Below are 144,179 nucleotides of genomic sequence, written 5' to 3'. Positions count from 1 at the left end.
GAGTTAGAAACAGGGTAAGATAATGGGTAATTGGAGCGGAAGGGATACAGACTAGATACAACAGGACTAGATACAAAAACTCAAAAATAGACAGCACAATAATACCTAATTGTAAAGTAATCATGTTAAAACACTGAATGAAGCTGCATCTGAGCTATAGGGTTTTTTATTGTTGTTTTTTACTATCATTACTACTTTTATTTCTTTTCTCTATATTAACATTTTATATCTTTTTCTGTTGTGTTGCTAGTTCCTCTAAACCGATGCAAATGTACTAAGAAACGATGATCATGCATCTATGTGATGATGTTAAGAATTACTGAGTGCATATGTAGAACGGTATGATTTCTAAATGTTGTGTTAATTTCTTTTTTTTATTTTTATTTTTCTTTTTTTTCTTTTTTTCTTTCTTTCCGTTAATAAAAAAATAAAAATAAATGAAAAAATAAAAATTACCATGCAGCCTACATAAGGAGAAAAGATAAAATTCCCCAGTAAGACCTTTGGATCCAGAACCACAGAGCCTGTATTCTAAGTCCTGTCCACTGGCTTTGTCTGTTTCAGGAAGCAGTGAACTTGGCAGAGGGAGGGGGGGTGGGGAGAGGGGCTGTGTGGCAGAGGCTTTGCTTCCCCTCCTTTCCCTTGCCCTGATCCCCTATCCCTGGGACCACTGGTTAAAAAAGAAGGATGAAAGGATTAAAATAAAAAGAGGAGGGGGCAGTGAACTGTAGTAGCAAAAACTGTAGCCTCTTGGCCAGACTGCCTGGTTTCAAAGAATTGTTTGGGTGCTTCACCATCATGTGACAGTTGCTTTACTATTTCTTCCAGGACTCTTTAGTGCCTACTTTGTGCCATATCAGAAATCAGACATACGAGGGTGAATAAAGCAGACAAGGAACCTGCCCTTGTGGGGCTTGCAGTTTGCAATAATTATAATTTTTGGTAATTGTGTGCAGGAAATAAGTTGCTGAAATAGATAATTAAGAGGTGGATGAGAAGGAGGTTACATTTGTTAAGGGGATTGCATTAGTAGAGACAGGAAATATCTTTATAGAAAAGATGACTTAAAGCTTCCCTCTTTAAAATTAACCTCTTTTTGTTCCCTTTCACCTTTAACAACATATCACGATTTTTCCTGGCTAGTTGCATGACAATAATTAAATAAAGCAGAACTTAATGCTAGTCTGTTTGGTTAAAAAGATATTTTGTCAAATTTTTACACAATATTTGAAAAACTGTATTTTAAATTAATTCAAGTAAATATCATTGACTTCTTCCTTCTAACTTCAGGATTCCAACATAAAATGTATCAATTGTGAACTATATGCAATTAAACATATCAAATGTGGATGTCCACATTATCAGCATTGATACTGTATTTCTTAGATGATGAGAACATTTTGGAGATAAATAGGATATTTATTGTTAAAGTTCATAACCTTTTGAAAAAAATGTGCAGTTGTAATGAAGAAATATGATTTACTGAAAGATAGTTTTTTACAAACCTTTAATAAATTTATGATGTTCAGTGTGGTTTATTTTTGCTGTTTCATTTTAGGCAACTTAATATCACCTAAGGGACTAAGACAAAAGAGAATGAGAATACCTGAAGTCACTAATATAATACTCAGTTCTCACTGTCTGTCCATATTTTTAATCCCACCAATAATAAACTCTCCATGTGATTATTTCTTCCCCTATATTTATATTACAATAAAAGAATACCCAGATCTATGCTTTCTGTAAAAAAAAAAAAAAGAAATCACACAATATCTTGAGGAAGAAAAAAAAGTGGTCATTAATTAATAAAGCCAGCGTTCAACATAGCTCTGCAAAAAAAAAACAAAACCCTTTGCAAATCTCTGATTTTATACAAGTCTTCAGATACATTAATATGAACATGAGTTATGAAAGCAAAAAAAATAAAGGAAGTGGCACAGGACCCGGAGAAGAGGACAGGGAAATGTAAGGATTAAAAACTGAGCCCTGAATGACCATAAAAGCTGACATTTATTGAAAATTTTTTGTGCTAGCACTAGGCTTTAAATGCATAATTTCTAATTATGTATTAAAAATTCCTAAATCACTGCATGATGGGTGTTATTCAATTATGCAACTCAAGCAAACGGTGTTCAATGAAACTGAGTAACTGCCTTGAGTTTCCTCAGCCACTGGGACAGATGTCTCTCAAGTGTTAAGGGAAGGCCTTTCTGTTGAGCAGAGAAGAAGGAAGTTGCCCAGACAGGAAGAAAATGATCTGGAAAGCATTTGACAGCAAAGCCTCATGAACGATGTACCAGCATACTGAGAGAAGTTTCAGATAAACTCACTCAGGGACTTGCATTACTGTGGGGGAGTCATGGAAAAGGGAAACGTTGGGAAGGTGTAGCTTGTGTTTTAAAAAGAAGGATATATTAAATTCTGTAAAGTATAAGCAGATGTGATTATATAGATTCTGGGCAAGGTTCTAGAACCAGATATTTAAATGTTTTGTGCTCATAAAATGAAATATTTCATCACTTGGGACATTAATGGGTTGACTTAGTATATAGCCACATGACTAATCTAATTTTCTTTTTTTTCTTATGTGGGTTTTAGCAAGGCATTTCTCAAGGTTTTCCACATAGTCCAGTGGATAGGAAATGTCGGTGATGCAGAGAGAAGTTTATCAAGGCATTCTTTCATGGCATTTTAATCAATGATGTGAATAAAGTTATTGAATGCATTTTACAAAATTTACAAAGATCAGAAAATGGTCAAGTATTAGAACCTAAAAGAATTTCACTGTAACACACAATCAGCCTGTAGGATGAACTTGAAATGATAAATATAAATCTTGCATTTAGTTGGTAAAGGGGATGAAAGAAAGTGGTAATGTGATTAAACAACAGTCCCTGAAATGTGAAGAGGCATGGTATCTGAATATTAAGTAGTAAGTTCAATATTAATCAGCAATGTATTGGTACAATGTACTAATCATTCTCATTGCTAGCCTTCATTCATAGACTAGTAGTTGCCTAATTTAATGTTAAGTTCCTTGACGTGTTGGTTAAGCAGTGGAATTTCAGAATATAGATTTGAGTTTAAAATAAGCAAAACTTTTCTTATTACAGAGGTATCCAAAGATGAAAGAAACTGTTTCTGGAAGTTATGTTTTCTCAGTTATGGCACTATTTAAAAATACAAGATCATGAAAATATATCCAAATAAATGATCCAAGCATAGCAGGGAAAATAAATCCATAAACTTTCATGCACATTAGAAAGAACCACTCATGCACAAATACACACAGAAGCAGACACAATACTCCTTTATTCATAAATACTTCAAGAACATTTTTTTGTTCAGCCACAGGACAATTGTCAAAATAAGGAAATTCACATTGATACAATGCTGGCAGCATAATGAAAAAAGTCAAATAATACCTCAGTAGTATTATGAAAATAATTTTGAGCTTGTGAACGAACCCCTTGAAAAGTCTTAGGGACTATATTCTATGGATTTTTAAAATGGAATTTATCCCATAGGGTATAGCTAGAAAATGGTAAGTAAACAAAACGGGAAAGTAAGCCAGAAAATATATTTTGTAAATGAGGGAAATCAAAGAGTATTCTGTATCTTAAATAAATGTCTACCAGCATGCTGGCAAATTCTGTATCTTTGCTGTCAGAAGCCTTTGGCAAGTGCTCAACATTCTGAAAAAAAGCACATACTCCTGAACTTAAATGGACTTACGCGATACGATTATACAATGAACAGTTTATGTGCTTTTATAGTAAACATACATGCACACAACCACACATATTTTAATTCAAATTAATGGTCAACATTTTTAGGAATAAAAACATCTTCATTTGTTAAAGTTGTACATCAAGCCAACTGTTTTCCTTTGTCTAATTTATGTTTAGAGATGTTAGACATTTTTAAAAAAAGTCTTTAATATCTTGAAATTAAACCTAGCATAAAAAAAGGCAACATAGAAGAGTAGTCAGAGGAAGAATTACATACATTTTATTAGTTATATGACCTTGGACCAATTAGTTAATGTAGCCAATGTTTTTTTTCATTTTTAAAGTGGAGATTATAAGAAATAGAGACATAAGGAAAACATGTCACTCAGTGCTTTACATATAAAAAATATTCAGGGAATGTTAATATTACTAATATGATTGCAGCTGGAAGAATCTTACCCACAACTAAAATTCCTGACCTTTTAATTATGTGAATATTTCGCACAGTAATTGCAGTTCACTGCTTTTAAGTGGTTTTGATATAATTCAAATAATTTGGTGTTGGACTAAAGGGGACAAATTAAATCAAGACCAGGAAATACTTGAAAATAAGCTCCAAGTTATAACAATAGCACTAATGACCCACAATGAAATAATTCACAACCCATGCCATCAATGTCAAGAACTTGTGCCCAATGAAAGAAACAGAAAATGCAGTCAGAGCTCAGAGAAATCTCAACCTTGATGCCACTGATGCAGTGTCTAGAAAGAAAATGCTCCAAAATCTAGGAAATCACCAACAAGGTGATTTAGAAAGGAGATTTAAAAAAGGCAAATGAAGCCAGAGAGAACCCAAGGAAATCGAATCAGTAGTTGTGGTGATTTGAAGCTGTACGGACCTCAGAAGAACATGTTCTTAAAGCTGATCCATTCCTGTGGGTGTGGACCCATCGTAAGTAGGACCTCTCTGTGAGGCTACTTCAGTTAAGGAGTGACGCACCTCATTCAGAATGCCATAATCCTCTTACTGGAGTCCTTTATACAGGATGGATGCACATCGAGAGAAAGAGAAAGCCCTGAAGGAAGAAGCTGAAATCATTGAAACCCGAAAGAGAACAAAGAGACCGCAGACATTGCTATGTGCGTTGCTCTGTGACAGAGCAGTCCAGAACTTCTGGCAACCAGTCTTGTAAGAAAGCATTGTTCTTGATGATGTCTTAATTTGGACATTTTCACAGCCTCAAAACTGTAAGCTTGTAAGCAAATAAATTCAAATTGTTAAAGCCAATGCATTTTACGGTATCTCCTTTTAACATCCTAGAAAACCAAAACAATGATAGAAATCCATATCTACCACCAGGGGATTGCACAAGTCAAGAAATAAAAAATAAGCCTAAATGTTATCATTCCAAATGACATTCTAATGAATTTGTAAGAGGATGGCAAGATTTGAAGCTAGAGTACACTGCCTTATAGAAATCGAGCACACCCATATAGAACAGAAGTGAATTGTGATAAATAGTATTTAACAGGGCTCGAGTCTTCCAAAGAAATGGGACATAAAACCCCAGCAGATACTTCTCCTTTCTCAAGACCCTCACTGTAGAAAAGTAGATAAAACACAATACCTACTTCACAAACTACAGCTTGGATGTGAAGAAAAAAAAGCATATTTCATATACATCATGAAGGTGGAGTGTCTAATAAATCAGGACAACCAGAAATTCTGGACAAGGCTGCCTATAAGCAGTAAGAAAAACAATAGCAGGTAAATTCTAAAAAAAAAGAAAGAAAGAAAGAAAGAAAGAAAAGAAAGAATGGGGGCAGTGAATGCAAAAGGAGATGAAGGATCTGCAAAGAAGTATATGTCCCAAGGAAAAACAATTATTCTCAATTAATTCCAATATGAAATTACTTACTATAAAAATTGGTTGCATGGAAAGAAAGACAGACCAAAGAAGAAAAGACAAAAAAATAGAATTTGATTAATTGGAGGATTATAGTGTTAAGGCACTATAATAAAAATCCATTAAAAAACAATTAACAGATTTATAATATCAAGAATCCAAGAAGATATCATTGAAAACAAAATAAATGATAGAGATGGCAACGTTAAGATAATGCTAGTGCATACACAGGAAGAAAGGCAAAGGGATGAAAGCAAAGTGATGGGAGATAATCAATATGGAAGACAGAGCAGACACCACAGAAGGTGTCCAAGCTGTCTCTGAAGTAGAAAGAACAGCAACTTAATCAGAAAAGTGTTCAAAGATGTAAAAGAAGAATATTTTCCTGAAGCACACAAAAACTATATCTGCAGACTGAAAAAGCATACTTAGTTTGAAGGAGTTGGGAGTTGTAGAAATGCTTAAGTTATTGAACTTTGAAACAAAAGAATACTCTGTGTGTGTGTGTGTGTGTGTGTGTGTGTGTGTGTTCTAGGCAATTAGGCTATATTGAAGTGTCAGATGTCAAAGAGAGAGAAAGAATTCTGAAAGCAGCAAGAGAAAAGCAACCCATCACATATAAAGAAAGCCGGAAAAAAAATATGTGCAGATTTCTCAGCTGAAACCATAGTGGCAAGAAGGAAATGGTGTGATATTTTTCAGATTCTGAAAGAGAAAAACTGCCAACTAAGAATTCTATACGCAGCAAAACTGTCCTTCAAAAATGAGGGAGAGTTTAAAATATTTCCAGACAATCAGACACTGAGTTTGTGAACAAGAGGCATGCTCCACAAGAAATACTAAAGGGAACACCACAGGCTGATAGGAAAGACAGGAAAGAAGTTTGGAGAAGAGTGTAAAAATGAGGGCTATCAGGAAAGTAATGCAGAGTAAAGTCATGAAGCATGCAACAATGTGGATGAATCTTGAGGACATAATGTTGAATGATATTAGCCAGAAATAAAAGGACAAATACTATATAGTCTCACTAATATGAACTAACATTAATGAGTGAACTTTGAGACATTAAGTTGAGAACACAGGTTTTCAGGTGATAGAAAGAGGGTAGAGATCAGGCATTTGATGCTGAAGGAGTACAGAATGTTCAACAAGATTGAGTGTGTAGATCTAGAAATGGATAGCACAATATTGTAAGTACACTGAAAAAAGGCAAGGAGCATGTACGACACCAGAAGGAAAAATAGAAAATAAAGACTGGGACTGTGTAAGTTAGTGAAACCTACAGTGGACTATGATGGTGATTAAACATACAATTTTAAGAAGACATTTACAGGAGGGAGAATAAATAAATGTCAACAATTCAAGGTGTTGAAAATGTGATGGAAAACATCATCAATAGAAGCAAGAGTCTACATTTAACAGCAACATTGTAATATGCTTCCTGTAAATGTGACAAAGGCAATATACCAAAGCTAAATGTCAATTAAAGGGAGATATAAGGGAGGGGTATGGGATTCTTGGTGTTGGTGTTGATGTTGCGCCTTCTTATTTTATTTTTTTTATTCTTCACTTTTCTTTCTCTACCTCTTGTCCTTTCTCTGCAGAAGAAATGGAAATGTCCTCATATAGATTGTGGTGGTGATGGCATAACTAAGTGGTTATACCAGGGACCATTGTTTGCCTACTTAGAATGGATTATATGATGTGTGAATAAAACTGTTTAAAACATAAACAGAAAAATACAGGTGCTGGAGGAAATGTGGAGAGAAGGACGTACTGTTCTCAGTTCACTGTTGGTAGGGAAATACAATGGTGCAGCCCGTCTGAGTCTAAACGCAGCCTGTAAGATCCTAGAACCCCATCATTAGGCATGTACTTGGAAGAACTGAAAGCAGGAACATAAATGGGCGTTTGCACATGGGTATTTATGGCAGCAGTATTTACAATTTTCAATGGATGGAGGTGGCATATTTGCAATGGGTGAAGGCAACTGATGAACAGAAGGGCAGAATGTAGTCTAAACATAGAATGGGATATTGAGTGGCTGCAAGAAGGAAGTTGTGAGGCATGCAACTAGGTTAATGGAACTTGAGGACAGTATGTTCATTAAATAAGCCAGAAACAAAAAAACAAGCATTATAAGGCTTCACTTATTTGAACTAACTATAATATGCAAACTCTGAGAATTGAATTTGAGAACATACGTTATCAGAAGAAGGCTTATGTTAAAGGTTCCTAGATTGTAAGTTCTTAACAGCAGTCATATCTGTTCTTGAACTGTAACTGTTGCTTCTAGATTCTGAGATGCTGAGTTCTTTGTGTAAACCCTGGTCAGTCCCTGGAACTGTGGGTATCTCTGTGACACCTGAGACTCAGAGCTAGAGTTCTGAAGCTCTGAAAGTCAGCATTGCTCCTTATGGCAACTGCTGAAAAAGAGAAAAGACTTCAATTAGAGTTATGGATGAAGCAGATCTGGTTAGGACTAAGGCAAATTAGACTAAAGGGTAAAAGATGATATTAACTGTGTTTGAGAACTTCAACTTTTGTGTGAGACCAAAGGAAGAGATGTTTATTTGGTGGAAAATTCATATTTTCTGTAGCACACTATCTCATTTAAACTTGTATGGACAGTTTATTTAAACACCATAAATACATGGAACCTTGAATAGGGAGTAAGAGCTTATTGGTTTTTACAGGTTAGTATGATGCCCAGATACATCGCAGAGTAATTTGGGCAGGGAATAAAAACATATTAGCACAGCATATTTAAGGGACTTAGGAAAAATGTAGAAATATTAAACTTCTCCACCTGGGGATTTTCATATTCTCGCAAGCACTGGGGATGAACAATTTGATAGGCCAAGCACTGGATCATGTGGTTTAACCTTATGGAACGTATTCCTGCAAAAGAGAAGCTAAGTCTACTCATAATTATGCCTAAGAGTCACCCCCAGATAACCTCTTTTGTTGCTCAGATGTGACCTCTCTCTAGAAGCCAACTCAGCAGGTGAACACATTGCCCTCCCCGCCTCCATGCGACATAACTCCTGGGATATGGATCTTTCTAGAAACTTGTGATGACTCCCGGGTTTGAGTCTGGGCCCTGCATCATGGGATTGAGAAAGCCTTGTTGACCAAAAGAAGAGAAAGGAAACAAAATAAACTTTCAGTGGCTAAACGAGTTCAAATAAAGTTCAGAGGTCATTCTGTAGGTTATTCTTAGGCATTATGTAGAGATATCCTTTGCAGTTTTTAGTAGATTTGAATCACTAGAAGAAAATGCCTGAAACTGTTGAACTATTCTAGTAGCCTTGATTCTTGAAGACAATGGTATAATTATACAGCTTTTACAGTGTGCCCATGTGATTGTGAAAACCTTATGATGACACTCCCTTTACCAGTGTATGGACAGATGAGTAAGAAATAAGGAGAAAAATAAGTAAATAATAGGGGGACAAGAGGAATGGGATGTTTTGAGAGTTCTTTTACACTTTTATTTTTATTTTTATCCTTATATGTATTTTTTGGAGTAAGGAAAATGTTCTAAAATTGTGATGATGCACAACTGTGCATGATGATATGTTATCATATGATATTGTGAACCACTGATTGTGCACTTTAGATGATTATATGGCATGCGAATACATCTCAATAAAGCTGCATTAAAAACATGGATCTGTCTACAGAGATTTGCAGAATTTCCTGTACCAGAAGGTAAAGGAAAACACTTATAAACTACAAAGGGGAGAAATGTGCAATCATAATAGCCATACCAAATAAATTATTCTTCATGTACAAATGCAAGAGGCAGATATTTTAAAGCAAGTAAAAACTCAGTGCTCTTTTTATGTGAGCCATTCTTGAAAAAAGAGAAGTCTTTAAATGAAATGTAGCCAGTGAAGCCATAGCAAAATAACTGATAGCAATCAACAGAGTATTCTAACTAGAGTTAATACTGAATGACTTTGAAAGTTTTGGTGATAGGAGACAGTATAAGTGTCATAAACATTGAACTAGTACATGTGATATATCTGGAAAAAATGGAGAGTTGGGATGATAAGAGAAGTAGCATAAAAGTACTAATTTCCACATTTTTAATCGCAGAGGCTCAATTAACTGCCTCTTTAAAATTAAACCATGGCATTATCTTATTGTCAATTAAATTTATTCCTATAATATTAATGGAATCTTTTGGGATTAAAGTATGTCATCATAAAACATTTATCTGAAGTTCAATAATTACATGAGATTCAACTCAGTTCCTTTTCTATATGCAAAATTGCATTAAAATTAAATTTAAAACAATCTTGTTTTTAAATTTCAGCCATAACATAATTTGGTTTATACCTAATTATATTGGTAACTTTGTATTTCTCTTTCCACCTATGTGTCTAGGTATAATTATGTATAGAGGGATGTCTTCAATTATGTTCAGCTAAATGTTTATGTATTTCAAAGATTGGATTTCAGGGAGATTTTTCTTCCTTCTTTTAAGATTTTGATTTTTTTTACTTTTTTTAAATGTGCATATACAATTTTTTATAAAAATAATGGAAGTTTCTTAAATTTATTAACAAAAATAAAGAAAATGATTGTCTATTATGGCTGGGAAATAAATTACCCTCCAACATAGTGGTTACAAAAAAAGAACATTGTGCTCATGAATTCTGTAGGTCATGAATCTAGACAGGATACAGAGGAAATGGCTTGATGTTGCTTCACCAGATCTGGATCCTTGACTGGGAGCTTCAAAGGATAGAGGCTATAACTGTCTGGAGTTTTGTTTATTCATGTGTTTGGAGGTTGATGCTAGGATATGTCTGAGGGCCTCAGTTATCCTCTATGTAAGGCTCTCCTTGTGGATTCCCACATGGGCTAGTTCGTGATTCCTCCTGGCGTGGTGGCTAGGTTAGAGGATGGCCAGCTTGATGGGCCAATGACCTGTGCAGTTACATGGTGACCTGTGATTACAAGGCCTCACTCTTCTGTCAATACTCTACTTTCATCATCTTGAAATGTTTAATACTTTTTCAATAAGGGCTCCACATTTTCACTGTTCACTGTGCCCTACAAATTATGGAGCCAATCCTGATTCTGAGGGTGAGTGTCTCAGAAAAAGCCAGGTGGAAGCCATGTAAACCCATTATGACCAGATCTTGGCTGTGGTGCTGCATCGCTGTGGAAGGTTGAATTATGTACCCCAGCAAAGGCAAATTCTTATTCTTTACTCTTATTCCTATAGGTGTGAATTCATGTAAATAGGGCCTTCTGAAGATGTTATTTTTAGTTAAGATATGACCAGCTAAAACAGGGTGGGGCTTAATCCATAGTACTGGAGGCCTTTGAAATTCCAGAGAAGTAATGAGAACCAGAAGTCAGAGAAAGTCACAGGGAGGAGCCCAAGGCTGGCAGTCAGCAGAAACTGGAAGAGCAGACACAACAGAGAGAGGGAGGTGCAAGTGCAAGCCAAGGAAGGATTGCAGCAAGCCGGAGCCAGAATACCATAGAATTTTGGAGAAAGCAGAATCGTGCCAGTGCTTTGATTTTAGAGTTCTAGCCTTACAGACCATGAGCCAATAAATTGCTCTTGTCAAGGCAGTACATTGTACACATTTGTCATAGCAGCCAGATACCTTAAATCAATCATCATCTATTCACTGAGGCAGTTGCAAAACCTCCCCAACTTTAAGGAGAGGAGAAATATACTAGTTCTTTGAGAAGGGGATATCACTATAGCCACTTTTGGCAAAATTGATCTGCCACAAATGAAACAATTATTCAAGTAATTAACATATGGACATTACCTTAGTAGGAACTTTCTTTACAAATCAAAATGATGTCGAGAAAAATGTACACATATGCCTCAGAAATAGTTAAGAGAATAAGCTTTGGAGTCAAACTCCCTGGATTTGAATGCCAACATTGCCACATTCTTTTAACTTTTGTCATGGTATTTAAGCTCTCAATGTCTAAGTTTCCTCATCTGTAGAATGAGAATAATTCCAGAAATTACCTGTGGGATTATTCACTTAATGATTAAATAAGTTAGTACATGTCAAATTATTAGTGACCAGTATTTTATTATTTTGTTAGATTAACGAAATTCTTAGAGAGGGAATATTGATGAAAATGACAGGTATTTCTTCTTCCTACTTTAATAGCCTAAATGTCCACTTTAGATACATAATTGATTATTGCATTAAAATTAAGCTAATAGGGTGTATTAGGGTTCTCTGGGGGAAACAAAACCACAGAAGACATCTTTAAATGGTATGAGATTTTATAAAAGTGTCTCTAGAAACTGTGGGGATTCACGAGCCCAAATTCCGTAGGGCAGGCAGCAAGCTGGCATTCCTATCAAAGTCTTCAATGAATTCCCCAGGAGAGGCTGGCTGACTCAAGTAGAAATGAAAATTCTCTCTTCTGAGTGCTGAAGTTGTCATGTCTCCCTTAAAAGCCTTCAACTGCTTGGATTAAAGGTCCCTTATTGGGGAAGACACTCCCCTTAGTTGATCATCGATATAATCAGCTATAGATGCAATCAACTTACTGGTGATTAAAGTCCAGGAAATGTCCTTGCAATAACAATTAGGCCAGTGCTTTCCTGACTAGACAACCAGGCACCATCACCCGGTGAAGCTAACACATGAAACTGATCATTACATAGGGACAGTCATTTCATCAATATCATTTTAGAGTAAATGCATCACATTGCTCAGAAGCAATTTGATCCAAAATTTTCTTACAAATCATTGAAGAACATTATGAAATTTGTTATTGAGATCCTTTTTTCTATAAACTTAGATAATTACATTAGGTTATTAATGTACTACATTGGAAAACTATGTATCTCATTTCAGTAAGGATGTATTCTTTTGGTTACCATTTTTAATCAACAAGGGTAAATTCCTTGAAGGCAAAATTCAATGCATGTATCTTATCCACACAAGTTCCTTGCATAGATTAAAAACGCAAGTCTCTGCAGAGTAGTATTTAACCGAAAGTCCCCAGATAAACAACTCTAGTCTTTACTGGTTTCTCTGCTTTAATTCAAATTGAAATAATTAAATATGTTCTATCCGCAATATTACAAACATTGCATGCATACAACAAAATGCTGCCTCATTCACTAATGCTTTCTTGCATGTGTCTTCTCCTCAATTAGATCAAAAGTCTTTACCATCAGAAACCTTGCTGTGCCACCTCTCCTGGTATCACCTTGTCATCACATGCAATATCTTTTCATTGCCATTACACTATTTTCACCAGACTTGTACAATGTTCTAACATTTCTTTCACTATTTTATTGTTAACCAAACTTACTTTCTGAAAATTTCAAAATGTGGAAACAGGCTAACTCACCAGTCAAGTTCAGAGGTCAAGAAAATTATTATGGTGATAATATCCTCAATTCCTTTTCTGAATGTCAAGCTCAAAACAGGGAGGAGTAGAAGAAGGTAGGGTTCACGTTCCTAGGACAGTAATGGAAATCTCATTTCCACTCAGGTAGGGACATAGCAACCAGATGCTGGGGGGCCCCAAAGTGAGGCCTTAACAGCATTTTGACTATTATGGTACAGACAGCTATCACACATGTGAGGGCTTGGTATAGAGTAGCCCCCAAATGTCTGCACGCTGCAGCTGTGCAGTCTACAACAAGAGCACTGAGATCATGGGAATGGCTCATTTCCATAATAAACGGAATCATTATTCACAAGACATCTCTTGGTACACTTGGTCTAATCGTACAAATATCAACATCCAACTGATTATTATCTCAAATTATGCTTCCAAAAGATCTCAAAAACTCAATTGAACAGTCAGAACTCAAATGTCCTCCTAAAATACAAAGTATCCAGCTGAGGTTTTATCCCATTAACCGTTTAGCTTTTTTTATATAGGACTTTTTAAAAGAGATACGAGTATTTCAATTGCAGAAATTTGTTCTGCTCGTCTAAAGTAAAAATTAAAGCAATTTACATAATGAAAAATTCTTCTTTGATTTGAAAAAGCTTTTAAAGTTTGATCCTGCAGTGTTCTGAGGACACCTGAAACATTAAAGTATTGGACAATAGTGGCTATTGCGGTCATTACATTTTACTCATGTTTTATCTGGCTGCTATAAATCTCTTGAGATATATTTGTCAAATACTGTTTTTATTGCTAAATCCATGATTGCAATTGGGGCATAAAAAAGCTGGCATAATTTGACAAGTATTTGTCATTTTATTATTTGTTGGAAGAATCGTATTTCCTTAACTTACCTTATTTTAAAAATTAACATTAACTTGTCTTTTACCTATGTGCTTACAGTCTACTATTATAACATTTTATAACCAGTCTGTGTTTACCACCTTGCACCAATTTGGGCAAAGGAAAATCCTCCAAACTCAGTGTAAACAGAAAAATATATAACTATATAAAATCAGAGTCTCTGAGTGTATGAGCAAGAAATAATTGTTTTATAGCAAACAAAAATAAGTGACAATTAATTAGTAACAATATTAGAAAAACCTCTATTTACAAATGAGGAAAAGTTATCCTTGTGATAAGAACATAAAAAGGTGCAAGAGGGGCAGAGGGTAGAAGAGGATGGAAAAACGGAAAAAGAAAGGGCTTACTGTAACTACTTCTACCTTTCCTTTGACCACTGTTGATCTTATTCTTCTTTCTCAGCTGTCTGATAAAAAGAAGGCCCTCATTTCAGACAGTGGAATGTGAGGGACAATAATCCACTAGGATGGACTGAGTCCCGTCTCCCAACCACCTAGAAAATTATACCTCTTCGGCTATGAGGACTCAAGTGTGAATGTCTCAAATTAGGTAATGTTATATATTAGGAAATCAGAGTTTTGACTTGTAGAGAAGAAACAAAAGTTTTAGAAGAAATTTTGGAAGGTAAGAAAATATAAGGGTAGGGCATTCTGTATAGGATGCCAAGGTGTGCTCTGGACAGCTACAAAACCGCAAAGTAAATGTTCCTGAAGGTCTGGGGGATAAACAGATATAGAATATATAGGTGACTGTGTAACAACTATTTTGGCTAGAAGCCACCTGCTTTGGAACACTGTGTACTTTAGAAATACTACCATAGGTTTTTCTTTCTTTTGTGGAACATACATATGTTCTTAATTCTGAAATGCCTCTAGTACACAGCATATAAAAGTGACCTAGGCCAGACTATGGTGGGTCAGATGGATTACAAAGTTATGAGGTTACCTTAGAATTTTTCTTAGTGCCACCAAAAAGCTGTGGGAAAGATTATGAGAAAAGAATCAATATGATTTGAAGCAGCTCCCCAGTTCCCTCCTACTTCCTCACCAATAGTTATACAAAATCAAGTAGTCAAGGCAGCCTATATGGAAGACAGAATCTGCTAGATTCTATCTGCTAGATTCAGCCTATGTGGTAGATAGACGCTTAGGAGCCCAGAATCAAGGGCTTGCATTGTAGTCTCTCTCTGTTTTTTCTCCAATCCTGTAATCTCAATTCTTCTAATTCCTTACCAGCCACTGTTAGTCACCTATAAATCAGTCTAATTAAATTTAAGCAAATTGAACAAATAAGTGTATTGCTCAAAATTTGTCTGGTGTAAAGATTTCCTTTCTTACTGACCTCCTAGAGAAATTTAAATGCTACAGACTTTGTTCCTTTTTGATGGCATCATATCATGCCAAATTACCTAGTTACCAGGTGCATATTTTTCTTGGTCACTTGGCCACAGGAACTCTTCATGCATCTATAGATAAGAGTGGAGAAAGACATGGCAGCAAAACAGGGGCATATGCCCTGGGAAGAGAGCTACCTGCTCCCACAGTTTATTTGTGTGGTCAGGACCTGACTGAGCTCCATGTTATTCTGTAGCTGGAGAGCTCCTATGCACATACAAACACATGCTTGGCAGATCAGCTGCACACAGTTCATGATGAAAAGCTAAGTTCTCATGGTCATGTGGGATCCCACAGTCAGACAATCAGTCCTTATAAGGGCCCAATTTAAAAAGAGAAATCAATTTTTATGGAAAAGGGTATGCTTTATTTCAAAATTATAGTAGTGTTTATGATAATTTCATATTCTATATAGCACACTGATGGTATTTGTCCAATATTTTAATTTCCTCTTTATTACTTTTTGCCTATAATAGTTGGAAAGTTGCACAATCTATTTCAGCTATTTTTATGGTTTCTCTTCCATTTTTTAATATGTGTTTCTGACACCATATAAAAATTGCTCTCTATTGCTCTACCTCTCAAATATATAAGGTACTTAAAAGTTTGCACATAACAAAAACTTCCTTCTGCCTTGTAGGATAACATCATAAAATATTTATCTTCAACTTGTTTCATTAACCTCAAACTTAGTCATTTTTAAATGAAATTATTCAGAAGAAACTTGCTTACATTTGCACACATATTTATCAACTTCTTTGCTTATCAATTCATTTTTGCTTCCAACTCTTGCCATCTCATTTAATTTGCTACTTATATTTCTTATTAATGTAGTTTTATCACCAAGCATTTATGACTGATAAACATTCTGTTTCGTTTATCTGGAGATATATTAAACTTCCCCTTTCTCTAAAAACTTTGGAGGTATTATTCCATCTTCTTCTGGCTGTTATTTTTGGAAATGAGAAGTAAGCCATCAGCCTAATTATTGCTATCTTGTAGATATTGTTGTTTTCTCTTCTATTGCTTTCATTATGTTACTATTGTTTTTTATCTTCTGTAGTTTCTCTATGCAATGCTTAAGTTTGCGTTATGGAACTTGTGCCCTTTATGAGGACCTTCATGATTCCAGAATCTGACCTTTCATGCCACTCATAAAATTCTGGAAAATTCTCAGCTCTTATTGCATTTTTAAGTAACGCTTCTTTCCATCCCATCTTTTCTCCCCATGTGATGTCCCATTACTAATTTATGCATTCAATCAACATACAGTTATTGAATGTCTAAGTGTTAAGTGTTCTTCTGAGCACTGGGGATACAGCAGTGTCATATGGAGAGTACTTTCTAGATGTAGACTGACAGAGCCAAAATAAATATCATATATTTTATGTAGAAATGCTAAGGAGAAAACCAAAGCAGAGATCGGGAATGATGAGCTCTGGAGGGCTGTAATTTTTAAAGATGATATGGGAAGGACTCACAGAAAAGTTGATATTTGAGTAAAGATAATAAAAAAGGAGGTGAGGAAGATCTGTGGGAATAATGATCCATGCAGAGAAAAAAAAACCCGTGAAAATATTGTGAGGCAAGAGTATTCCTGGAATTTTAGAGGAGGCCAGTGTGACTGTAGTTGGGTGAACAAAAGAAGAGTGGAAAATTATGAGTTAAGTGAGTTAATAGGGAACAGATTATTTATGATCTTATCATGACTTGACAAATTTTTCCTTCTCTCTGGGTGAGTTTGGAAGCCATTAGAGACTGCTGAGAAATGGTGAGACTTCATCTGACTTACATTTAAATAGGATCATGCAGGCTTCCATATTCAGAATAGACTGAAGAGAAGCAAGGACTGGGGCAGGAAATCAAGTTAAGAAGCTATTTCAGTAACCTACGAGAATGAAAATGGTAGCTTGGGTCAGGTGGTGATATGGAGTAATCTGTTTCAGATACTTGAACCAACAGGGTTTTCTGATAAGTTGGATGTGGTTTTCAAGAGAAAGAGAAATAGTGGCTTCAAGTAAAACTGGACGAAACTAAGATAGGAAGACTGTGAAAGGACTGGAGGATTGAGAAATCTTGTCAGTTTGGGATCATATTGATTTTGGATACCACTCTGGAAATTGTATAATGATATACACATGATATAAGTTGGGAATTATCAGTGCAGAGATGACATTTAAGCTATAGGACTGACTAGATCACTAAGTAAGTACATAATCCAGAGAAGGGAGAAGTTCTCACTGGGTCCAGTGTTTAAAGGTCAGAGAGGTGAGAAAGAACAAGCAAAAGAGACTGAAGAGACTAGTGCAGAAACTAGAAATCCAGCAATATGTGTGTGTGTGTGTGTGTGTGTGTATGTGTATGTGTGTGTAAGGGCAAAGAGGAGCCAGTGATGAGGGATGTATTTGGGGCATTTTAATCCCATCCACCATATCTCATAATTTCTCTTTCATGTTGACAATGTAGTTATTACTCTATGCTGAATTTTGGATTATGCAGGAGCAATACAGCAAAGTGACTGATGACACAGAACACAGAGCTATTCTGTTCATCCTTAGCAAATCCCAGCCACCCAAAACATACTGAAAAACATATGAATAATAACAGTAAAAATAACAAGCAACAATTAAAAATAATATTGCAAGTACTTAAAAGGCATTAACTTATGGGCTTAGTAAGCACTGAGTATGTATTAGCTATTACCTAGCTTACTGGTCACTAATTCTCTATTCAAATGTTTCTAATCACTTGTTTTATTTGTGGATCAAAATTTTACTTTAATTGCAATTTCTCATTTATGAAACTTTTATTTAGTTATTTGACAAGTTTTCTTATTTTTTCTTTTTGGGTCTTGGTCTTTCTTGTAGTTTCAATTTTATATTATGTTCATATTCATTTTTAGCATACTATTTCTATAATATCTTCTGGATCGCTTCATTACCTATCACTCCGAGGTTCTATTCATCCTGGTTGACTCTTTCATATGGAAAATATTTTTCTTTTGAGTGTTTTGTGACTTTGGATGGTGATCTTGCCTTCACAGGGTTTTTATGGGAATCCTGTGAGACCGGAGAGATTTTGCACTTGTTCTTCCTGGTACCCCATGCCTATCATTTACTTCTGGATCCCCATCTATTTCAGCTTCTTAGCATAAGGTTTCCAGGGCCATTTGATTAATCTAAACTGAAACACATACCAGTAGACTGTGATTCCATTGATTTAAATTCTCAACATGTTTTTCCCACTCAGGATCCAGGGAGAGCTACTGTTTTCTTCATCATCCTCAGGCACAATTAGGCACAAATTTCTTGTGCACTTTCTTCATGTGGAAAACCCAATGCTAAATCCTTGCTTGGGTTACAAAGAGCAATAACCAAGACCTCAGAGCAGCCGCAGTGCTGGCTCGTTTTCTTAAAACCCACTTTTAAGTTCTATTTTTGTCTATCTTGCTTGGGGATGTCATTTTATTCCTTGAGAGAACACGTCTCAAATTTTATACCATATTTCTAGCAGGCTCAGTATATGTTTGGGGAAGTTTGTCAGAACTTGGAATCACATTAACTCTTTCACCATATTATCCAAATCAGAAGCCCTCTGCCTAAAGTTTCAGAGTCTGGAATTCCATGTCAACATTAAATAAAAAGAGTGGCCACAGCACTCCACTGAGGGCCTGCGTCATTACATGTTACACAAATCCACATAATTAAAGATCAACTTATGTACTATGTACTTTTAGTGAAAGGACTATAAGATAATGAATATCACATCCTATCATGTCATATGTTTCACATGTGTGTATTTTTGTCACACCCACTTTCAGTGTTTGGCTCAGAATCTATGCATATCATCTGATAAGGCAGAGGAAACTAACTTAAAATTATTGATAAAAATGTAAAAACAAATTTATCATTCAAAATTTGATAAATGACAAGAATCAGGGCTTGTGTGCATGAGCAGGGGGTTATATTTATAATTTATGCAACTATTGACTAAGTTAATTTCCCATTCAATTTTTTGTTTTCACTGTGCTGTGTAATTAACACATTTCTTTTTGCTTCAAAGATGAAATGATTAAGTGCTTTGATTTCCTGGTAATATGGTAATTGGTTGTAGTTGCAGCTAGCACCACTTCTGTATTTATCCATTACTTTTTCAAACAATTTTTAAAGCTGAATGGATGACTTGCTCCTTCGTATTACTTTTCAATACTGTCAGAGACATTTCTTTAATGAAGAGAAAATTATTTCAGTAAAATTTTCATCTGTGTTGCGTTTCAGATACACTTAACTTTCATGAATAATTATTTAACTACTAGTTTCAAAGCTTTTCAGCTCAACAATCATTCTGCTTTCCTCATCATTGCTGCTATATACTGCACCAGTGTGACCAACATTTTTTGCTTCATGATGATGCATCTTCTTAAAAATTCTGGTTTTATGTTTTTTCTTTCAGAGAAGCAATACCCATTGCTGCCATAAATTCCAATCCAATAAAGCAGTCATTCACAGGCTGAAGCAGGACTTCAATCAGGTTGTAAATGTCACATGCCATAGCATCTGAGGTCAGGCATTCTGGGGACACTGAAATTACAGTTATGCATCACTTTAAACAACTTATATCAAAGTCAGCAATTTGTAAAGTGAGGCTTTCTCTCTTTTTTTATAAAGTCAAAAATTTGAATGAAGAATTGAAACTTAAATTTGGTAATGAAAAACAGCAAAATTAATTTCTACTATGCTATTTTGGAGAAGTAAAGATATCAAAATCTATGGAATGCACTTATTGAGTCTAACGCTATTAGTTTTAGGAGTCCAAAAGCATAAGCCTGATGTTTTGTGGGCTACCCACGGCAATTACAAAGGCTTTGCTAGGTAAGCCTCACGGGGAAAAGCTGTCTTTCCCAGACAGAACAGCCAGGGACTACCAGTTTTCTGGATGAAGTTGCAGTTCTGGACTCAGGCTTCACCTGTAGGGATTAAGGCCGTGGTATTAAGCATATCTGCGTTCCTTCTCTGGAGCCTGTTTGGAGACCTCTTTATCAGGAGGCTTAGGCTGGAGCACTTTTCAGGTCTTTCTGCCAAGACCTCCTCAGTGAGGGGTTTTAATTAAGACAATCTTCTCCACTCTGACTCAGCACTTTTCCACTCCTAACCTTCCCCCTTTTCCTCGTGCCAGATTCCCCCCACCCCCAGGGTCCATAGAAGGGCAGGAACTCTTGTTTGGGACTCATCATCAGGGAGACAATTCCTATCTGCCCGCATTGCATGTCCACTGACTGCTGATGCTGTTCAGTGGGGAAGGACGGAGTACTGACAGCTGGCACCTCCATTTCCCTCTTGTTTATGCTCTGCCAGTAAATGAGTAAAGTTGTTCTACCTGACCACCTTGACACTTGGCAGTTTGACATGGTTCATAACTCCTTACTTCTTATTTGGTAGTTTTCCTCTAGCAACATCTTTTATACAACTGAAGTTGATCAAGTGGCAGTCAAAAATATTGTATATTGGGAATTTTCTAATAGAAACAAAACTCTGTTACTTCCAAGAATAGAAATGAAAATACTGATTATGTACATCCATATTTATAGAGAAAGCAAAGCAGATTGACAAATGTCAGAAAATGACAGCACGTAAGATGACAAATTATGAAATCCATCTTCATGGATGTCTCATTGATGTCGCTAATGCAGTATTTCCTATGTTCAAAATGGTGGGTTATTTTATTTTGAAATATGTGGTTTTATATAGTAACAATGCAGTGCCCACGCCATAACAATTAATGTAATGTAAATGTTGAATTTTCCTTCCTGACACTTCAGGCATCAAATTAATCTCTCATGAGTAAGAAGTTGTTATTATTCAAGCTACATTACTAAAGAGACCAATATTACGTGTAGGAAAACAAAGTTTCATTCTCTAACAGATGCCTAATTAGAGAGCGGAGCACTTGAAAACAAGTGAGGCATAGAAATGGATTATATAGCATTTATATGTGGAGCACATTATTTATCAATAAGGACATTAAATACCGCTTGAAAGAGAAACTTACCAGAGCTTAGTTGAACTTTGAGCTATTAATTTTTCTTCTTCTTTTTTCAATAATTTAAATGATAGGACATATCAACTTTGTTATTATAGCTTCTGTTAAGTTAAACAATTGTTGATTTCTCCCAGTAATTAACTCAATGACCATAAAACTTGGTTCTTGTAAAGCTTATTTTCAGAAACACATCATAAATATTGAGAAATCTAATAAAGAATCAGTGAAATGCTGATGAAATGAAAGTTTTCAGGCACTGCTAAAATTCACAGTAGAGCTGAACTTGGAATTTAGCATTGGTAGAAATGAAATGTTCTGTGGAAAACAGCTGCTTTCTATAATGCATTTGATTGCAGTATTATTTTCAATTTTTTTCAAGAAAAAAAGTGTTAGTTCCTTCAGTCTTTTACCATATATATAGTACCAATTACTCAGTCATAACTATTTTATAGCTTTGTGAGGTCAGGATTAAATAATAAGTGTGGGACTGTTATGTCATTCCTGGAATGGTAGGTAATGTTTAAGCTGACTTTAGCAGGACATTGGAGATTCCTCATATTTACAGTGGAAATATGGCATAAAGAAACTCTTTTATAGTCTTAGGGATAGTCACTACTACGAATACATAATTTTTTCCATTTTCATAACTGGGTAAACTAAAAATGCATGCATGCATGCATACATACATACATACATATGCTGACTTTTGGAGAACACAAGTTACTTTACTTCTAATCCATATTCCACAAACTTGTCTTCTATTGATCCTTCATTGCCCCTCATTTGACCCCTCCTTTCTTGGGTCTTTCCCCATTCCATCTTTCTGATGTAGACTAACCCGAGGTTAGTTTTTTTTTTATGTGTGTAAGTCAATGTGTGTTTTCACACACACAAAAAAAGTTCTTCTTTAAATGCCTATAGGGTCAGAGGATTAAGAAAAAGCACATTTTACTGTTCATAATAGTATGTCCAAGTCTCGGTAATCAGTTCAAAATAAAGTATTTGTATGGCATCTCAATTCAAGGAAACCATTTGAACCATCGGTCTTATCTGTATCAAATTAGTGTCTAGAGCATATAACTAAATACTAATACTCTATACTTGGAGCACAGTTTAAAACGTCCTTCACAATATTATTGTTATGAAAGTTATTAACAGTTTAAACTTATGACCCTCTCCCCATACCCATTCTCCTATCTGTGGGAAGCACCAGCCCAACTTGTTGAAGCTGGCCTGGTCTGCTCTTTACTCTTTTTCCTATTCTAGCACTTTAGAGCAGGAGGGTTGGCTAACTGGGCTGGTTGTGTCCCATTCCACAATGACATAGTAAACTAAGATTGAGATAGTATAGGTAGAGTACCTATATCAGCTTAACTGCCCATTGATTGACAGCTGTTGGTTGTCACTGTCTTTAGCTTATACTATCAGACCATTGACTCTCAATGTAGCAGTTACGAAATGCTAGCTCTGTCTTGAAGGGTTCCTGTGACTCCTTTGAAGGACATGAGTGTTCTAGTTCTGAGTCAACCACTTGATTTTGATTTGGTGGATCTGTCCCTCCCTAAAGCTGTAGATGGTTGTGTGATCGCACTTGTCTGAGGCTCTTTTTAGAACTGAGACACATATGCAACTTAGTCCTCAGGGGTCAGGCATTGATGCAAATTCAGCAACACCCTAAAGTTCTCACCCAATGTTGTATTTCATAAGTGTAATTCTTTAAAAATACTCTAAATTGATGAAATCCATGGACTTCTGTGACTTTGCTTAGGTCATTAAAATATGACCATGTGGTGTTAAAGGAAAAGGCATAAATTCTAGCTGGGGCTTCAGTGAGTCACCTACTTTTCCAGGCACGCTTAACAGGTACTATAAAGTATTTAAAGGAATACTTTAAAGTTAAAAGAAGTTAAACTTTAACTTCTTAAAGTTAAAAGTTAAAAGAATTCTATCACTTAAAAAAAAGTGTGTATGAGGGTGGTGTGACGTGGCTCTGTGGCAGAATTCTCACCTGCCATGCCAGAGACCGGGGTTCAATTCCTGGAGCCTGCCCATGCCAAAAAAAAAAGAAAAACAGGTGTGGATGTGAGTGTGGGTGTGTTTGTGTTTGTAGAAAAAAGAGGGAGACCTAGAATGAGGGAGTCAGCAAATAGACAAAGAGAAAAAGACAATAAAGATAACAGTATTTCACTATAGATTTTCCAGTTAGCTTGAGAATCGGTGTTAGGGGAACTAAGTAAGGCCTATTACAAAGTCAAGCGATAGTGGAGTTCTCACTGAATTACAATGTAAATGGAAGATGTGGCATGCCAATTTCTGAGATGCTGCTAAATGCTTCAAAAGAAATTGAAGTGGGAAGAACTATATTTCTAAATGGATAAATTTCTTTTTTAATATATGTAAAGTAAGAAATGAAAGAACTCTTATCATGACACTTAATAGTCTTTCTTAGTGTAAGACCTTGTGGAGAAGTGAATTAAATATTTTAACTTTGGATCCAAGTAAAATGCACTCATGATTTTTACATAAATGGAACTTACTTTGCATAAAAAGTGACAATATTTTCCTATCCATTTTCATATTCTGTCCTGCTCCTAGGAAAAAAAAACAACAAAATTATGAACTTTTTGGGCTTTTATATGAAACTTAATTTTATTTAAAAGTTTATTCTTATACAGATATTTCTTTATCAGTTTTACTTTATCAACCACTGTCTACAGGTATTTTACTGTGGACACTGAAGATAGGGCTCAATTCCAAGATCCCTTGCCTTTCCTTACCTTCCCCATTCTCCCAATACAGTTATTACATTATTTCTAATCTTCTCTTGAAGCCCTTTGAGTAAATTTACTGGTACATATAAGTAATGTACTCATACATGTATTTCTGGTTCCACTGATTATGCAATATATCTATTACACCTTTCTTGCTTGGAATACAGAATTCTGGTTTTATCCTGCTTAAATACTATGTGCCTCATCTGGAAAATTGGCCAGTATTAGTAGTGACCTCACAGGGCTGACTTGAAAATAAAATGAGTTAATGCATATATGACGCTTAAAATAGTATCTGCTGCAGGGATACCCAATAAGAGTTGCTCTTGATGTTGTTGTCATTACTATTATTCAGGCAGCGGTTTGCTTAAAGAATCTGAGCACTTTCTTTAGCCTCATTATCCAGATTCGTAGGCCAGACATAGTTGTGAAGGTCTTTTTTGTCAATAGTGAGTTTAGGAGTGGACACATAGAGCTAGTGGCTCACTGAGATGTTACAGGAAGTCTACTGGAGGTAGAGGGTGGGGCGGCATCTGGCAAAAAGAGAGTACACAGATTTTATTAGTATTTGTGCTGCTCGCTCTTCCGTACTTGCAGTCTGCTTTGGAAGACCATACGTGAGAATGATGCTTAGATCCATAGCGAACCTTGTGTGAGAAATCAAGAACATACTAAAGATGGCAGAGAAGAAAAGCAGAACCTGATTCTTGATAAAGCAAATGAGCTCCAGAGAGCTCTGGGAAAGCCTAATTCCAGACATGTAAAAGAAAAAAATAACGTGCCTAATTGTTTATTTCACTTTTATTTGGTTAGTCTTTTACTTCAGGTTGAAAATATTCTTAACATATATTAATATTTGGTGCCCTAAGTCACTTCTGCTCTCCTTGCCTTCTACTTTCCAACATTATTTATTTGTTTTTTGTTTGTACGTTCTCAAGGCAGAATAACAAGGAGGATTATTTTTAAAAAATTAAAGTAAATTAAAACGAATTTGTGTGATATAGTGAAGAAATATTTAGATGGTAAAGTATAACCTCAAAGGCATTTAAAAATAGACAGGATTGTACAAGTGAAAATATGAAATGAAAAAAATCACAAAACTAAAGAAAGTTAAATTAACTAATAAATAGAGGAAATCGAAATTATGAAATGGAAGGCAAAGAAAAATACCCTTAAATCATAAAGTAATCAAAATCTAAAGCTCATCCATACTTTAAAAAAGTAAAGTCGTAGCCAACCAGAATTTGAGCAGTAATAAATTAGAACAAAAGCCTAATAAAGAAAGAAAGAACCAAGTAACAAACAGTGAATTTAAAGCAATGTTACATAGCAATAAAATGGAGATTTAAATCAACTTAAGGAGAAAAATCATGGACCATTTCATGCTTATAAATTTGATAACTTAGATGAAGTAGATGATTGTTTAGAAAAGATAACAAAAAGACCTCAGGAAGAAATTGATAATCAGCATAAACCTATAACCGTAGAAGAAACTGAATCAGTGGTGAAAAATGTTACCATAAATGACACAAAGCAAAGAAAGGTTAGCAACACAAAAAAAATGTTTTCAGGACAAAAACTAAAAACAGACTATGAAAAATTCTGATGAAAGGTGATTTCCAGAGAGATTGGAGGGTATCCAAAATTAGCCAGAGATTTAAAAATTGTAAAGCAAATAAAGAAAGGGAAAAAACAATAGGGCTATAAGCCAGGGAAAGAAACAGGGAAGAATTCATATTACATTTGGGTCAGCAGTTAAAGAGCATTTACAATTGTCTCATAATGCAGAAACCTTGCACAGGGGTAAGATATTTGCTACACATATAAATGAATATTGGTTTCTAAATAAAGGACTCTGCAAATTAAATTGAAACCACAATCAAATAGATAATTTGGCAAATCATATGAAGAGGAAGAAAATTTAAATGTGTTTACAAAAAATGGACAATCTTACCAGTAATTAGAAGGAACACTTCTTCATAGAGTTCTTTCCTTGAAAGGCAGGTCGCAATCCCCGTGGACGCCGCCGTTATCTGTTAATAGGCAATTCTCTAGAGACTAAGTAACTTTGCTCCGTTTTACCCTCCAGTTGGTTGACTTCACAGTTAGACCCAACATCTACACTAAGCCTTAAATCTTATCTGTGTAATTCATCTCTTCAGTTCACTATATTATTTAGTCTCTTTGATTCATATTACTCAGCTTCATTCTCATTAGGTCTAGCTTTGCTAGCCAATTTCCTTTATAGAATTGATTTCCTACTCCCCAGTGATCAGAACTAGTTCTGACATAAGCTTGTTTTCTCTCCACCCATAGAATATTATCCTTCAGTCTTGCATTTTCAACCTCAATATAAATGTTACCATTAGTGAGCATAATGTTTTCAAGTTTCATACATGATGTAGCATGTATCTGTATTAGTACTTCATTCATTTTTTTGTTGTTGTTGTTTGGCATGGACAGGCTCCAGGAAATGAACCCAGTTACCAGCATGGCAGGCAAGAATTCAGCCACTGAGCCACCATTGCACTGCCCAGTACTTCATTCATTTTTATAGTTGAATGGTACTCCATTATATGGATACACCACAGCTTAAATGTTTATCTGGTGATGGACAGTTTAGTTATTTCCACATTCTTGCTATTGTGAATAACGCTCTATGAACATTTGTGCACAAGATTTCATTTGAACACTTCTTTTCAGTTCTTTTGAGAATATACTCAGGGTGAAAATGTTGGGTCATATAATTCTTTGTTTAACTTATTGAGGAGGAGCCATTAAACTGTTTTCCATTGGCTAAACCATTTTACATTCCTACCAGCAATGTCTCTACATCATTGCTAACACTTATTTTATATTGCGCTTTTTAAATTATAGTCATACTAATGGGTATGAAGTGGCATCTCATTGTGGTTTTGATGAGTATTTTCCTAATGTCTAATTATGTTGAGTATCTGTTCCTCTACTTGTGGGCCATATGAATATTTATTTGGAAAAATCCTCGTTTAAGTCATCTGCCCATTTTTAAATGGTTGTCTGTCTTTTTGTTGCTACATCATAAGGATTCTTTGTATACACTCTGGATACTAGATCTTGATTAGATATATGATTTGGAAATAATTTCTCCCATAGGTTGCATTCTTATTTGACTCATTGATCCAGCTGGATACATTTGAGAACGAGCAACCCTTTAATATGTATTAAATAACATGTAAACAATTATGTTCTATAACTACACATTTGTATCTGCTGATATGAGACTATATAATTCAGTGCATGCGAAGAAAACAATAATGTTGTAAAATATAGCAAGTGGGAGCTTTTATTAACCTGCTATCTTATATAAAGACAGGAACTTTTTTTAACAGTGTCACTTTCCTTATAAATCTCCTATTTTTCTAACCAGGAAAATATAGGAGAGATACAGCTAAAAATATACTTCAAGATTACTTTCCCAAAAAATGTAGGAAGACATACTCCTATATTCCAACAATTAGTTATAAATTAGATCTTACTTTCTAATTTCAAAAAAAATCTTGACTCTCATTGTTAGGGAGCACTAGACTAATGATTATAAAACTGAGACAGATGGCTCTTCATTGCTCTCTGCAAAAGACACTGTCTTGGATATAAAGTCACAGCAGATGCTTCAGGAGATTTTTTTTATTAGATATAAAGCAGGGGGGATGTTCAGAAAATGCTCATTATCTTCTTAAAGCAGAATAGAGCCATACTGAACATTCATGAATCAACTATTATAGAGTATATAGTTTAGAAAAGGTGCACTTTTAAAAATGTGTAATCATTTTCACTGCCTTACCTATTAAATTAAAATATTCCATAAACTTTAAGGTTAAATAACACCAAAAAAGCCTCATTGGCTTTCATTTTGGATTTCTTGGGAACCTAATGATTCATACGCTCTGTTGTGATGTCCGTGGGCCACAGCATTTGAAGTTGTGTTGTTAAGGTAATATAAGTTGGGCAGAAATTATAGATAAAACTACCTAAAACTAAAGATTATATTTTAGCTCCCAAACTTGTCCTGTCTCATAACTAAAGTTGAATGCTGAGTGGATTTCTTTAGGCTTGTGTAACATCTGCTGGATGCTGAATTTTTCCTTACTGAGATTTGAAAAATGAGGCATTTAATTGCAAGTTGGGAAACATCTATTTGCCAGTATGTAGTATGATAATTCCACTTATTTGGACAACTGAACATCTGGGCTAAACTCATGCACATTGCCCAATGACCAGACTAAGGCTAAAGAAAGGAGCCAGTTTCATTTCTAAATAATAAGCTGTGAAATTTACCACATATTCACATATCAGTTCATTAATAAAAATTTTAATGCTAATAATCAAGCTTTAAATATAGTCTTTTCTAACAAGTAAGAGCCCTTAGAACGTATTTCCAAAATTGTCACATATTACAGTTCTTTTTGACAAAGAGAGTTGATTTCAGTTTCTAATACCTCTCTTTGTTTTGATAACATGTTCTGTGTTTTAGATTTTTTAAATCTTCTGGATATAACAATCTTCTAATAACATATTGCTCATAATGTGGGTCCTAAGTCCTATGTCAGTCAGAATCATCTGATATCTTAAGAACCTCTATGTATCCTGAGTGATTGTCAAAGACACAATAAAGTTTGACAATTATTGCTTTAGCATTCATTGTTATTCAGCAGTCAAGATGTAGGGGTGATGATCAGGCTTAATTTTCTCCAGTCATTTTTATATTTAAAGGGTGTAATTTTCGGTAGCTTTATAAATTCCAATTATTCATAGATTCTTTTCACATCTGAAGTGCCTCACTTCCACATTACAGGGATAACAGTTCAAGAGATGTGAGATTTTCAAGAGATGTGAGCTTCTTTATATCCAGTAAGATTTTTAACTTGTTCAAAATCAGCCAGGCATAGAAAGCTCATTAATAAAGATTGCAGGAAAGATGAGCTAAAGAAATGGCTTTCTGAGAGAGAGGGGGGAAAAAAGAAAACCTGCCACTATGCATTTTCTAGAAATTACAGAAAATGAAGTTTAGATACCTCTGATTTCTTATGAAGTTTGGGATTTCAGGGCTTTCAATTTGGCTAGGATTCAAATCAATGCACAATATTGACAGGGTTAATATACAAACTGCATCATCATAGGTTTTTGGACTACACTGGTTAATCTTGAAAAACTATATAAGAAATAACAAATGAAGCTTGACATTAATCCCAGAATGGTTACAATGGATAAAATCATTGCCCTGCATACATTGGAGCCCCACCGGTAATTAGAAGAGCTCATTAAGTATGTATAAAAAACCTCTTCACACATTACAGTAAACTCTTTATACCTGTATATGTCAGGTATTTTGAAATAATCCCTGCACTAAAAGTATCAACCATCATCTTCTGAAATTATCCCCTTCAGCAGTAAAGCTTCTGCACTTTGATATTCTTTTCTCCCAGTTTCTCGGGGGAGATAAATGCATCTGAAAATGTAGCATTGGTTACTACATCAACGAAATTCATACTTAAAGTATTAATCTTATCTGAATTGATAAGCACCATCAAGCATTTTAGGAAAGTTATTCTTGCACAAAATATGACATTTGATTGGAGAAATTCTAATTGCAAGAAGGAAGATAGCTAGACTACAGAATAGTAATCTCCAAATTTAGACATCAAAAACACGAACCCAAAAAACTACGGGAAAATATAAGCCTGCTATGGTTGCCCTTATGGATCAAGGAGATGTTTACACTTTATAATCTAAAGATTCATTGAAATCAGAATTCACAAGGATTTAAATTCACTTGTAATGACTGTAACATATGACTCAACTTATAGCAATTGAATCTCAGAATAGGAGAGTAGCAGTGTAGCAGTCTAGTACTAATTCCAATATTTTAGTGGCTTTAATGATAGATAATTTGCAAATATAATTGCATCTCCACATAGGCAGATATACGAATACATACTTCCATTATATACCATTATTTGGAACCAGTGAGCCGGGTTCAAGACATGGCTCTGACTTACTATGACTGTGTGACTTGGGTAAAATTACCTGATTTTCTGAGCTTCTATTTCAGTTAAATAGAGATAATGACAGTACCATAAGTCTATGATTTTTATGCAGAATACATCAATTCATATATGTAAAATGCTTCTGATAATAATAAGTTCTTAATACCTGTTGGTTGTTATTTTCATTATCACTTTGTTGAAGTTCTTTGCCTGAAACATCCCCTGACCTAATATGCTAAGAGTCTGGTAAACCAGATGGCTGAATGACAGTTGGACTTTCTGATCATCGATCTGTTCTCTGAGGGATATGATTAACAACAAAGTAATCAGAAAAGAAACTAGAATGATTACTTTATCAGCTGAAGGCTTTGAAGGGAGGGTCCCCAAATTAGTTACCCTTGTATCCCTAATACTAAGCAAAGTACTTGATAACTAGCCTCTTCTGCCTAAATGTTGCTAAATGGCCATCATGCCATGGGCATTCATGCAATGGAAAGCATACCCTGAGTGATACAGGAGGAAAGGGCTTGTAGTATTATTCTCAGAAACTCTGAAGCCAAGTGCAAAAAGTGGCAATCCAGAAAACGGAGTCAAGTCCAACAGAGAGAGAGTGAAAAGCCAAGGTGACCACAGGGGCAGGGTCACTGCGGCTGAGGGCAGTGAAGAGTTGTTTCTCTTATAAAGTGTCCTCGCGGTCCTGTGATGGGAAGCAAGTGAGTTGCTATAGAATTGGTAGCTAAGCATCTGGATCATGTCAATCTGGAAACAGTCTTGTCAGCAAATAGGATTTGGATAGGAAGGAAATTAGGGTAATGGCCAAAACTCCACTTTGTGGAAGGTAGATATATCCATTCGAGATTTCTTAGACCTAAAAGGAAAGTGACAAAGCAGTTTTGAGTTCCCAAAGTTGATTTCTGGTTTGAATCCTCTTGTTTTGTGACTAATGTTGTTCTCTTGGTTTCGCACCTTGTAAACAGTGTGGCTGTTTTAGGTGAATGAGTCTTGAGTTTTCTGAGAGAAGAAAATTTAGTAATTTTTGGTATTTGGCACACCCTGGACACTAAGGAGAGTTAATTCCCCAGTAGACAATTTAGTTTAGTCATACAAAAAACCCTATGAGTTAATTTTCTTGCCTCTTGAAATGTTTTTTATATTATTAACATTACTTCATTGTTTAACAAATGAAGAAATGCAGGATTGCATAATTTGCCCAACATAGTCTCTAATAATTAAGATTCAGCATAAATATTTTTGAGTGAGCAAATGAATGAATGAGCACTAAAACGGATGGTTTCTTCTTTCATGTGGTTTAGCTCTATAGGAAGCCATCACATGTAACTTTAATAAAGTGTCTTCTCTTTTGGGTTTTCATTTTTGGCCTGATCTGATTGGGCTGGATTAAATTAGATTTAGTGCCTTTTTCGCTTATATTCTCTAAAATTTTGCTAATTTATAAGAAATAACGGGTCCGATGCAAGAGAAAGACATTTTTGATTCTTTGGAAAGAGACCTATAGTGCACATAGGCAATTGGGATTTAAGGATATGAAATTAAGACAGTAAGTAATTTAAGTTAGAATATGTTGAATAGAAACCGTTTGTTAAGAAAGATGTGATACGTTCAAAACAAAGTGTGTAAATCTACATTTCACAGTAAACAAAGCAGTAACTTTGTCAGAGTTGCACTAAGATTGCTTAAACAGTCACTAAACAATGAGAGCTATTTTTAACTATCGCATAGCACAAATTAACTCTTGGATAGTCTTCCTGGAAGAAGAAGGAGATATACTGACAGGTGCAGAGTGCAAGCAAGACAAAAGAGAGAGAGAGAGAGAGAGAGAGAAACTGAGACAGAGGGAGAGAATGAGAGAGAGAGAGAAATAAGAAGCTTGATAGATAGATAAAAATTTTGAGCAAATACTAAGTGCCAGACATTGGTTCAAGCAATTTACATATCCCATTCACTCTTTGGAACCCCATATGAGGTACAGAATATTCCATTTTTATAGATGAAAACCAGTTAATGAGGTGCCCATGTAGTGAGAGGTAGAGTTGACATTCAAACCCAGGCAGTCTGATTCCAGAGCTCACTATATTTATTATCTGCTACCTCATTAAATGAGGTAAAAATGAAGAAACCCCCGTATGATAAAGAGAAAGTTAAACAGAAGTGGAGCAGACGGCTAATGGTCGGAAACGAGATGTAGGAAGTGGAATGGGGAATGGGCTTTGAGAAGGCACCGGGGAACAGAATTAAGATGAAGTTGGCACTTAACAAAGTTGTTTTGCTGTAGTTATGCCCAATCAGAGAAGGGAAAGGATAAGTAATAGGTATGACACAAATAAGCTGCATCTGTTGTCAATTTCTCAAATCCATTTATCTGTCTTTCCCTCTAAAAACTTTACTACTATAAAATCATACCCATTTATGGTGAAAAATTCAAATAAACCAACAGAATTATGTTTCAGGTGAACATGTCCAGATCTGCCAATCCCAGATCTCAGAGGAAGCCATTTTTAAAATGTGTATTCTTTGTTGTTTTGTTTTGTTTTGTTTTGGCCTATTTGGAGGAATTCAAAAGACGTCATTCAGTTCTATACTCTGTTTACTCTATATCTTTGATAATTTTCCTATCAGTGCAAATTTCCTTTTCCACGGTATGCATGGCTCATAGTTTATTTAGAGATCACCCTATTAATCTACATTTTGTTGTCTTTAACAACACTTAACATAATATATATTGTAGGGCATTGTTGTTCTAAGTACTGTCCAAAGATGTCTACTTTTGGCTCCTGAACACCCTGCTGGAATAGGTACTCTGATTAACCCTATATATAGATAAAGGAATAGAGACACAGAGAGGTTGAGTAATTCACCTGTGGTCACACAACTGTAAAAGGGCAGAACTGGAATTCAATCCTAGGTTTTATTTACTACAAGGTCATGTATTTTGGATTAGTTTTCTTGATCAACTTTTTTGAAAGGTGATTTTGCCCAATTTACATTCATTACAAATATTTTGGGCTTCTTTTCTATCTAAATTATGTTCATTTTTCACTTTTCCCTTTTGCTAAGTGGTTTTGTTCTGTTTTAACTGTTTCTCCTTCAAATATTTTACTGTGTATCATATAGCTTTTCTGTATATAAACTTCTACTATTTAGTTTATGCCTTTGGAAAGAATGTAATTCCCTCCTGCTATGAAAGTGGAGGACATAAAGAGTATTATAGCCTCCTACCTTTCTGCCCTTTATTTCCCAAGATTTTTCTCACACTACTAAAGGTTAGATCACTGTCATTACTAAGTCCACAGCCCCAAAGCTGTTAGGGAATTCTATACTTAGAATTTATTTCTCTATATAGAATCAATTCCTTTCAAGCACTGCTTCTCCATTCCTGATTTATTTATGATGAGTCATCTCTTAGTTGTTTGGATATCTTGATCATGTAATTTTTTTATATCAAGAAAAATTTATAGATGGCTCCTTAAGTGCATATATATTAGGAGAGACTTTCTGTTATACAGAAATTATTATACAAACTTTAGGATATATTTCTGCCCTGCCATATTTGTGCTGTATATTGCTTAACTGTCAGATGTCAATGAATTTGCTAAAGAGAGTCATGAGGGGAATCGGTCCATGCTCCCCTTATATGTAACTTGATTTTTCTGTCTGAAAACCACTGAAGTTTTTTGACGCTGCAAGTTTCATGCATATGCATCAGTGTTCATCATTTTACATATGCTTTTCATGAAAATATTTTGACTTTTTGGTCTAGAGATTCAAGCTTTCTGTTATTTAATATATATATCTTTTGTAATTTTTAATTATAAAAATATAATTATTTATATAAGTAAAAAAATCTTACATTTATTCTGTTCTTCCAGAAATTTAATCACATTCATTGATATCTTTTGTTTTCCATCTCTATCATCTCATGAAACACATTCACTAATATGTTTTTAACTATTTTGCTTGCATATTCCTCTCATGTTTATCTTTATTGCTGTCTCTATTTTCAGAAATATATATTTTATCTCCTTCTGGTTCAATGATCATTTTGATCTCTAGTAGTTTTAATGTTTTTCTTTCTATTTTTTTCTGTGCTTTGCTACTTCATGTTTTATCTGCTAATGCTGCATTTTATCACTACTTTATTTTCTTTGTCTTCTCTTAAAGTTTCTTTTGAAATTATGAAAATGTTGCTTTAGCTTATTTAAGAATATGGAGAAATACTTGTGCGTGTGTGTGTGTGTGTGTGTGTGTGTATTTCCCCCTCTTTATTAGGAGGATGCTTTTTAATGCGTAATATTCATATGCATTTTTATTCTGTATTCATCACTACCACCACCTTTTTCTATAACATGAGTGTATCTGCTTGGTGTTGAATTTTTTTTTTTTGGCTGCTTATTCAGCTTTAAATGAAGTAACTCTATCTGGTGCAACTGTTTGCTCAGCAGTGATTAAGGCAAGTAGATGGGTATTGATCTGAGATCACATCAACTTCAGCAACAAAATGCTGAGGAACAAGCTTTTCACATTTCCCTTTAGAACGTGTAGTCACCCAGGCAGGGGATGTTGGTTCTCAGTGAAGCTTGTAGTTCTAGGATATTTTGTTTTGTGGTTGGTGTTTATTTCTGCTTAGTCAGTTCAGTCCCCAGCTTTAGAATTGGATGCCATCCATATTGTGTCTTCCCTCCGAATTCACAACCAAGATGCTTTCCCTGGGTGAGAAATAGAAACTGAAGAAAACAGAGACGGCCCATCAACACTGCCCTTCCTTCACCCTACTGCTTTTCTGCACAGCAGAAGGTGGAGTTTGAAAACAGGCCATCATTTACTATTACTTTTCTTTCTTTCTCACTTTGAACATTAAATATGTCTTCTCTAAATTTCATTCTGAAAATAAATGTACCTTCTTTGATTCTGTATATAAGTCACCGTTTGATCTTTCCATGAAACCAGCAGTGAATTTCTTGCTCTGCATTTATACTTTCTCATGATGTATCAACTGGCTATGGGGCACAGGTTTCTGTCACTCTCAACTGCAGTGATTTTAAACATAGTAGCTAAAAATGCAGTTGTAATTCAACTGCTATAAGGCAAACATATCAAAATCTTCAAAATAGAATTCCAAGAATTTTTAAGGTAAGAAAAAAGATCATTTTTGGACTTGAGAGCTATAATCACACACTTTTACAAGCTACTCTAAAACCAAATCAACCAACAACTATTTACTATTCTATAAGTCTTTCATAGGAAATGGAGAACATGTTAAAATCAAAATATACATAAGTTTGTAAATATCATTTTCCCAAATGATGCTAAGTTTACTTCAGCCCTTCTTGAAAGATTTTCTTGCATTCTTTGAAAGAGGGAAAAGGTGCAAAAATATCCCCTCAGTATCTGGTTCCCATTAATCAATGTTTAATTTTTCAGCTTTGCTGACATAGTGTTTTGCTTCTTTGGCATATGGGTCATTTATTTTGATTCTTATACAGGCACATCTGTCTTTCAATTAAAAACCCTCTAATAAATCTTTAAAATCTGATTGTGCTCTCATTCAATGTATGATGATAACTGATTTTTCCCTAATGTAAGAAATTCTTTAATAGCAATATAAAACTTTGAAATTGACCTTAATGTATCAGTTTTCATGATGGATTAGTGGTGTACCCCAGTATGGACCTGTTCTGGGTCTTAGTCTGCACTCAGATGGCTGTGGACCCATTGTAAATAAGGCTTCTTTAAGGTGTTACTTCAGTTAAGGTGTAGTCCAACCTAATCATATAAGGCCTTAATCTACATTACTGAGTCATTTGTTAACAGATGAAACTCAGGCAGAGAGACAGAGGAAGCCACAGGGAGTGGCCAAAAGCTGAATGTCCACAGAGACCAGAAGAGAAAGGAGATTGGGCCACCATGTGCATTGTCATGTAACGGAAAAGCCAAGGACCAAGCCGGCCCTAGCGTGCTGTAGTCTTCAAGGAGAACACGTTCCCTTGATGATTCCTTGACTCTCAACTTCTCCTAGCTTCAGAACCTTTAGCCAATAAATTCCTATTGTTTATACCAACTGTTGCATTTGCTTTAGCAGCTAGAAAACTAAAATGATTTCTTATTGCCTTCAATTGTCTCCAATTTTCATATGGATGAATTACTTAAAATTCTGGAAACAAATGTTTTAATGTCAAAAACAAGTATCTGTTTGCATCCTATGATTATCTTCCCTGTCTTAAGAATGGTTGGAAAAAACAAAGATGTTGAATTAGTGGATGTTTTAATATACAGTGAAAATGGTGTTTAGAAACTGCTGAAAGCAAGGAGCAAAAAGGTAGCGATCTTATCTGAAGATGATGCTTAGGCACTCACTGGATGTAACGCTCACTGGGTAGAGTTCATAGTTCTCTATGGTGCAATCCCTGGAACTGAGCCCTACTGTTCTCAGGCAATCCGTTGACTCTAGGGGATTGGAAACACCCACCCCCTACTCCCCTACACCACCAAGTTATTCTCCTGCCATGTCTTCTAGCGCAAGACTCTGAGCATCTCTCTGCCTCTCTCTCACATTTAATATCCATGTACCGGGTTTTGACCAGCGAAATGTGAGCCAAAGTGCTTATGTCCCTTGTAAGTCTGAGTAACGGTCGGGCAAAACAAACCGATAGTAATAAAAGTCACACCAGGGGCTACCTCTGATGGCAGTTGGGTATAGGTATTGAGCATAAAGAGACACAAGGCAACCATCTGGGGAGAAAGTAAAATTTCTCTATCTTGAATGAGGTGGTAATTATGCAGGTGGACATATCTGTAAATATTTGACATGCTGTATACATGGGTCTTATGTATTTTAATAAAGTATACCCCAATGTTTGAAAAAGAGGGACTAAGAAAGGGTAGTATCACTATTCTGCTACAGTTGAGTTTCTGAAATATTATTCATCAATAAAATTTGAAACAGTTGTGTACTGGGTGAATGGAACGAGGCCAAGTCATGGAGTGAGATTCCATAACGTGGGAAACCAGAAATCACCCCTAGACCATCATAATGTGGTAAGAGCATTAGCGAGACACTCCCAAGTCTAGCTTTCCATCGTTCATTTATCAATCCTCTGAAATCTCCACAGTTTTTCTTAATTCCTCTTGCCATCCTAAATTAAAAAAAAAAAAAAACATCTGGGAAGGCAGGCAACAAACAGCAACAGCTGTGGTTATTGGCACAGGAGAAAGAAGGAAAGCATAGAGATGGCAGCATGTAGCAGAATAAAAGCATAAAACTGGGCCAAGTAGCAGCAGCACAGTCAAGGATGGCAGAGGACTGAGTACCAGGAGTGCGTCCAGCAGCATTTTCCTTTTCCAAGTCTAGTAAGAAAATTTCAGCACAAAGAATTCTTTGTAAAATCATGAATATGCAACTACTGATTCAAATGTTTTCAGCAGTATCACAGAACAATGATATATTCTAACCCTGATTTTTTTTATTAACATCTTCCAGGTTACTAAGTATTTAGAGTTTGCTAAGTAAATGTGGGATAAGAGGAAATACTTTATTCACCTGGTCATTTATTTGACGCATCTTTACATTATCACCAATTCCAGGTTGCCTTGGTAAATAAGCTCTGAACCTTGCCTTTAAATGCTTGCCAAGGACATGTGGAACTGGTGACAAAACCTAAGACCATCCATTTGGGGGATTTAGAATGAGATACTGCATAAAGCCCAAAGAAAGATGGTAGAATAAATCAAAACACATTAATATTATGAAAAGTATACATTAAAATTCGAAGGCAAGAAACACATGGTTTTCAACTTGCATTAAAAAATGAAACTACAAAAAACCTTAGCTATATGCACTTTAAGTACCATATTTATAGATTTAAATCAGGACAAAGGAAGGATGGAAGTAAGGTAATCGATACAACAGGCAAATTATATCCACAAGAAAGTCAGTATTGCTTCATGAGTTTAAAGACTTTAAAGGTAAACAACAATATTACAAATAAATGGAATCATATATTGATAAGTTATTTGATTTGCCAGTAAGAATAACTAATTCTAATATTCTATGCACAAAGTAATATAGTCTTCATAAAAAAGAACAACAGTTAAAATTACAGGAAAAAATTCACAAGTTCATTAGAACAATGGTATTTTAACAAACCTCTCTTGGATAGATCCATCAGCTAAAGTTAGAAAGTATGTAGAAAAATTAAAGAACAAAGTAAACAATCATGACATGATAGAGACTATATTCTCAAACAATTGTGTTTAAGCACACATAAAATATTTATGAAACTTTCTATATATTTCTATAAATTTAAAATGATTGTTTTGACAAAAAATTATGGTCAAAATCAAATAAAAAATTTTAAAAAGATACCTAGACTTCCCACATAGCTGGAAATTTAAGGATGTACATGTAATTAAATCTGGATCAAAGAGGAATCATACTGCAAATCAACAAATTTTAGAAAGGAATAATAAATGCTTACAGGTTTCAATTTATGAGATATTTTGAGAGAAAAATTAACTTTAAATTAAAAAGCATGCTTTAAATGCTTATTAAAAAGACATTCAGACAAAATGTATGAAGACTGACAGTAATGAGGTAATGCACTAACATAAGAAGGAAGAAAGAGATAATCAGAATATATCAAAAGAATGTGAAAAAGGAATTAATAGAAAAGCAAAAATCCGTGATAAAGTACCCAAAAATACAAAAACAAAATTAATAAAGAAATAGAAATGTATTTGTACAAAAAGGCTAATCAAATTTAAAATCTGACAAAAGTGTTCTGAAAAGTACCAAGACACAAACAAAAGTAAGAGAAAATGCAATTATGAGAATGCAGAATTTGAAACGCAATGAGAAATGGACAACTTTCTAAAAAAATTGATTGCATCAAAATAGGTTGAAGATGATATTGACAATTTGAACAGTCCAATAGCCATTAAAAAAATTGAACTAAGCATTTTCTCCCACCTGTTTCCATAGACTTAAATGATGTTATTTGTCAGGATTGCCAAGTAATGCAAAGGCAATGAATTGCATCTTTATAACAACTCAGAGGAGAGAAAATAATCTCCAATTGATTTCATGAAGCTCTAAAATCTTGTTACCAGTACCATGTAAGGACATATGCAAGTGAAAAAAATCCTAATTATCAGGAAGGTGACTCCTTCCATATATAAAATATATCATGAGCAAATTTGGTATAACATTAGAAATCAATCCAACAATTAATGAATTAATTGAGAAAATGAGAGTAGATCATTGCAAAGAAACTCCTGAAGGAGTAAAACAAGGTAGAAAATGTGCCTCCCATGGCTCCTGTCTGAGTTTGCCTGAGCTTCTGTCACAAACCCCACAAAATGATTTTGGCTTAAACAACAGGAATGTATAGGCTCACAATTTTGAGGCTAGAAATCAAGGTATCAAGAAAATGATACTTTCTCCCCAGTCTGTAATATTCTCGTGCTGGCTGCCAGCCGTCCATGGCACTATGTGCCTTATCTCAGCCTCCTGCCACATGGCAGTCTTCTCTTTTTTGGCTTCTGTGATTTCTGGGTTTTCTCTTTATAAGGCCTCCAATAATCCAGATTAAGACCCACTCTGCTTCAGTAGGCCATATGTTAACTAAAATTAGTGTCTTCAAAAGGCCCTGTCTATAAATGGGTTCATACTCACAAGAATGGATTAAGATTAAGAACATGTTTTTTCTGGGTTCGTAACTCAATCTGCTATAGCTAAGGTGCCATTATATTAATTATGCTTAATTTAATATATATACAAGTTAAACCATCATGATATTACCATGGAGGAAGACAAAGAGAGAGGCCAGTAAAAAGATTCATGTATACATGGAAACTTGATCTATTATCTCATTAATGGCATTACAACAAGTAATTAACCATATTGAAAAATGAAACTGAATAACTTACTTCACACCAGACAAAAAAATCAGCCTTAGGTAGACTATCAATCTGATATTGGGGGAAGAAATTTTAATTATATATTTGACATAAAAATTATATATATATGCATATTTATGATGTAAAATATATCAACTTAAAATGTGATTTACAAGTTCTAGTATACTAAAAATTACTATGTTCATTAGAAACAAACCGAGCTTGGTAATACATTTGCACAAAATAAAACTGAAAATGATTATTGTGCACAAAATATAATTCTATAAAACCTTTGGATTAATAAGAAAGGGAGAGTACCCTACCAAAAAATGGGAAAAGATAGATAATTCAGAGAAGAGAAAACACAAATGAACAACACATAAAAAGTACTTTGATCATTCAAAGAAATGCAAATTAAAACCATAATGAGATAATATTTTATAGTCTACCAGCTAGACAAGATTTAAAAACTACATGAGATGAAGCAGTGGTAAAAATGCAGAGCAACTGGAATCTTAAATAAAGCTAGCAACGGGTCAATTGGTGCAACTACGAGGAAATCAGTTTGGCATTTCATTTCTGTAGTGTAAGTGAAGATAAACATAGCTTACAACCAGGAATTCGACTTGTAGACATACACCCTAGAGCTATGTGTAGTAATATACTTAGCAAGGAATAAGACAGAACACAAAAACTATAAACAAGCAAATTTGTGTCAAAAATGTAATAAAGTAAATTATTATAGTGTTAATATAAGATGATACTTTTCAAAAAAGAAAAATTAAATATAGATATAAGCACAAGCATGATTAAAATTGAGAAACAAAATTGAGTGAAAAAGCAAATCCTAAAACAATACATATATCGTGCTTTGATTTGCAAAATAATTACAAATAAACAAAGCAATGTTTTATTTAAGGATAAATGCATATGTATTCAAACTATAAAAGAAAGAGAGCAAATAAAATATCTGCTTTTATTTTAAAATAAAATATAGGGAATTTTGATATTTTATTTTATTTTATATTGGCAAATATAATAGGCAAATATCATAGGGAATTTCAATGATATTGAAATTCATTGGCAAATATCATAGGGAATTTCAAATGAACTAATGATCTGCTTTTCTATTTCTTATACTGAAGTTAACAGTTATATAGGGTGAGTTGGTGTTTGTACTCTCTATAGCTTACCACAGGCTATTAATATTATTTTGCGTACACTTAATATTTAATAAAGCTATTGAAAAACTTATAACCATTCATGCATTGCTTTTGGTTAAAAATTTTTGTATGATTCAACTGCGGGATAGCATAGTTAGTTGCACAGGTGCTAGAAAGATTCTGTATCATGGCTCTACCACTTACTAGCTCTTTGACCTCAGGCAACTTCTATAGCGTCTCTCTGTCTCAGTTTCCCCATCTGTAAAATAAGAACTTAGAACAGTATTGAGAGTACAGTAAGTATTCAATGAATGTTAGCTCTTCTTGCATAGAGTAATAAAATATCCTTTTAAAACTATTAAACAAAGGCTATTTTCATTAGTTTTGAGAAAAATATTTGCTAGCGCACCCTTGAAATGTACAATTCATAATAATTTATTTTTAATATGCTGACAATAAAGTAGCAATTAAGTAAAATTATCTGTGATGTGAAGAATTTCTGATAAAATTAAATTAAGAGCTATAAAACTACAGCATTTAAATTCAATTATCGCAAAAAGTTGCAAGTAGGTTCCCATCTGAGGATGGGACACAGAAAGCATTATGTTTTTGAATCTTGCCAGGAGATTCCAAGATGCAGCCAATGTTGAGAGAGGAAATTCCAATCTCTTTCCCCTGAAACACCCCATGCCCACGAATGAATCTAAGTTTACTGGACCCTGGTACGAAGCCTTTGTTTCATGTATACTAGTACAAGCATATGTACAAACTGCTGGGGAATCAATGGTTTAAGCTGAGGTTAAATTCCTCTGTGTAAAGTCACATAACTGAGGAAGGCAGTAATCCAAAAGAATCAGTGTATTGCCCTCACTTACCCACAGAACACTGCATGATCACCTCAGATTCATGGATCTATTTACAATTTACATAGATTTTTGAAAAGCACTATTCGCTCGATGTCTATGAGAAGAAAATGAACTTTTATTCCATTTTATAAATGAGCAAATCCACAAAAACTGTCAAATTAAAAAGAAAAGGAATTCATGTGGAAAAATATCTAAGTCACGTGTTATTTTCCTTATTAATGTGGTGTCATTGTTAGACTCTAAGTTTCTAATTGGATTATACAATATCAATTGAAAGTTTCTGGTACCAACTAGAGATATATACATTATTAGATTTCTGCATTTAAAGACAGGTACATTTCTTATACCTAAATTATAACAAGTTGCTACAATTTTCTTTTGAGACATTCACGCTTTTATTTTGCAACACTTTCAAAAAGGTTATTACTTTTAGCATATATATATATAAAGTTTGAGGCACGTTTTTCTATTTAGTTCAGTTTTTCCAAATCAAAACTGTTTTCTCAAGACTAATTCTTTATACAAACACTTAAACTTAGATCAAATAATTATGCTTAACATTCACTTTTAAGGTTCTTTTTTCCCTTTCTATGATCTATAACTTAATCTTTGTCTTCAAATCTACATATGTTAACCAGAAGCAAACATCATTGTCAATGATAATTTGTGAAACATTCATGCCAATACACTGGCAAAACTATTCATGTAGGGGTTTCTGAGCAGAATTATTACTAAAGAGACTTTTCTTCTTATAAGGAAAGTAATAAGAAACACAGTTTAAAAACAGATCTTAACTAACTATATTGGGAATAATAATAATAATAATAACAGGAAAGATGAATTAGGAAAGTACACAGATCTCAAGGGTTGGCCCTAAATATAATAGATTGAATTTTCTATTTATTCAAAGGCACATGGGTCCAAATTATGTATAAACTCTCCTTAGATTATAAAGAATATTTCAGTTTCCTAGGCTGCTCAAACAAATACCATGAAATTGGTCAAGTTAAACAAGAGAAATTTATTTGCCCACTTTTGAGGCTGGAAACAGTCCAAATCATGATGTCATCAAGGCAATGCTTTCTTCGTGAAGACAGCGGTGTTCTGAGGCTGACTGCTGGAGATACTTGATCCTTAGCTCATCACATGGCAAGAAAAATGGTGGCTCTCCTGGTCTCTCCCTTCTCTTCAGTTCCATTGGTGTTTAGATTCTTGCCCCTGTGTCATTTTCTCTTTCGGTCTTACTTTTATTCTGCTTATAAAGGACTTCGGTAATAGGAACTTTACTGAAGTAACTTCATCTGAAGGTCTTGCTTATAATGAGTTCACCTACAGGAATGGATTAGGTTTAAGAACATATTTTTTTTCTGGAGTAATAAAGTTTCAAACCACTGCAAAGAGGAATATTAAAATATTGGATGAATTATTTTAGATCTGAGCCAGAACACAAGGCTAGATTGGGTCAATTATAGGAGATAATTAGCAGAATTGGTTTGAAATGAACCAGCAAACAACCATAGCAACCAAAGCAGACATATACAAGACCAAAGAAACAGTTAATGATAGTGCCTAGTTGCTGCTAGTGTGCACCCAGGTTCCCTTTACCAGGCAGATATCCCCACATCCAGCTGCAGAGAGTGTTTGCTAGCTCATGGCTGCTTCCTTCTCCAAAGAATTAAGCCAATAGGATCTACCTTGGTAAATCACCCTTCAAACTTCTCCTTGCCTGCAATATCTAACACGGGGAGTTGTTCAGGGTACATTCCCATTGAAGCTAGTTATACCTAAAAACACAACTTATATCTCCCTTGTATTCTCTTTGATTTCATTCAATGCATGTACCTTACTGGCCTGGTTTCCACCTTGGGACCACAAAAAAAGGCCATACTAATTTGAACCCTCATTTCCCAAAACCAATGCCTTGAACCTTCCCCGCCCTTTCCCTCTAGCCACAGATTGGAGGGAAAAAAAACAGGCAAACAGCATTACTGCCCACCCCTGTGTGAATATCACTCATTACCTTCTACCAACTTTGAAAATCATCACTACACTTTGTCTCCACCCTACCCCCATCCCCTGCTACCATCTACAATTGCCCAACCATTCTACAGGACTGGAGATTTTAAAATGAAGGTAAATCCTTGGCATTTTTCCAGCACCCACCATTCCTTAGATGAGGCATTATGTTCCTGATTTGTAAAATCCCATAGCAGTAGTAGGAGAATGAAAAATAACTGGTATTTGTTCTGAACCCATGTCTACCTGACATACTGATGACTGATTTGGGGTTCCTTCTCTTTTTGTTTGTTTAGACCTATTAGTATCCCCTAAAATTTTGGTAGGAAGAGTGTCTAATGATGTTGATTTGGATTGTGCTTGCTCCTTCAGAATTCTATTCCATTTCTCAACCATCCCTGCTTCCTGCAAACAGTGTGGTGGATGGAAAGTCAAGCTCACATCCTGAGAGCAGCTTCTGTCTGTCCATTATGGGCAGTGAAGTGTCATTTTGATAAGTGAAAGTTAAAGCATGTTCTTTTACTAGAATTTTACTTTTCCTTTACTCAAATGTTTTGATCAGAGAGAGCTTATATGGTTGCTGCATCTGTAGAGGCTCTGAGGTACACCAATTTTGAACTGAAAAGGTGTCCACCACTGTAGAGGATACCCATTAAAGTGTCTGTCACTCAAAGGGCAATTACAACCCATCTGCTAGTCTGCCCTATTCATGTCCTATCTGGGATGTGGCCATAATGCCACTCTTCCCCCACAAGGAAGTTGCTTTGATATCTACCTTAGTCTTTGGGGCTCCTAAGCACTCGCCCAGCCTCATTGTGAAAACTGAGACAGTATACTCTAAATCTTCCCTTGTGAAAGGAAATTGGAGGGTAGCTAAGCTCTATTATTTGAATAGAGTTGGGGGGGGCACATGTAGAGACATTATTTTATACCATTCCACTAGTGCCTGAGCAACCTGGTCTTTCTTACTGTCAGTAAAATGGACGTTTAATTCATGATACACTGCTTATTCTGAATTCAGATACATTTGGGTTATTAATGAAGAGTTTGTACTTATCAAAACCTCTGCAACTTTTGAATACAGACACTCACCTTTTGATGTGGATTTGACAGAAGCAAATGGAGGGCTTTCATTCTCCCCCCAACAAAGGCTGGGCTCCAACTCTGAGCATGTAAACTGCCTATCTCTCAGTTGTTTGATATGTTCAACTTTATGATATAATCTATCTTATTATTTACCTAAATTTCTGGGCAGTGGTTGTCCCAGAATATTTGTCCTGCATATCTGACACACAGTATTAATTTTTTAGTACAGGAGCTTATGTTCTCAAGTGATTTTTATATCACGCCCATCTAAGACTGAGTTATTGGCCCTTCCTCCTCACTGCATATATGGGCATTCTCAAAATCAGGGTTCTCTAGGGAAACAGAACAGGAAGGAGGTATCTGTGAATATTATGAGCTTTTTCTTAAAATTGTTTCATGCAGTGTGGGGATGCACAAGTCCAAATTTTATGCATAGTTCTGCAAACCAGGAATGCCAATGAAGGTGGAGGAATTCTCCAGGAGAAACTGACTGGCTGAAGTAGAGACAGAAATTCTCTCATCTGACTGCTGAAATCATCATTTCTCCTTTTAAGGCCTTCAACTGATTGGATGAGATGTCTATCATTGTTGAAAACACTCTCCTCAAATGATCATAGATGAAATTGTCTATAGAGGCAATCAATTACTAATTATTTAAATCCACAAAATATCTTCACACTAACAATCAGGCCAGTGCTGGCTTAACAAAACAACAGTGCTGGACACCATCACCTGGCCAAGTTGACACATGAACCTAACCATCACATTCCAACCCTTGTCAACTTGGCACCCATACACATCACCTTAATCTCTAAATAAAAAACAATTAACAATCTTATTCTTTGCAATCACAAAGGCCAAGGTAAAACACTACATGAAACTGAAACCCAAGATTAGCAAATGAAAATAATGGGAATCCAGTTAAACTTGAATTACATAAACAAATGACTAATTTTTTTTAGTATAAGTATGTCCAAATATTACAAAGGATATATATATACTAAAAATTATTCATGGTTTGTCTGAAATTCAAATTTAACTGGGAGTTCTGTATTTTATCTGGAAACTCTTTCCAGAGATATAAGTTAAAGAATAATGATTCTGACGAGGAGCTACCCCTCTACCATAAGCACCCATCACAGACAACTGACTGTAGAGGATTCAGTGGCTTTCCCAGGAAGGCCAACTCAGCCTCCCAGGAACCCAGGCATAATCCTGAGGCTATCACAAACTTTGGCAAGGGTTTGCATTTGCTGTATGCCACTAGGCCAATATGTTAATGTCCCACTTGGCTTTATTTCCAAAATCCAACATATTTCCACTGTAAAACCTCTTCTTTTACTATTCATAATACTCAAGAGAGGAACTGAAGCACATAATCCTACACCATTAACCTTTCTCTAAATACTTTTGCAAAGAACTGCTGTTGAGGTACTTCCCATTGGAGTTGCATCAGGCCCCTTTCCCTAGCTGTGGATGTGAATGAAAAGAAAAAATTCATTACCTTAGGATTTCATGCTTATATTGCTATTTTTCCTACCCACTTAGAAATGTAATGTCATTCTTTCCTATCTTGAAGATCATTTGAAGTGAGAGCCCGGTGACAAAGTCAAATTTAAGTACAGACTCTGGCAGAAATGATGATTCAGATGTGTTTGTATGTGCTGTCATTTCACTACTGAAACGTGAGCAGAGATATATCCATGAGTTCATACATACCTGTGAGTGATTATGGCTCTCTGTTGCCTCACTGACTCCCCACTGAGATGTACCAAATGCTTGGAGGTCTTAGCATCCCAGGCAGAATATGCAATCTGACCTTCAGTCATGCTGAGCCTACTTTGCTGGTGAACATTTTGCTGGCCACATGCCACCATAAACATGAGACTAGTTTGATTTTCCCATGGGGGTGAGAAACCATGAGAACACATATTTATCAGTAAGTTATAAGGAGTAGAGCAAGATATCGGCCCCCATGTGTTAATTTGCTGAAATTATATGTGATATCAAGCAGACAAATACTTAATACTTAGAATTTATAAATAGCTTCTTTATATCATTAGAAAAAGACACATGATCCAGAAGGAAAATAGGTAAATGATAAAAACAGGCAGTTCACAGAAGAAATACAAAATATCTATATTTTTATATAGATAAAATATTATCTATTAATTTTATATAGATAAAATTAGATATGACTCAATATCTAATCTTACACACTAGCCAACAAACTAAAAATTGAAAAACATATCCAAAGTAACAATTTAGATTTATAAAAATTAGAAAGACTGATGATATCCAGAATTGGCAATGATGATGAAAAAGAGAACTCTCATGTACTACTGAAGGAGAAAATAGTATTGACTATTTGAAGAACAAGTTGACAGCATCTAATTTCTTTAATGTTAAGATCCTGCAATCTAGCAATTCAGACTGGGTAAATATCTTAGTGTAACTTTTATACACACACATAAAGAAGTGAAAAGTAATGAAATTGCATGTAATAATCAAAGAATGGAAGCAATTTAAATGACCAATAGTAAAAATATAAAACAAATACTATGGAATACTAAGTAGCAATTTAAATTTATATATTTAATTAATTAATATGTATATATAATGCACATATATACATATAAATTTTAAAATACCTAAAAAATTTTGTTAAATGGCAATAGAAATTTGCAGAAAAAAATATGGGCTTGATTCTGTTTATGTAAAAATAAAGCAATACAAAAATCTATATAGTAAATTGGAAAAGATTTACAATGATATAGACCAACTACTACCAATAATATTTGCAAAGAGAGTGCAATGTAGGGAGAGGAAAAAAGGTTTCACTTTCTACATTGCATATTTGAAATTTGAAAAATAACCGTGGGTTCTTTTACTGTATTATAAATGTGCACGTAAAACATTGGGTAAATGTATTTATTATTTATAACAACATGTTTTTAAATTATAAATGTGCAAACATATGCACACCTGGTAGACCAAGAATAGTAGCAAATTCTTTGGCTTTCTGCTTGTTGAGAGATGAAGTCTGTACAACTTCTGCTTAAGTCATGTTGGGCCAGGGGACTATTTTCACCAATAGAATATGGCATAAGTGACACTGGAACTGTTTCCATAATAGACTGGCTGCTTCCAGTTCTGTTCTTGTGGAACATTCACTCTCAGGACAGTTAACACAGAAATCCAGCTAGAGGCTGTGAGAAGCCCAAGTAATGGGAAATCAATAGCCCTAATAAGCAATTAACATAATATCCTGCATCAACTGTCAAGGAGCCGCCTTGAATGCACAACCCAGTCCAGATTTCAGATCACTGTAGCCTCAGCAAACCCAGGAGTGTAACAGCAATAAAGACCTCAAGCAAGAGTTGTCTAGCTGGGCCCAGTCAACAGAATTATGAGAGAGAAGTACAAATTTTTGTTTTAAGTCTCTAAGTTTGGAAATGCTTAACTACAAGGCACTAGATAACAAGTACAGTGTATATGTATACACCAGAGAGCGAGAGGAAGAGATACATATATACGTTTCAAAAAGTACAAAAGTATACATATGATTAAATAATGAAAAACATCAAAGCTATGTATCTGGAGAAATTTAATAAGCATAAATTTTAAAAAAATTTAATTATTTTCACTGCCTAGTATAGTCATTGGCACATAGTGGGTGTTCCTATATGGTAAAACATAGACACAAGAAATCTGTAGGGTGAAGAACATATAAGAGAGGGGTGGGTTTCTAACTTAGATGAAAATAAAAAATATATTTTCTCTATGGTTCACCAAGACCCTTTCAGCAATTCAAATATTACATATTCAATTGATTTACTTTCACACGAGCTGTTGGAATCATCAATTACATTTAGTTAATATTTTACGTAACCAAAGAAAAGGAAATATAAGCAATCACTTTATGCCCCTTATGTCTCCCATTATGCTCAGAAAATAGTATATACATGGTTTATAGTAATATGTTTCCAACAAAATCATGAAAATATTTTATGACTAAATCAAGAGGAATTTGTTAAAAAATACATTTAAATTAAATTTCTTTGTTAAAGGTCATAAAATAACTGTGACCTTGCAGGACAAAACAATATCAAAGCTGTCTTCATATGGAGAAAAGATTATCTCCTGTGAAGTTGAATGTTGTTTGGCTCATCTAATGTGTTAAGAGTTTTGAGTATCAGAGTTTTTCATTAGCCTCTTGAGTAACTGGAAATGCATACATTGTATTTCCAGATTGTCATTATTGGAAATAACTCATAGTTTGTTCTTTTAAAGAATTTTGATATTGGTAGGATACTACGAGAGAAATGATGGAGAAGAGGACGTCAGGAGGATGACCATAAAGCTAGTGTACTGGCCTAGTGGGGAATGAAATAGTATGACCACAGATGAAATAATAAAAGTCACATCCACAATATCAGCACCCAAGTAAATTATCTTCAATCTACAAATAGAAGGCCCCACATATTTGACAGGGAACCAAGGGACCTTTGCTTCCAGATATACACACAGAGCAGCTTGTCTCTGTCCAAACCTCCTTTAGAAAGCAACCATAGTAGTTTAATAATTAGAGACAAAACCAAAGGGAAAACACACAAGAAAAAAACAGTATTAGATGGCGTTACAAAATATTAAGATGTCAGGGGCCCAAATCCCAGAGAAAAGGCAAAATCATGGAAGTGAACTTGACCTTCTCTTTGCCACGTTTCTTGAGGCATTTTCTTGTTCTTAAACCACATGGAACAATAGAAGAAGAATCCATAAAGGAAGTGGCATCTAATAATCTAAAATATTAAGCAGAGCTTTCTTTCACCTCACAGAACTAGGAAGCCATAATAGGAGTTTGGGCTCCCAGTGCAGCCAGGACTTGAGAGCCTAAGAGCCTCCAAAAAGGGGAATGATAGAGTAGTAAGGCAGTATTCAGGACTTCATTTCCACTTGAGACACTTGCTAATTCTCAAGTTTCAGGGGAGGAGAAGCTGAGATGATAAGCAGCGTAGAAACTAAGAGGCTAAAAAAATTAGGCAGGGGTTCTTATAATCTCAGTGCTGGAGAGACAAAAATTGAAGTTGGGGCCTCTAGAAGGACAGATTCTGACTATAACACATATCTCAATTGAAACTCAAGAAGGGTAATTACCTGAGAAGTCTCATGAACCACTAGTGGGAATTTTAGTTGTTTCAATGATATTAGAGAGCAAGAATGGATTTTCTTATTTTGAGGCAAGGAGTTTCTGCTCTACAAAGTCAACCAGGGATCCAGGCAATCAGTGGCCCCTTAATTTTCAACATATAGCTCCCGAGAAGAATGCTTCTATTAACTCTACTGCAAAATGGGCAAAAGAGATTGTGAAGGGTCATATAGAAGGCTTTTATGGGTCAACCCTGAGAAGTGGTCAACATCATTTCCATCCACATTCCCTTGGCAGGCCATATTATCACGGCCAATTTTCGCTGAAAGGGAAATATATTCAAGGTCTGAACTCAAGAGGAAGGTAAATGAATTTGATGAATAGCTAGCTAGTCTCTGCTAAATGACATTTCTCATTGTTTACCTACATACATAATATAGCATTCTTTGATAAATGCTGCATGTATAAAAATGCTTAAATGTATTTTGCATCTTAACTTTTTTTCTAATTTAAGGACCAGTAAAATTTCCCTATGAAATCCATTCTTTAGAGCAGAAAGTCACAATAATATATTAAAAACAACTGTTTAGGCTCAAATTGCTTTCCTCCAGCTTTTTTTCCCTGATTTAACAGGAAAATTTAATAGAAACTCCTTTGTTCTCACTTTCTGAACACCAATGATAAATTTGCTACAAAAGGGGGAAATTCTACAAGTTGAGAAACTAATGATATAAGCAGCTTTGTAGTAATCTGCTGTGTAGGATGGTTATTCACAGCTGGTAATGGAAGCTTTAAAATAGAAGTTCTTATGGGATTGTGGGTGTTAACCCTTTCCAAAAGTCCAACATATGCCCTTTGATTATATCTAATTCAAGCATACCATGGTAAACTCCATGAAGCAGTTGTCTTCAAGAGAAATTGTCATTTTCATTGAAATAGTCTTACTGTATTTATGAAATCCACCCACTAGTGTTCAAGTACATACAAAAAATTTAAGGCTGCAGTTCTAATCATGTTGTCATCCAATAAAATTTTCCAGGGAGATTAAAATTTGCTTTTGCACAGACCTTAACTTATTAAGGTACATTTTAGTGATCAGTGAACTGCGAATGAGCACAAGGAGAGGTCATATTTGAGCAGGAAACATATTAATTCTTATGCCCTCCATTTATCATGGAATTTACATTGCAAGTATCATAATACAGGGAAGCATGAAAATTTCTTTCAGTGCTTCATATTGCTTTTGGGTTAGTCAAGATTTGAAAATTGTTCCTCCATTTTAGCAGCCCTTGATTCAATCCTAAACATTTTAAATTACTTTCATCTACAATTTATATTGTCTGTTTGATTAATATTGCTAGGTGAGCCAAATACTCCGCTAACATGTATTGACAGGGCTAACACTGCTAAGCACTTTCTTCTTGTTCTTTACTTAAATTGTCATATTTATTTTAATTCTCACATTTATCTGAACATATATATTATGGAAAGTGATATTCAAGTGATTCACCCAGTATGTCTTCATATATTTCTAATCATTATTTTTATATTTTTTATTACTGAAGTTGTAGGTTTACAAAAGAATCATGCAAAAATACAGCATCCCCATATACCTCCCACCACACAAATGCAGTTTTCCCTATTACTGACACTAGACATTACTGTTGTAACTTTGTTATAATTGGTGAAAAGAAATTATTATGATTATACTGTTAATTATAGTCCATAGTTTACATTAGAAGTCACTACTTGTGTTATATGGTTATAAGTTTTGTTGTTTTTTTTAAATTTCTTCTTCCAACCACATTCAAATATAAAATTCAGTGGCATAACATGAACACCATTGCACTACCATCATCACCATTTGTGCTGGTCTGGATATTCTCTGTAACCCAGAATCTTTTAATCCAATCTTGTGGGGGGAGATCTATTATATGGTGGGACTTTTGATTAGGTTGTCTCTTTGGAGATGTGACCCTGCCCATTCAAGGCAAGTCTGAACTCACTTGTTGGAGTCCTTTAAGAGAGCCAGGAGAGTTTAGAGCAGCTAAGAAAGAAAAATCCCCAGGGAGAAGCAAGAAGAGTCACAGGAGCTGAGAAAGAATTTTGAAACCAGAAACCAGGAGAGAAAAATGAAAAATATCTTCTTACAAGATATTGTCATCTTGATGCATTAATTTGGAAATTTTAATCGCCTTAGAACTGCAAATTTATAACCTAATAAATTCCCTTTGTAAAAGCCAATCCACTTCTGGTATATTGAACTCTGACAGCTTTAGCAAACCAAAAAACCACCCAAAACCAAAACTTTTTCAACACCCAAAACAGAAACTCTGTGCCAGTTGAGCATTAGTTCCCCATTCTCTGTCCTCTCCTGGGACACATATATATATATATATATATATATATATATATATATAACCTATATTCTGGTTTCTGAGTCTATGAATTTTCTTTTTAAAACTATTTCATACCAGTAAGATGATACAATATTTGCCCTTCAAGTCTTCTTCTAATGCCTTCTTTCATATTTATTTGACATTTTTTATTTTACCACTTCTAGTCCCTTCTCATTTCTTTCTGTATATATTTCTCTTATATTTATTTGAGGTTACCATGGGTTTAAAATTAAGATTCTACATGTAAAGCAATCACATTCGATTTGATACCAACTTAACTTCATTAGCATACACATACATTGTTCTTATATTCCTCTGTCCTTCCACTGTTTTGTTGTATTCCTTTTAGTGTTGCTTTTAGGTCATATCTAGCTGAGAATGTCTTAATCACTTCCTCCTTTTTGAAATACAGTCTCACTGGAGATACACTTCTTCATTGGCAACTGTTTTCTTTCAGCCCTTTAAATATTTAATCCCACTGCCTTCTTGCCTCCATTGTTTCTGATGAGAAATCAGCATTTTATCTTACCAAGATTCCCTTGTATATGGCCCATTGCTTTTCTCTCACAGACTTCAAAAATGCTCTCCTTTTACTTAGCATTCAATAGCTTGGCTACTGAGTGCCTGGGTGTGGTTCTCTTTGAATTTATTCAGTTTGGAAGTTGTTAGGATTCTTGAATGTGCATACTCATGTCTTCCATTAAATTTTGTAAGTTTTCTGCCATTATTTCTTTGAAAAATCCTTCTGCTCCTTTCCTTCTTTATTTTCCTTCTGGGATGCCCATAGCATGCTTGATGGTGTCCACAGGTCTTTTAGGCTCTGTTTACAATTGAATGTATTCAGTTCTTTTGTCCTCAAGTTCACTGATTCTTTCTTTTACTGGCTCCAATTTGGTGTTATAACTCTCTAGGGTATTTTACAGTTCAATTATTTTGGCCTTCAACTCCAGAATTTCTGTTTAGACCTATTTTCTATGCCTTTATCAAGATTTTCATATTATTCACTGTTTTGCTGATATCCTTTGGTTCTTTATGTTTCCTTTGTCTTGTTGACGATATTGAAGAGGATCATTTTTTTTTAAGTCTTTGTCCAATGTCCAAAGTCGTCTTCTTCACTGATGGACTCTATTTTTATTTTGTTCCTATGGATGGGCTATCATTTTCTCTTACAATGTGCATTTTAATATTTTAAAGTGTTAACTCTGGGATTTTGTACCTGAATTGCCCATTCCTTAAGTTTGTGCCTGTTAGTGATGTGACAGAGATTTCCTTGTGTGCCTGTAGCTAACAAAAACAAACTAACCAATGCAAAAAAAACAAACAAGCAAAAACACCTTTCACAGCTTTGCCAAATTGGGTCTGCATTGTCTGGTGTCTTCTTTCAGAGTTTAGCTCTCCTATCAAGATGATCAGCCAGAGGCAGCTGTAAAATGTAGGGGCCTCTCTATCTTGTCTTAACCTGTGTGTCTTGTCCTTTACTTGTGTTTGCTTATATAACTTTAGAAATTCCCCTGTGTACAGGAATTTGAATGCCTCTTCTACCCCCTATGAAATAGATTTCCTTCCACTCCTGGAAGTTCTCTTGCATGACATAAAACAATTAATCCTTTGTCCCAGGACACTTTGATTTAATTGTTTCTTATGCTGCTTTAGCCATCCACAAGCTGCCACTGCCTTCAGAACAAGTTCTGAAGGCAAGCCAGGGATGAGTTTTCTGATTCAGGTTTCAGGCTACTACCCAATAGATCGGTATCAACATACTGGCACTGCAGTATGCACATGAGAGTTACTCTGCTCCCTTGGAACAGGGCCAGGGACCCACAATGGGAGTATAGGCTGGCTCCACCTCATACCAGCGAGGCTGCCAGGGAGGGAGGGTACCACAAGCTTCTCCTACTATTTTTTAATGCTATCTTCTCTTGATTCATCAAGAGAAGTTACTGCAGCACTTTCATTGTTTTCTGGAGTTCTAAGGAAGATGGCTTTGCAAATTTTGCTATTGTTCAAAGACTCTGTGGGGAAATGGCACCCTGCAGCATCTTACATGGTCATGTTGGCCTGCCAATAGTCCTCTAGACAATAAATGTTTTAAATACCACTTTTGGAGATTACTACTTATTTTACACAAGAAAAAAGTCTTAGTTTGGGGTCCATGATTGATGAATGTGCATCTGGTCAAAGGAATATAAACTTTCTTATTTAATATGCTTTTCAAAATTCAATATTTATAACATATTATGCTGAGTAGTGTTCTAAAATGTATTGCAGTCTACAATTGTACAAAGGCTTATCTTGCATGACCCTTACTGAATCACAACTTTGATAAAACATTTGTTTTGTGCATAAAACATTTATTTAATTGTCAAAATGAGATTTCACAAATTATCAGAGACACAAGGAATGTAATCTACCCCATATTATAACTATATATGCTTTGACTTTTCCTTATTCATTAAGAGACTATCACAATATAAACCCAAACCAGATTATAAAGCCTTTATAATATTAAGATATTAGTTTTGACTTAGGCAAATATTTGCACATTGTGTTTACTTGAGGCTATAAAAAGGGATTAAAACATTAAAGTAATAAGTGTGAGTTTCTTTTCTCTACATTTGTTCATTCTTGACTTTTATTTTACTTATGCTATGCACATACACAGCATCAACAAACAGCTTTTTCCCCAGGCAAAGATTATGAGATACCTTTAAATAAAGCAATATTATATATATTTTTTGTTTTCTTAGCTTAGACTAGTAAAAAAGGAATTTGAATATTTATAGTTATAATAAAAATTTGGCAATCAACACAACTTATTCATATTTACAAAAATACATGACATCTGCTTCTATCTGGAGGAAATCTATAGTCTGGTTCAATCTCAGTCCTCTACAACATATCCATAAATCCCCAAACAGCTAATCATGAAAATATTAATGAAACAACACATGCTTTTTTTTTTATAAATCTTGGCTTACTAGCCTCTTTTTACATTGCCAGAGAAAAAGAATATTAAAATAAATGATATCTGTGCTCAGCACTGATAGTAAATCAAAAGAGCCACAACGTCAGTTATAATATTTTCAAGTCAAATGTCGTTTTGTCACGTTAAACTGAATTGACATATTCAACAATTTCAGAATAATTTCAGCTCAACATGAATGATTAAAATCCTAAATATATAAAGTATTGCAAGGAAGTATGTACTTTATTTTATATAACACAAAACCATAGATAATAGATAATATTTCAAAATTATGGGTATATATATTTGTAATTCCCTAAATTATGCATTCTATATAAAAATTGTCAATCTAACAGACAGTGATGCTTTATGGAAGCACAGTTTGCATAATTTGTACTTAAGTTTAAATGTTTAGCAAACACACAAACACACACACACACACACACACAGTGGTTTGCTGAGAGCTAAATTCTTCACAATATTATAAAGGAATAAGTGAATGTTCAGAGGAGCCTGACTTTACAACCCAGGAGGCCATTCACTATGGAAAGCTAACAGTTTATAACTCATAAAGCCAAATTTGGTGATATTGGGTGGAAGCATTTCAATAATCTAATATTTAGGCAGATTGTATACCATATCTAAGTTCCACTTTATGTTTTCTTGTCCTTTGCAAAAGTCTTTCTGGACATTTCAAATGGTTTTTGGCCTCCCTCATATCAGCCTAGTGTTTGACTTGATGGGAAACTTGCTTTCCCTGCATTCATTTTTGCATTGGTTGCTTCTGCAGGGAGCCCCTGTTTTCATCAAAGACATTTCAAATCACTGTATTTGAACAGGTCTAATGTATCTAATCCGTAAATTCATCCAGCTGTTGAGACTTTGCTAATTTTTACATATGGCAACAGTCAAAAATTTACCAGAAATTGCAATTAGAATTGTATTCAAAACAAAGGATAGCCCAAAACAGGCATGTCAAGATAAATCTGACCTTCATTTACTATGTGTCACAAATGACCCATAACAGAGTGATACTCCTCTCATCAAGAGTGACCGATTAATTAACCTCAGTATAATTCAAAGTCATTTGTTAATTACTGCAAACAAGCAAGGTCATCACAAGGATATCATGCTCATTCTTTTCAAAATTAGGATATTGTCACCTATCCTTTTCAGAATTCCGTGTCTTTGAATTTCAATACTAAAACTTTTCTCTTGCTTAGAGGATATACAGATTTTAGTAATAATTTTACTTCACTATGTTTATAAAAATCTTAAAGAAAAAAGTCATTGCAACATTTATAATTTCATAAATATTTTTGTATCATGTTGGTCAAAATTCAAGATTTGGACCCTTTAATATATTGAGTCTCTGTAGCTCTCTAAAAATACATGGTTAACTCCTCTAAAAGCTCTCCCTAGAAAAACACAATACATAATTGATGACTCAAAAATGCCCATCTCCAGCTTAAACTTTCTCCCTGGGCTTGTAACCCTTATTACCTACTGACACATCCATTAAATTCTCTTTCTAGCACCTAAAACTCAATATTCCAAAAATGAACTCATCATCTCCTCCCCAAACCTGATTTCTATCAATGTCCTCTTTCTTAGTAAATGGCAACACTTAACCCGGCTGCTAAGAATTAACCCGGATTCCTTCCTCTCTGCCATCTTTCAAATCTACTTGGTCACAAACCTGTGAATTCTACCTCTTAAATATCCCCAATCCACCTCCCTCTGCTCCTGCTGGATGCCACCTAGCTCAGGCCAGAATCTCTTTGCTTGGGTGTTTGGAATAGCCTTATAACTTATCCCTCTGCTTCTCGTCTTGCTCCATTACAATTCATCTTCCATACTGCACCCAAGCAGTCTTAATAAAACACAATTCTGAAAATTCACTACTTTTTAAAAGCTGCTCAATGATTTCCTATTGTCATTAGGATAAAACCCATGCTTACATGTCTGCATGAATTCTTCCCAGCAGATTTTTCCAACTTCAAATATTGGTACACTTACCAGCCCTTTTGTAGGCACTGTGTTAACTGCTTTCAGTTCCTCTAATAAACTACAATCTTTTACCATCACAACTTCAGATTCTCTGCATCTTCTGCCTGAAATTCATCCCCACCTCCCCTTGAATAAACGTGTCTCTCCTTCATAAATCAGTTTAAACATTGCATGATGCATGAGAACTTTCTGGCCTAAAGATTAAATCATGTTCCCTAACTGAATTTCTGTAGATCATTATATCCATGCTATATTAACAACTTTTCCTATATTTTCTCCTGTCTCTCCTGGCTCTTTCATGAGCTCTTAAATTTGTATGGGTAGTATATATCTGCCTTATACACCATTGTAATGCCAGTGCTTGTCACATACATATAATTTTAAGCAGAAAGTTAGAGAGATAAAGAAGGAAAGAGAGAGAGAGAGAAAGAGAGGGAATTTTTTTTCTGGCTTGAGTCGATCTTTAGCCATAAATAGAAGAATTGGAAATATTGCAAAGGAAGAGACTACATTGGGAAGGAGAGGTATTTAGCACTGTGGATTCTGAGCAAGACTGCCTGGTTCAAAATTTCATGTGACCTTAGGCAACTTATTTAATGGCTCTCTGTCACTGTTGTCTATCTGTAATATAGAGATAATGATCATACTTACCTCATAATTTTGTTGTGAAGAGTAAAGACAAACTACTTATGAGTACTTACAACAGTACCTGGCATGTTTTAAAAAAGAAATTGTCTTACCCTTGTTAACTATAGTGTTTTAGGCAGTAAGGTGTGGAGTCAGGTTGTTTGGGTTCAAAATCTTATGTCTTGATACACTCTAACCTGTGATTTTGGTCAACTGACAACTTTCCAAAGCCTCAGATTCCCTTTCTCCAAAAAATGAGTGGTGCAGAAAGTGCTTTTAAAAACATACAAATAGGGGGTGGGCAGTAGTGACTCAGTGGCAGAATTCTCACCTGCCATATTGGAAACCCAGGTTTGATTCCCGGAGCCTGCCCATACAAACAAACAAACAAACAAACAAAAATACCAGCTATTGTTACTGTTAGGAATAGAGAATTGGATACAGAAAGTTGAATTGGAATAAAGAAAAGTTATTTTTAAGCTAAAATCTTGTTTATTAAAAGCTGTATGGAGGGTAGACCACAGTGGCTCAGCAGGCAGAGTTCTCACCTGCCAGACCCAAGACCCGGGTTGGATTCCCAGTGTCTGCCGAAGCCAAAAAAAAAAAAAAACGGTGCATGTAGCATTAATAAATTTGACATGCAGACTTCAGTTCCTCTGACCTCAGTTGAAAACCTTTATTACTTACTATAATTAAAAATAAATGTTCTGCAATGCACATTAGGTCCACGTGTTCAGGAGTATCAGTTTCAATAAATTAATAATAACTTGAAAACCACATATCTTCCTATAAACAGTACAATCTGGGGAAAATTGCCATTTATTTTTCTCTATAAGTAAATATAAAATATTTAATTTCTTGGTATTTTTTATATGAAATCTCATGACTTTTGAAAGTTATGGCTCTAGACATAATAATTTTATTGAGTCTGTCCCTATGTATTTTTAAAAACACATATTAGTTTTGTGTTAACTCTACTCATCAGAAGATCAAAATGCTAACTGATTCTCCTACTTTCACTTTAGACATTTTTTAATCTCATATCTCTTGATTCCTCATTCCAACTATGAGCATTTACTATGACAGGATATGTCATCTAGAACTCATGTACCCAACATTTCATCAGGTCGAACCAAAGGAAGTTTGTAAGTAACACTAAATTATTATTATTAACAATCTTTTAAAGTCATCTATTTAAGCAGTCTTCTTTTATGCCATGCTGAACGGAATTATTATTCTATGTATGAGGCATCAAATATAAATATTTAGTAGCAAAATCTATCACAACATTAACAAACAAGTAGTTTAGAAGCTAACAATATCAGCTATGATGATCTGCATAAGGTTTTCAATGTTCTATTGATTTAATGTGAATGGAAGAAGAGAATTCTAATACATCATGTGACAAAGCTGAAATGTTCTGAACTGGTTTAAATGTAAACCATCACTATTCAAGCAAACTGTTCACTCATGAACAAGGATCATCAACATAGCTGGTTTTCAACAGAGGTCGCACAAAGCAGAGAAAAAATTCCTGTCTACAGTGATTTACAATGGGCAGTTTCTGTTCTTCTAACTGTTTAGCACATTTTGAACATCCTTGCTATGTGTGCTGGTTTGAATCTATTCTGTACCCCAGAAAAGACTGTGTTCCTTTAATCCATCTCCATGGGGGCAGACCTACTATGGATGGGATCATTTGATTAGGTCGTTTCCACAGATATATGACCCAGCCTATTCTAGTTAGGTCTTAATCCTTTTACTGGAGTCCTCTAGGAAGAAAATAAAGACAGAAAACAAAGAGAGACAGATAACAGAGAGCAGAGAAATGAAACCAAGTGAAAGACACAGAGAGAAAGAAATGCTCTGGAGATGTTAAGAGAAAACTTCCTGAAGGACACAGGGAACTCAGAGAGGTATCATGGAGAAGGAAGCAAGGACACATGCAACTTAAAAGCAATGAAACCTGGGAGCAAAGGAACAGCAGATGACTTCCTACATGATCAAGGAACCCCAGATGCCATCATCTTTTCTCCAGTGAGTGTATCCTCATGTGATGCCTTAATTTGAATATATCTATGGCCTTAGAATGTAACCTGCAATTTAATAAAGCCCCATTTCTAAAAGCTAATCTATTTCTGGTATATTGCATTTTGCAGCTTTAACAAACCAAAGCACTAAGTTAGAAGAATTTCCACCTTTATAAATTCAGCTTCTCCAAAACATGATTCCTTGCTCTTGGCTGTTCAGACTCAACTGATGAGGTCACTACTGCAAGATCGCCATTCAGAATGAAGCAACTCAAGAAAGGAGAATCTATCCAAAATCCATTTTGTTGTAAGGGTGGTGGCAGAGGAATCTGGCTTTCTGAGCAGTTGCAACATTGAATTATTGGCACTGAAATGACACCAATACAGGTGTCAGTAAATTGGAATTCCTGGCAGGAGAATTTAGAGGATGGGATCAGCAGCAGTTTAGTCATCAAATCAGTTCTGTGGCAGGGTTCTGGGCAAATGTTCCTGGAAGTTCAGTGTTGAGCCTGGTTCTTCAGGGACTGTAACATCCTGTAAGTTAACGTACACATATGACAACAATCATGATGAAGGTCATAATATGGAATTCAATAGCAATTCCAAATATATTACACTTAGCTGGAATTGCATCCAGAGTGGAAAAAAAGAAGAGAGCATTTAAATTATAAAACTGTCATTGTCAAATATTAATAAGGACCAAGCTTGCCACAAATTATCTCATTAAATCCTCACAACAACTTGATGAAGTAGGTATTATTCCCAGGATGCCAATGAGGAAACTGAGACAGAGCAAGGTTAAGTAATGCTATTGAATACTAGAGCCTTGTGACAATGGTTATCTAGGTTACCAACATTCTTGCTTACTGGCTGTGATGGTTTGAAGCTGGATGTACCCTGGTGAGTCATGTCCTTAAAGCTAATCCATCCCTGTGGGTGTACACCTATTGGGGGTAGGACCTTTTGGCTAGGTTATTTTCAGTTGAGGCATGCTTCAGTTGGATGTCAATCTTCTTATTGAGGGCTTAATAAAAGGATGAAACACAGAGAGGATGCCACTGAAGGCAGAAGCTGGGAGCAACTAAACTCGGAAGAGAACAGAAAGACCAATAGATGTTGCCATCTACATGTGCCAGAGGAGTCCCAGATTGCCAGCGGCCTTTTTCAGGAAGAAGGTATCTTCCTTGATGCCTTGATTTGGATATGTCCACAGTCTCAGAATGCTAAGCTTGTAAACTAATAAATCCTCATTGTTAAAAGCCAGCCCATTTCTGGGTTGCTGAATTTTGGCAGCTTTAGTGAACTGAAATACTAGCCATTCAAACTGTTTCATTTTTCTGATAAAAGTAATGGATTAATAAATCACCTCACCATTTTTATCAGCTATTCTTATCTATAGTTTTTCTTTTTTCCACAGGGCTATAATAAAAATAGAAGTACTGGCTGACTCTTTGCCCTTTCCTTGCTCTTTTACCCCATGTTTATCCTCAGGTATGGGTTCTTCTCCAGTGTATGCCCTGTATCTGCACCTTAGCACACTAAATATCACCCTTGCTTGGATGAAGAGGTTCCTAAATACAGAGTAGCCCTTTATCTTTTCTTGTGAGTTCCTAGGAACACTTAAAGAATAGAAACACTTTTATCTGGATCATTCGTAGAAAGAATAAACTAACTTATAAGAAATAAACTAGCCAAAATCTAACTTGAAAAAATTTTAAGAAAGTCTATGGAAATTGATAAAACAGATCCCAAACAGAGGTATAATTAACAGTAGTAACCATTTGTCATCCCTATAAGTATATGACTACAGAAACAAAAATCCTCCAACAGATTAAAAAATAAATTTATAAAACACATAAAAACTTTTTTTAAAAGGCAGAATTACTCACAAGATTTCAACAGTTATGGAAAAATCTCTGCAAAGAAATCTGAACTCTATATTTGTTCCCCAAGAAAAAAGTCTACATTATCACTGAAAAGGAATACTGAAGAGGGTACATGAGAAAAATACCTAGATTAAAACTTTAAATACACAAAAGATAAGGTATATATGGGAAATATTTGTTTGAATAGACCCGCATCCATTTCCAAGCATACACTTGTAAATACTCGGGGTTCCTTAATTTATATATCTATATATGTCTTCCATCACATATATACATATGTGTGTATATATATATATCAATGTCCTTTCCTTTCTAGCTTCTGTGTCTTCCCACTTGTCTTAAGAAGTCCTCCAGAAATCTGGATTAAGACTCATCCTCATTCAATCAGGCTACACCTTAAGTAAAAATTACATCTTTAAGAGGGCCTTCTTACATTGATTTCACATCCACAGGAAAGCAGATTTAGACTAAGAATGTATTTTGGGGGCATATTATTCAGTTTACCACAATTATTATTATTTCTTCATTCATGAAGGTCTTGGGTTAATTTCTTTGCATTAGTTTCTATTTCTTCTGAGTTCACTTACATTACTTTTTCTCAACTGTTTTTCTTTTTTATTCCCCATTTTACTATAAGCATTCATCTGATGAAATAGTATTTCTGGGGATTAAAATTGAGAGACTCTTTTTAAAACTCAAGGTCTGCATTTGCTAATAAAGATTTGTTCCTAGGGATACCTGTATCTTAGTAGTCAAAGCATTACCCCCTTCATTGCCATAGTAAGGACTAGCTTCAATGTTAGACCACTGAGGTTTGATATAGTATTGATCTTTGTTAATCCAAACTTTGAAATTATGCAGTTTAAATGTTATTCAAATTTGAAAAGTAATATTTTATTAGTGTGTAGGAAATGCATTTCCTTTCGTCCAATTTCTAATTAAATAGACTTTCACACTTGAATAAAGATGAATCACGTTTTGTTCTTACTGCTTAAATTCCTGCAAAAATAATCCCTGTACTAGATATTCAGAGATACAAGTCAGTACCTGATATTATTCTTCACCTAACCGTGTGGAGGAAAGACATCACTTTTCTGTTTATTCATTTTGATGTTTTAATTTTAATATTCAAAAATGTGTCCTTCATATTGTAAAAGGGAAAATAAAAACTAAATTTTTTTATTCACCTCTTTTTGCATCTCTGAAATGAAAAATGTCCCTGGAATTATATATTTCTAAAAGCTCATCAATTTTTAACACAAGAAATAGTTTAGATATAAGTTAAGGTAGAGGGTTATGTAAAAATAGGAGGAAATTAATTCCTAGCCCTAATGAAATCATGCTGCTTATGCTCAATATGATCTAATCTTCTTTTTCATGTACTTCATACTCTCCATAGAATATTTTTTTAATTCATTAATAACATTGTCTGAAGAAAAAAATTACCTTTATTTTTAGTTATACAATATAGTTATTTGTTCACAACAAATGGATGTATGCAATTTAATATGTTAATAGGAGGGGATAAAATTATATTTATTCATCTATTCTCGTCATTGCCTCAAAGCTAGATAAATCAACTATTATATCACCATTTTAAAATATTTCAACACAAGCTATAATATAAATTAATAAACAACCAGGTAAACTATAATCAAGGTTAAGAAACAAAACAATACAACTGACTTCCCCTCCAGTACCCTGTTGGAGAAGCCATAAAATATCGCTAACATGGATTCCGTGGCTGATGCAAGGCAACACAAAATGGCTGACCTGAACTCTGCCCTCCGCCCTAGCAACAACGGTGACCAATCCCAGAAAGCTGCCCTCCAGCCTAGCAACAACAACCACCAATCCCAGCCCTACACGTGTCCCTGCATGCTCCCCGCCTATATAAGCCTGTGCACTTCCTGAATAAAGCAGACGCCTTCCGTTTTCGCCTGAGGGTTGTCTCTTGAGTCGCGTGCTGCTGTGTGTCTGTGTCTGTGTGACTGACTCAGTACGGCTGCTTACCTCCATCCATCAGCTAACCAGCCATAAGCTAACCCACAGTATCCCTCTGTAGTACTTGGTGCTCTACCCAAATCCATCCACAGTGCAGCCAATACCCCAGCTGCTGCAAATATTAACTGCTAACTCACACATGTCCCTTTCTATGGAGAATTTCCTTGTCCAAAGGGTGTCACCCTGCCCAGAAGGTTATGCCCCAACATTGGGGGAAAAGCATCTGGTAGCCAATAACTAAACTACTCGGAGTATCTCAAGGTAGGATCAACTCTGAGGTGTAATGTGTGCTCCAGACCCTATATGGAACCATTTCTCCAGCAGAGATGGCATCCTTGCTTAGGCCACTTCCCTGCCCTATCCTGCTCCCAGTATGCCCTTTCTCCTGAGAGCACACTCTCAATAACTCACTAGTACAAGAATGCCCATTTCAGGCTCTGCAGTTACGTATACTGACTTCAGGCAGTTGGTGCCAGAAGTGGTGAGAGGAGGCAGACTCTAATGAGTCTCTGGTTGAATCACTCAGCAGCTGAATGGTATAAGGAACCATCACTGGAAGAAGGTGGCGTAGTGATAGTCTCTGGTATTCTACAGCTCTGAGATTTGTTCATTTCCCCTTCACAATCTTCATCTCTTTTCATTGGATTAGCTATTACAGGATATAAGTAGAAAGGAATATACCAGTTGGTACAATTATATGGGGAAAATAGTAATTATAAGGACCGTGGAATTAGGTGGCTATTGTCAAGTGCCCTGTTGCATTGAAAAGAGAAAAATAGTATTTGGGTAGATTCAGATTTAATGATCAAAATTTTAAAGCAAAGTATGAGTCACAGACTTTGATTAGTGTCTCTGTTTAGCGTCTCACAAGGCTGAGTTGGGCTCTTATCTGGAGGCTCTGGGGAAGAATCTACCTCCAAACTCATTAAAGTGTTTGGTAGAGTTCTGTTCCATGAAGCTTTAAGACTGAGGTCCCTATTTTCTTCCTGGATGTTGGTTCCTTGAGGTCATAATCTGGTCCTTGTCCCCTCATTCCTCTCCGTCTCAGCCATGGACAAACTCCCTCAGGTTGAATTGCTCTTTTACTTTGAATCCCTCTGACTTCCATTCCCACAGTCTTATTTCAAAAGAGTGTGATAAGGTTTGCCCATGCAGATAATCTCCCTTCTGTCACATAATGTAACACAGGCAAGGGACTAGCACCATCGTCAGAAGGTCGTGGGCTGCATCAGTCCCTATGGCTGTACTAATGAATTACCAGAAATTTAGTGACTTGAATGATACAAATTTATCATCCTACAGTTCAGGAAGTCAGAAGTCTAAAATGGGTTTCAGGGGAATAAAATCAAGTATCTGGAGACTTTAGGGGAGAATCTGTTCCTTTACTTTTTCTAACTTCTGGAAGTCACCAGCATTCCTTTGCTCCTCTTCCCTTCAGCAGTGTTGAGTTGAGTCTTTCTCATACTGCTCTCTCTGGTTCTTTTCTGCATTCCTCTTCTTCTTTTAAGTACCTTTGATCACGAAGATACATTCAGCTCACTTGGATAATCACTATTTCAAGGCCACTGATTAGCAATCCAAATTCCATCTGCAACCTAAATTCCCTTTGCCATGTAACCTAACATATTCAGAGGTTCTAGGAATTGGAACATGGACATTTTTAGGGGACCATTATGCTGCCTATCACAGAGTCCATCTTAAAATTCTTCCTGCCACATCTTAAATTGGCATCCACCCACGAAAATAGTAGATGAGAAACAAAATTTTAACTAGTGAGAAATGCAGAATAAAGTACAACCATTAATGACTTAAAGGGCACTGCAGTGGTGATCCCTCATCATATCCCCTTTTAAGTCTAAGCTTGGTCCTTGGAAAAACCAGATAGATCATGGTGGATGAAAGGAGACTTTTGCAAATCTAAATAAGATTATCCCCAAATGTCACTGCTGTTTCAGATGTGATAGTTTTACTAGAGCGACCTTCTAGTACAAGATATACAGTTACTGCATAAACTATCCAGGACTAGTCAGCTAGCATATGTTCTCGGCATTGGCACAACGAGCTTATGGACAAAATAGCTATGTTACAAACAGAAGGTGTATGAATGATTCCAATAGCACGATCTAGGTAGTATTGCTGATGAATGTTTGGCCACCCAATGATAGGAATGAAAGCTGATCCTCCAGTAGAGTACTATCTCTTGAGAATATTAACCAGCCACTTGGGGGCATGTTGACTATATTGGTAGTGGAGACATTTATTCCTGACTGGAACTGACAAATACTGGTTATGGATTCACCTTTCCTACTCACACAGCCCCAGCCAGCACCATTATCAGAGGACTTATGGAGAGTCTGATCTACCATAATGGAATTCTGCATAATAATGATCTGGACAAAGGACCCATTTGCTGTAGAGCAAAGCAAGTGCACTGTTGGGTGCAGGACCATGTTGCCCTATGTTTCTACCACATACCTCACTCTCTGGAAGCTTCTGACCTTATAAAGCATCATGGACAAAATGGGGCAGTAGCTTGGACAGGACACCCTGGGATGATAAGGATAATTCGTCAGGATGGAGAACATATCCTAAACCAACCAATATCCATTATATGATATTATCTTATCAATATATAGATGTCAGGAAAGAAAGGTCTTGGAAACAAGGGGTGGAAATAGTAACAGTTACCACTGACATCTTTCCCAGTGGCTAACCTGGGGAAAGTCTACTTCATATCCCCATATATTTAGGTTCTTTCTGGAGGAACGGGGTCTCAGAAGTAGGAATGCTTCTACCAGCAAATACAGTTTGAGTCTTAGTAAAGTTGAAGCTAGAGCTATTGCCTGGCAAGTTTGAGCTCCTTGCTAGTAGTCCAGCAGCCATATAAAGGAGTCTCCACACTGACAAGGTAATTGACCCTAATCATCATGAGGAGATAAGACTACTGCTACATAAACTGGGACAGGAATGAATATATTTGGCACTCAGATGTTCTACAGGAACAACTCTTGTTAACTCCAGGTTTATCTGTAAATGAGTAAGAATAGTGGCCAAGGCCTGATACCGGTGTGATGACCAATGTGACTTTAGGGTTCATTCCACTATGCTAGCCATCTAGATAAGCAGAAGTGTTAGCCAAGGGAATTGGGAAGATAGAGTGGGTAGAAAGGAGATGATGAGTATGAGTTATTTTCCCAGCAACAAATATAAAAGCCAGGGATATGGTTGCACCCCTTTATTTTTTTCTGGAAACAAGCTTTGTCTCCTTGGAGTGAACGAAGTGTGAGAAGCAAGAGGACCTGAGTAATATACCATAGAAGATGCTATTGGTAGACCACCCAGATACCCTTTGCCAGGACAGTTCATCCAGCTACTAGATTCTTTGATTTTTTTGCCTGTAAACCATCATAGCTGCCCCATTTTCTGGGGAACTGGCCTTGCCGAAAAGCACCCATTATACTCAAGAAGTTAGCCCCAAGCATCAGCAACTCCTTTTCAATGACTGACTGGTATGGAGAGTTAAGAACCTGTCTTAGTTTTTTGAAGCTGCTGTAGAAAAATATCACAAACTGGATAAATTTTTAAAAAAATTTATTGTCTCACAGTCCCCAAGGCTAGAAGTCTAAAATCAAGGTGTTGACTAAGACCATACTTCCCTGAAGTCTATAAGTGGTTTGTTGGCAGTCCACTGAATTCTTAAGCTTGTGGTGTAACTTGAACTCTGCCTCCATCACCTGGGTGCCTCTCTCTCTCTCTCTCTCTCTCTCTCTCTCCCTGTCTATCTTCAAATTTGGACACACGGCCAATATGAAACCAGTCATAATGGATTAAGGCCCATTACTCTTAGCCAGTGTCATGGTGAGGTTCATGTGCCAACTTGGCCAAGTTGTGGTACCTGTTCGTTTGGTTAGGCAACTGCTGGCCTGTCTGTTGCAATGATGACATTTCACAGAATTAGATCATGATCTCGTTGGCTGCATCCAGAGCTGATTTCATTTGTAATCAACCAAAGGGGAGTGTCTTCTGCAATGAGTGATGCTTAATCTAATCACCGGAAGGCTTTTAAAGAAGATTCAGAAGTGACAGGCTCTCTTCCTGCTTCAGCTGGTGAGCCTCTCCTGTGGAGTTCATCCAGACCCTCCTTTGGAGTCGTTGGCTTCACAGCCTGCCCTGCGGATTTTGGATCTGCATTCTTGTGGTCACGTGAGACACTTTTATAAATTTTATATTTGCAAGTGTTCCCTGTTGATTCTGTTTCTCTAGAGAACCCTGACTAATACAGCCAGTTTGGCCTCATCTTAAATAATAACATCTTCAAAGATCCTGTTCCCAAACAGGATCACATTCATAAGACCAGGGATTAAAACTTGAACTTAACTTTTTGGAAGGACACAATTCAATCCATAACAGTCCTTAAGATTGTTAAGGGACTGACTCAGCGAGGTCCTATCATGTGCAATTTATGCTCCAGAGTGCCTGTGGGACCGAGAGGAATCTCGTGCCCAGCAGAGAGCATATTCTCACTTAGCTTTATCCTCCTTGCCCTACCCTGCGTCCCATGCCTCCCTTTCTCTGACAGCATTTCCTCAATAAATCACTTTCACAAAAACCCTATCTCAGGCTCTGACTCTAAGAAACCCAACCTAATACACATTCCCTGATCATATTCTTCTCTGTATCTCCTGGAGGTAAACACATTAAGAAATATACTGTTTATTACGCTTGTGCAGGTTTACACACAGAATTATATATATATAAAAAATATACAATATATACAATATATATAATATACAATATTACATATATATAATATACATATATGTATGCATATATATAATATACAATATTGTTTAAATATTTATGAAATTTATATAAATTTTATCATGTCATTTGTATCTTTCTATAACTTGCTTTTATACTCTCAGTTTCTGAGTTTTAGATGTGTATGTATATATTTAATTGTGCTAATTTAAGTATTTTTACTTTCATTTCACTGTATTTATTAACAGGTTATTTGAAGGTTTTTTTAATCTACAAAAAGCACCTATGAACATTTTTGCGTGGAAGAACATTTATTTAAGTTAATCTCTTCCAAGGAGAGAAATTGCTAGCATCTTTAAATTAATTGCCAAAATTTTGAAAATTGTTTGAAGCAATTTATAGCATCACGAGTAAAGATTATATATTCCCAGTCCTCTACATTCTCACCAATATCAGTACTGTCAGATATTTTAATGTTTCCTGAGTTCTCAACCGTGTAGTTATGTCTTTGCGGTTTCAGACTGCATTTCCCTCATTACTGGCAGCACAGAGCATCTTTTCATGTATTTATTGGCAATTCACACTTCCCCTTTTGAGAACTGCCTGTACAATCGAGTATTCTGTAGAATTGTCTTTGACTTGTAGTAGTTCCTTAGGAATTGTGAACATATTAGTATATGTGAATTCCTTCTTCTACTCTGTAATTTGTTTTTTCATCTTTTATTGTCTTTTAATGTACAGGAATTTTTATTTTAGTTTAATTGAATTTATCAATCTCTATTTAAATATTTTATCTTAACTTGTTTAGAAAATTCCTCCCTGCTCCAAGGTCATGTAGATATTTTTCTAAATTTCAATTTAAGTTTTAGAGTTTTCTCTATCCAATTCATGTCTTTAGAATAGTTTTTTGTATATGAGATTGCCAGTTGTCCTTGTACCACTCATTGAGTTGTCCATCCTTTTATCTTGTTATCGTGATCTGCAGTGCCAGATCTGTCATTTTTCTCTTCTGTTCCATGGGTGTCCTTCTATACCCATGAGCCAATACACTGTCATAATTGCCAAGCCTTAACACTGTCCAAATTTTGATAGAGCAAACTCTACCATTTGCTCTTTTCTGAGTAAAAATTATTCTGGCTAAATTATGCCCTTCCATAATGTTTTAAAAATCAACTTGTTGGGCAGGCCACAGTGGCTCAGCAGGCAGGAATGCTTGCCTGCGATGCCAGAGGACCCGGGTTCGATTCCCTGGTGCCTACCCATGTAAAAAAAAAAAAAAAGAAAGAAAAAAAGAAAAATCAACTTGTTGAGTTCCATTAAAAAGTATGCTTGATTTTGATCAAGTATATAGAATAATATAATAAGAATGGACACCTTTGAGATACTGAATCTTTGATTGTTCCCATACAATACATTTATTTACTTCTTCTGAATTATTTAGACTTTTCTTTAATTATTTGTCATTTGCTTTGCAGGAGTTGCACACATCATTTAATTTGTTTTTCCTAGTTGTCTTCTAAATTTGATGTTATTTTAGTAGTCTTTTTCCAAGTTTATTTTTGAATAGTTTTATTAGCTAATTTAAATATATAAGACATTTATGTGGTTCCAACGTTAAAAATTTCTTTCTATCCTCTGATCCCCAATATATTCTTCCCTTTACCAGAAGCATCCAATATTTTGAAATTTGTTTACTTTCAGAACTAATTTATGCTTGCATATGAAAATATGCATATGAATAACACTTTTATATAAATGATGTAGAGAACATATGTAACATATACATATTTCTTAAAAAACAATTACAATGAAAAAATGTTGCCTTGATCACCTATCAACTTCCAGAACCCCCTTTAGTAATTCTTGTAGGTCAGGCTTTTTGTTGATGAACACTTTCAGTTTCTGTTTATTTCTTGATATTTTAAACTCTCTCTCGTTTTTGAAGTACAGTATTGCTATTTAAAGAAGTTTTAGCTGGCAGGGTTTTTTTTTCCTTCAGTACCTTAAATATATCATACCACTGCCTTTTCACCTCCATGATTTCTGATGAAAAATCAGAATTTAGTCTTGCATGTGAGGAATCACTTTCTCTTGCTGTTTTCAGAATTCTTTCATTATCTTTGGCATTTGACATTCTGATTAGTATATTTGTTGGAGTAGGTTTATTAGGACTTATTCCGTTCAAAGTACTTTGCACTTCTTGGGCATGTATATTTATGTCTTTCGTGAGAGTTAGGAAGTTTTCATCCACTGTTTCTTCAAATATTCTTTCTGTCCCTTTTCCCTTTTCTCCTCCTGGGACACCCATGACACGTATGTCTGTGCGCTTCACACTGTCATTCAAATTCCTGAGACTGGTTAAATATTTTCTATTCTTTTCTCTATCTGTTCTTCTGACTCTAGGATTTCAATTGTCCTGTCTTCTATTTCACAATTTCTTTCTTCTGCCTGTTGAAATCTGCTTTAGTGCCTTTCATCCCCATCATTTCTGTTTCATTTCCATCTGCTCTCCTGCTACGTCCCTAGTAATAAACTTTTTCCCTCTTTGAAACCCTGGTGATTCAGGAATTGGTTATTGAGCTCATCCAGAAAAGATAATCTACCACCTTTGTCTGGTAACATTACCAGCCTTTCTATCACCTTCTCCCCTCACACCCGCATCCCTAGACCCTTTTCGATGCAGAACTCTTCAGCAGCTTGCGTCCCACCCTCTCTATGGACTTGGGTTCCTGGCCTGGATGTACATGGGGTTCTAACTCACTGCTGTGAGTGCCTCTATAGTACTTTTCCCTGGTGGGAGAGATATGGGCCACTGCCTTTGAGTGGCCACCTTTGAGCAGCTTCCAAGCTGCACAGGACCAAGTAAGAGGGAGGAAAGAGGACTGGTGGTGAGTGAAAGAAGTTTTCTAAAATGCTTTTTTTCTTTTTATTCAATTCAATATTTGTAGAATGTCAGTCTCTACTGTCCTTCAGAATTCTAAGCAAGTGACATTTCTCCTTTTATTCACTGGATCTCTGGGGAGGTTTTTTCAGGTGATATCTAATCTCATAATGCTGATGATGTCTGTTAATGTTTTTATTTGTTTTTGTGTTTTTTTTTTGGATCATGGCCAGGCACCGAGAATCAAACCTGGGTCTCCGGCATGGCAGGAGAGAATTCTGTCACTGAGCCACCGTTCCACTGCCCCCACTGTTTACTTTTATATTTAGTTCTTGTTCTGGCTTGAAACTGTTATGAACCCCAGAAAAGCCCTGTTCTTTTAATCCAATCTTGTGAGGGAAGACTTATTGTTTAAGTGTGACCTTTTGATTAGGTTGTTTCCATGGAGGTGTGACCCCACCCATTCAAGATGGGTCCAGGTTTGCTAGATCCTTAAAAGTACTCACAGAGAGAGAGAGCGTGTGTTCAGAGCCAGAGAGCAGACAGACACAAACTCCAGGAGAGCCACTGGAGTCAGAAGCTGAACACAGTGGAAACCACAGCACAAAGGACCAGCAGATGCCACCAGTGTGCCTTCCCATGTAACAGAGTATCCCAGATGCTGGCAGCCTTTCTTCCAGGATGTATCCTATTTCGGGTGCCTTAATTTGGATATATTCATGACCTTAGAACTGGACCTTATAACTTCATAAATCCCCTTTATAAAAGCCAATCTATTTCTGGTATATTGCAATCTGGCAGCTTTAGCAAACAGAAACAGTTCCCATCCCAAACTCCACTCTCATTCCACCATTCGCCCTCACCTTCTGCCTCACCATAGTCACTTACCTTAACTTGTCAGAAGGAGTACTTTGATACTGTTTATTTTTGAAAAATGCAAGGAGTTTTTCCATGTATATGCATGTTTTTTGGATCTATATACAAATATAACACATGTTTGTTTCTTACTTCTTTATTGATATCTTTTAAAAATCTATCCATATGGTCCTACATACCTGTGTAAGATTGCTTCTGGTGGTTATATAGTATTCCATAGCAGAACAGATCATATAAATATGTTTGTTTATTCCACTGTTGGTTTTATTTAGATTTCCTCCAAAGCCCTACTCCTATGAATAATACTGCATTGAAGATATATGAATACGGCCATAATTTCTCATGCGTACTTACCCTGGAAGGGAAGCACTGTGTCATACAGTATACACTTTTTAAATCAGTAGATATTACCAAATCATTTTCTACTTATTGTTGTGCAGCTTTGCACTTCTGCCTACCATGAATGAGGATATCTGTTTTCCCACTTCCTAACAATAATTTAATATTATCCAATTTTCTAATTTTTGTCAGTCCTATGAGTATGAAATAATACTTTATTGGCTTGATTTTCCTTTTCTGATTACCAATCGAGTTGAGTGGTAGCTTATGAACTACTCAGGTTCCCAACGCTAGAAATTACATATTCCTATAATTACCAATTCTGCTATTGGGCGCTTCATCTTTTTTGGGGGAGAGAGGGGGTGACTTTTTAATCAACAAGACTTCCATGTTCTAATCTTAATGCAATTTAGTGCCTTATCATAAATCTAAAGTGAACTATGCCATTTTTCTCTTTTTTATATGTTGACATCAATTGCGATAATGCTTCTTTGCCATCATATGCAACTCCCGCAAATGACATGCTAATTCTTGATTACCTCCAGAACCATGAACTTGAAAAAGAAGGGAAACAGGAAAATAAGCACTCAACTCATTACTCATGGAATTTCTTATATGAGAGGAGGAATTTGACAAGATAACTAGCATTTTCTGTTGCCTAAGCATTTGAACAACTCAAAGCTTGCTCATTCTCTGAAGCCCTGTCCATCTCTGATGTCACAGAAACCACAAGCTTACAGGCATTTGGTTGCAGAAAGCTTCTATTTCCCTGGAACATTTCTGCAAGACTGAATTTTTGGGTTATAGGGTTGCCTGCGCTGAGCACTAGATCTTAAGTATCAGAGGCGTATATGTGTTCTTAGTAAATCTATTTTATTCCCTAACAAATCAAGGAAGTTTCTTCCTTGTCCTAATTTGCTAGGGCATGAATACCTTAACCCCTTCCTCCCAGCTAGTTAGTGCATGTGTGTATGTGTATGTGTGTGTGTATGTGTGCTCCGTTTTAAGAAAAGAAAATTAAAAGAAAGGGAAGTCATGCAACTTTTGTAAGGTCACAAAATAAGTGAGAGAACTGGGATTAGTAGCCAAGCAGTCAGGTTCCAGAGCCAATGGTTGTAGCAACTAGGATATATTCCCTCTACAAAACCACTTTTCCATGGAATAGTTGTCCAAGTCAGGAATTTTATTTACTAGGATAAGATCCATTAAAACAAACTAACATAAAGTCAATGTTTTGAAGAAGCATGGTGTAACCTCCAAAAAAATTAGATATGAATAAACATGCAACCATAACTCATGGACTCTGAAACCTGGCTATAATTGCTTACCCAGACCCAACCTTAAACATTATTTAGTCTCAGACATCTACCATTGATTGACTTCTCATTTCCATTTCTTTTCAAAAGAAGAATGTACCCCCCTGCCCCTAGTTTATTTTAAGTGTGGCATAAATCTTATATATTTAAGCAGTTTATAAATTGATTTCCTTAGATAAGATTCAATTAACTATGGTCAGAAATGAGGGTGACTCGGAGGTCATTACCTGGTAGAAATTGTGGCTGATTTGACTTGCCTGAATAGTAGACAGGAGGTGTTTAGTTTGATAATGCTGCCAGAATTGCAATGTACCAAAAATGGGTTGGCTATTATAAAGGGAATTTATTAAGTTACAAGTTTACAGTTTTAAGCCATAAAAGTGACCAAACTAAGGCATCCAGAAAACTACACCTTGACTCAAAGGCCGATCTGGGAAGGCAAGTGGCTGGTGTCTGCTGGTCCTTTGGCTTCTGGTTTCAAACAGCTTCCCCTGGGGGAATTTTTTTTGTGCATCTCCAAATGTCTCTGTCTGTATCGGTGCTGAATTTTTCCCAAAAAGATTCCCTCTCAAAGGACTCCAGTAAGTAGATTAAGACCAGCTTGAATGGGAATCCATGGAAAGCACCTAATCAAACCATCCCACCCACAGTTGAGTAGGGTCACATCTCCATGGAAACAGCTTAAACAAAATGATCCCACCCAAACAACAAGTCTGCCCTTACAAGACTGGATTAGGATTAAAAGAATCTGGCTTTTCTGGAGTGCATAACAGTTTCAAACCAACACAGGGGGATGAAGGGTAAGCAGGAATTGAAAGCAGTACATTTAGTACTATCATCACCAGCATTCTTCTTTTATCACCCACGTGCATAATACACCCTATGTGCAATTGAAAATACCTGCTCTCTGCTCAAAGTGAATGTCCAGTCAATGTATACCATGCTAACAATATAGTTCCATGCTTTCTACAAACTTTGAAATTTGTATGCACTACCAATATACCCTATATAGAATCATGAACGAAAGCAACCGCAACAAATATGATTAATCATGTCATATTTAAAATTAGCATGAGCTGCAGGAGTAAGCCTTAATTAATCTCTGTAGTGAGTCAAGAAATTATTGCAAACTTATCTGTTCCTTTAACGATTTCCATGTTCTCCTGGCATTAAGCCAGCCATATATATGGCAAGTTTTTGCCATATACAGTGACCCAATTCTTTATTACAGGTTAATCTAATCCCTTGTTGATTTTGCCCTATAAGAAAACCTTTGTAAGGGAAACTGTAAACAGTTAACCTGACAAATGGTCCTGTAATTCTTGCTGGATCCTTTCAATTCCATCTTAAATTATTTGACCTCCTTTATGTAATAGAAATGTTATTCATTATTAAAAATTAGAGATTTATTCATCCAACAATGTAATATATCTAACTTTTCTATAAAACAAACATGAAATTGCATTCAAGCATGTAACAAGAAGCTCATATTTCCAAGGTTTCAATTAACAATTTATTGGAACATTAACATTTTTCATAGCGGAAGTGTCATTCCATTCTGTAGTTGAACATTCTAACCCACAGAAACTAATATAGAGCCCAAGAAAAATTTACTATGAATAATGTTTTAGAAAATTCTTAGCTATCAGTTCCTTAAATATTATTTCTGTCCCATGCTCTCTCCCCTTTTTTATAGAATCTGATTATGTATTAGACCATTTCATTCTATCTTTTGTGAAATTTATTATCTCTTCTGTATTTTTAAGCTTTTTGTCTTCTACATTCTCAATACTTTCTTCTAATTTTTCTGTTCACTTATTCTCCCTTCTGTGTTCACTTGTTTTAATTTCACTTTCCTAATTTTAGCCCCCTGAAATTTTTAGTTGTATATTTCATATTTGGTTATTTTATAGTTTCCTGAGCTCTATTAAAATTCTCAAAATTACTTAATTACACACGTTAAAAAAAATAATAGTTTATGTTTAGGTGGCAAGTCTGAGGTCCAGTGAGCAAGCATCTCCTTATTATTGTGTGTGTGCATATATATATATATATATATATATATATATATATATATATATATATATATATATATATACTGTAAAGATAATTCTCTAGATTAAATCCCTTATAGATTTGCTTCAGTTTTATGTTGTTTCTCTTGTTTTTTTATTTTATTATCTCATGTGTCTTCATTAAATTAATACTCATGTAGGACCATCTCTTATTCAGAGATGCAATTTTCATATCACAATGAATCTTTCTGATCTTTTCTCCCACACTTTGAGATTTTGTTTCAAAGAGAACCAATTTCAGAGTGTAGACACTGGGTAAGAGTCCCGATTTCCTATCACAGAAGTGATCTGTCTCTCCTAGGGCCTAGAAATAAATTGACACTTACCACAGAACAGTGGGGGGAAAATCACTACTCCAAAACTCAGAAGACATGGAGTATTGTTACCAAAGATTGCAATTAGTTGTGAAATTTTCATGGCCAAAACACCAATAATTGCTGATCACAGCATCTGTAATTTTATGGATTCTAAAGGAAGTGTGTGGCTACAGAGGAGACCATTGTATTGCTCTGAAGATTATTTCCAAAGTTTCTTGCTGTAGGGCCCTCATCCAAACACAGTAAGGGCAGTGCACCCGTGGCTCAGTGGGAGACTTCTAGCCTCCTGTGCTGGAGACCCGGATCTGATTCCAGGAGTCTGTCCATGTAAAAAAAAAAGTGCTAGGAAAATGCCAAGGTTTGCAGTGTACTCTTTCCAAAATGCAAAAATCCAATCAAAGGTCAGACCTCCCTATTTATAGTTAATGGCTACAACAATAACATTCTTTTATAATTGGGTTGTAAATTGTATCCTTGGCCTTTGGACCAGGTGGACCAAACGCAGTCACTGGGATCAGAGCCTTAGATTTTGAACCTATCATGGTCCATCTTCAGTGAGCTGTGCTTGGATGTTGTTTCAGTTTGCTAAAGCTGTCAGAATGCAGTACAACAGAAATGGATAAGCTTTTATAAGGGAGATTTATTAGTCATGAGTTACAATTCTAAAGCTGTGAAAATGTCCAAATTAAGACACCGATAAGACAATACCTTCTTGGAGGAAAGACGAGCAGCAGCTGAGACACTTCTGTCAGCTGGGAAGGCACCTGGCTGGTGTCTGAGGTCCCTGCTCCCTGTTCATTGTCTCCAACTACTGATTCCAGTGGCTTTTCCTATCAAGTGTCTGTGGACCTTCAATTAGCTTCTCTGGGGCAAACTCTGGCTTTCATTTCTTAGATTCTCTTGGTTATCTCCAGGTTGTGCTATTTCTGAGTCCTTGCAGGTTATCTCCAGGTTCTGGCTATTTCTGTGAGTCCTTGCTTAGCACTTGGGATATTTCTGCTTGGCTCTTCTCATCCAGAGTGAACTCTCTTAAAGGATTCCCGTAAATGGATTGGGACACACCTTGAATGGGGGTGACACATCTCCATGGAAATAACCTTATCAAAAGGCCCTACTCACAATTGGGTAGGTAACATGTCCATGGAAACAATCTAATCGAAAATTCCCATGGTAAATAATGGGTCTGTCCCCACAAGATTGGATTAGGATTGAAACAATGTGGCTTTTCTGGGGTACATAATAATTACAAACTAGCAGAAATGTCTTGCAATGTAAGAAGGCATTTTCATAACTGTAGGATTAGCAACATATCCATCAGTCTAATGGAATGTATGAATTTCAACCAGCAGTTCAAACTATGCTAGAGTTTGTCCAACTAGCAGATAACATGGTTTAACATTTCAAGCAGTAAATATGTATTGAATGCTTTTCATGATAAAGGCAAACTGACATTGACCATATTTCTGGAGAGGTAGAAAAAAGAGAGCATTGCCAAGGTCCAAAATAGCATGCCAAGTGCTAGTAGTATCAGCCATTTGCAATGATGCCAGTCACAGTGGGAACAATTCTGGCTACTTCCTTTGTGGTTCACAGTGCCAGAAACATTCACTATCCAGAAAGAGCCATTAAATCCAGGATACAGCATTGTATATCATCACAATCTTGTTAAATCTTGTATGCAAAGACTAAATTCTTGTTCTACTCTTACTATGAGGCAGTGTTTCCATTATAAAACCTTGGAAAGCTTTAGGAATTATAGCCTGTCTTGGCCGTGCATTCAACTGATTTGTTCAGAGTCCAACAACAGGGTTTTAAATGAATGTATCTAATCAAGAAGATCTCACATTCACACACTCTGGAAACACTTATCATATATGCAGATTGACACAAAAAATAGCAAGCACAATCCAGAGACAAAATTTAAAAAAAAATAGTCTCCTAGCTCTGGTGTTCAGTAAGTTTAGGAATTTGGAGGGCATTTTCTAAAACGTTGGGGTAATGTACACTAGATCTTAGACTTGTTTCAGGTTATTCTGTCAACATAGTTCTCCTAAGTCTAGACTTTTGTTCAATCAGTTTATCTGAATCTTTGTTTCAAGAAAAACCCAAAACATTTCCTCCTACTTTTTCATGAGCTGGATAGCCCTAGTTCAATTAGTTCTGTTAGTCCCTTTTGCAGTATGAGAAAGGTCTGTCATAATAGGTAAGGTGGAAATAGAAATGTATTTCTCCTAACAAGTAACCTTAAGTAGCCAGTCCTTTGTGGTCATAGGTGAAATAGGAGAATGAGAACATTCACAAAAGAATAATAAGTGCAATTGATGAAATGTCTGTTAGGGTTAGAAAAGACTGATGTCAGCACAGGGCCAATAAGTAGCATTGTTCCTGCCCTTGTCCCCTTCTCCTTCCCTCCTCTTCACCCCTAAGGATTAGAAGTGAGTAGGTGCTAATGAGTAGAGAAGGTGGAATATGCAAAGTAGAGTGAGAAGAACCTAACTTTGCCAGTCTTGTCTCACTACAGCTTGACTTCACTCAAAGAGTGAACACATAACTGAAGTTTGAATTTTTATTACAATTGCATTTGACAGACCAAACATATTAACTCCCCACTGAGTCTGTGTTTTTGGAGTTTAGATGATGTATTGAATTTTCTATCACCCGGGGTTCACAAAAAAAATCAACATACTCTTTTTATCTAATTGGGGATAGGAATGAGACTGCAGAATCTAAAGTATCCATGGAAAAGAAAGAAAGCATTATTTTTACATTCACATCTCAAGAGTCATATTTGTTCAATTTATTGATTATACTAACAAATTTTTTGTAAATTTTTTAAAAGATCTGTCATGGTTAGGGACAGGTGTCAACTTGGCCAAGTTGTGGTACCTGTTCATCTGATCGGGCAAGCGCTGGCCTGTCTGTTGCAATGAGGACATTTCATAGGATTAGGTCATGATCACGTCAGCTACATCCACAGCTGATTCCATTTGTAATCAGCCAAAGGGGAGTGTCTTCTGCAATTAGTGATGCTAAATCCAATCATGGGAAGCCTTTTAAGGAGGACTCAGAGGAGACAGTTGCATTTCCTGCTTTGGCTGGTGAGCCTCTCCTGTGGAGTTCGTCCAGGCCATCCATTGGAGTCATCGGCTTCGCAGCCTGCCCTGTGGATTTTGGACTCTGCGTTCCTACGGTCACGTGAGACACTTTCATAAATTTTATATTTGCAAGTGTTCCCTGTTGGTTCTGTTTCTCTAGAGAACCCTAACTAATACAAGATCTTTAAAAGAAACTGTCCATTTTTAGACTTGACTTATTGCTAATGTTAGTCAAGACTTTGACTATCATTTAGTGTGTCATCCCTTGCAAAGCATTTAGGTCATTAGCACTTTGGATTCCACTTGTTTGTGTAAATACTTGTGTTTCTCTATCTAACATTTTATTGCATGCTATTTTTAATCCTAGATGAGAAAAAATTAAATTTGAATCTCGTGGGTAAGAGTTAGTTTTAAAAAAATATTTACATCTCTCAAATAAATTGCTATGTTGAAAGTGGCAAGCTTTAAATTGTCCCTGTGAAACCGACTCTGTTTAAACTCAAGAAATATTCCAATAGAAAATACAAAGAAAAAAGGAAAGGGAAGAAAGAAAAATTAATGAGCCATGGTTTAGTAAGACATCTGTGCTCTTTTCTCTACGTGGGCTTTTCTGTTGTCAGTTTGATTAATGGGATGTCTTTAAATCTATCTCCTTTTGGATATCTTATATCTCAACAAGTCCATTTTATGTTCTTGCCACCAACATTTCCAGTAGATTTCTTCTAACATGTCAGAATGACAGATACATTTCTGTAGTCAGCCTTAAAGATTACTCATTATTGTTTCAAACCAGTGCAATTGTCCTCAAGTTCCCCTAACCAGAGGGCCACTGAAGTGCCATGTCCTTTCAAACCCATGTTAAACAAAGGTGTGGTTTCAGGACTTAAAATAATTCACCAATCAGGGTCAGGTACTGACATTTTTTTCTTTTTTTTTTTTTTTTTTGCATGGGCAGGCACTGGGAGTCGAACCCAGGTCTCCAGCATGGCAGACGAGAATTCTGCCACTGAGCCACCATTGCACCACCCCAGTATTGATTTTTATAAACATTTATGAAAATCCTGTGCTGATGGGAAATTAAAATGGAAGAATCTTAAATACATCAAATGGGTTTTTTAAGTTTTTTTTTATAATTTCTTTTCATATTATATTTGGGTAGACAATAGAAGAATAATGGATATAGAATTTATTTAATTTGGCTTGAAGAATGTTTTCTAATTGAAAGTTTGAATGAAGCAGCATTGCCAGAATATATGAAATAGTCGTCATTATTTTTTTCCCAGGAAGTCTTGATAAAATATATACTCTTTTATGCCATTTTCTCCCTGAAGATACTTGTCTGTCCAGACTACAAGGTTCAACCTTCTCACCTAAAATTATTTCTTTGGGTAAAATATTTTTTTTTTTAGTGATGTGCTTTTATGAGGAAGAATTCAACCTGTCAGTAGGATGATTTAACAAATTGTGACATATCACACAAAACTATGCAAAAAACATACAAAAATTGAGTGGTCCTACAAATATGGAAGAGTTTAGGATTGCATCAAGTTTTAGGGTTGTAGAAGTAAAGAAGACCTTTAAGAAATGATGAAATGTATGATCCAGTCAAGGGAGTAACCGGGGTAGGTTTTACAAACCAAGGAGACAGAGAATTAGGTAATTTAAGAATTCTTAGCCCAGAACTTAGAAAAAGAGCTGAATATAATATTTATGGAGATGAGAAGAAGCTATGGATATTGCAGCTTTAGGGTTTCCTACTAGGCTTAAATTTCTTAAGTCATCTGGTGGCAGATAACTTAACTGAATTGATTTTTGTCCCTTTCAATGTGTATGCACTTTTCAAATTTGGAAAGAAAATGAATGAACTATAGCAAAGTTTAAAATAATTAAAACACCAATATTATTAATATTCTGTTAGGAAAGAATCTGTTCTCTCTCTTTTTAAAAATATGTTATATGCTTGAAATTGTTTTAGATAATTTGACCTGTTAGAGTGTTACTTTTTAAAATTGTAAAATCACGACTCTCATAAAAACATAAAATCAACACGATCAAACTTTTATTAAACTCCCTGATTACTGAAGGAAAACTAGAATAATAAAATGTGTTGATTTGAAGATTTGACTGGCAGAGATTTATATGTCCTAATAGAGAAACTTCATTTCTGTTGTTAACAGAAGGAATCGTTTGCGTTTTTATGGTCAACAAACTTTGCATTATTATCAAGTTCCTGTAATTTAACTTCTACCTCTACAGAGTTGTGACAGAGACCTAACAGTGCATGCCCGTATAGAATCAGATTATACCCAGAGAGTCTGAGAGACAATGTCCGTACCCAGTCATTTCTTTGCCCATTTCCAAACCTTTGACTATTGTTACTGATAAGAGTTAGATTTTAGTAGCTGTAAATCGAAATGTGCAATAAAATAATTCATTTTTATTTGTGATTCCGAACAAAAAAAGGACGGAGACCTGGGTTCGAGTCCTGGTGCCTGCCCATGTAAAATAAAATGAAACAAGACTTGGTGCAATGTCTGTCTGAAAAATATTACTAAAATCTGCCAGGCTTGTAAAACATAAAACTAATAATTGTATGCTGAACTTAAAAGCTTAAGGAAAAACCAGACCTTTAATTTTATCTTTATTTACCTGTATATTAAATAGATAATTGAAATAAACCTATAATTTTTCTTTTTTGCATACAAAATTCCACCAGTCAAGGCATATATGCAAAAAAACACACCATGCTTTACCTAACTCAACTTTTCCATTTTGCTTTTGTTTTCTTTTTCATGTTAATTAAAATGAATGAGGAAGCCAAATATCAACAATATCCCAATGTTTTAGCCTCTCATCTTAAATTATTTTTTCAATTTGTAGAATAAAAAATCTTTCTTCTGTGGAATTAATTTTTCCAATTTTTCCACATACCTCTTTCACTCACCTTTCTCTTTGTATATTCATTTCAAATGTTTTTTAAACACGCTTGAATTTTTCTCATTAGATTTCTCTTTAATTCTTTCTGACATTCCAAATTGCTTAATAAAGACACTGCTGAAGAAAATACTGGATATAAAAATACCCTCTGCTTATGTCAACTTAATAAGTTCAAGTCTATGAACAAGTTCTGCTTCGACTACTGAACAAATTCTTGTGATCCATTGATGCTCTAGAAGGATGCATTCAAATTAAAGATTTCAACAATAATTTAAGTATTGCTAGCTTTGAATCCTAATTTATAGGAATAATTTATTTCCATTTGGGTATTTCTTCAGTGCACCTTAATTCTTAATTCTTAATTCAGTGCACCAAATTCTGGCTCCCCAAAATATAACTAAAATGGGCTGATTGGAGAAAATTGAGTTTATTGTCTAACTTAGAAAGGGAGTGCACCATCTTGACAGAATCTGGGCAGCTGGACAGGTAAAGTCAGAATATCAGATATCAGACTTTGATGATTTGAAAGATTTAAGGTATCTTTCAATAAGGGGCTCTTGATTAAGATTACACTAAGAATCATGATAATTAGTTTAGGATTGGAAGACAAAGTAAGGGAAGGATTTTGAGATGAGGGATTCAAACAGTCAGGAAGTATAGACCTTCTTTTGATGCTTTCTATCTAACCATCAAATTCCCTCAAATTTCTATTGAAGAATTGTTAGGTCTTTGAGGAAGTTCTGTAGTGGACAATGAAATTGTTTTTGCACATTGATCTTCCTAGTCAAGAACTCCTGTAATGAAATGTAATGTTGATGAAGACAGTGGAATAATAAGTAAGCCGTGTGAGTGCAGATGGTTTGGGATCTCACTACAATATGTCAATAATTGTTGTAGGTCATTGGGTTACAGATGAAGTGCTGCGCTCTCAAGTCTGTCTTGTTGGAGGTGAAGAGATCTGGAGACACCACTTGCTCCAAGTGGTTGGGGAGGGGGGGTTGTCTCTCAATTGCTGTTGATGGAGAGGAAGAGCCCTAGGGATTCTTGGACCTGGTCCCGATTATCTGGGTTCACTTTAGACTTCTGTCAGGGAAAGGATACAAACACCTCCCTTAATCCCTTTCTACTGCTGTTTCAAAGGAGGTTCATGTAAATGTGCATTCTTACATTTAAATGAAGAAGAAAGTAACTAGGGGAGGCTGTGAGGTGGAGAATGTAGTAGAACAGATTTTAATGTGTGCCTTCTTATTGCATACAGATATATATGAATGTATCTATAAAAAAAATCTATTGAAAGAACTAAGGTCTTATTTTCGTACATGAAGGGAGAACTGATTAGGAAACTCTCCAATTAAGCAAAAGAGACTTTGTGCTTTCTCATACCTCTCAGGATACATATATCTACATGGAAACACATTTGTAGCATGCACAATGCATTTTAGGCATCTAAGATTCCTTTCCTTGTACTAATGTGGTAAAGTAGTTCATTCTTTGTCAATTTTACTCGAGAAAGTGATGGCTTTGACTAAAGAAAGGGTTTGAAAAGAAAATTGAGACATGATATAAAACTACCATCCTAAAGTATGTAAAATCCAATTTAATTAAATCAATATTTAGTGATCATTTATTCTGTACAGAGCACTTACATTGTGATATGTTCTTTGTTTAATGCATAAACTCTTACCCTGGAAAATGAAAGTATAATTCCTTTTTAAGTCATGTTGAAGAAAACTTTTCAGGCATTTTAGTTAACATACATCAAAGTTTTCTTTTGCATAGGCAGAAAAAAGCCAGTAATAGACCAATTCAAAGATTCATTTTAAGTAGGAGTATTTTATAGCAGAGGCTAATTAGTTAATTGTCATATTGAAAAACATACAAAAAGATATTAATGCATTTTTAAAGATATTTAGTATGATATTTAATTGAAGATCAATTGAATGGGTGAATAATTTCCTAAAAATAAGTTATATTGCCATTAAAATGTATTATATTTCTGCTTAAGCATTTTATGATGAAAATTTATCTCTTCACTGGAAAAGATGATGAATCATATCACGCAAAAAGGTTCTCTCCCAGACCAGGTTTGACATAATCTTTCTTTCTTCTTCATTAGATTTTTGTGAAGAGTCATGTTTTATTACAAATGATGGGATGCTTGTTTCTTGAACTCAAGTCTCCAGCAGGTCTTTACTATTTACTACAACATGGGAAGTTCATCAGGAATACTATCTTGGGGAATCTTCTATGGAGAATTATTATTTCACTGCTACAAATGACAATGATTAATATTTAATTTTTGAACAAAATTTGACTATTTAAAGTAATTCTATGAGTACTTTCTTAATACTTAAAATCTAATTAAATATCAGACTGCATGCTTAAGTATTTAAACAAATTGTTATTATGCAATTTTTTAAGTTCTTCTTATACAAAATTGTAAATATGTGTGTTGGAAGCACAAGAACAAGGGGTCCTTTAATATAATATATATGATATGATATATATATATATATACACACACACACACACACATATATATATATATACTCGGAATTTTAAAACTCTTGCAATTCTTTTCTATGAAAAAAGAGATACTCCATTATTGATGACATTTTCTATAATCATATTTCATCTGGATTTCACATTGAAGAGGTTACTTTGATGAAATATTAATGCAGAGAAACCAAACAAGAGGGAATTAAAATATTTATTTTTGATTTAAAGTTTAGTGCATTACTTCAGTAAAAAATATGCACAAAAACAGTTCGGAAAAAATGGCTGTGATATGTGTTTCTCACCACTACAGAAGGAACATGAAGTGTGGAAATAAATGTATGTGTGCATGTGTGTCGAATATTTTATTATTTTGAAATTTTAAAGAATTTGAATCTTAAATTCTTTAATGAAATTCTATAACTAATAAATTCGAGAGGTAATATTCTTTTGTATTCTGCAATTAATGAGATTTTAAAATAAGAGTAGTTATATTGAATGTCTTTAATATAGGACACACTTTTATAGTACTTCAGATGATGCTTATTACATGATTTTTTTTACACTTGAACCATTGCTTTATATGTATATGCATTTAATTTTTTTAATTAAAGAAATTGTAGGTTTACAAAAAAATCATGTAAAATACAGTGTTCCCATATTCCCCTGTGCTGGTTTGAAACTGTTATGTATTCCAGAAAAATTATGCTCTTTTAACCCAATCTCGGGGACAGACCCATTGTTAGGTGAGACATTTTAATTAGTTTGTTTCCATGGAGATGTGATCCCATGCATTCATGGTGGGTCTTAATCTGCTTACTGTAGTCCTTTAAGAGGGAGATATTTTGGAGAAAGGACAGATGCTCAGAAACAGATTTTAGATGACCTGGGGGGTGGTAAGCTAAGAGATGAAATACAGAGTTTGCCCTGGAAAAACTAAGAAAAGACCAACAGATACTTCAAAAAAGAAATTGCCCCAGGAAAAGGCAAAAGAATGCACAAGAGCTTACAGTGCCAATTGGGAAGGCAAGCCAAGAGAGAAGGGCCGGGAAATGTCATTATGCTTTCCCATGTGACAGAAAAACCCTGAACATAATTGGCCTTTCTTGAGTGAAGGTATCCTCTTTTAAATGCCTTTTTTTTTGGACATTTTCATGGCCTTAGAAATGTAAATTAGTGACCTAATAAATCCCCATTCTAAAAGCCAAATCATTTCTGGTATATTGCATTTCAACAGCATTATTACCTCCCCTACTTTGATACTTTGCATTAGCGCGGTACTTTTGTTACAAATAATGAAAGAATATTAAAATTATACTTTTAACCATAGTCCATATTTTAAATTCATTTTCCCTTATTACTATACCTTGTATTAGTGCCATACATTTGTTATACATCGTGAAAGAATATTCTTATACTATAATTATAGTACATCACTTACAATAGGATTCTTTTATTACGTATTATCGTTTAAATTTTTTAGTAACATATATACCTAAAATTTGCCCTTTTAATGACATTTACATATGTAATTCAGCGCTGATAATTACACGTAACAATAATGTGAGACCAGAACAAGTATCCATTTCCAAAAATTTTTAAAAAGCAATCTAAATAGAAATTCTGTACAAATTGAGTATTAACTCCCCATTCTCTACCCTCAATTTATCCCTCAATAACCTATATTCTAGATTCTAACTCTGTGAGTTTGATTAATATGATTGGTTCATATTAGTGAGATCATACAGTATGTGTCCCTTCATGCCTGGCTTATTTCACTCTGCATAATGCCATCAAGGTTCAAATACGTTGTCTCGTGTATCAAGGCTTCATTTCTTTTTAGGATGAATAATATTCCACTGTGTATATATATATATATACATGTACGTACATGTGTATATATATATATATATGTGTGTGTGTGTGTGTGTGGTATATATATGTATATCCACACACCACATCTTGTTTACCCATTCATCAGTTGATGCATACTCAAGTTACTTTCCTCTTTTGGCAATTGTGAATAATACCACTATTTAGTCTGTAATTTTCTTTTTCTATGGTATCTTTATCTGGCTTTGGATGTAGGGTGATCTTTGTCATAAGTCCCATATTCCTTACTCCTCCCTCTCCCTTATCCCTCCTTCTCATTGACCACTGATATGTCAATTTACCCAATTTTTTTACCCTTTATCCCTTCCTATTATTTATTTTTTATTTATTGTCCTTACTATTTCATTCATCTATCCATACCCTGGCTAAAATGAGCATCATATATAAGGTTTTCATAATCACACAGTCACACTATAAAAGCCATATAGTTAGACAATCGTTTTCAAGAATCAAGGCTGGAAAACTTCAACAGTTTTAGGTACTTCCCTCTAGCCCCTCCAATACACCATTAAAAAAAGGATATTTATATAATACATAAGAATAACCTCCAGAACAGTCTCTTGACTCTTTGAAATCTCTCAGTCACTGAAACTTTATTTTGCCCCATTTCTCTCTTCCCCCTTTTGGTCAAGAAGGCTTTCTCAATCCCATAATGCCAGGTCCCTGCTCATCCTGGGAGTCCTGTCCCACATTGCCAGAGGGATCTGTGCCCTTGGGAGTCATGTCCCACGTAATGAGGAGGGCAATGAGTTCACCTGCTGAGTTGGCTTAGAAAGAGAGGCCATATCTGAGTGAAAAGAGGTTCTCTGAGGGTGACTCTTAGGCATAATTATAAGGAAGTTTAGCTTCTCCTTTGCAGGAATAAGTTTCATAGGGGCAAACCCCAAAACTGAAGGTCCAGCCTATTGAATTAGTTGTCCCCACTGCTTTGGGAATATCAAGAATTCCCAAGATAAGAAGTTTAATATTATCTCCTTTCTTCCCAGTTTCCCAAGGGGACTTTGCAAATACTTTTTTATTCTTAGTTCAGATTACTTGAGGATATATTGGGGCATTGCATTAACCTGGACAAACCGAAAAGATCTAACTCCTTGTTCAAGAGTCCATGTAATTATGGTGTTCGAATAAACTGACCATACATGTTAAATTAGACAATGCAATACCCAAAATACAAATTTTGTACCAAGTAAACATCTCTTCCTTGGGTCTCACACAGAAGTTGAGGTTTTAAAATATGAACCATATCATCCTTTACCATGTATTCTGATTTACTTGTATCCTATGCAGATCTGTTTCATTCATATTTCTAGCTGAAGTCTGATCACTTTTTCAACTTCTTTTTAACTGTTGCTGTACAGGGTAATGCTGACTTTCCTAACTTCAGAGCTCTAACTATGAGTCTTATGTGTCACATAAATATCCAAAGTTTCAGGGAACAACCAGGTTATACACAAATAGATCAGTATCTCAGAATTTAGAAATAACTATTACAACTCTGTAATAAATGTGACTGCTATAGCATGTTGATATTAAATCCTCTTGGAATGATTGCTAAAATTTACCTGTGAAGTTATTTGGTCCTGGGCTTTCCTTTGTTGGGAGATTTGTGATGACTGATTCAGTCTCTACTTGTAATTAGATTGTTGAGATCTGATTTTTCTAGAATCAATGTAGGTTTTTTATGTGTTTCTAGGAATTTGTTCATTTCATCTAAGTTGTTTAACTTGTTGACATACAGTTCATAGTATCCTCTTATGATGCTTTTTATTTCTGTGAGTTCAGTGATAACGCCCTCCTTCTCATTTTTTATACCATTTATTTGTGTTTTCTCTCTCTTTTTTCTTTGTCAGTCTAGCTATGGTTTTCTCAATTTTATTGATCCTTTCAAAGAACCAACATTAGCTTTTGCTAATTCCCTCTATTTGTTATTCAGTTATTTCTGCTCTAATCCTTATTATTTCTTTCCTTCTGCTTGATTTGGGATTAGTTTGCTCCTCTGTTTCCTTCTGGTATGCATTTAAGTCTGTGATTTTAGTGCTTTCTTCTTTTTTAATATAAGCCTTTAAGGCTATAAATTTTCCTCTATCACTGCCATCACTAATTTTTTACATGTTTAATTAAATATTGTTTTATTTCACTGTCACTGAACTCTCAAGCAGTACCTAATGATGCCCCAAATACAATGAAGGGTGACAAAAAAGCTCAGTGTAATTCAAGATGCATAGGGTGAAATATAAGAAGACACTGTTTAATGAAGTTTAGGGAAAAATAAATTAATCATTAAGATGACCTATACTTAACCATTCTGACTATTTTGTGGACTCCACATCCACATAAACTTAAATAGCTAAACAACAATATATGTAATTAAAACATTGCAGTCTAAGACACTTGTTAAATGTGTCAAAGTATAGAGATAGAGCACATGTTTATCAGTCTTAAGAAGGTCAAAAACATCATTAGATTAATTTCATTAACCGCACTCACATAGTAAACCTAGCCCTTAAAAGACTCCCAAAATACACTGTGGATAATATAAACAACACAGATCATTGTAACGATTCATTCTCAGTCTCTAGAAGGTATTTGTGATGATTGTAACATATCATGGAATCTTGTGAAAATAAGAAATAGGTATGGATGCACAGTGGCTCCCAGTTTTAGGGCTGATTTATTTCAGAGTCAAGGCACAAATCTTGACAAACGAGGCTGACAGTTGAACTGCTTTACAAATCCTTGTAGAATCACATCTTTCCATGAAAAATCAGTGCCAGTTATTGTTGGATCATGTTGATACACTCTTCTTCACATAAAGTAAGTGTACAACTTCGTCTTTCTCCCTGTAAAATTATAAACTCTCTGAAGTCAGGGATTATAAAAAGTAGAAACTTGTTGCTTGTTGAATGAAAAATGTACTGCACCATTTTTCCTAATAAGCATCTTATTTTTAAACTTAAAAAAGTAATTGCTTTTATTTGTTGAATTTCATATTGCACTTACGATTTCATATTCACTATTTAAGATAATCCTACAACAAGCCTATAATGTATGCAAATTGGATGTGATTATTTCAGTTTTAAAGTCATACAGTTGTTACCCACAAAAACCAGGTCTAGATACCAAGACTTTTGGTACACAGTCAGTTGTGCTTCCCTTTATAGCAACATGCCATGAAAACTCTCCTAACATTAAAACAATGTGACTATTAAAGGATGTTATTAAACAGTGGTTTTGTGCACAAAACTTCCTAAAAGTGAATTCAGAGGAGTTTCACTTTTGATATCTAACTTCAGACTTGATGAGTCCTCCTATCCTAAAGAATCCCCGAAACAGTCACAAACGATATCTAATGACTCAGAGAAAAAGTAATTTACCTCCAAATTTTAAATTGTGAAATAGTAATCCCTGAGGGGTTTATTACTGAGACAGCCTTTTTGTAGTTGTATTTGCTTGAATTACAACTTAAGAATTTAAGAAGCAAGATATGCTGACCTGAAATAGGGCAGGTGAATTACCTTTCATAGTCCTGCAGAAAGCATCACCTATTTCCCAGACTAGACCAAAATAATGTCTTCCTTTTTCTTCCGTGTAAGCCTCTTGAAGTTACAGATCTCCTCCTATTAATTTTTGTTCTTCTAACACTAAAAAGGTGTGTGACATATAGAAAAGACTCAATAAATGTTTGCTTAATTTAACTGAAATTTAAATCACAGCCATTTAAAAATTTTTTAGCCAAAATACAAATTTTAAGCTTTGATTCTTATTCACAGATGAAAATGGCCTTAATGATATCTATTCTTATTTTACAATTAATTTTCCTCAAATTGAGAAGTAGAGATAGAAGTATTAACTACATAACAAGGAGAATGAAGAAAAATACCTCTTTATGTAAAAACATAGCAATTTGAGCCTTAATTTTCAGTTGCTTGCTTTCAGCCAAATATATTTAATTATTATTTTATTTAAATTTTACTTAAATTTTGTAAACACTATCTCAAGTCACTGATGAAGTACATTTTCATTAGTCATGGGCCAGGATTTCAAGAGTTGGTTTCAAAGTATTTATTAAGTACCTATGTATCTGCCTTCTCTCAGTGCCACCAATCGTAGCAAGAACATGAAATTAAAGGAGCCAACAGATACTGTCCAAGTTTCTCAGTAAGAAAGTGTTCATATACATGTTCCTTCATGTGCATGGTTTTGTGAGAATCGGTTCATGTTTGTGCATGTATACATATATACATGCATGCACATATATGAACACATGCATTCATGTACACATTCTGTTCATGATTGTGTATGTATATACATATAAAAACCATAATCCACACAACTTCTCATGAATTGAATCATGCCTTCAATGAAGATATGTTCAAGTCCTAACTCCCAGTCCTGTGGCTATGAGTTCATTTGTATATAGGAGCATCAAAGATCCTATTAGTCAATATGAGGCCAAACTGAATCAGAATGGCCTCAATCCAATAGGACCAGTACCCTTATAAACAAAGGAAGTTTGGCCATGGTGATTGAGAAAGAAACACCTGTGTGACCGAGATAAAGATTGGGTTATGCATTGCTGCAATCCACAATCAAAATGGAACAGACTTTAGAGAAAGAATGAACCTGCTGACATCTTGATTTTGGACTTTTAGCCTCCAGAATTGGGAGCCAATGAATTCCTGTTGGTTAAGCCAACAAGGTGGTGATATTTGTTATAGTAGACCTGGAAAACCAAGGCACTATTCATCTCCAACCTTTTGACAATTAATGCTATCTGGAGATTATATATAAATTAACCAAGGCTAACCTACATAAGAAAATAATAGTGACATTCAAATAAATAATGAAAGTTAATTAACATGCATATAGAGATAGCATTTACATAGAAATGGACACTGTCCCCCCATAATACCCACGCATTCTTGATTTCATAGCATTGGTGTTACTGTTTGTCTGATGGGAATTCTTTCCATTCTCGTTCCTGATTATTCAAGTTCTACTTATTTATAAAGTTCCAATAAATATACCTTCTCTTTCACAGACTCTGAAATGAAAATGAAACAAGAGCCCACACTCACCCTTTATTTCACTTATATATATTACCATAGAAGTAATATTTAACTTTCTAAATTCTTGTATACATGTTATTTTTGATCTTATGAATAAGTCAAAGTTCTTGACTGCAAGTTTCTGAACCAGTGCTAGATAACTTCAGCAGAAAAATAATCTATAAGATCAGTAAAGGCTGCATAATCAGACCTGGAATATGGGCAGAAACTGAGAGGAATTAAGAAACAGAAAAACAGCCAAGTCTGATTTCACAACAGAGAATAAGACCACTCTCATCTCCACTGCCATGAATAATGTCTTATCATCTCCATATATTTGCTTCAGTCCCTCAAGATTCAATGTTTTGGCATGGAATGTGTCCTCTTCCCAGCAATCAGAAGAAGTAATATCTATCTCTCTTAGTTTCAATATGGGAGCAGTGGAACTTTGACTCTCAACAAGATCCTCTATAGGAGCTTCTCCCAAATGGCGGATGCATTTAGATTTGAGGGAGTTAAAAAACCTAGAAATGGCTGCTATATTTTTCAATATGTAATATAAGCTCATTGAAATTAGAGATACATTTCTATATCATTTTAGCATTCCTCACTTGCCTAAAACAATTTTTTTTTATATATTGCATTTTAATAATTGCTGGCAGATTGGTGAGGAGGTTATAAGCACAAGGCAGCCTCTTTCAGGACCAAATTCCATGTTTCTAAAGTATGATCCAGTTAATTGCCCTTATGTCCCTAGAACTTCCATAATCAGACAATACAGCCTATGAGACAAAATAGCTTTAATCAATGAAATCTACTTTCAAAAACATTTATGTGTGTGGATAAATCTGTAACATGTGCTTTAGGGAATTCGAATGAAGTATATGACACAGTCATGACCAACTCACAATAATGATACAGAGATTGAATTTACTTATGGAAAACAACTTAGAAAGCAGCCCAAGGCTGCAACATGTAAGGGCATATGGCACATAGAGGTTCTCGCATAGGTGCTAAGAAAATATCAAGTAACCAAAAAATTAATGTGAACTGTGTTAACTTCAAAATCATGAGTATAATTTAATTTATACTGCCTGAACACAAGGTCTGATAACATTTGCAAAAAAAATCTAAAGAATAACAATATCATGAAGCATTTTGACATATACAACATTAGTAAAAATCCCTAGAATATGTTTTATAATATCAACTGGTATTCTTTACTTGAATGTTGTGTTGAATTCTTTTTTAAAAATCTCAGGTAATAGGTTCATTATGTTCATTTCCTTGAAAGGTACAATGAGTTTAGCATTTTTAAATTAACAGATTTAGTTCATTAATTCGGATGTCTATAAGCATTTTCCACTGAAACATTTTGCTTCATAATGCATGATTGTTGCATTTCTGAAATAATAATTTGTTGAAAATACAGAAAAAATGAAACTTTTACTGAATGAGAAATTATTTGGCCTTCCCATCATTTCAATGAAGAAAATAAAGAAAATCCTTGTGGTGGTTTGAATAGTTTAAGGGTTGTTGCTTTTTTCTCAAATTTTCTCAAATTTTAAAATTAAAAAATTTAAAAATTTTAAAATTTTCATGTTGCAGTTTCTTCAAGGAAGTTAGTATTTTGATACTGTAGCATAAGATATAAAATTAAGAAAGACACTCATTTCAGTTTTGATTATGACAATGTTATCATGACACCAAGGGAGGCTTAGCTTACTTAGGCTAACTGGGGAATCACAATTATGGTCTCTTGAACCTTACTGACAATAATTTCCAATTTATATTACAAGTAATAATTTATGAAATATTTACCTTCAATATTAAGATCAGTTAAAAGTTTATGAGATTGGCAAATAATGCATTTAGGAATTGTGTGTTTTCTACTCTGATAAATTTGTTGTTGTCTTCACCTGTACTTTACTTAATTTAAATCAGTAATTATGCATTGCTTTCTTGTTTATCTCCACAACCAGAACTTGGGATAAACATGGGGATTCAGAGAAGAATACTCAGTATTCTCCAAAACACCTAAATCAATAATAAGTGCTCTCTATATTGAATCAAGCACAATATGCACTTTAGTATTGAAGAGTTTTTACATATACCACCCAAAAGCTTTCTTTTAAAAAATCCCAGTAGAAAACAGACTGAATGCTGACATTAGGGTTATTCTAGAAGGGTTTAACAATGAGGGTATATAAACGTGTGCAGGGTACACTGTAGAGACCCCATTAGGGATAGTACAAAACACCAGGGCCGGTAAGAGTAGTTATTACCTGCTGGATAAGCCTCAGTTGCAGAGGACATTACAGTAGTAAGCAAGAATTGTCTTAAGAGGAGCTATAACTTTATTTCTAAGGACACAGCCAGTCTGAGACAACTGCACAGCTCCATCTCCCATTCTTCCCTTCTTCCAATCTCCTGCTTATGTCATCCAAATCTTATTGGAAACTTTTGCTGCTGTCTGTTCAAGTCAGCCTCCTGGAAGCAACGAACAGAGTGGAAAAGAATGAAAGCTGACATGGAAGGGTAAATGGGATTAATCTAGTGTAAAGACACTTATTGAATTTCTTCCAAGATTTTTAGCCTGTTATCTGGCAAACGAACATGCTGCGAGGATCTTGCTAAGGAAAGAAACCATGTTACAAAGACTATGACAACCTCTAATAGCAGACTTTACTATGGTATAAGAAAACAGTAAGGTTAGTGGGCATTAAGAGATTAATGATGAACCAGTCAATTGCCTATTTTTAAAAAATCAATGAGTAGAAAGAAAAGCTTATTTACCTGCATATTTCCTAGAAGTCCGACGAAGTTTTCAAGATATTTTTCAAAAACCCCTTTTATGGAAAAAAAATTAACATATAGCATTATATATTCACTCATTGAGTCATGAATCAAGAAGCATTTAATGTGCATCTACTATGTATTGAGTATCATGAACCCTTGTCTTTTGGGAGTTCAGTATAGTCAATAGACTGCAATGGAAGGCAAACTTCTATTAACAAATAAAGATCGGTTAAAACATAGTACTGATTTGGTTAATCCTTCTAAGTGTAAGATCTTTCAAGTCATTTACCCTTCATAGAAAGTTATGATTTTCTTTCCTTCTAAATTTATTGCTGATTTGATCTGTGCTGATTTGAGCTGTTTTAATGGATTTACCATTTCTTGTAAGATTTTGAGTTGCTCAGTCTACATACCTTCAGAGGGTTGGAGAAGCTAACAAATTGCGAGCTTCTCAAGGTCAGAAATCATATTCTCTATTTCAGTTGCAATTTAATGCACCATTATTAAAGACTACAAACACAACTGTTGCTCAGTTTATGTAGTTTCATGTCTCAGATTCGAGTTCATTATTTTATTGATCCATGAGCTAGAGTGATTGAATTGAGTTATGCCCTATTTTTGCATATATTATAATATCAAGCACACCATTGCAAAAATGTTTCATTCTGATCATACCTACCCCTTGAAATAAAATTAGATTTTTCACCTCCTATAATGTTCTGTTAGAGAATCATTGCTGTTGAATTAAATTAGTTGAGTCAGTATTTTTACAAATATTAATGGCTAGAAACTTTCCCAATACAATAGCTTTAAAAGAAAATTGTTGAACTGTCAACAGCCCTGCGACTGTATTTACTACTGCATTTAGAGCAAAAATTGAACTGAATATTCTACTCTCACAATTAGGGTCTGGAAGGAAAATCTGCAGTGAAGTTCTAGGAATGTATCTTATAACAAAAGAGCTTAACCAAAACCATATGGTTTTACAGCTTAAAGGTCACCTGGCAAAAATCTTCCAAAGAGCAGAAGTTTTAAATTTTAATGAATTGCAATTTGTATTTTTTATTTTGTTTTATGGATCTTGCTTTTGGTGTTGTGCCTAAGAAATCAGTCCCTAACCCAAGGTCACAAAAATTTTTCATCTATAATTTCTTTCAGAAGTCATTTATTTAGGTCTATGCTCCATCTTGAGTTAACTTTTGTATATGGCACTACAGATAGATCAAAGTTCATTTTTCTCATATGGATATCCAATTATGTGACTACCATTTGTCAAAAAGTTTATCCTTTCTCTACTGAATTTCCTTTACATCTTGTTGAAAATCAATTGTCCATATTTATGTGGCTCTATTTCTAGACCTTCTATTATATATATATGATAAATATATACTATATATATTTCTAGACCATATATATACATACGTATACATATGTGTGTATATATATATATATATATAGAGAGAGAGAGAGAGAGAGAGAGAGAACTTGAGAATACAATTTTGCAAGGGAAATAAGTCTGGATGAAGTTTAGCTTTAGAGAGCCAGGATACAAATCCAATGATATGTAGAATATTAATACGCCTGCATTCTCATTTGATTCTTAGCTAGTCTTACTTTGCCACCCTCATACTGCTCTTACCATGACTTGAAAGGAAGGACAGAAATGTAAATAACGAAGTGTTAGTGTTGCAGAATAACTAGTTCATCGGCACTGAAATTCTGCTAATTTGAATTCAGATTTGCCAAGGCTAGTTATGTGAAAAAGAATCATTGAGGAACAGATACATGCTATCCAATGAACCGATGGGAGGCAAGCACATTTAAGGATATGTCAGTCACTTACTGGGGCATGACTACGTGACTACATGACTACATCACACTTTCGGAAAAGACAGTGACTGCAGCTGAGAGAATATGGGGTTGGGAGGCAATCATCCACAGATTTAATTCATTTTAGCAAAATCTTTGAGTTTTGCAAAGAAACAAAGTAATGACATTAGTCTCAAAAGTAGGCCATGCAACTGAAAGCCTAAGACTTTATCCCAGAAAATCATTTCTGGGCATAGCAATTTTGGAAACGACTCTGGGTTAATGACAGTGGCAGCACCACCAGCCCATCTGCATGCCTAAGCAGAAGTGTTCCACAGAATAAATTTAAACTCTGAAAGACTTCAAGCTCCAATATTATATCCTTCCAGCTAGTTTTACCTATTACCAACAAATATGTCTTTCCAAGAGGCAAATGAGTAATGTTTCAATGTGAGGAAGTGAAAGTTAAATTAATACAAAAGGATGGAGATATTTTTCCTGCTTCTCATAGAATGTAAAATTGAAATGATTTTCCACGTGAAATATACTTTGTTATTATTTTAACCACTTTGGCAGTGATATTTATGATGCTCAAATTTAATTTTGGTGTATCCTAATTGGCACTAAATTGTCATGCTGTCTTTAGTTAAGCAGTTTACTGTTATGTGTCAGTCTCCAAATCAAGTAATGTAATTCTTAAAAAAACTACAGGGATACTTCTCTTTGTATACTAGTTATACCATAAATGTACTTTCAAAATTCCTAGCTTATATTATAATTTAATTTATAAAATTATAGAAAGAAGAACATTCAGAAATTAGATCTGGAAAATGGTTTGTAGATTGGTTTTATTGTTAGTCTTTGTACAAATGAAACTATAGTGCTCAAAAAAAATCATATAAACAATAGTTCCAAAAACCATTAAGTGTGACTTTAGTAATTCTAAGTCTGAATAAAATAAATTAGTCTGAATAAAATAAATTAAATGTATATTTTGTATAATAATCCAAGCTTAAAAAATTCTGAAGCTGGGAGCTTATACTCTGTATTCTCTATACACCGATAGAATTTACTTTTTGTGTAACCAGTTTTTACTTGATTGAAACTAAATTGAAAAGAGATTCTCTTTCCTGGGAAAGGAAGATTGTGTCAGATCTGAGAATAAGAACAGCATATAAAGAGATCACTTCTAACAGATGACATGTGGATCATTTTATTTTATAACCTTGGAAAGTGATAGAAACATTGACACTGCAAGATACAATAACATAAAAACCAAAGAAAAGCTAAGCCAAGATATATGAAGACTGAAATTTTAGGGAAATATCTCTAGTTATCTCCAGACATGTTATTCAGTTTACAAATGAAAGGAAGAACTATTTGATGTGTGGTAGTGTTTGAGACAAATTTTTCTAATAAATCTTTCATTGTATTGAAAAAAGGAGAAGGCATTTTCTGTCCAACTATTTACCTTAGAAAGTCTAGAATTAAATAAGTATGTATTTTTTATAATCTAATATTTCTGGCCACCCAAGAATGGTAAGTAACCATTCTTGTTGAGACACACATTCCTCTATTTAAAAGGTAAAACAGTTTAGCCTTTACTCTTAGGAGGCACATGAGAGCGTAATCATTAAGTTGGGAGAGTGCAAAGCAGAGCTACTCATGGTGTCTTCCACAGCCCAATGCTGCTCCAATCCCTCATTCACTCAGACAATCTCATCTACACGCTAACCTCCAAAATTAAGAGTAGGCATTTAGATGTTTGTATAGCAATTTGATATCGGTTGATACCCAGGTATGTTATAGTCAAGAAATGTGATTTAGAGTTTTAAATTATAGATAAGGATTGCTTGTAATGTTTCAGCTGGAGGACAGGAAACTACTTAGGAGTAGGTACTCAGTTGGTACAACAGAATGTAAGTGTAAATCAACTCATTGCTTCCTTCACTGGGAAAGTCTGATGAAAGTCAGCTTTCAACTAAACTATGTAGCATAGTTTAAATTTTAAATTGTGTGAAGTCTAATTCATGAAATTAAAGGTTATCCTATTATTATGTAATAATATATAAAAATGGATAATATAATAATTATATTATCAAGGAGAAAAATTCTGTTGAGAATACTTGAATCATGGAATTCTTGACATTTCTGAAAATGTCATTCAACACTGTAATACAAATAAAGTAGGTTCTTTGCACATCTGAAAACAAAGCAGTTTTGTCCAAATTGATAAACATGTGACTTGTCAGCAGCACTTTAATTATTTGCGTGATATCTTAGGTACTTTTTAAATTATCTCAATACTTCCATGCAAGGAAGGAATGTGTCACATATTTTTAGTGCAGATAAGACTGAACTACTAAAACAGAAAACAGAATTGTAGAGGAACAGAGATTCTCTGTCAATTATCAGTGAAATAGAGGACATAAATGGATACATGATATTGCAACTTATGAAAGCTGTCACTGACAACTTACACATTAGAAAAAAATGTTTTTAAATCTTATTTTTCATCAAAAGAAGATCTACCCATAGGAAATTCATGGATCCAGAATCCATTTATTTCATCTATAGGTAATTTACATTTAATTATAGATTTAAAGGAAAAATTGTTGGAAATAACTACTGATAAAGGATTTAAGATAGATTTTGAAAATACAGCATCACTTGCCCTATTTTGGATTAAAAAGATTTACAATAAATATCTTGAGCTTGCTGAAATTGCTTTAAAATCTCTTTTTCCTTTCCCATCAGCATACTACTGTGAGTGCTATTAAAACAAGACTAAGAAAAACTTTTCAGTTATATGAGTTATGAAACAAGAAGTAAACACTTTGTTGCATTTAAAACTCAAAATACTACTATCCAGGATTTTCGCTCAATGAGGTATTCATCTAAGCATTTCACAAGAGGAATTATTATTTTCCTTATACATTTTTGTTTAGTTGCAATTATGGAAGAAAAAGAATCACAAGTGTAATAGTGATCCTCTATGTTAATCAGCTATAAGCATACTTTCAATTAAAAATCTATACAATTTCTGTAATTCTCATCTTTTTCCTATGCTTAACTTACATTAATTATATTATTAAAATGCAATTTTATGTGCATTGAATCTAATAGTAAATAAATGAAGCTAATATTTTCTGTTTGGGGGTTTATTTTATTTTTCTAGATATTCTTTTTATTTTATATTCTACAACTATTATTCTGCAACAATTGGAATTTAAAATATTGGCATGTCTCAACAATTTCAGAAGCACTGATTTAAAGTGAATGTGTGAAATCATACTTTATTATCAAAAATGACATTAATTTTTTCTTCCATGCTAAAGTTTTGGGTGCAGAAAGAGAAAATCCACTGGCTCCTGTCATTTCCAAGACTCATTTCCACAATCCAGGATTTTACGCATGTAAAATAGCAATTATGCTGACTATTTTGAATAAAGCTTCTATGAATATTCATGTACAGATTTTTGCATGAACAAAAGTTTTCATTTATGTGGGATAAATGCCCAAGAGTGCAATTGCTGGGTCATATGATAATTGCATGTTAGTTTTTAAGGAACTGCCAAATTGTTTTCCAATTACTTGTACTATTTTAAGTTCCCACCAGCAATATATGTGATCCATATTCTCTCCATTCTTGCCAGCATTTGTTGCTGAAACTATTTTTTATTTTCCTCATTCTGAATGGCATATAGCGATATCATTTTGTGGCTTCCATTTGCATTTTCTTAATAGCTAATGATAGTGAAAAATCTTTTAATGTGCCTCTTTTCCATTTGTATGTTCTCCCTGATGAAATGTCTATTAATGTCTTTTTGCCCATTTTCTAATGGGATTGTTTGAATTCTTTTACTGTTGAATTTTGAGAATTTTTATAAATTCTAGATGCTAGTCATTGCTCAGAAATATTATACGCAAATATTTCTTCTAACTTAAGAAATATTTTTAGCAGAATTTTTCACAGAGCAAATGCTTTTGATTTTGATGAGGTCTAAGTTAGTGATTTTTCCTTTCTAGAACCCACTTTCATGTCAACTCTAAGGAATCTTTGCCTAACCCTAGGTACTAGAAATTCTGTCATATATGTACATATGTCATATATATATATATATGTATTTAACATAGGCAGGCTTTGGTAATTGAACCCAGGTCTCCAGCATGGCCGGAGAGAATTCTACCACTGAGCTTCTGTTGCGCCACCCTCTGTCCTATATTTTTTCCTACAAGTTTTATAGTTTTATGTTTGATATTTAAGTTTGTGATCCACTTTGATTTAACTTTTGTATAAGATGTGAGATTTAGATCAAGGGTCATTTGTTTTTTGGTTATGGATAAAGGATAACTAATTACTCTAGCACCGTTTGTTGAAAAGCTCTTATCATTCCTCTATTGAATTGCTTTTGCACCCAAATGTCCTTCAATGGGTGATAGTTAAACAAACTGTATACCACTATACCATGGAATACTACTTAACAATGTAAAGGAACAAACTGTTCTAGGACTGGGGCAGGAAATATACAAGATGAACCTATAGCATCTTGTAGTGCTGGAGTGTAAGAAATGTTCATAAAAACAAACCCCACAATGATGGGGCATGCCGAAGGGATAGAGGAGTCAGTGGAAAGAACTCCAATGATCAAAACTGGGACAGTTTGAGCACCAATATAAATAAAGCATTGTTGGATTATAATCTAAAGAACAGAATAAATATCCATGAATCACTACTAATATAAACAAATTATTGAATAAAAATTAAATAAGGAAGAAGAGATAAATCTCCTTTGTGAAAAAAAATGAATTCCAAATAATTTAATTCCCAAGTCTTTAAGTGTGGGGTGTACATAATGACTTCCTTCCAAAGAGTACAAATAAGAAACAAGAGGGGCGAGGTGAGAGTGGAGACACCTGACAAAACATCAGGTGGGTGATAAAGATAAAAATCAACAGTGATAAATCTTGCTTATGGCACGCACCTTCGATATGATGTGATGAGAATGGCATTTTCCCTCTGTGATCTTTTTCCTCAAAACCCATCATCCTAGTCTAATCATTGAAAGCCATCAGACAAGTCCCAACCAAGGGACAGTCTACAAAAATACATGACCAGTACTGCCCTAAACCATCAAGGCTTTCAAAAACAAGGAAAGTATGAGAAAGTATCATGGCCAAGAGGAGTCGAAGGAGACATGACCGCTCAGTATAGCGTGTATCCTGCATGGGATCATGGAACTGAGAAAGAATATTAGGTAAACACTGAGGAAAACTAAATAAAGTTCAGATTTTAGTTAATAATAATTTGGCAATATTGGTTCACTAATTGTGACAAATGTACCACACATTTGCTAATAATAGAAGAAATTATTTGTTAATAATAGAAGAAGGATATATGGGAACTTGTTTTTCTAGCTTCAAAATTATTTTGTAAATCCAAAATTTTAAAGTTTACGAAAGAACACAAGGAAAAAAAATATTTTAAACAAAAACAAAATAATAGAAAACAAAAAAAGTAAAAAAAAAAAAAAGTTTATGAAAGAATAAAGAGACAGGGTGGGCCACAGTGGCTCAGTGGCAGAATTCTCACTTGCAATGCCGGAGACCCGGGTTCAATTCCCAGTGCCTGCCCAAGCCAGAAAAAAAAAAAAAGAATAAAGAGACAGAGCAAGAGAAGGGAGAAAATAATTAAGTAGTGCAAGTGAACATTAAGTCATTCAAATACATCCAGTTCAAAATGTCTGGGATTTGTATGTCATTCAAATAAATTCAGTTAAAAAAAAAACCTGGTGTGTGTTTTTAAGGACAAACTATTGATACATGCAGCAACTTGGGCAAATCTCAAGGGTTATGCTGAATGAAGAAAAGCAATCCCAAGAGGTTAATCCTGTGTGATTCCTTTTATATAATATAATTGAAATGACAAAACTGCAGAGACGGAGAGCAAATAAGTGGTTTCCTGGGCTTAGGAAGTTGAGGGAAAAAGGGTGTGATTACACTAGGATTCCAGTGGGGACAGCACTGTCCGGCTTCTAGACTGTGTAGGTGAATAAATGAACCTACCCATGTGATAAATTTGCATAGAAGTAAATGCACACACATAAAGGAGTATATTAAAACATTAATATGTTTGTGTATTGTATCAATGTCAGTTTCCTAGTTGTGATAACATACCACAGGTTTGCAAGATGTTACTGTTGCAGGAAATTGGAGGCAGAGTCTACATGATCTCTTCATATTATTTCTTACAACTGCACTTGCATATACTTGAAAATTAAAAGGAAAAATGCTTTTTTAAGTAGTTTAAAAGCAAAAGCAATCCAGGAAACCAATACAAGAAGAATGGTTAGAGATGATAGGACCAGGGGAAAGAACAGGTATGAGTTCATAGTCGCAGATTCTGATTGTTCAGCCTATTACTAGCTAAGACTCTCTACAATTCAGCAAGAGTGTAAGAATCCAGTACTGAGCTGCTGGAAACTGTTGGAAAACATTGTCTTCTTGAACACTTCTGGTTAAAGATACTGTGGTCATCATCTTTTTAAAATCAGAGCATTAGTAAAAAAAAGTGGCTTTGCCATTTTAAACTTAATAAGAACTGCCTTGTCTTCTAGGTTGTAGAACATGGATTTAACGCACTTTATGTTCTAGCATTGTCCTGCCTTCTTGCTAAGAGAAGTGTCTTTTATAAAATCTATATATAATGTTTATATTAATATCTTAATGAGATCTTTAAGGGTTTATTAATCAATTAAAATATCCTATTGCTAGCAATAAGTAAACATTTTGTTAAAATCATGCCATAAAATAAAAACACCCTAAATGGGAAAGCATTATAAGAGTGATTCTAAATGAATTCCCTATCTTCCATTGCAAATAACAGCTTACCAGATAAGTTAGAAGTATTCATTTAATTTTGGTACACAAAATTATATGTGTTAATAAGTGAAGCAGTTCACAAAAAGGTAAGTTGCTTTTAACTTTGACCTCATTGAAAAAGCGCATATGACAACATAGTGATTTTTAGAATTGGCTAAGTTGTAATTGTGGAGTCAACTTCAGATAATGACTATAGTTTATCAGTAAATATGTATGACAGTTTTAAAACTGGCTGTAATTTCTTTGACTCTCCTTTCAGGTAGAGATGAGATCTGTGCCCCTCCTCTTGAGTCTCTAAGGCCTTGTGAATGTTTTCACCAATAAGGCACAGAGAAAAGAGGTATTATGTAATACCTCTTTGAACCTGGATCATAAAAGAAATGCAATTTCCACCTTATGAGCTGGATTTCTGAGCCACCAGATAAGAAATTCGACTACCTGAGGACGCCATTCGTGTGTCACCAGGGGAGAGTCACTGGTGGAGTTAAACCTGAAGCTGGAGTCCCAGTGGACAACAAGCACCAATTGCCAGTTCATGCTGGACACCCAGACCAGTCAAGTCAGACAATAAGTGTAGCTGCAACCAAGAGCTGGACCCTTAACCACATTCCTGGCCTACAAAACTGTGAAAAAAAAACAACCAAAGAAATGGCTAGCTAAAATCACTACATTTGAAAGTAATTTGTTATATGGGATTACTAACTTAGCTCCATAAGCATAAAATAATCAGACAGATTTTTAAAAAGTAATATATAAAAAGAATGCAAAAGTTAGTCATCTCTAAATTAAGCAATAACATTTTTTATGACTAGGATCTGGGGTGTGAGTTTTATTAACTGCAATCAGAAGGCTAAGAGATTAGCTGAAATTTGTGGTAGGGCACAGAACCCCATCTTCCAAATATGGTTAAAAAGTCAAAAGATGTTAAAATGGAAATTCAATGAGGATGAGTCTAGAAAGTTATCCAGGGAACACTTTATGCGCTGAGTTGAAAAATTTGAATACAAAATCCAAGATGAAAAGCATGACTTTAAGTTTATACCCTCCCTCAAACCTTCTAATCCAGACAGAATTGTATGCCAAGAAATAGCCATATTAACCTGCAATTCAGGTTCAGTGGTCCCAATCATTGAGCCCAGATCTCACACGCCTATCCACAACAGTGAGCCGTGACACACATTTATAACCGCATTTTGGCACCAAATACAAGGCCAAAGCCTTTTGCCAATTAGAAATCCTATCATTAACCCCTTGGTTGTTTTAAATATAAAAATGATGAAGGAAGTCAGAACAATAATATTATTACTTTGATATTCAACTTAGTAAAATGTTTCTATCATAGTGATAATTTTTGTGTTTGTAACATAAATATTTGAAATACTTAAAAGAAGGTGACATATATGAAGACTTTATAAAAGACTTCTGATTTAATTAACAATTTATATGACAATTAGCTTAAGTTTGCAAACTGTGTTAGGACTAATGAATTAATGAATTATATCAATACATTTAGACATGAATTTTTAAATGGGGTTTAAGTGCTTAGGTAGATTTTGTTGGATTTGTATATCTGTTTTTTTGATATGGAAAGTGTTGAGAGATTCAGTTATATTAAGTCTGTGATTATAGCTGGAAATGAATTTTATAAATGTAATCAATTATGTTAGTGGTGGTGTACATTTAAAAAGATTTTAATCTTTTAAAGTAATTGAGTTAATTTACTAATGATCAAGAAATAAATGAAAATAATTTTTAATATTTACACAAAAGTTACCAGATTTATAAATTAAAAATAAAAGCTAAATGTTAAACTTGATAAAAGCAGTTATTAAAATCTGTAGCTTTATAGTTGACTATTAATTTAAATACTGGTAATTGCAGATAGTTTTTTTTTAATACAAAAAACCTCTTCACAAACTCTGAAAACGTGAAAAGGATTTCCCTCACATTACTTTCTATCAATAAGAAACACAGTGGTAAATATTCTTTTTATAAATAATAGGAAACCAAATTATCAGCTATGTTTTGATAATTTCGTGAGACTTAGAACCTGGTTTATTGATTGAGGATGCCAATGAAAGTAATGATTTCTTCCTGATGTTAAGAAATCAAAACCTGAAGTTACAGGAAGTCTACTGCCTACATAGTTAATACTTTCAAAGTGTCTAACAGAGATCAAAGGCTATAGAGCTCTGGCTACACATTCCTGTGATTGCTGCCTGGTGGTTCTGAATTTTCGTGGGAAATAATTTTCTTCCACTTGGATAAGAGAGTCCAGATTCCCCACGCTTTCTCTCTCTAGAGTAGGCCACCCTTTCACTGATGGTATAGTCCTTTGGGCCTTATTGCATGTCTCTTAGCAGACACTTTGTCTTGGGTAAAGCCAGGCTTTGCCTCCTGTAATCTGTACCCCATGCAGCTGTGCAGCTGTGAAAACAGAAGGGCAAAGTAGCTTACCAGGGATTGTAGATTCTCTCCTCTCATCTCACCAGATCCCAACTTTTAAATTCATTTGTAATCCTACAGGAGTTTCCTGACTTCCATACTAAGTCAAATATGAAGTTAATACGTTTTAAAAATATCCTTCATAATCAGAAATAAAAACAAATGCATTTGTTACTTGATATTCTCCTCTTTATTGAGAAGGTGATTACCAAGATGACTGCTTTTATAATTTAAACTTAATAAGCGAGTTCAAAAGATGAATTTTTTTAACTTTTTAATTGAAAAGATGAATTTTTAAAGCATTTTAAATTATGAAATATATGCAGGAAAGTGATAAACTTCAAAATACAATTTAATAAGTAATTATATGCAAATTTCAAAGTATGGTATGGGTTACAGTTCCACAATTTCAGGTATTTCTCTCTAGCTGTTCTAGTACACTAGAGACTAACAAGAAATATCATATAGTGATTCAGTAGTTAAGCATAGTGATTCATTTGTTAAATCCTATCTTCTCTGTTACAACTTCTCCCTTCTATTTGATCCTTCTCCCAATCTCTAGGGTTATTTGGGCAATGACTGTTCTAACTTCTTCAGGTTAAAGTGTGCCAACATTATGGGGAAATGAGATGCAACTAATTGACGTTCTTGAAGATATGGGTGCCCCAGGGTTTCAGGGTTTATCTGGCATAGGAACAATCTAGAAGTTTTAAGTTTCTGAAAAATAAACTTAGTGAGTGAGACTTTTATAGAGTCTCAGATAGAACTCTGAATATTCTTTAGTGTTTTCAGGAATAATGTTGCTTGGGGCTTAGCATACCATGGCAATTAGCAACATCTAGCTGAAGCTGGCAGACTGACCTCCAGAATAGCCTCTCAACTCTATTTAAAATCTCTTAGCCACTGATACCTTATTTTGTTACATTACCTTTCCCCATTTTAATAAGGTAGGCATTGTCAATCATTCAATGCCAGGGACAGGATCATCCCTGGGAGTCATGGCCTAAATTGCCAGGAAGAGTTACACCCCTGGAAGTCATGTCTTATGTGGTGGGGAGGATAAAGAGTTTACTTGCAGATTGGGCTTAGAGAGAGAGTGGCCACATCTGAGCAACAAAAGAGGTTCTCTGGAAGTGACTCTTAGGCACATTTATAGGTAGACTTAGCTTCTCTGTTACAGAAATAAGTTTCATCAAAGCAAGCCTCAAGATCAAGGGCATGACCTATTAAATTGGGAGTTCCTAATGTTTGAAAGATATCAGAACTTTCCCCAGTGGGGAAGTTCAATAATTCCATGTTTCTCTCTAGCCCCTCAGAGGACTTTGCCCATAGTTTTTAAATAACTGCCTAACATACTCTGGATTGTAGCAGGGTATTACATTAAGCTATACAGAGTCAAAGATCTCATTTCCAGTTCTAGGCTCCATGTGTTTAGGTTGTTTCAATGAACTGGCCAGACAGGTTAAGTTAGAGTGTGTGCTACAAAAAATTTTAATTTTAGACTAAATAAACATATCTTCCTTGGTCTCATATAGTAGGTGAAGTTCTAAAATATGGACAACATCATCCTTTACCTTGTGTTCTGATTTACCTTAGTCCCAACCAGATTAGCTACGTTCTTATCTCTAATTAAGGTCTGATCTCTTTTCTGGCTTCCTTAGCAGTGCTATGTGGAGCAATGCTGACTTTCAGAGCTGTAGAACTCCAACTGATAGTCTTAGGTGTCACACAGGTAGCCCAAGTTCCAGGGAAATACCAGGTTATACACACAGAGCACATCTCAGAATTTAGGTATAAGACTTAAAAGCTCAGGAATAAATGTGACTGCTGTAAAGTCTCCTCATTTTCTTATAAGTATTTTCTAAAAAAGATCAGACAATATTAGTCCTTTTGTTTCTGGCTTATTTTGCACAACATAATGTCCTCAAGGTTCATTCACCTCATTGCATGCCTCACGACTTCGTTCCTTTCTGTAGCTACACAATATTCCATCGTATGCATGCACTACAGTTCACCCTTCTGCTTCTCGGGCGATGTACCTTTCAGCCACCTCCATCCATCAGGCAGCATGAATAATGTCTCCATAAATACCAGTGTGCAAACATCTGTTCGATTCCCTGCTTTCAGTTTTTCTGAGTATATTCCAGTAATGGAATTGAGTAATCGCACAGTGATCCTATATTTAAACTACTGTGGATCTGCTACAGTACCTTCCAGACAGGCTGCACCATTCTGCTACCCCAGCACTGGCCGGGGGCCTCTCTCTCCGCATCTTCTCTAGCACTTGATTGTTTACTTATTTATTTTGAATCTGCAGATTGTGTTGATATATATTCACATAGCATACAGTCTATCCAACATAAACAATCAGTGTCTTACAGTATCCTCACTTAGTTGTATAATCATCATCACTCTCAATTTTAGACGTTTGTTGCTCCAAAGAGAAAATAACAGATAGATACACCCAAACCAAGTAGAAAAGCCAAAACTCCATAACTTTCATTACCCCCCTCCAATTATTTACCTGTCATGTTATTGTGGTACTAGCGATGTATTTTTGTTAAATATTTTCCATAGCATGTAATAGGTAGTTTTTCCCATATGCCACTCATAACTTTTTTGTACAAGTTTCATACCTTTGAAGTAGTTTCTGCAAGAATTTATTTACATTTGTAGTGCTAATTGGTGAGACATATGACTTTAACCAACCCCTTTCAATCTTATTTACCTTCAATGCATCATTATTTCTTATAATCCCACTAATGTACTACTACATTTCTATCCATTCCCATATATTTGAGATCAGCCTCATTAACAGGCCTGTACATATTCGGTAGCTGCTCCCCCTTTTCTACCTTCTGGTAATCTCTAGGTTCCCCATATTCTACCTTTTAAGAGTCTAAGTTTAAATTTTCTAGGGAGTTCATATTAGGGAAGTCATATTGTATCAGTCCTTTTATTTCCAGCATATTTCACTCTGCAATATGTCCTCAAGTTTCATCCATGTTGTCATATGTTTCAGGACTTCTTTTCTTCTTACTGCTGCATAATATTCCATCACATGTGTATACCACATTTTGTTTATCTTCTCTTCTGTTGATGGATAGTTGGAAATTCCAAACTATCTTCCACAGTGGCTGTGGATAAGTGTTCCAATTTCTCCACATCTTTTCCAACATTTGTAGTTTCCTGTTTGTTTAATGGACCCAACTTACAGGTGTGAGATGATACCTCATTCTGATTTTGATTTACATTTCCCTATCAGCTAATGAAGATGAACATGCCTTCATGTGCTTTTTAACCATTTGTATCTTCTCTTCAGAAATATGTCTATTCATATCATTTGCCCATTTTATAATTGGGTTGGTTGGTTGGTTGTTTTTTATTGTTGAGCTGTAGGATTTCTTTGTATATACTGGATATCAAACCCTTATCAGATATATGGTTTCTAAATATCTTTTCACATTGAGTTGGCTGCCTCTTCCCCTTTTGACAAAGTCCTTTGAGGCACAGAAGACTTTGAATTTGAAGAGTTCCCACTTATCTATTTTTTTCGTTTGTTGTTTGTGCTTTGGGTATAAGATCTATGAAACTACCTCCTATTACTGGGTCTTGAAGATGTTTCCCTATCTTTTCTTCTAAGAGTTTTATTGTACTGGCTTTTATATTTAGGTCTTTTATTCATTTTGAGTTAATATTTGAGTTAGGAGTGAGATAGGGTCATTCCTTTGGCTATGGATATTCAGTTCTCCCAACACTTTTTACTGAAGAGACTATTCTGTCCCAGTTCAGTGGATTTGGAGGCCTTGTTGAAAATCAACTGAACATGGATCTGGGGGAGTCTATTTCCAACTTTTAATTGGAATCCACCAATCAATATGTCTATCTTTGTGCCAGTACCATGCTATTTTGACCACTATGAGTTTTTAAGCTTCAAAATCAGGAAGTGTAAGCCCTCCCACTGCATTCTTTTTAAGGATATTTTTGGCAATTGAAGCCCTCTTTGTTTTCCAAATAAATTTGGTGAATTGCTTTTCTAAGTCTGCAAAATAGGTTTCTGGAGTTTTGATTGATATTGCATTGAACCTGCAAATCAATTTGAGTAGATTTGACATCTTCATGACATTTAGCCTTCGTATCCATGAACACAGGAATACCTTTCCACCTATCTAGGTCTTCTTTGATTTCTTTTAGCAAAGTTTTGTAATTTTCTGTGTAAAGGTCCTTTACATCCTATTTAAGTTTATTTCTAGAGATTTGATTCTTTTCTTTGCTGCTGTGAATGAATTTTTTTAAGTGACTCCTCCATAGGTAATTACTAGTGTATAGCTATATTACCGATTTGGAGGCATTAATCTTATATCCCTTCACTTTGCTGAATTTGTTTATTAGCTCACGTAGCTTTGTTATGGATTTCTTGGCATTTTCCAAATATAAGATCATGCCATCTGCAAATAATGAGAGTTTTACAATCCCAAATAGGACAAATTTTTAAAAACATAACATATTTTGGATATTTTCACAAATTTTTACTAAAAATAAAAGCACATCATAAGTCATTCTACTAGGTGAAATATTTTTTTCCAGCAAGTAAGTGATGAGAAAATAACTGATTGTTACTGATGAAGCTTTTAGAGGTTAAAAAACAAACAAAAACAATTCAGTCTATATAAATATTCTGCGTAGAAACCAGTTTATTTGAACTATTCATCCCATACCTATGCATGTAAAGCTACTGAAAATATCTCTAACTCACTCAAAATTTTTATTCCTTTATGAAATTACAGGGAAAATATGCTGAAATGGAGGAACTTCAGTAGGAGTTTGTTCTAGTTTGCTAGCTGCAGGAATGCAATACACCAGAAATAGAATGGCTTTTAAAAAGGGGAATTTAATAAATTGCTAGTTTACAGTTCTAAGGCCGAGAAAATGTCCCAATTAAACACATCTATAGAAATGTCCAATCACATGCATCCAGGGAAAGATACCTTGATTCAAGAAGGCCAATGAAGTTCAGGGTTTTTCTCTCAAGTGAGAAGGCACATGGCAAACACAATCAGGGCTTCTCTCTCAGCTGGAAGGGCACATGGTGAACACCGCATCATCTGCTAGATTTCTCTCCTGGCTTCCTGTTTCATGAAGCTCCCTGGGAGGTGTTTTCCTTCTTCATCTCCAAAGGTCACTGGCTGGTGGACTCTGCATCGTGGTGCTACAGCATTCTCTGCTCTCTCTGAATCTCTCATTCTCCAAAATGTTTCCTCTTTTATAGGACTTCAGAAACTAATCAAGACCCACCCAAATGGGTGGAGACATGTCATCACCTAATCCAGTTTAACAATCACTCTTGATTAAATCACATCTCCAGGGAGATGATCTGATTACAGTTTCAAACATACAGTATTGAATAGGAATTATTCTGCCTTTATGAAATGGGATTTTGATTAAAACATGGCTCTTCTAGAGGACATACATCCTTTCAAACCAGCACAGAGGTAGTGGTTGCTATTTGTCCCTGTGTTTCCAGTGTCTCGGTTCTGAGGTCTTGGCAAGGCAGTCAGACTTTTTTGGGCTCAGTCATCCCATCTAATATACAGGATGAAGTTATTGCCACCCTGAGGCCAGGAAGCAAGATAGAGGATTGATAAAAATTTCTGAGAGTTTTCATGCCAATAATCTGTCATAATAATTTTTCTTTTCTTTTTTTAACTCCCTTCTACTCTATATAACCTCAACTATATGAAAGTGTCTTAATCTGCCTGCACCATCCTCTAGAATACATTTCAATTTACAAAGGAATAGTCACTTACAGACATTGACTCTTTCCAGAAGGCAATGGCTGAAGCAAAACCCCTACCTACGCAGGAAGTTAAGGTTGATTTCAGGCACCTATTGTGACATTAATTTCCTCTTGTGAAGAAAAAATGAACAATTACTGCAGCCTTCTAAGTTTAAGCAGAGTCATGACCAGGAGTTTTTAGGGTCTCCATAGTCTTCAGAGGTAGACAAAGAAGCCGCAAGAGACTAAAACAAAAAATCAGGAGGGAGAGATCAAGCGTGTTCTGTGTTCTAAGAATATATTTTACAACCAACTCCTCTGTAATATGAGGTCACATTCTTGGACTTCTTACAGCTACACTTTCCAACTAGAAAGCCCTGGATATTATGAGTTTACTTGAGTGGTTGAGTTTATATTTCATTGCCTTCTCAATCCATTAAACAGAGTAATTTTCCTTAGCCAAAAATGATTTTTTAGTTTTTTTTAACCCTAATTATAAAGGAATATGCAATCATTGCTTATAGCTACAGTCTTGTTTGTGATTTATTTTACTGGTCTTTCCTCACAGTTCTTTGCTAAATAGACATTCTTTGTGTTTTATTACAACTTTCTTCCATTGCGTCATGTTCTCAGTGGGATGGTATGCCTGTATTTTATTTTACTTCTGCCAGTAATTACCTGTGGGCCTGTATCATGTCTCCCTTAGACCCATTTATTATAATGGTACCTGCTGCTGTCCCTGCAGCTAGCAGTTTGTCAACATTTCCATTAGAAACCCCATCTCACAGGGGCTTAAAATTCAGCCGTAAAATTGTGCTTTAGGCTGTACATGCTTAGAGTACATGGTACAAACCATGGAAGTCTTTATTTTTAGCTCCAAAAAGACAAATTATGATAAAAGGTGTTTCAAAATTGGCGTGAAAATGTAGACTCTAATTTTTATGATCAAAAGAAAAGCCTTTTCATTGCCTAAGAACAATGAAATCCTATAAAGATGTTACAGATTTTTATTTTACTCTTTTCAAAACAGAAACATATTTCTACATAGTTTAAGGAAAATTTAGTATAATCTAGGTAGGAATTATACTTTCACATTTCTGTATTTCTTCATTTTAACGCATAACTTAGAACATCTGAATGGTATTTTATTAGGAATTTAAAATGTGTATTTATTCACTAAGAAATCTCAAGAAATATTCTACTGGCCACTTAACACTGATATTTTATTTATTTAAACATCTTGAAAAGTGTTTAGAGAGTTAACTATGAGGTCATTCAGAAAAACAGTCTTCAAATATGAATATTATTTGCCAGGAGAAACACTTTGGAAATCAGAACTCACAAGTTGGTAGAAAATCATTATCCCAAGAGAAACTAAAATTACCTTTATCTTGAGTGTGATAGTAGGGTTGTCAGATGAAATATAATACTCCCAGTTAATTTTAAGTTCAGATAGAGAACATTTTTTTTTTTACTAGAAGTATGTGCCAAATATTGCATGGACAAACTTATGCTAAAACACTGTTGTATATTGAGATTCTAATTCCACTAGCTGTTTTATAATCTTAATTTGCTAAATCTGGCAACCTCAGATATCAGTTATTAGTTTTTTAACATAGTCTCTGTACCTAAAAATAGAATCCAATCTAAAAATATCTGAGGAATAAAAGAACAGGAAAATGGTGCTGGATATCTTTTTAGAAGTAGCACAGGCTATAATAATGCTCCTTGAAAGAGTAAGTTTATTGTTTGGAAATAACAGTCTCTGTGGATAGGAAAAAGGCGAGATAATATGACTAAAGGAAAGAAAAGATAGACATGTTTAATAATTAGGAAGGGATCCCCTAAAGGATGAGAATTGAAACACTTGAACCCAAAGGTACTAAGGGAAGAAAAAGCCAGTGACAAAGAACTAAATCTTATCTGAATCTACAGTGTCCTTTGTGAACTCTATCATAAATATTTGACTTAATCATTGAGTACCCAACTGTTTAATATTTTAAGCAATTATTCTTGTTTCCTAGAATTAAAATTAACTTAGAGAAAAGACTATATTTGAAAATTTCAAAGTATTTGACTCACTCATGCAACCAAAATTATCTTCAAGCTACTTAAAGAGGCTGGATGGAAATAAATGAAACCAATAACTGGGAACTTGTGGGGAAATTTAAAACAATACGGGTTTGGATGAGTTGTGCTGGCACAGCAGTTACTAGGGATGAAGAGAGTCTATTATAAAAGTGTTTTATAATTCACTAAGCATTAATACTCTAAACAATAATATTCACCTAGAATATCACAACACAACAGTAGGATGAGAAAAGACTTATTTCATAGCTATACAAAGTGTTGTTTCTGAATGTAACATATGCGCAGGCAAAAAGAAAAGATGGTGGCTCAGCAGGCAGAATTCTCACCTGCCATGCGGAGACCCAGGTTCGATTCCCGGTGCCTGCCCATGAAAAAAGAAGAAAAAGAAAATTATATTTTTAAGATAAACATTAACATGAAACATTATTAAATGAATGTGAATGTATAACTCAGAAGTATAGACTAAGAAACAGTCCATGCTTTCAAGAAATATACTCAGGTCTATAAAGCCTGAACTAATTCAAAAGCAGATATAGCCACATATATCCTGTCATAAAGTGGCTGCTTTTTCAAATTACTTTTTTTAGAATGCATTCTGTGCCAACAAATAATACTGAATTTCTTCAACCACCATTGACTATTCTCACTTTGTATACATCCTCATACTTTAAAGGTAGATTTGAAATTTAAATAATGGTTTAAGTTAATATACCTAATAAAGTGATTCTTGAACCACTTTCTTTCTTAATAAAAAATTGTTTAGAAACACTATTCCAGTAATAGTACCCTATCTCATAATAATCTTCCTTACAATGGCAATTAAAACTTTGGAAGAAAAATATAAGAACAACTGTTGGAAGTTACTGGGCAGTGGCCAAAGAGTAGCAGAAACTGTAGAAGATGTGGCCCTTGACAAAGAAGAAGGACCAATACTGGTTGGAACCAGAACTCTTAAGGCATATGGGATCAGAGTCTGGGCAGAAAATATAATCTCAGAGGGCTGAGAAGTCAGAAGTTGCATATCTTTGCTACCAGAACTGAAAATCGCAAGGGAAAATTTTGGAAGGCAGGGACCCACAGATTGAAGAACCTTAAAATCAACATGTAAATTCCCCTCAAATTTTTGACTGATATCTAAACTGTGCATGTGCAGAGATGGCAAGAAATTCAGCAGAAAGCAATATCCACCCAGTATGGGAGAAGTGGTTTGAAGATCTTACCTAGTCCCACCAAGTTAGGGAAGCTTAGTTAACAACTTGGGTGCTCCACTGTAACCCCAGAAGAAACTCACATTAAGAAAAAGGAGTATTTAACTCAGGGCCGCTCCCTATGTTAAGGTATAAAACTGAAATTAGCCCTAAAAACAAAACCAAATACCTCATAGGACAATTTGACATTTTAGGTATGCAAAGAAGCAGGAAAATGTAATCCATTGTGAAGACAGGCTGACCATCAGAGGATCTAGACATTGGATTTAACAGACAAGGGTGTTTAATAACTATTATGAGTATGTTGAAAATGTACAGGAAAATCATGGATATAATAAGTTGAGCTATGAGGAATTACAGAAGAAATAAATGCTTTTGAAAAATGGGAATCAGCATTAAAATACAGCATTGAAAATAAAAGTTCATTAGATGGGGTTGATAGCAGATTAGACACTACAGAATAAAAGACCAATGAACTTAAAGGTATGTAAATAGAAATTAACCAAATTTAAGCGTATAAAAAAGTAATGGTAATAATCAGAATCAGAATCAGAATCGAATATAACCTTAATAACCTGTGAGACAATAGAAAGTAGTTTTATATTCATGTGGCTGGATTCCCAGAAACAGAGAAAGTGGAGAATGTGACATGAATTTAAAGAAATAATGGCAAAAAATGCAAAATTATGATGAAAAACAACCCTCAGATTCCAGAATCTCAGTTACATTAAGAAGGATGAAGACAAACTGCACTGAAAACTACAGATTAAAAAATCTTTAAAACAAAACCTGAGGAAAAAATTAAATACATAGGATTGACAATAAAAGTGATGACTGACTTCTCATCAGAAACAATGGACTCTGAACTCCTCTCCGACCCCCCTTACACTACAGACCCTTATGAATCCAATGGAACTACCAGGATAATCCAGCAGAATCTATCTAATTGCTGATTATCAACCATAACTCCATCTGCAACCTTAATTCCTCCTTGCAATGTAACTGAATATATTCATAGATGACAGGGATAAGGACATATAATGACATTTGGGGGGTCATTATGATGTCTACCACAAAAAGCATAATTTTATCCCCCATGGCTATTAGAGTCATGACTTTTATAAAACTTTGTACATGGCAACTAAAATAATGGCTCCAACCAATTTATTTGGTCATTCCATGATCAGTAAATTTTTTTTGCTGCCTGTTTGCAGTAGATTAAAATAATTGTTGGAAAATTGAGTATTAATACCATACTCTAGGAAGAACGGATTTTTTTTAAATTTAAGTTGATATTCTGGGTGTATTATCCCCCATTGATTGCTGAAAAGACAGTCTCCAGGATTAAAAAGAAATGAACTCTATAAAATGGTAAAAGATAATGATAGCAAATCCTTGAGTCAGTGTAGGGTTGCTTAAGCTGAAACAACAAATAGATTCAAAATATCTCTTGGTTTAAACAGCAAAGGTTTAAACATGTTCTTTCTGACAACATGTTCATTACAACTCAGCTGTGCATTTGACTGTGAGAGAGGTTAATGGAGCAAACTTTACCTGGACCATGCATGACCTAAGAAAAGACCTTGAATCATTCACTTAGTTAAGGACTCTTCCCATCCACATTTCATTGGCCTTAGACCATGTTTAACAAAATTGGGGCAAAGAAATACACTGAAAAAAAGAGAGAACTAGAATATTTTCAACAGTTATAATTATTATCTCCATTACATTTTTTAAATAAATTAAAATAAATAAAAGTGTAAGCAAAGATACATTGGTCAAACTCACAAATAATATTAATGAGGGCATTTTTAATGACAATAGAAACCAGGATAAATCAGGACAAACAGATTAATCAAGTCAAACAAGTTACTTACTACGTTTAAAATGTAAACGTAATTAATGCCATTGAATTGTAAACTTAAAAATAGTTTAAAGGGTGAATTTTATGTTTATATCTTATGTGAAAAAACAAACTGTTTCCATTTTAAATGCCAAGTTTATATATATATGTCATAAATTCTCAAATGATAAGTAGAATAATATCAAAATTTATGAAGTAAAATTTCTTAGAAATAAAATGAGATATATACAAAACTTTACATGTAATTGACATCAAAAATACCATAATACCATAATATTTCTAAAGAGATAGGTGAAAATAACTAATATAATTTAAACAATATGATTAGAATTTATTGACAATATAATTAGTAAGTCTGAGTAATCAGTTCTATGCCAAAATATGTACTCTAATAAGCATATACATCTCAAATGTCTGTGATATAATTATTTTCATATGTAACAGTTTTATTGAGATACAATTTTTACATTTTAAAAATTTAATGCATAATATCAATGGCTTTAAAGTTTTAACAGAATTGTCCAACTATCACTGCAATGAATTTTAGAATATTTCCATCACCTGAAAATGAACTCCTTACCAATTAGCAATCATTCCCAACTTCAGGTAATTACTAATCTACTTTCTGTATTTTTAGAATGCCTATTCTGCACATTTCATTTAAATGGAATCATACAATATGTGGTCTTTTGTTCTTGCTTCTTTTATTTAGCAAAATAGTTCCAAGGTAAACCTATGTCATAGCAGGTGTCAGTATTTAATTCATTTTTATTGCTAAATATCCAATTTCTCCATATCTTCAACAACAGCAGCGCCATTCATAATCACCAACTTCTAAAAAAAATTTTTTAATAAAATAAATAAATAAATAAAAAGCATCCAGATTGGAAAATCACCTAAAAAGCCCAGAAACACAAGAGACAAAAGCATACCAATGCCAAAGGTGGGATCACAGAGGTTTACATATTATCTTGTCCAACTGAGGGGCGGAGGGGAGATAAAGGTTTGGGGCTTAAAAAGCTGTTAGGAATCAAATATTTTAAATGTCCAGATTCTTTATTACAATAATCTGAAGAATGGGAGAAAATATTTCCAAATCATATAACTGATTCAGATGATATATTTAGAATATGAAAAGAATTCTTACAATTGTAATGAAAAATAAACCGATTAATAAATGGGCAATGAATCCTAATAAACATTTTTGCAAAGGAAATAAACAAATGCTCAAGACTTATTATCAGCTGGACAAGATAATAAGTAACACATGAAAACATGTTCAAAATCATTAGCCATTAGGGAAATTCAAATATAAATTACAATGAAATACCAGTTCCTACTCATTAAAGCAGCTAAAATTCAAAAGACAGATAACAGCAAGTACTGATGAAGATATGGAGAAGATATTACTGTGGGATTGTAAAGTGGTGCAACAACTTTGGAAAACAGTTTGATGGTTCCTGAAAATGTCAACATAAAAGTTACCATATGTGGTGGATTGAATCACAAACCCCAGGTTGTACATTCTCTTGGTTTTGATCCATAATCTGGTGGATGTGACTCATTCTAAATAGGATCTCTTGAGGATGTTACTTCAGCTAAGGTGTGCCCGACTGTATCAGATTGGACTTTAATATGATTACTAGGGTCCGTTATAAGTAGTATGAAATTCAGACATAGCGAGAGAAAGCCATAGAGAAAGAAGCCAAAAATCAGTGGAACCCACTGGAGAAAGGAGAAGACATTGCCATGTGCATTATCAGGTGACGGAAAAGCCAAGGACCCAGGATCAAGGAAGCAAGCCCCAGAATGCCAGTTTATAGGAGAGAGTATCACTAGCCAGGCTTCAATTTTGATATTTTTGAATATATACTTATTTACTCATCAATTAGTTAATGGGAAAACAAATCTGTAGCTTCTATTTTAGAAAATTATCATTTATCATAACTTTTAAAATTCAGAGTTAATTCTGAATTAACACCACAATTTATTCCTGAAGTATTTTTTAATTTTATTTCTCTGCATCCGCAAAAATATGTACATCACTTCCTTCAAATCAAATGGTTTATAATTTTGGAATTTACTTATTTTTACCCTAGGTGACTCGAGAAAAAATAAAAACAAGGGAAACCTCTAAATAAGCTAAGCATATCAAGTAAAAATTCTAATAATTTATGTATGGTTATTCTGCTTTCTGATTTAGCTGCAGTGGACTATTGTGAAAAGAAAGTTAATGGATGATCTATTGAAACCTATTACAGGGGATTTTTTTTTAATATGTTCCCATTGTCTTTTAAAAATTCAAAGCAACTAGATGGATGAAACTTAAGAACAGTGTGTTGACTTAAATGGCAGAAACAAAAAGACAAATTTTTTCGTGCCTTACTCATATGGACTACCTATAATGCACAAACTCAGATAATTGAAGTCGAGAGCATGGGTTTTCAGGTTGGGGACTATTGTAAAGAATCCTAGATTGTAAGCTCTTACAGCAGTCCCATATATTCAGGAGTTGTAACTGTTGTTTTCAAATTCTGAGATACTGAGCTCTATGAGTATAACCTGGTCATTTCCTGAAACTTCAGGTATGTATGTGATACCTGAGACTCTAAGTTAGAGCACTGAAGCTATGAAAGTCAGCATTACTCCATTCAGCAATGTTAAAAAAAATTGAAAAAGTGATCAGACTTCAACTACAGATATGAATGAAACTGATCTGGATAGGATTAAGGTAAATCAGAAGACTTGGTAAAGGATGATATGGTCCGTATTTTAGAACTTCAACTTCTATGTGAGATCAAAGGAAGGGATGTTTATTTGGTGCAAAATTTATATTTTGGGTAGCACATTATCTAATTTCACTTGTATGATCAGTTTATTTGAGCACCAAAATTACATGGAATCTTGAATAGAACAGGAGATCCTGGTCCTGGAAGCTTGTACAGCTTAATGTGATACTGTGATACATCCCAGAGTAATCTGGGCAGAAAATAAAAAAGTGTGTGTGAGTCCCCTTGGGAGCCTGGGAAGAAAGGACAAAATATTCAGCTTCCCAATCTGGGGAATTTCTGTTATTCTCACAAGCAGTGGGGACAACCAATTCAGTAGACTGAGCCCTCAATCTTGGGGTTTAGCCCCATAAAACTTATTCCCGCAAAGGATAGGCTTAGCCTACTTATAATAATGCCTAAGAGTCACCCCCAGAGAACCTCTTTCGTGGCTCAGATGTTGCCTCTCTCTCTAAGCCATCTCAGCTGGTGAACTCACTGACCTTCTGCCTGCATGGGACATGACTCCCAGGGGTGGACTTCCCGGCAATATGGAACAGGATTCCCAGAATGAGTCAAGAGCCAGTATCACGTGACTGAGAAAGCCTTCTTGGCCAAAAGGGGGAAGAGAGAAATTAGACAAAATAAAGTTTCAGTGGATGAGAGATTTCAAACAGTCAAGCGGTTATCCCGGAGGTTATTCTTATGCATTATATAGATATCCCTTTTTAGTTTTTAGCTTTTTAGTTTTTGGTGTATTGGAGTGGCTGGAGGGAAGTACCTGAAACTGTTGAGCTGTGTTCCAGTAGCCTTGATTCTTGAAGACGACTGCAACTATATATCTTTTGCAATGTGACTGTGTGATCATGAAAAAAAAGTTCCATCAGATGTTGAAATTACTCATTTTTCATACATATCCTTCATTTTACTCAAATTTACTATCATTTCAGTAATTGTTTTCTCATCAGTAGTGGCATAAATATTAAGTCCCTAAATGATAGAAAATTCCATTAAGTTCAAGATGTGCTTTTTAGGAGATTGTAAGGTCAATTTTAAAAATAAAGTAGAGAAAGAACAAGAGACGAGTGTGGGTAAAATTTTAACCTCGTTGTTAGATAAAAATATCACATAGAACATATATTAATTTCTAGCTTTGAACCTTCTATCCAGGTATATTGCTCTAATTAAAAGTGAGTTAGAGGGTGGGCCATGGTAGCTCAGTGGCAGAGTTCTCGCCTGCCATGATGGAGTCCCAGGTTTGATTCCCGGTGCCCGCCCATGTTCAAAAAAAAAAAAATGAATTAGAAATATAAACATCAAGGTATCAAAAATAACCAAAGTAAAGAATAGACTCTTTCCTAATCAACTTAAGTCAATCATTGAGTAACTGATAGGAATAATTCACGGTTATTTTGGTCCTGCCATTGTTAGAACAGCTGACAAAAATCAATCTCTGGATTTAAGTCTCTGTCATATTAGGTTTGTCCACAAAGAAAAGTAAAAATGGCTATCTTCTTGTTCGGTTCTTTCTTTTCTCACTCTGGAAAGTGTTCTGACCTGATACAAATAAACTACTCCTCTCATAGTTTGTAATCCATCATGTTAAACAAGATCATGTATTCTTTCTCAGTTTGTTTACTAAACAAAAAGATATTCAGAGATAGGCTTTTATTTTGACCATTGCACTTTTTTAAAAGATTCTGGTAGTTTTTCAAAAACATATTTTAGCTTAGAAACTTGGTCAGTATTAATTGTCTGTAAAAAGTAAATCCAATATACCAGACAAATAAAATGAAGCAACTATGAGATATACTATAACTAAATGGTGACTGCTGTTAGGAAAGGATCTTGTCCATTTTTCTTGCTCTTACATCCTCAAATCCCTGTGGCATACAGTATAGGTTCAGAATGAAATACTGTTATTTGGAAAGAGAGACCTTTGTGGCACCCCCAGGTGCCCATAATTTGAACACCTTTTGTCCAAATGCCCGTCTGTACTTGTCATGTGGGTGGCTGCTCAGGCACAGCTTGATCTGTTCAACACCAAATGTTGAATTTCCTCAGCCAGTTTTTCTTGAGAGAAGTTAGCAGCCTGAGGAGTCAACGTAGATTTTAATTCACTGAAGCTCTGACATTTGCTTCCTGGAAAGAAACCTGTCTTTCTGAAAAGAGCTCTAGGACTCAGGAATGTCCATATGTGTGTCCTGTTTATGGATAGATGCTCAGATGGGTATGTCCAATTTTTAAACTATAAATGTTAGGAGAGTGACACAGAGGCAATTAATTCATGTCCTTGGACACATCAGAAGTCTGACAGATTTCCCTCAGTGTCTTAGTTTCCTTTCACTTCAAATTGTAAAGATGATTGTGGCAGGAAAAATAAATAAACAAATACTTTCCACTTTTTAAGAATAAAATAATGTATGGGTAATGTAACATTGTATGGGCAATCAGAATACTGTCATACAAGTTACAGTACAGCATAGTATAGGTTTATGTGAAAAGCCAAGAGAATATAGAAATTGTACTTCTCAGTAGACTTGCATTTTCCTTTCTGAGAACCCTCATGGTAATGGCTTTTACTCAGATGCTAAATTCCAGAAACCAGTCTACAGAGTAAACCTGCTAAATCTATGTGAGCCCACACATTTCTTCCTCCTTCCTCTTGACCATTCACCGTGATTATATGTATTACCACAAAGCTAGCCAATGAAGCATCCTGTTGCAGTTTTCTCCTCCTCCCACCCACATTCAGATTATAAATCCATTGGCGATAGAAACCTATTTTCTATTTCTATTGTATTCCCAATAGCACTATCCATGATATAGGCAATCAATAAATGTATAGAAGTCCTTCAGATTGAGGTGAATTTGTTATAGTGTCAGAAACTGAAGAGATAAATATTGATTCACCAAAAATGTGGAAAAGTCTTGTTTACAATTTGCAATCACCTAGTGGCAATAGGTTCATTATTACACCCAGAGAAGCAGTAGTTTACTTCCCCTTTAGTCACTAAATCATAAAGGCGCTATTTTCCCAGAATTCAAAATGGCAAGTGTTGGGATTCCATTTATTCTGAATTTGGGGATTTGGGTTTTTTAATACCTTGGAAAATATTTTTTTCCTTAGCATTTCAAGAAAGAAAGCATTTTTTTTTACCTTTTTTTTTTAGAACATGTTCCAGTAATGGAACATTGACAATAATCACTGCACAAAATAATTTAGTTAATTTGTGTTTACCTCATTATTTCCATCTCTCTGCTGGAATATGAACTCCAAGAGAATGAATACCTTTTCTATTTCTTTCATTTCTATATCTATAAAGCATGGTTGAAACCAAGTAAGAGCTCAATAAATGTTGTCTTGTTTTGTTTTCAAAGATGAAGCAAGGTGCCCCATCTAGAAGCACGGGAACTGAAGTCAGACACATCACATGCACACTGTGCTATTTGATCACATTACTGGTTTCTAATCTTGCTCTGCTTCAGTCTCTTTAACAGTACAAGCCTCATGGGACGGGCGTAAATCTCAGCCATTCCACTACAAATACTTCCAAGTAAAGCACTTATCAGAGTGTTTTTCATACATTACACACTCAATAAATGTTAGTGCTTAATATTCTAATTAAATACAAGGAATTTGACATTTTTTCTCATGTTAATTGCCTTTACCAAAATCTTTAGTAAACGTGGAGATATGTTTCTAGCTGTTTTAGTTTAAGTTGCTGAAATGCAATATACTAAAAATGGGTTGGCTTTTACAATGGGGATTTATTAATTTACAAGTTCATGGTTCTGAGGCCGCGAAAACATCCAAATCAAAGCACCAATAGGTGATTCTTTCTCCCAGTGATCTGCAACTCCTCTGACACATGGAAAAACACATGATCATACCAGCTGGTCTCTCCTTTCTCTCCCAGATTTTTTGCTTCTGACTTCAGTGGCTTCCTCTCTATTTCTGTGGTTTCTCCCTGTTTTCTGTATGTCCTTCTATTTCAGCTTCTTGGGCTTTTCTCTCTCAGCTTCTCTGTGTGCTTCTCCGAATTTCATTTCTGATGAAGGACTCCTGTAAAAGTATTAAGCACCACTTGGAGCCTCAACTGAAATAACCTAATCAAAAGATCCCACCTATAATAGGTTTGTACTGACATGAATGGATTAGCTCTAATAACATGATCTTTTCTGGGGTGCATATAGCCTCAAACCATCAAACTAGCAATCTTAAAAATACATGAACACCAGTCTGGGATCCTAAAGAAAGTCAAGCTATTAAGCCAGTAATTCCTGTTGTCACTTTGTTTCTTTCATAGGCACTCAGTTCTATCCTCATGCCCTCACCCTGCTATTTTTTGGGGAAAAAAATAGCCTTGAATATGTGCCCAGCAAGATCAACCATTCCCTTGAGTCTCTGTAACACACCGAAGGGAAAAGAACTCTTAATTAATGCTTTCCCCTGCCCCACCCCCCACAGGGATATAGTCCACCTTAGGGTGTGCTTAGTCCCTCATGACTTTATCTGAATAAAGATGATAATTTCATTTCTACCACATGAAAGCTTTGGTTTGAGCATATATTTATCCCTGTGGTCATGCCAAAAGTAAATTAAGGCACACTGCCTAACCTGTGTGGTTGACTGGTACTCATGAACTCCATGGCTGGGACTGCTGACCCACCTACCATGACTTCACTTTCATAAACTGTTTACAGCCAAAATACATTTCTAATAATGGTTTAAAGAACATCCTTCCTAAAATGAGAGCCTGTGCTCATTCTGCTAAACCCTTCCCACCACCCAAGACACTCTAGTGATGTATTATGGAGAAAGCTATTCTCTAGAAGTCAAATAATACAACAACAAGGAAAGATAATCAACTATTTTCTTCAAGTAGAAGATATAGGCATACTATTCATAGCAAATTTTGTACAATTCAGGATTAGACTTCACTTTTGAGGGAATTTTAAGGAATGAGAATTGTCTTTTAAAGCAAAAATCAGGTTGTTGTGCTTGTTAGACTATTACTCAAAGGGATGTAACACACTAGAGGCAGGTAGCCCTGGTCTGCAGAGGAGACCGCTGCTGAATCCTTCAGTGATCTCCTGTCTGTAAAGGACATTCTTAATGTCCTTTACATTATGTCCTGCTGTGTCTTCTGGTCCTCTCGTGGAACATAATCTTCTGGTGGGTTTTCTGGCCCCACCTAACATATACTTTCTAGGATGCACACATCTGAACCATTTCACCCTGTCTGCACCATTGGTACAGACATCTTCACCTCATTCAGCGTGGGCCACCACTTCTAAGCTTCTAAGAACCAACCTAGCAGCAAGTTTGCTTGATCCCCTGGGGCATCTGGCAGCATTTTAAGCCCATGCCCTAAGAACGTGACCCAAGTCAACGTTGTTTATGAATGAAACATTTCATTAAAAGCCCTGGTTACGGTTTCCTTAATTGTTAACACCTGGATTTCCAATGAACCACCTTGTATGAGAACACTTAACAGTGGTGCTGCACATACTCTGCCCGGCATGAGCCGCAGCTAGTCAGATATATACTTACATCGTCACTAAAGAGAGATCTCAACACTGACATATATTTAATAAATAGCTTTTTACAAAGTAGACACATGTTGAATACATTTCCAAACTCCTACTATGGTTAATAATTCATGTCCTTGTTTTCTTTGTCATTGTGAGAAGAATAAAAGCACAGTTTTCTTCTGTAACAGAGAGAAGTGGTTAAAACAGGTGTAATTTCACGTGTTTTTTAGTTCCTATTTCCATTGCTCCCTGTCCAACTGACTCTGTTTAAAGTTTAGCTTTTTATTGTTTTGTTGTGCTTGCCTTCTTTTAAAATAATTTATCATGGGTGAGACAAGACAGTGAGATTTCATAGATCATACTTCATTAGATAGATAGATATCAAACTTGTGCATGAAGTGGGAAGATGCAATACCAGATCTGCTACAATATCTTTCTTCCCTATTCTGAATCATACAGTCCACAGCTATCAGATAAATCTCTCTACACTGCTGTGTGAACATGTTTTCAATTTTTATGTTTCGGGGTGTATAGTGAGACTGCACCCTGACACATAATAGAACATATCACTGTATATATCTGTGTACAAGTACAAAGGGCCAAATGTAATAACATCTGCTAAATGTTAATTATGTATGTTGTAAGTAAACTGGGAGCTATTTTTTTCTTAATATAGCTTATTTTATTGTATATGCATTGTTTCACTTAATCCTCAGGTACCCATGTAATTTATCATCCAAACCAAGACTGTATTGACAGTGAAAGTGGCTACTATTAGCGAATGTGCTGGGACAAGTGACAGAAAGCTAGACTGTCTTGGGAAAATAAGGATGTGTCTTACCATGTGTGTTAGTTAGATTCAGTTGTCAACTTGGCCAGGTGAGCATACCTAGTCTTGTTGCTGCGGACATAAGCCAATGGTACGTGAACCTCATCTGTTGCTAATTACATCTGCAGTCGGCTAGGAGGCATGTCTGATGCAATGAGTGACCTTTGACTTAATTGGCTGGTGCTTAAATGAGAGATCGCAACATAGCACAGCTAAGCAGCTCGGCATTCCTCATCTCAACACTCGTAGCTCCAGGCTTTTGGAGATGCAGAAAGAAGTCACCCCGGGGAAAGTTGTTGGAACCCAGGGGCCTGGAGAGAAGACCAGCAGAGACCATCCTGTGCCTTCCACGTAAGAAAGAACCTCAGTGGAAAGTTAGCTGCCTTTCCTCTGAAGAACCAACAAAATAAATCCCCTTTTATTAAAAGCCAATCCGTCTCTGGTGTGTTGCATTCCGGCAGCTAGCAAACTAGAACACCATGTTTACTCCTCCCAATGAGAAATTCTCATTCCGTTTTATTCATATTGAAACAAGTGAAGGAAGTTGAGCCGTCCTGAGTTACACAACTAGTATTGGCACAGCTGGGATTTAAATCCTGCTCCTATGTCTGCAATTATTTCTCTTTATACAATATCTCATTTGCCTGTTCTGGTCTCTATGGCCAGAGGCTCTCTTTGCTCATTCTTTCATAGTTGATGTAAGATGTTCTGTGAACTTCTCTTGTGACACTTTCTCTTACTTCTTTATCTGTGACTTTGAGTCATAGATACCTGTGCACTCTTCATCTATTATTCATTATTCATTATTCCTACATTTTATGTAAAGCAACTTGTTTCAAGTACAACATTTAGCCTTCTGTTATGTATTAGTTATCTATTGCTGTGTAACAAATTGCTCCAAGCCATAGTGATTTTTAAACAAAAATATTTATCCTTTCTATTCTAGCGCATGTTTGCAGCTGAGGAGCTTTCTCAGTCTGGGCATAGATTCTGGGGTTAATAGCCTCCTTTCATTTGGTTCTCTCACCGTCCCTGCTTTTGCTCTTTATAATTTAAAGTTCATCTTAAGCAGAATTCCTGCCACCTTGTTTTTCGTTAAAGAGTCCATCAACTGAGAAACAAGTATATAATATGGTTTACTTACTTATCTGGAGAGAGGCCAGAAATGAAAAATCAGATTTCACTTCTCCCAAACTATGTGAAGCCTCCTATTTCAGGTATGCAGAGCACAGGGACTAGAATAAAATTCTATTTAAGATTTTTTCTAAGCGGTAGCACCAATGAAGCTATGGATTTAGCTTTACGGCATTTTTCTGTGTATTGCCTGTTCATGAAACAAATGCTGCAAAAACTCAGGCTCCTAATCTAAATGACTGTTAATTATGCTGATAGAAGTCATATATTATGGATTTCATTTTGACAGATGGTAATCTGATGAAATGCAAATCTCAAAAAATTAAAGCTTTCTGAAGAACCCATCATTTTCTTAATTCTAGAAAACAGAGATGACAAGGTAGCATCACCTATTGTTTACGTAATTGTTGTCTGTTTTCTTTTCTCTTTCTTGGTAAAATAGTCCAAAAAGTGATCCTGAAGGAATTCATAAAACATAAACAGACCAATTCTTTTGGCATCCTCATGCCTGACTGCCCTTCAGTCATGCTCTAGCTCCAGCCTATATATACCCTTTAATCCAGCATAATAAATCGTGAAATGATTTTTCTCACTGAGACAAAAGGGACATTACTTGAAATGCTCACATGGCACCGGAATGGTGGGGGAGGCTGATGCAATGATCTAAAATGCCCATCCTTTCCTTCTTTCTTCCTCATACCTGAGGACAAAATTCTTATTTAGCACAGTTAGCTCTAGCATTGTAGTAAGAGTGAGAGTGAAAAGTACTGATTTATAAGGAGAATTATAGCTGGAATAAGAAATTCAGATAGCAAAATGACTTAAAGACTTTAAAACTTTTTCTACTTTTTACTCTACTTTGCTTCTTGCTATGTATGTTTGAGTTAGAAAATAATTAATATTGTGAGTTTTATTATTTATGTTTATCTCCACCCCTCCCCACCCCAAATATATAATTATGCATTTGGACCCATCTCTGAAGCAAGAGAATTCTAATATGTAGACACAACAAAGACTAAAAAATGCAGGCTTCTTCATTGTATTTATTTTTTAACATACTACAGGTTAGAATCCATGCGAGCTAAATAGCATATAAATCTTGCTGCTGCAGGGATGCACCCTTTTTTACACACAGCAGCACTTGGAAGACATTTCTTGTCTTCCAAGCCACATTGTATGAGAGGCAGACTAATTTATTAAATTGGCAGAGCAGTGCTATACTACCAATATGGCTGTTTTGGATTGAAAAATCGAAGTATTTTTGTGTTGTCCTTAATGAAATCTGTTGAAAGAGACAGCCGGCAAAGCAGGTGTACGGTTCATACAGTACACACATGCAGGCTCTCCTCTGCACAGAAATCACCACACAAAAGGTCAACCAGCAAGAGAATGGATGGGCAAGGGTTTAATATACCTGAAAGTATTTTTAAATTTATAGTACATAATTCTAGTAAGTAGTAATCAGCAAACTATACTGCCCTGAAGTTAATATCCATTGTGCATCACTCAAATTCTCTCCCAAATCATTAAGGAACCAGTATATCTGTCAATCTTTTGATAGGGTTAACCCCTAATTCTTTGAATTTTGCTGTTTTCCCTAAGGAAAACCTGGATTAGCGTCATCGTTCTCTAACTTCAAGTAGGGCAGTTTTCCTCCCATATTTAAGAAAAGGATTCTTTTGTAATGGAAGCAAGTAAAATGTCACTAGAGTTACCATAAATTTAATTTGCCATTATGAATTATAATTTCCAAATTACATATCAGCAAAAAGTGTAGTGCTCATGATACAGTAGGGTGGGAAGCTTATTCCCCAGTTAACATGAAGGGTGAGATCTGAAAAATAAAAAACATTGAAATTTTTAAAAATGAATCTTAGAGATTATCGGGGATTGAATCACTTACTCACAAAATACAAATTCTTAATCCGTGTTCCTGTTGGTGTGAGCCCATTTGCAGCTGAGACCTTTTGAAGATGATATTGTTAGTCAAGAGGTGACCAAACTGAATGAGGATGGGTCTTACTCCAAATTACTGGGTGCCTTGTAAAGAAAGAAAATCCAGACATAGAGAAGACAGCAGGCAGAGAGAGCCACAACAGCAGAGGATGCAGCAGGTTGCCATGTGACCCAAAACTGCCATCACTAGAATGTTTCCCATTCTGGTAGAAAGCACAGCCTGGTCGACATCTTGATTTTAGACTTTTGCCCTTCAAAACTGTGAGACAATAAACCACTAGACAAGAAATGCTTGTTTAAACCAAACCATAGTGTAGCATTTGTCATAGAAGTTCTGGAAGCTGAGACAGAGGCATTGACTTCTATCCCCTTAATTTGCACAGAAAGTTTAAATTGACAAAGGCAACAGGGCATTTAAATATCTAGTCATTTTCAGCAAATTCAGCACTAGAAAAAAAAGGACAAAATTGTTCACTATCTTGAAATGATGACTATATTTGCTACAAATCATTTTGATGTAATAACAGGTGTGCCATTCATAGTTGAATCTGATGGTGAGTAAACTGATTCATATTTCTCATCAACTAATCCAAATGACATTTATTGCATTACATACTGATCTAAATCAAAGTCATTCTGACCAACCTTGTTTGCATAGGAAAGAACCTGGACTTAAAAAGAGATTTGCAAACATGAGCTAGTGTTGACATTTCTAAATTTAGTATATAGGAAATTTAGGAATGAAAGGCAAACTTACCTTGTTCTACCTTGTTAACCCTAAAATATCAAGGCAGGTCACCAGGGGTCTTAATTGCACTGAAAGCCTGGAAGTTTTGTGATTGGGATGAGAGAAAGAGAAACGGAAGTGGACATTTTAACTGAGGACCCCGTGTGAAATCGTGTAGTTTAAGATTCTGAGATAAAGAGAGAAAAAAATCATCCTTAGTTCTTCAGAAAGATGCTCTAGGACTATGGGACTTTTCTCATGGATAGATGGAAGTGAAAAGACACTAGAAAGAGCCAGAAGAAGGTAAAGTAAGCAACAATTATTGGAAATCTACTGCATGTCAGGTACTATGTTAGATTCTTCGCATAAAAATAATTCCTTGACACCTCAAAACAATCCTATGATGTAGATATTTTTATCTGCATATCAGAGTTTAAATTGCAAATGCCACACATGATAAAGGGATTCAATATATATTTGTTGGGGGGGTGGGAAACATTTCAATCCATATGGGCAAAAGCAGTTATTAAACACAATAGTAACGAAACACTCAATTTCTAGAGTCTGACTAAATGGATCCAATGCTGGCTCAACAGCTGAATGACAATGGACGAGTTTCTCCCTCTAAGCATAAGTTTCCTTCCTCATAAGATGTGTCTAATGGGTAGTTTTAACAGTTAAATGAATCTATCCAGCAGAGGGAGCAAGAATCTTAGAAAAGCAGGGTTCCTTTACCAGCTGCAAAGGGCCAGAAAGAAATGTTAAAATTGTAGGGAAAGACTGTTTCTTCTTGGAGAATAAATTATTGTAGCTCTTAGCAAAGAGTCTGCAGGTTGAACAAACATCAAGAGTCTTGAAAAAACAGAACAAATTCTGGAGACTACAGAAATCAGGAAAAAGTATACTGATACTTGGTTTTCTAGCAATCCTGAAGTGAGGACCAAAATAGCCAAAGTTGGAGCCAACTGGAAAGGACTGGCTGTGGAATACCCTCAGCTTTCCACAAACCTCTTAATATGGAGGGGATGTGAAGACCTGCTGGGTAAGGGGGGGAAATCATGGTGATATCAGCTAGCATAAATTTTGTAAGCTTTACAACAGTTTTATAAGTTAGAAGGTAATGGAGATACAGACTGGGTTAGTGACTTTCCCAAGGTCTCAAAGTTAGAAGTGGGGAAGCCTAAATTCTTACCCATTGTGCATTTCTATGAAAAAGTTTCCATTAATCCAAGTGTGTCTAGAACTACAGTGTTTTCTTTCCTTTTCTTCATTGTTGCTGTTTTTATGGTTCATCTAACTCAGAGCATCACCTTAACTCACTGATGCTCTGCCTGTGTCCCAATGAATGAGCATCTTGATCACCCCAAAGGATATGTCCGTGAGGAGAATGTTAGAAGGGTGATGTGCTTTTTACAATGTTTTGAGTCAAGTTTCTTTGCATTCCCTTTACAACGAGGATATGGGAAGTTATTCTATACATCACATGCTTTGTCTCTTTCCATTATCAACTCTGAAAGGGATTTTCTTTCGTTAGTTTATTTTTGCATAATTATGCATTTGAATCATATTTTAAAAGTTTTTCAATGTAAACCAGAGGAAAGTTTGTTGAAGTTTGTATCCTGTAGGTTTCACTAGAGGAAGAAGAAACCCTAGGATACCCATACACACGCACTCATACATGCAAACATATATATATTTTTACAAAAATGGGAATTTTTACTCTACATAGTTGTAGGAAAAGGTTCCGCAGTGTCTTTAACATCCTTGCCTACATATCTGATGCTATCCCTTGCTGTATAGGGCAGATAATCTGATGGGATGATGGATATAATTGAGGGGAGAACAAAAAAATTAAAAAATGGGAGCACACAAGCACAAGTTAGAGCCAAGAGCACAAACAGAAACCCATGTCTTGCTGCCTGTAAACTGGTGGAATCAGTGTGCTGCAGAAACCGAGGCTCTTTATCCTGGATCTAAATACACACGACTGGTCTTGGACTCAGAGAAACTAAAGAAAGTCCAGAGAAAGGTAGAGCAGCTGCAGGTCTGGCTCCTACCTAACCACAATAAAGTTGGCCAGCAAATGACCAACAGTGTGTGTGAACACAAAATGGTTGTCGCTATACTTCTGCTCTTCAAATATCTCACAAGGATACCTTGTGTTACCAACCTTAACAAGAAACATATAGGACAAGGAATTCTAGGCAACACAGGGCACCTTAACCAACTGACATAACACAGAGTGACCATGATCACCCCATAATCAACTTTGTATCCATACACATCTCCTTAAGCTATACTTTATCTCCAACTAAAGATAATAACAAAGTCATGTCTTTGCCTAACATAATGCAACTTCATATCTAGTACAATTCAAAATAAACTAATCCTGAGTATCCATGTCCAAAAAGCAATGTAAGGAGCTTTGCAGACCAGCTCTGTGGTGAAACAACAAGAAGACTTTGCTCTAAATTTTGGGAAGATCAGTGAGAAACTACGGCACAGGAGCCATTACTAGTTTATGCCCAAAGCAATGTTGAAATGAATAGAGGAATCAAACTGATAAGTGGAGCCTAATAACTGTGCAGTATACCAACAGAGGCATACTACATAAGACAGCTTAACAGAGAAATCAGGAGAAAAGACAAAGAGGAACCTGCTCTAACCACTGTCATCTTACAGCTACTGTGCACATGCTCAAGGCTGCATTCTCTAAGGTGTGATATCAGAGACTTCATACTTTGGGGAAAATAGACTTCACTAAATTAGTATAGCCACATCACTAAACAAACAGGCAAATAATTATAATGAGCTCTGGAAAGGTGAAGAAGAAGAGAAACCAGTGTCCACAGTTACTACAGTATATGACATGAAATGTCCATTTTTCAACAAAAAATCAGAGATCTGCGAAGAAGCCAGAAAATGTAGCCCATACAGAGAAGGAAATAAAGTAGACAACAGAAACTGTCTCTAGGAGCACCCAGATGTTGGAGTTAACAGACAGAGACAACAAGCAGCCATTGCAAATACATTAAAAGAACTAAGTGAAATCATGCCCAAAGAAGTCACAAAAGGTATAAGAACACTATCTTATCAATTTGAGAATATCAAAAAGAAATAAACACTATGAAAGGAAGAAAAGGAAAATTATGGAGTTGAAAAATACAATAACTGAAATGAGAAATTCACTAATTGCTCAAAGTAGATTTGAACTGGCAGAAGGAACAATCAGCCAACATGGAGACAGATCAATAGAGAGTATGCAATCTGAAGAAGAGAGAGAAAAAGAATTTAAAAAGGGAACATGGAATGTAGTAAACCATTAAGCACATCAATATATCTATTATGGGAATACCACAATATGGTACATAATGTGGTACTCCCATAATTATGGGAGAGGTGAGAAAAGAGCAGAAAATTATTCAAATAAATAAAGGCTGAAAACTTTCAAATTTGATGAAAATAGTCTGAACATTGAGAAGCTCAACAACCTCCATGTAGAATAAACTCAGAGAAATTCACACTCAGACATATCATAGGAAATATGTTGCAAACAGCAAAAGAAAAATGGCTCATTATATACAAGAGAATCCCAAGAATTTTAACAGTAGACTTCTTATCAGAGACACTGGAGGAGGCCAGAAGGCAACAGGAAGATATGTTTAAAGTGCTGAAAGAAAGAATGTCAACCAAGAATCTTATATTTTGCAAAATTGTTTCAAAAGTGAAGACAAAAGACCTTCCTAAATAAGCAAAAACTGAGAATTCCGTCATAGCACACCAACCTTACAAGGAATAATAAAGGACATTTTTCAGACTGAAAGCAAGTAACTAACCCTAAATGATAATGCTCCTCTTAGGAGGATATCTCAGCATGCTTCATAGCACCAGATACCTAGAAATTTCACCAAGCTGGAAGATCTTTTCATTTTTATGGGGGTTATTTCTCACCCTCTGCTATGCAAGTGTTTTACTAATGTGTCTAGAGTAGTTGCTACTTCCTGCATGCCAGGCCTAAACAGAAGTATATAATCAATGGAATGGATGGGCTTGATGTCCTGTGTAAGGGAACCATGACCAAGATCCATGTGGTGTAGATTATCACATAGGACTGGAAAGTTGATATATTGATGGGGTAGGGTAGTGACCAACATGTATTGCTGGTCATGCCAGCTGAAAAAAATACTGCTTCATGTAGTCTTCATACAGGTCAGTAGCTATGTAGCAGGTGGCAGGGTGTTGTTTTACATCAGCAATAAAATTACATCTGAAATTGCAGTTGCAATTGATGCCACCATCTGGTTAAGTTTACAATAATCCACTGTTAATTTCCAAGTTCCATTTGTCTTCTGCCCTGGCCAAATAGATGATTGTCCTTGATGTTGACACTAATCTCTGTCGTCCCTTCAGGAATGTCATATTGTTTGGTTCATTCTTTTTATAGGTAGAGGCAATTCAAGTGACTTGTTCTTCCCTTCAATAATAGCCCTTACTCCACAAATCAGAGAATCAGCTCCTATTCCAAGTATGCATTTCATTATTGAGGAAATGACCACAGGATAGATTTGCGGACCAACTGGACCCACTATGTGAAGAAACTAAGCCAAAATTCACTGATCACTTGACCACCATAAGTCCCTGCTCCGATTGGTGGACCAAAGTAATATTTTGGATTTTCAGAAATTAATTTCAGGGCCAGTGGCCAGTAATTACCCAAAATGCACAATTGCCTTAGTCAATGACTGCACGTCCTTTTGAGGAAGGCTGGGAGGGGAACCAATGTTATAAATTGTTGAAAGCTTAGCAAGATCTTCCCTCAAAGGGAATGCCTCCTTCTTCATTCAAGAGGTTCTGGGCCTATAAATGAGCTCAACTCTGGGAAAGGGTTAAGGGTCTATGACTATTTTCCAAATTGAATTCATTAGACCTACAGCTTTTCTGCCTATCCAGATCAAGTAAGATGTCAGTGTCATCCAAGTTCTGGTGGGCACTATGATCAACTTGCCAATGCCCAAAAGCCCTGCAAATCAGAGTATTGCCTTCTCTAGATACTGGATTACAAATACCTAAAGGTGGTAATGCAAGGAACTCTTTTTTCCATTGCATGGCACAGCCTCCCAATACCCTCTTAACTAGCAGAAACAGGGACAATAATACCTTTACATTTGCTCACATCATAGAAATAATTCTAGAAATCCCAGAACCAATTCACAGTTGTGATCCTCAAGTTTGCATTCTTCTGGAAATACTTCTGGCACAAAATTCCCTATCAGTCAAGGTCCTAATATAAAAGTAAAACTACCAAGATATATGCACACACACACATACACACACACACAGATATAGATAGATAGATAGATAGAATGAATCTACAAAGAGATTCATTACAGGAATATTTTACCTTATGAGACTGTGGGAACTAATTAAGCAATTGTCTCCACATTTGATGCTGGAGCTTGAAGTCCATAGGGTAAGAAGTTTGGAAGGGAAAATGGATATAAATTTGGTATATAGTAAGAACAGGTTGGAACTCACAAGCAAGCTGGAGCCCACAAGGACAAACTGAAACTTGTGTCAGTTCCTGGCGCCTCTGACTTTGGTGGTTATGGGTATCCCACAGAGGTCAGGGCCCTTCTTCATGGAGCCAAGCACACTTACTTATTTAAAGAGTCAGAAAAGATGAAGAGCCTGCCAAAAGGTAAGAAAGTTGGTGGCCCAGTCACTGCCTCATACTTATGAGGTGAGACAGATTAGCCACGTGTATGAGTTGCAAAAGGCTGCTGCTTCACTTTCAGCCTCTAAATCACCCACAAGAATCTCTTTTGAGACTTACCTTTCCCAGAAAGAGAAGGGAAGGCAATTTTAGGAGATTCGTTCACCCTAGTTAAGCTAGCACCTTACATAGCTAACACAGTATTATAAAAGCTCCACTCTGAAGAATGTTATTCTCAGAACAAAATGAGATTGCTGATTTTGATTGGGGAGGATACAGCAAAAATGAGGCAATAATCACAAGGGGAGTAGAAGAGATGAAAAAGGCACCACACAGAGAAGACATAACAAAAGTACTAGGAAGGATTCAAAAGAAGATACTTCTTGGCAATAATTCCAAATTATCTCTACACTGACTAGCTATGACTTGAAGGAAAGAGTAAAGGATTTGTACTCTGGACTCATCATATGTATTTCTAATCAGTTCAAGTAAAATTGGGCTCTACCTGGTGATGAATTGTGCCTGTATGCTTTTTCTAGTCTTGAAGAGTTCCAATAGAAAATTTATAATTAGTGACCAAATTGTTTTCTCTTATATACAGTACTTCTGAAAGCCTGCCCTCTGAGGTATTTTTCAGTCAGAGCACTAGTTTTGTGCAAAATGTTGCACAATCACCTGCCTTACTAGTAATCTTCAGGCAATCACCTGCCTTACTAGTAATCTTGCTGGGGTTAGGATTCATATATTTGTGAGGAAATGGAGTTAAAGCAATAGATTGATTCACTGAGAGACTTAGGAGGAGGCTAAAACTGCCCTGCTCATTTAAGAATTTAGAATATAAAGAGAATTGCCAGGTGAATAAACGGAGGAGTTTCCAAAATAGAAGTTCTGATAAGGTGCTTTGACCTATTTTCAATATCTCCTCCCTCACCAATTTGGAAACAAGAAAGCCTGCTTGATCAGTATGGGAGGTGAGGATATTAGGAAGAAAGTTTTATTATTTATAAGGTTACAGAAGCAAAAGTAATTTAAGCATACTATTTGAAAATGTAAAGTTCGTGGGTCCAAAATTTTAGGACACACGTCTGGTTCCAAAATTAGAAATATTGACAACAAAAGGAGAAACAAACAAAAAATAATAAATAAGGAAATATTTTTGTCAAATCATTTCAATTGACTCTAAAATTTGTCAGTGGAAATGTAATTCTCAAGCTTGTATTGTTTTGTACCTTCATGCCAGATGTAGAAATAAATGACAATTTGATGGGATAAATTTAAGACTACTTAAGGAATGCACTATGACTCTCATTATTCTATGTTTAATCTGAAGATAAAAAAAATAGGTGTTACTAAGCTTATAGCCAGCCATTCAATTTAACCATATCACCTTGTTCAATGAATATACTATATACTCATCAAAGTGATCTACTAAGACAAGGCATTTTTTCCATCAATAGACTTCCTTAAACTCATCAAAATGATCTAAGAGTGTTTTGAGTCCAAGCTGCCCTTTCCTGTCATCATATTGGACCATTTTGTTGAACAGCAAGCAAGTAACTGTAAAAGATCATTTAACAATCTGCTTCATATCCACCTCTTTTCCAGCCAAATTGCACCTATAAAGTCAAAACAGAGCCTCTTTTGGATTCTCAACAAACATGAACTGAATATTTTATGGTTTGTGCAGTGGTTACTGTGTGTTGCTATTTCTTAATTAGCATATATGTGGATGCTTTTTTTTTCATCCCACTTTATTGTTGTTGCAGTAATTCAATGAAAGTATCCTAAACATTTACATTGTGGAGCATCTTTATGATTTATACCAATGGAATGGCACACCCAGTGCTGTGCATCTGCTTTCAAAATCATTGCTTCATTTCATAATCTCATATCCCTTTTAAGAATGAGAAATATTGTGGTTTTGGAGCTTGCCTTTATTTCTTTATCATTCCTCCTCTCCATGAATTTCCTTCTTTTACCTATTCTATTCTCCATAATGATGCTTAAATCAATTCTACTGAATGGTGGCAATTTTGTCCCTGAAATGTCTTCCAACAGAGTAATGAATTGTCCTTTTAATCCACTCTACTGGATTTTTATTATTAAAAAAATAACCATTTCCTCCTTTGGGTCACTAACTAGAGTTATTCTCAGCTTCGTCAAAATGATTTATGAATAGTTTATAGCACCAGTCTTCCACAAATAAGCTAAATACATGTATACATGAATCATTATAATTTCTTTATATGTGATATTCTCCTAAACTATTTCTAACCTAAAGGGTCAGAGGAACAGAATTTAATTGAACAAAATTGTCATTTAAAACCTCTCTTTAGTTCTTCAAGTTGTTTCTTTTTGCCTTACATACACCTATCTGTGACATAATAAAGTCTTAATGGTCTGCTTTAGTTTCAAAGTGCAAAGCTCTGTGACAACTACATTTGCAAAAGCTCCTTCATATTCATGTGTCTGCTTTAGGTCTTGTCCTGCCAATATCTCTACTTTGCCTCCTTCACATATAGAAGGAAGTAGCAACTTTAGAGAAATAATAAAGTTTGATGTAACAGTTGAGGCCATAGCATCAAAATTATGCATTTCAAATGAGAGGTTGGGGGAGACATAGCTATGCCTTTCGGATGTGGTCTGAGTGATCAGCAAAGGTAACTGAGGTAGTAGGTACTGGTTGAGTTCACCTGACTACTGGTGGAGTGAGAAGCAATTGTGAGTACAGCATTCTGTGCATCTGCATTTATTATTTTCTAACTCTTTCCTAGGGAATCTTGCATAGATATTCACAAGAAAAAGGGAAAGATGGATATATATTATTTTAATATCAAGAGCATTGTAAGAAACCAAAGCAGCCAAACCTTCTTAAAGTCTAGTCATGAGGACAGGGAGATACTTTCTCAGCTAGAAAGCTTAGAGAGGAAGAATGACCACTCAAGGAAAGGAAGTGCCCCCAGTGTTAGAACACTAGAGCAATTTGCTATAGATCAGTAGTAACTCTCAGAGCTACATGAACAGCAGCTAAATACATCAGTGATGAGATCTGGAAATGGGGAAGATCATTTATGGGAAGGTAAATTTAAAGCTACAAAAAAGAACGGGTGAGCCATTCAGGATTCCACAGAAGGAATAATAGAATAGAATAAGAATAAAAAGAATAATGTCAATATTTGCTGGTAGGTAGAAAAGGTCCAAATTTGTCACACTATTCTAAGCATTTTACATATATTATCTTATTTAATACTCAAACATTCCTGTGAAGTTGGGACAATTACCCTCCATTTGCAACCAGGGAAATTGAGGGATAGCTGGCTTAAATTACCTACTTACAGTTACATAGCAAAAAAAGTCATGCTGAACTGTGAAACAATTCAAGTCTTCTGGATCCAGTCTGTGCTCTGACTCACTACAGAATCCCTGGCAGGAAGAGGGGACTCTTGGGTTTCTACTTATAGGGACTCCACCATAAGTGTTCAAACTCTGTTTTTGCTAGAACACTGCTGTGGTTACTTAGAGTTCCTTGATTGTATTTCCCCAGTGTATTAAGAAAACTGGAAGAAAAAAAAAACACTGGTGGATAACAGAAAATACAATGCAATTATAGTTCTCAACAAGAGTGTAGGCTGTTCTTTCCTTTCTCATTCATTCATTAGATAAGATATCCTGCTTTCTATCCAATGTATCTTCTTTTGGCCCTGAAAGGAAACTGCACAATCCACAAATACTTTCAGACCCAAACATCCATCTTATTTTCCAAAAGAAGTCATGTCCCCATCGGCTCATAATAGTGCATGCCTTGGAAATTTGCTTCCTAATCCCCATCTAAAAAAAATTCAGAGTCTAGATTTCCTTCTCCTACTACCATATAGCTATATTTTCAATAGCTCTTTGTGTTCATAGCATAAATGCTACAAAGAAAGGTAAAAAGCACAGTTCCATTGGAAGTAATATGCTGATAATTTGTATTTAAGAAAAGTGGTTGATCAATACTTTGCTAGAGATCCAAGGGGTATCACATAAAACATGCACAACATACATATTCAAAAGGTTTTTTTAATGCAGTTTTTATTGAGTAGATTCACATACCATATAATCATCCAAAGTATACAATCAGTGGTAAACAGTATCATCATATAGTTGTGCATTCATCACCACAATCAAGTTTTGAACATTTTCATTACTACAAAAAAATAAAAATAAGAATAAAAAAAAAGAACATCCAACACATCCCATACTCCTTCTCCCCCTTATTATTATTTTTTTTAATCTTTTGTCTTAATCATCTGTCCATGCACTGCATAAAGGGAGTATTGGTCACAAAGTCAATAGGGCTTTGAATTCTCAGGTATTTCCAGTGAGGTCTAAATGAATAAATATAAGTGTGTAAAAAGGAAAGAGCATAATTCTCTAAGTGATCTAGCAGTAATGCAAACGTTATGCCATTCAGACTTGGTAACATATAAAACACACCCAGAAGAGATAAGAAATATCTTTTCTGTCGTTACCTACATATTAATCTGTGAACAAAATGAATATTGTAATGAGTTTGCTAAATACTTATGCTTATCAGCAGGTGACTTGGTTAAGCTGAAATTGAAATATTTCTAGAAACTGACCCTTCATTTTCCCTCACATCACTTGAGTTTGGAGAAGCACAGTAAATTAAAGTTACTCAGTGAGTCATATCTAACAACTCCATGATTAATCCTGAACACCTACCTTTTGATAGATTCAATCAATTTTGCTCGGGGTTCCACAATCATTAAAATGTGCTGGAGCCCTTGAATTCACAGAAGTGTTTTAAAATTAAGCCAGTATCACTCTTCCTGCAAGTGTTCCATTGCTTTTTCCCCAGTGTGTTAGCGCTCCAAGGAACTGATACAAAGTAACTATTCCAAACTTCAGAAGGGAAGTACTAGTTGCCAGAACTTGACATTGTTGCTGACAGTACAAATTCAGCAGAACAGAGCACCTAGTCTCTTACCTTAAGATATCAAGATGAGATTTAAGAGACTGAAACTCTTACAGGGAAAAATCCTTTGCAGCAATTGGGAAACTGTCACTCACCAACACAATTTTCAGGGAGGCCCCTCCCTTACTGGTTTGCAGACGTTTCTCTACTTCCCTTACATTCAAATACCCACCTCCTTTTGTTTATTCATAGGAGTCTGGCTGCAAAATAAATTAAGTTACTGTTTCTTCTACCTTTGCAGCACCTGCTCAAACCGACTCTTACCAACTGTAGCCTCCATTTTAAGGCCAAGTATGGTTTGCAAGAGAGCCTGCACCATTAGCCCACATGCTTAGCCACTCACTTAAGCCCACCCTTCCCAGATGGTGTGTATCACCAGACCCCATTTTGTTTAAGGAGACTAATCTGAGGCATTCCTCCAGGATCCTTACAGGTCTACTACACAATAAACCTTCTCTTCCCAAAATCCTGCTGTCATGGCATTGACGTCCATGCTCACCAGGCAAGAAGCCTACGTTGGAAAGTAACAATTTTGCCAACCACAAAGGGACCGACTCTTAGAAAACTCTATTCAAGGTGCCATGGCCTCTGCAGGACCCTGCATGGCCATCTAAAGCGATTTTGTATACTGATTCAGTGACCAGGGCTCTCTCCCATTCCTGCCGGCTTTATCAGCCCTAAGGCACAGTTTAACTTCAAGATGAGAAACAGTTCCCGGTACAGATATATTTGGGTAAGTAAATTTGTATCACCCCTTTTCTTTTGTCAAAGCTTGTCTGCTAGGATTGTGGACGTGGTCCCACTCTAATGCTACATCAGCCTAAAGGGGTTCAAGTCCCCACATCCTAGGATTGTAGGTTCAAATGCCCCCCTAGGATCTGTTCTTGGGTACAAGCCCCAAGACCTACAGAAATTAGCCACAAAAAGTACTCACAGTTCTCCCTCTTTCTCGGCCGGCGGCGCTCCCACTGCCAGCCAGCCTTCCTCTCCCTCTTTCTCCGCCGGCAGCGCTCCCACCGCCAATCAGCCCTCCTCTTCCCCCTTCTCCGCCGGCGGCGCTCCCGCCGCCATCTTGCCCTTTCCTTTCCCCTTCTGCTCTGGCGGTGCTCCATCCGCCATCTTATCCTTCCCTTTCCCCTCCTGCTCCAGCGGCTCTCCAACCACCACCGTGCCCTCTTCCGCCTTCACTGGCTCCTCCATCACCGCCCTCGACAAAAGCCTTGCCAACCTCACCTTTCCTCCTCTAGAACAGCTACTGGGGGAGTGGAGACGATACAGAGCAGCTCCCAGAGCCACGACGGAGATCAAAGGGACGGCGTACCCCATCCTGGAACGGCTGACTGTCTGGGAGAACCAGCTCCGGTGAGATCGCCGAGAGGCGCGGGCTTTCCCGGGCAGGACAGCAAGCGGCCGGAGTCCCTCCCTTCCTCCTTCCCAGGCCAGCTGGCAGAATTGGGCAGGCGGTCCCCTTGGGCCGTGGCGGCTGGCGCCCCCACTACGCGAGGCCCACCGGACCAAATAAGAGAGTTGGGTCGGAAATCCCCAGACCGCGGAGATCGGTGACCGGGGGGCCCCTTCCAAACACGTGACTTCCCGGTCCGGCTGGGAACGGTGCACTCTCCCGGGCTGCGGCGGCTGGTGCCCTCCCGCCACGCTTGGCGCCCCGGGCCGACTAGGAAATTCGGTCAGGCGCTCTCCCGGGCTGCGGCGGCCGGCGACCCTCCCCACATTCAGACCCCCGGGCCGGCTGGCACTCTTCCAAGCCGCTTCGGCTGGCGAACCTCCCCCACGGCAAGAGTTTTCCAAAGTTAAAGTACCCACAGCAACTTTTACTGGTGGATCCCGTAGACAAATGTGTGCCACGAGCGCCACCTACTGGGCAGGATAAGAAAAACAGAACCCAGAGATTTCACAGAAAAATCTTCCAAACTGTTGGGTCCAACACCCAGGGAAATCTGACTAAATGCCCAGACGCCAGCAGAAGATAACGGATCACGCTCAGAAAATTGAAAATATGGCCCAGTCAAAGGAACAAACCAATAGTTCAAATGAGATACAGGAGCTGAGACAACTAATGCTGAATATACGAACAGAAATGGAAAACCTCTTCAAAAACCAAATCAGGGGCGGGCCGCGGTGGCTCAGCGGGCAAAGTGCTTGCCTGCTATGCCGGAGGACCTCGGTTCGATTCCCGGCCCCAGCCCATGTAACAAAAACGGAGAAACAGAATACAAGAAAATGTTTAAAAATGTTTCCCTTTCTTCCTTCCTTCCTTCCTACTATCCTTCCTTCCTTCTCTCTGTCTTTCCTTTATAAAAAAAAAAAAAAAAAAAAAACCAAATCAATAAATTGAGGGAGGACATGAAGAAGACATGGGCTGAACAAAAAGAAGAAATAGAAAAACTGAAAAAACAAATCACAGAGCTTATGGAAGTGAAGGATAAAGTAGAAAAGATAGAAAAACAATGAATACCTACAATGATAGATTTAAAGAGACAGAAGATAGAATTAGTGATTTGGAGGATGGAACATCTGAATTCCAAAAAGAAACAGAAACTATCGGGAAAAGAATGGAAAAATTTGAACAGGGTATCAGGGAACTCAAGGACAATATGAACCGCACAAATATACGTGTTGTGGGTGTCCCAGAAGGAGAAGAGAAGGGAAAAGGAGGAGAAAAACTAATGGAAGAAATTATCACTGAAAATTTTCCAACTCTTATGAAAGACCTAAAATTACAGACCCAAGAAGTGCAGCGCACCCCAAAGAGATTAGACCCAAATAGGCATTCTCCAAGACACTTACTAGTTAGAATGTCAGAGGTCAAAGAGAAAGAGAGGATTTTGAAAGCAGCAAGAGAAAAACAATCCATCACATACAAGGGAAACCCAATAAGACTATGTGTAGATTTCTCAGCAGAAACCATGGAGGCTAGAAGACAGTGGGATGATATATTTAAATTACTAAAAGAGAAAAACTGCCCACCAAGACTCCTATATCCAGCAAAATTGTCCTTCAAAAATGAGGGAGAAATTAAAACATTATCAGACAAAAAGTCACTGAGAGAATTTGTGACCAAGAGAACAGCTCTGCAAGAAATACTATAGGGAGCACTAGAGTCAGATACAAAAAGACAGAAGAGAGAGGTATGGAGAAGAGTGTAGAAAGAAGGAAAGTCAGATATGATATATATAATACAAAAGGCAAAATGGTAGAGGAAAATATTATCCAAACAGTAATAACACTAAATGTTAATGGACTGAATTCCTCAATCAAAAGACATAGACTGGCAGAATGGATTAAAAAACAGGATCCTTCTATATGCTGTCTACAGGAAACACATCTTAGACCCAAAGATAAACATAGGTTGAAAGTG

General features: G+C 35.5%; 1 long non-coding RNA gene across 2 annotated transcripts; it reads right to left on the bottom strand.

Moving 5' to 3' along the window:
* Positions 1-93,196: 93,196 nt before the first annotated feature.
* Positions 93,197-140,698, bottom strand: LOC143666086 (uncharacterized). Of its 2 annotated transcripts, XR_013167367.1 has the most exons (5): positions 140,551-140,698; positions 120,710-120,784; positions 114,415-114,449; positions 95,083-95,135; positions 93,197-94,776 (listed from the first exon to the last, which is right to left on the bottom strand). It is a non-coding gene; the product is annotated as an uncharacterized LOC143666086 (long non-coding RNA). The 2 variants fall into 2 exon arrangements; XR_013167368.1 differs by lacking the exon at positions 120,710-120,784 and having other exon boundaries at positions 140,547-140,698.
* Between the last annotated feature and the right edge of the window lie 3,481 nt (positions 140,699-144,179).

The sequence above is a fragment of the Tamandua tetradactyla genome, chromosome 22 (genome assembly GCF_023851605.1).
Source record: "Tamandua tetradactyla isolate mTamTet1 chromosome 22, mTamTet1.pri, whole genome shotgun sequence".
NCBI lineage: Eukaryota > Metazoa > Chordata > Mammalia > Pilosa > Myrmecophagidae > Tamandua > Tamandua tetradactyla.
This window is presented reverse-complemented; position numbering and strand designations above follow the sequence as displayed.